This window comes from Diplotaxodon limnothrissa, linkage group LG20, assembly GCF_057381915.1.
Source record: "Diplotaxodon limnothrissa isolate DT_005_m linkage group LG20, D_limnothrissa_male_GT1.1, whole genome shotgun sequence".
Taxonomy (NCBI): domain Eukaryota; kingdom Metazoa; phylum Chordata; class Actinopteri; order Cichliformes; family Cichlidae; genus Diplotaxodon; species Diplotaxodon limnothrissa.
Genome location: NC_140615.1, coordinates 10,454,850 through 10,571,767, shown reverse-complemented (window position 1 = coordinate 10,571,767; position 116,918 = coordinate 10,454,850). Strand labels below are relative to the sequence as shown.

The 116,918-nt window shown below is 40.7% G+C and overlaps 2 protein-coding genes across 3 annotated transcripts in view; one reads left to right on the top strand and one right to left on the bottom strand.

Moving 5' to 3' along the window:
* Positions 1-6,707: 6,707 nt before the first annotated feature.
* Positions 6,708-90,194, bottom strand: mtcl2 (microtubule crosslinking factor 2). Its single transcript, XM_085344279.1, has 24 exons — positions 88,886-90,194; positions 83,869-83,970; positions 83,463-83,585; positions 71,552-71,701; positions 35,325-35,387; positions 32,680-32,847; positions 32,400-32,553; positions 30,877-31,447; positions 25,782-26,082; positions 25,249-25,470; positions 22,872-23,009; positions 20,340-20,453; positions 19,958-20,188; positions 19,628-19,744; positions 19,380-19,547; positions 14,896-15,048; positions 14,091-14,207; positions 12,538-12,602; positions 12,253-12,415; positions 11,507-12,103; positions 11,119-11,386; positions 10,443-10,661; positions 8,940-9,370; positions 6,708-8,668 (listed from the first exon to the last, which is right to left on the bottom strand). Exons 1-24 carry the CDS (start codon positions 89,870-89,872, stop codon positions 8,534-8,536), a joined length of 5,757 nt encoding a protein of 1,918 aa, XP_085200405.1. The 5' UTR covers positions 89,873-90,194; the 3' UTR covers positions 6,708-8,533.
* Positions 90,195-97,898: 7,704 nt separating this feature from the next.
* LOC146610585 (oxysterol-binding protein-related protein 2-like) overlaps positions 97,899-116,918 on the top strand; it is a 25,536-nt gene continuing 6,516 nt past the window's right edge. Inside the window, exons 1-2 of one of the 2 annotated variants that reach the window (XM_085343830.1) lie at positions 97,899-97,998; positions 114,618-114,991. In XM_085343830.1, the coding sequence (XP_085199956.1) occupies positions 114,955-114,991 (37 nt within the window). In that variant the 5' untranslated portion in view covers positions 97,899-97,998; positions 114,618-114,954. Of the gene's footprint in view, positions 97,999-110,905; positions 111,023-114,617; positions 114,992-116,918 lie in introns of those variants that run through there. The other variant, XM_085343831.1, reaches the window with a different exon arrangement.

Genomic DNA, 116,918 nt, shown 5'->3' with positions numbered 1-116,918 from the left:
GTTGCTCCAAGGCAACAGAAAGTTTTTTTTAACCCTCATGCCCAGTACACGTAAACTGAAATGCTGCCAACCAATCAGGGTGTTTGGAAAAGTGAAAAACTTCAGTCCAATGCTGTGTTTGAGTCACTATCAACTCAAGCATGATTTGAAGGTGGGGCATCCTTTTCTGACACATGGTCCTAGGACTGCATGGTGTCAGAAGAAGGTAAGAACGTTTGCCCTATCATGTTTAAAATTACATAAACTGGAAGTTAAAAACTACGTGTGAGTGTAAGAAGATGCTTTAGGTTTTATTATGTTAGGTTTTATTAAGTGTTTTAAATTTTACCTTCTCAGAAATCCAGTTTCTCTTTTCATAGTGCGATAAGGGGTACTTTTTAAAGAGACTTTGATAACAGTGTGTTCGTATGTAATTATATGTTATTTCATGTATTTGTGCACATTTCACTAATGTGATCCTTCTTGCACGGTAAGAGACAATCAAACATTTCCTCCAAGTGGAAATTTGGCCCTAAATACAAAATTGCACAAAGTCTGTGCAAATCCAAAAATGAAGCAAGAGGAGAGGGTGAGTCTCTCTCCAGTTAATGCAATCTAGTAGTGACCAAACTAAAGGGGATTTGATGTGTCACCACGCTAAACTGTAATACATGGAACACCTGCCTGCTAAATGTGCACGTTAACATTATTCTTGTGAGCATGAAAGTGTGCTGATGTTATTAGTGCACTCAAAGCATAATTGTTCCTATATAGAGCCTCACAGGGATCCTACAGGAAACACTCTTTCTTCCTTACTCCCACTCACGATCTTCTTTTGCAACGCTTTTCGGCAGCCCGAGAGTCCATCTTCACTTTCCTCTGCTTTAGTCGTACAAACAAGACTGATGGATTAGATTGTTTCACACATTGTTGAGGAGCTTTTTACTCTTTGTTGTTCCTCTTCCATTCCTTGGAGATATTTTCTTCTTCCTATCCTTCTGATCACATTCACATTTCATTCGATCTTATTTCCTTCCAACCTACACAGTGTTATTGTCACTCAGAGCCACATGGGGGTTTAAAGACAAAGGAATAGAACTCTTATAGCTTCACACAAAACTAGATCAAATGCTATGTTGTTTAGCAAGCAATTTTGGCTGTTTTTAAAGGGAGCAGGAAGTCAACTGCTGCCTAATTATTTTCCTGTATAATTCGAGCTTTTATATTGTGTGCATTTTCCAAAAGCTGAGTCTCAATAAAACACCATCTGTCCAGTCCACCTAATCAGATGGAGCACTGCTAAAGCTCTTCTGCATCCCCTACCAGAGATGATAAATACTTATGAATTTAAGCATGTCAGTAAGATCTGTTTTTTTTTCAACAATTTTTCTACACTCACAAGCCACTTCATTAGGTACACCTCTTCAATTCAGTTTTGTTTATAAAAAAAGAGCCCAGTTTATGTCATACAATGATCAGACTTCCTGATAGTGTTGAGAGGAATGCAACAGTAACTCAAACAAGCACTTACAACCAAGGGATGTAGAAAAGCTCTGAAGGCATAATGAGAACATTAAAGCAGATGGGCTGCAGCAGCAAATGACCTCACGTCTGACAGCTAAGAACAAGAAACTGAGGCTACAGTGTGCATGGGATCCCCCAAAAAGTGGACAATGGAAAATAGGAAAAACATGATCTCCAGTTCTGCTGCAACATTTGGATAAGTAGGATCACAATTTGGCATTAACAAAATAAAATGGATTAAAATGTATCAATGACCCTTGTATCAATGATTTGGCTTGTTAGTGGTGGTGTAATGGTATGGAGGATTTTCCCCCTTAGTACTCAGAAGGGGTTCAAATCAATACCAGCAAGATGTAACTAATGAAGTGGCCAGTGAGTGTATGTATATGTAAGATAAGAGATAAGATAAGATAGAACTTTATTAATCCCTCGGGTGGGTTCCTCTGGGAAATTCGACTTCCAAAAAGCACAGCAACGACCGAAGTTACAGTTACATTATGTATGCATGCTTCTGGACATTTATGGCCAGTGTGGTCAGATGAGATAGCGCTTGATAACTTTGAGGCAAAGCCGGTGTTGTGCCATTTAGAAAAATACACAATAACAACAATATAGTGTCATTTATGTGCTAAACTCAAGATACTGTGAGGGGTTCAAAGTTTCACGTTACCCTTTCTGCTTCTGTAAATTCTTAAAATATTTGTTTTGAAAATCTTTTAATTAGATTTTTAAAATTTTTCAATTTGAATTCTTACTCCTAGAATTGCAATAAACAAGTACAATTCTTATATCAGGTCCAGTCATTCAAGTAAACCAGGAGTGCAGTTCATTAAAAACAAACCACTAAAATTAAATGGACATTACCTATAGACATTAGTTTTCTGGTGTAGAATTGACAAAAGCTGCAGCAGTGAGCATTTATAAGACATCTTATAAATCTTGATGCAGGCAAAATGCAATGCAGGCATCTTGATGTCTTTGACACTGGTGCCTGCATTGCATGATCTGACCTTAACTTGGTTTAATTTGCCTAAACTTAAACAAACTGAGATGGAAAGATCCACTTGATATGAAACTACTTCTGTCTCACTTGACTACCGGCAACTGAGTTTGTGTCAGTGAAACACTGCAGAAGTCAAAATGTGTATAGAAAAAAAGAAAAAAAAATGTACACACGACAAGAGAACAGCTCCTTTAAAATTCAACAAACATTTATTTGTGAAGTCTGTGACAAACAGGAGGCAGTTTTAATGTCATGTTTTACAAGCTACACTGGTTGGATAAAACAAAACAAAATCACCAACCCCTTTAAAAATCAACTTGGATCAAATTTTCTCATCTTCCTATTAATGTTGGCTGCCACATTTTATTCTCCATCAGCTTGAAAACGCTTCTATGTACAGAAGAAATGCTCAAGTGTGGCCTATAAAGGGAGAGAGCTACATATGTCCACAGTGACCTGGCTCAGATCAGCTGTTGATATTCAGCTTTTCTCAAAAAAGAAAGAAAGAAAAAGAAGTAAGGACAAAGTACAGACCTTTCTTTTCAAGTTGCAATACAAGGGACATGTTTTCTTACTGTGTACTCATTTTATTTTGCTTTCATAGCATTCCCCTTTTATTTAAGAATCAAGCAGTATTAAAAAAAGACAAGAGTATAGGCTATATAAAGCGAATATACAGGCAGTTTCTAGGTAATAGTTTAGCCAACATTATGAACAGCTTAATATTCACGTATAGATTCCCAGCATGTAATGATCATAAGAACAGATGGTACAGATTAAATGGAAACAGATTAAAAAAGCTGGGGAAAAAACAAAAACGTTGCTTCGACAGGCTTACAGACACACAGGAAACAATAAGACTTGCAGTTTGCATCATGCAACCTGTAAGAAGTCATCTGTCAATGGCTGGTGATGTGTGACCTGCAAATCTGTTCTGTAGTGGCTGAAATGCCTCATGCTTATAACCTGAGGGGGTGGAGCATAAGGAACACCTGATTGGCAGGTGAGAAGGCTGGAGAGGCAGAAACAACTGACTGAGGAGGTCAGAGTCAGAGAAACTGGAGACGTTTCATTTTATCATGGGACGGTTGACCTTAAAATGAAATTCACATCTGGCCAGTGGAACCAGAGGAAATAGTTCCAAGTAGTCCCTGCAGGAAGTTATTTATTTATTTGAGTATCCCACAAATGATTAATGAAAAGAGACATTTATGCATTTATGACAAGTTTTTCCAATCATAATTTGTCTCTTTAAGCACCACAAGAGAAGAAAATTTATTTTTATCATATTTAACATAAGGCAGAAGACATTTCTCCAAATCTTACAATAAGTTACAATGAAATAATCTAGGCAGGCCAGAGGTAAAATATATTCATTTCATTTTGCGGTGAACAGTTCTGCTCATAGAAAACCAGTTGGTAGTAAATGTCATCTAATATTCATGTCCAGCTCTGACATCCTGCATCTTGTATTTGTTCTAATAAAAATCAAATACAATAGCAAAAATATGAAAATACAATAAGTTATTATCATGGTTTAAATGAACACAAACCAATTAATTTGTTTGCATTTTTGTGAAAAACATAAAACTCCAGTAGTCCCTGTTGTTTGGCGAATGCAGCAACGTGGCAGTTATATGCACGTGCTTTGAAGATGTGCCAGGACGTCATGCTGTCCGTCAAAAAAAACATTGAACTAAAATGTAAATTGGTCCACATTGTCATTCAGCTGTAGGTCTGCACACAAAAACCCCTCCTAAGGCTGCGTGTCATTTAGAAACTGCCGGACATGAATGCACAAGATGATAAATTAAGACGATTAAGTCCAGGTGTAACTATGTGTGGCGTCATCATACAGAACGTACTTAGGTGGAGCCAGACATTTGCAGAAAAATAAGCCTTAATTGAACCGAGACATCTTTGTAGAGGAAAGGCACTAAAGTTACCTTCTTGTGGACAGTGAGCGTATAAGACAATGAGACTATAAGGCTAAAATGTCCAATGATGATCAATATGTTGAAGAAACCCGAATCAAAGTGTTTAATGACACGTGTCAGAGGTAGAACAGATCCCGGTAAACTTTCCATCTAGAAATTTTGTTTCATGTGTGTCATCAGGAGTTTCAAAATAAAAGCTTATTATTATTTATTTCAGTAAAGAACAAAGTCTTCCGGCCTGCTTATGGCATCCATGGCACTTTCACCTTTTTACGTGCTTGAATCTGAAACTCAGTGGAAAAGGTTTCGAGAACCGATCCAAGACCGTGATTGATTTTATAGTTGTGGAGTATGTCTAAAAAAAAAAAGATATAGTGGCAAAGTCTCATATTAGTGCAGGATAATAGTTCCTTTGTGGTTTGAGCCTATTCATTCTAGTGTTTAGTGGGGCAGACTGTGGGATGACTTAAGCACTGGTTTGTGGCCGTTTCAGACATGCCACGGAGATTAATTTCCGACATAGTCTGCTCCTGTTAGATTCTCCACAGTGTAAGAGCTTCTGCCTTTTTAATGGATACACAGACCTCTCGTATGAGGAGCTCACTGAATGGAAAAGAAGCGCAGCAGTTTTATCAATGCTCATCATTACTAATATGTCTACACAGTCATCAGTGTAGTTAGCGGGTACAATAGCTAGTCACTTGACTGCTAACTTAGTCACAAATGTGTCAAAGCCAGTTTTAAGCATATTTAACCTCATGACTGGAAAAAAATGTAATACAGGACTTCTATAGATAGTTGCACGAACCTCACTTTCTTGCCATTCGGAGCCTGTGGTATCTATTTAATATGTCACAAGTCTTTCCAGTATTTATTTATCATTCTTGGTCATGTTTCTGATCAACAGCACCAGTATCTTTCCTTTTTAGGTCTTGCTCCCTTTCTTTTGCTTTTCTCTTATTAAGAATATGTTTTAGGATTCAGTTCATTTCCTGTATGTGCTTCATAGACGTAAAATGACAGCGTGAGGGAGAGTAGGTCTACAGCAGTTCAGTTATTCTTTTATAATGAAGAGTCAGCATCGGCAGTTGGCCAGACGTTTATGCTAAAAATTGCTGTTGGCACACATTTCCACTATCAGTGCATCCTTCCTGCAAAGCCTTAAATTACGGAAATGTCACGGAATGTCGAAAAGGCTTGACTTTTCAGTCCACTTGGATGCACGGGGTTATTCATTTTCGGTGGTTTATCCAATCAGACTGCTTGGGTAGGACTGCATGTTGCGTAATGCTGTGGTTAAAAAGGAAAAAAAAAATCAGTCTAGCCTTGTGGTAATTGGGTCCGTAGCTTTTGAAGCAGCGCCTGCTTTCATGCAGTTGGGTTTGTACCAGTTGTGAGGGTTGGAGAGGAGACAGCAACATTTAGACTGTGGGTTTTCTTCGGTGTGTTATTTAAATACACGCACTGTTTGTGTAATGCCCTATTTTAAACTGCTGAGTCATTAGAAGCCGAGAAACGCTGGTCTACTGCTCAAACACGAAGTGAAAGAGATGCGTTAGAATAGATGGATAGAAAACTGAGTGGACTGCCTTGTCAAAGGGCAGCAAGTCCAGAGCAGACTTTAAACTGAGTAGCACCATGACAGAAAGACTAGAAACCGGCAAAATTTCAGTAAAACGTCCATAAAAATAAACATAACTAAACAAAAATAATTTACTCTCCATACAGTGCAGATAACCCTTGATATAAAAGTTCTGCTCTTACATCTGTTTAAGTACTTTATGCATTGTAATTACATGCATAAAAACAACCCTATTCATTTAAAAAAGGCCTGCTGGGTTTGCAGTTTTCTTTAACAGAGTCCAGTTTTGGTGTGAGCTGACTATTAATAAGTGATCTGACAGGCACTTTGAATATCTGTTTATTGATTGAAAAAAGAAAGACATGGCAAAAAATAAAAACAGAGATAAAAGCCAAAAAAACAAAATGTTATTCAAAACCCTGCCAAATATGTTTATGATTAAATTACATTATTTTCTAATGTTCAATCCACTAAAAAGTATCACTCCTTAATATTTCTGTTGCGAATGAAGGATGCGAATATATCCTTCAGAAATATATTTTATATTGTTGTAACTGTCAGTTAGGGGGGAAAAGGTGATATATGTATAAATTAATAATATATCTTTAAATTTAAAAAATCTAATACTAAATAAATAAAACAAATCTTTGAAATTATTTCATGATGAGTAAAAAACGTCAGTGCTGCTGAGAGTTTGTTGTTTACAAAACTGCATTTATGCTACATTTTTAAAAAACGTGTATGGGTTTCTACACTGCGTCACCAGTGCAGCCTTACAATGCAATGCAGGCGTGTGTCAGAGAGCAAAGGAGGTTAAGGGTGCTTTAAAACATCTGCCCTTCACCAGAAAGGGATTTATGAACTAATAAACCAGAAAACATGACAGCCACACACATCTAGCATGACCTCAAATAAAAAAACGGAATGCAGAAAAGACAGTGAGCAGTTTGAGCTCAGCTACACTGTTTCACTGATTCTTTAGTCTGTTGTTGAAGCTGCTTCAATATCACGTTTTTAAAGATTTATCGAAAGGTTCCTTCCAAAACCCAGCAGTTAGTATATGGATGGATTGGATTTGCTTTGCTAGGAAAATGGAATGCATTTAATGTGATGGTTTTGCCTCCGTCTGTGGCCTATTAGCTCTGAATATAGGTGTAAAAAGGTCAATTGTAATTGGTGCATTTCTATCTGATGCCATGCTCTTAGACTTTGGAATGGTCCCCAGTTAGTGTAACCAACTGAAATGTGTTGGGAAAGTGTGCTGTGGGACTGGACACCATGTCTTCATCACACCATCACTTGTAGGTTAAAGGAGGAATCTTGACATCAGCGAAGGTAGATCTCGATAATAACAAACAGGCACTTTTTTTGCCTGCGGAAAAAGAGTCAAACCAAATGATAATTTCCCAACTGGACTGTGGAGAATAACCTACGCTAATCTATGAGGTTTAAATTATGGCTACAATGCCAGAAAATCTCTTCGTATTTGTGGCCAAAGTTCTTTTGGAAACCAAGCCTAAGAGTATTTTTGTTGCTTAGGTTTGCTAAGAAACAAAAAATAGTAGGAGGTCGTCTCTGAGATCACTTATAGCAAGAAGTTTCTAGCAATAAGTGCAGTCATGCTGAGATATGCAGCCTAACAGTCTTTAAGTTCTTCCTTTAGGAAGGAAACGCTGTAAACGAGTCCTCGACTTAAAACAGATGCAGAATTTTTTTAGATCCATGTTGGAGACACTTGGTGGAATGTTACCGTGCTAATCAATCTAAGCGGGATAATTTCATGTGTTTATGACAAGGTTCGGTGAGTAACTGTCTCTGCAGGTACCATCTCTGGAGAAATCACAGCTCTTAACCAGATTGCATCTCGGAGATTGATGGTTTCAGAGTTATGCAGAATATCTCTGTGAAGAATATCTTGTCTATGGTTGTATGTCTCCTACAGAAACATCCGCACTTTCATTCCATATTTTCTTAACCTTGATTGTTTTTATATCTTAATGGCTGCTTGCTCAACAGCAAGGTGGCAGGTTGATGTCATCAAGTTGGATCTTCCATTCTGTTGTAGTACCTGTCATTGTGCAAATCTGATGGGGTGTTTAGTAGCTCCAGTCCTGACATCTTTGTTTTATTTTGTAGCGTCTCTTTAGGTCATTGTTAGTTCTGTTATGTATGAAAGCATGTGTCTTTTCTGCTCTGCTGGTAGCTTGTATTGTTTAGATCTGATTAGGAGTTTTAGTCCCCCTGTCCTTGGCATTAGAATGGTACAGTCCAAGACAACTGATGCATTGCTCGGTGTGTTTGTGTGATTTCTTTTATGCGCATGTGGCAGTAGGTTTTTTTCAGCAGTCTATGCAGTGTGCTATCAGTGTGTGTGTTACGTTTGGCAGTGTGCCTACATGGCAGGTTTTAGGGGTGTGTGATGTGACAACAGTGAGTGTTTTCATGGCAGTAGCGTCTGTGAAGAATCGTTGTTTGCTTTCTGTACGTATGCGTGCGGCAGTAGTGTTGTCACTCGTTGTTGGTGTCTGCCTTCTCCTCTGTTGTAGGCAAAGACTCTTGTGGACGGTGCTTGCAGTGACGAGTGGATGCTCTTGATGGTCTGGCAAAGCAGGCAGACTGGGCAGCGCAGTCGCAGGGTGCATCCTGGGAAATGGAAAGATTGGAAATGGAAGTGTTATTTCTCCAAACATGGCGGTATGAATGTTTTTCCTGTTGCATGCTGTGTACAGTTTTTAATTAAGCTAAAGTGTTAAAACTGTACCGAGGCCAATTTAGCCTTGTGTCGATTGCATGTTTCCGAAAAAAATATTGGGGTTTGGAAATTAAACGAAGAAGAAAAAAACAGCATTGAAACTTTGAGCTTTTATTATTGGTCTAAAACAAGCAACACCAAGGTATCCTACATGAACCTCACCTCTGTCCCTGATCCAGTAGCAACGGCGTTGCTCACGGTTTCCTTGCCTCCTCCCATGATGCTGATCATCTCCTCCCCAGCTGTCTGTCTCATAAACCTCTTATTAACGATTCTGGTCACGCTGTCGTTGCCTCCACCCAACCCAGCCAGCGTGCCAAGTCCCCCAACAGCCATTGACACGCACTCTGGCTTGGGCTCATCAACGCTGCTGAAGACACCCAAACTTCCAAGGTTGCCAAGAGATTCTCTTTGGGCGCTTTCCCCAGACAGGGGGGCTCCTCCAGGGCTACGGCTGCTGCAGACATTCCTGAAGAATTCCTGGACCACGCCACCGTACCGCTGAGAACTGGGGTCTGATCCACACACCGCCACCCCCGAGGGTTTTCCTGCGGCAGGAAGGTGCCGAGCTGGGCTAGCAGTCTGGCTTGGTCCTGACGCAAAGTGAGATCAACAATGGGTATGGCACTAAACAGGATCAGCTGATAGCTAGAAGCGTGCTTGATATTAAAAACATTTTCAAGATGTGATGAGCAGGAATTACTACTCACAACAAAAGTTTGTGCACTCCTTTTCCTTTCTAGTAATACATTTATACAAACGTTAACATCTCTTCCTAGACATAGAAGGTTCATGTTTCACACTTGAGGTTTTCCTTCCTTGCATATTGTTACTGGTACAGGTGACTATTGTCTATCTTGCCTCTTTCCTGCAGTGGATGTTTGCTGAGTTACTTTTTAACAAGCTACAGTATGCTCATGTGCTCACTTTAGATAAGAAGGAGACCTACAAGGGAAGCAGCTCGGTTTGGGACTTTCCGTACAGCGGAAATGTTAGCTGGGAAAGTTCTGAGAAGAAGCTGCTCTTTAAAACGTTTGCTGTTAGCAAATACACGCCTTCTCTGAATAACTAGGCTTTGAGGGAGTTAAGTTCTAACTTAACAGATGTTTTTATGGACTGAGTGTTACGTACTTATGATTCAAAATATCAGTCTTTCAAAATATATGGCTCCCCTCCTTGAGCGAGAAGCTTCTTCCTGTTAAAAGGGAGTTTTTCTTTGCCACTGTTGCCAAGTATTTGCTTAATGGCAACTGGAGCATTTCTCTCTATTGTTATATTGTAAAGTGTTTCTGTGTAAATTTCCCTGAGATAATGTATGATGTAACAAGTGACGAGGAAAAAAAAGGCAAAAAATAAAAAAAAGGTAAAAAAATTTAAAACTGCACTCATGTTAGCAGAGTTTACTCTTACTATTTCTCATTTGTGCTTTTTCTACTGTGAAAGAATTAAAATATCTTTTGATGCAGCTTAGCAACCAGCTGGTTCTCTGACATCTCAATCTGTTCACAAAACTGTATTAATTTGGTTTTACAGTAAAACTAAAAGTTAACAAGACTACATAACCCTGTGTCATTTTTTTTAAAAGTGACTGTTTTTATTGGCACTTAATACTTCTGACCATCACAGAGTTGATGTACAGTATGTGTAGGTTTGTTAAGCGCTTACCTACGTCACCCCTCCACAGGGACTCTGTGCTCCCAGTGTGTTCCACAACACTGAATAGGCTGGAGAGGCCATCAGTGAGGCCGCTCAAGACGGGGCTGTCTCGGGTGGTGGTGGAGCGAGCCCAGGCTGAGCCTCCACCACCACCAATGGGTCTCTGCTGGAGGCTCCATAGGCTGCGGTCTCTGGAGGAGGAAGCCTCATTCAGTCTGGAGGTAGAGCCTAAAAACAAGGCAACAATGTTAGTCATCTCAAAACTTGAAAAGTATACATAAATAATCATCATCATCAGATCCTGGATACAAGCGGCGGAAATGGGCTTCCTCCGAAGGGTGGCTGGCGTCTCCCTTAGAGATAGGGTGAGAAGTTCGGCCATTCGGGAGGGGCTCAGAGTAGAGCCGCTGCTCCTTCACATCCAAAGGAGCCAGTTGAGGTGGTTCGGGCCTCCTGGGCGCCTCTTGGGTGAGGTGTTCCGGGCATGTCCCACTGGGAGGAGGACCCAGTGCAGACCCAAGACACGCTGTAGAGATTATATCTCTCGGCAGGCCTGGGAACGCCTTGGTGTTCCCCTGGACAAGCTGGAGGAGGTGGCTAGGTAGAGGGAGGTCTGGGCTGCTGCCCCTGCGACCCGGATAAGAAGATGGATGGATGGACATTAATAATCATAAAACAAATTTACCAGAAGACACTCTGCGTTGTAGTTTTGGTGATCCGTATTTGGGCGAGCAGCACGGCCTCTCGATGCGGCTGTGAACTTTATCGAGTGATGTGGATATCTGCCGAGTTCTTGCGGATGCCAAAGAGGAAGTGGCTCCTGAAGAGGGACGAGGAGACCAGACTTTGGAATGTAACCCGGTGCCTCTGCTGCTGGGAAGGTTCTCAGTTTGAAGACCAATGCTGACGTATTGGGTTGCAGTCTGTGTGGACCTGGTGGACACAGCGACTGCCTGTGTGGAGAAAATAAATATTTATTGATAACAAGCAAAAAAGTGAACCCCTATTGGAATCAAAAAACAAACTTGTTTTCCTTTTAATAACTAACTGAGAACCTTAATAAAAAGCATTACCTGACTCCCAGGTTCCTTGCCAGATTTTCTCTCCAAAGATGAAGAGCGAATGGCCTGTCGAACACAGTTGGTCATTTCCTTCATGTCGTCACTTAAATTGGCTGAAATCTCTCCGATCTCCAGGGTGTGATAAGGAGAAGAGGGCGACATCCCATCAACCACATTGTTAGCCGAGCCGCTAACAGTGTTACTGATGACGCTGGGCATCGATCTGGCAATACAGCTGCTTCTGCTCTCCAACAGCTCCCTGTGCTGGTTGGACAGGGAGCTCAGCCACTGCTCATAGGAGGACGAAAAGGAGGATGCAGGTTGACGCTGAATGTCCAGGGTTTCCACTGCAGCTACGCCGGCATCTGAGCCATTCACCTCCAGCAAGAAGCTCCCGTTCTGAGTGTGCTCTGGCTCTTCGGCCTCCTGGTTCCTTCTCCAGTGATCAGTGCGTCTCACGGTGGGAGGGCTGTAGTAGATCCGGATGCCAGTGCGGTCTGGAGCAGTGTAGCTCCTCTGCACAGGCTCCAAGTCCAGCTGTGATCCTACTCGACTGCAGGAGCCGCTGGGACCATCCCATGTTTTACAGGTGTCAATGATCTTAGGGGTCTGAAACAAGAGACAAGAGAATAATAAGACAACTTTCTACTTACTTGGCTAAAACATTACAATATATACAGCTAATTATTAGGTAAATATAGTAAATAATATACTATAAGCTGCATGGATCCGTAGCTCTGTATAAGTAAGCTGTTAACCTCATTGGTTAGGCAGGTCCAATTTTTTCTGGTGTTGTCGCCCAGATCAGAGGGAATGAAAAGAGGCGGGGCAGCAAGCTGTATTTTCTCCCCCTGATTGGCTGTTCCGTTGACCTCCGAGCACTCCAGCTCTAACGTGGACTTGATCCTTTTCACCAATGAGCTGATGAGAAAAGAGAACTTATGCTTAGCTATCAAGACAACACACTGATATAATTTTTTTAAAATTACTAGAGTAACGGGCTAAAATTGATGATCTAGCTGAAATTGATCTATTATTGTTACCTTGGTGACCCTGTTCCGTTAGCAACGACTGAGTCCGGAGACGATTCACCGCTCGGTGGCTTTGACTTTAAGAAGAAAAGAGATCCAGGCTGTCAGTGAAAAGGAACTCGCTGGATCTGCTTTTTTAAGAGCTTATTAGCATTTAAATAACCTGCATCATCTACACAAATTATTCCTGTAACATTCTTTATTTATAGTTTTTTTTCACACCCCAAAAGACATCAATAGGTTATTCTGACAGGAGAAAGCGGAGACCTTGTCTGGTATAATATGTCTGTGGCAAAGTGTATCCAAACACACATACACACACACAGAAGGTAATGCTGAGTCAGTGTGTTTTACACTTGAGGAGTGATCTCACACTCAGGAGCTAATACACCATGGGTAAGATAAAAATGAGAGACAGTGGGAGGAAGGAAAAAAGGACTTCTGCAGGTGATGTGTTGTACAGATGTACCGGTGGATTTTCACTTTCAGCTGCAAGGCAGGGAAAACAAAATATATTTCTAAATATATAGAATATGTGATTCTAAGAGGACTTAATTATCATGTAATGTTAAAAAGAATCCTAGTAATCGTTACAGAAACTGGCCTAAAGGGGGCACTGAAACCAAATGTCAGAAATCTGTGAAAGCTCTGACACTGTAACACAAGCATGTGAGGTCTGCGTTTGACAGAGTGCGACACAGACACACAAATGTGCACACACACTGAGGAGATTTAGACAAAGGCAGGGAGCAGAGTGAATAAAACAAAAAGACAAGTTGTGTCCTTTCCAAAACGCCATGTTTCAATAAAATAGGATCACTCGCTGTAGAGGAGGAATTAATACCAGGATGTTAGAAAGCAAAGAGAGCAAGAAAGAGTGCACACACCAGTTTAAACATCTAAAAAACAAAAAAGCAAAACAAAAAAAACTAAACACAGATGACAGGCTCCTGTCTGTGTGTCTGGATTTTAATTTCTGCCTGTGTGTTTGAAGAAAAGACCTTTAATGACCACTGATGCAATCCCTCATCATCCTTTCCCAGACATGCTGCAGGAGCTTGGCAGTCACTGCGCTGGTGTATAATCAGCAGATATGACTGACTATGTTTTCCCGGTGAGCTCAGCTCAACCACAGCAAGGCAGTCACACAAGTGAGGGTTCTCCTTACTCACATCATGACATTACCAGCTGTGTGGTTAAAGTCGGAATCAACCAAACTTGTCTGAGATAAAAATAACAACCCCAAAGATGGCAAATGTAGTCATCTAAACTTTAAGCCTCGGTGGTAAACGTGACCTGCTCAGCATAAATGAGCCGACTTAGTTTCCGAAAGGCATCTTTTTAAAACATTGAGACCAAAAATAGAGCTGACAAGACATTTAAGCTGCTGCAAAGCTTGCAAGAAAAACTGAAGTTCTTTGAGAAGTCGGAATAACAAATAACCAATAATCAATACTTCATCAGTGTACTCCTTATCTCTGACACGCACCTTCGTCCTTTTAGATTTTATCATCACAAGATAAGCTTTGACATTTTTCTCCCTAACACAAGCCCACCCATCATACCTTCCCCTGCTGCGCAGTTGCCTCTCTCAGTCGCTGCTCCCACTGAGCTCTCTCCTGGCTGAATCTCTCCAGCAGCTCCAGCTTCTCTCTGCCCCAGTTCCTCTCACCGATCTGGAGCTGATTGGTCCGCAGGTAGGTTAAAAGAGAAAGGCGAGAGGAGGTGGATGAGGAAACAAACTGGATGTGATGTTGAAATTATGTGAAAGTCTCCTTCTATTATTATTATCTTGCCTTTAAAGCACTTTGAGTGCTCGGACAGAGAAGAAAAGTGCTATATAAGAACCAGTCCATTTACCATTACCATTTGCCTTTTACTTTGCAACCTAACTTGGTCACCGACTTTGCATACGAAAGTAGCTGTATAGATTATATTTAACATGCACACACTCACAGCAGCTGTGCTGTGCATTTGTGTATTACTGTGCAGATAAAGCAATAAAGCAACTAAGTAAATTTCAGAGGAAATAACAAATAACACTGATCCGTACACCAGTTAGAAAGAAAACAAAAGGAATATTAAATGGAAAATTAAATGATGTAATAACACTACTAATAATTATCCATATTTATTCATCTAAATAAGAACGTTTGCATTTCGTAGGGCTGCATCTCTCAATCTCCCTGCAAGGAAGAGATACAAGTGAAAGGAGTGGTTGAGCCAAAGCAATCAGGGACTGAATCAGAGCCAATGATGAAGTCTGTCAGGAGGCTAATCATAGTCATATAGCTGAGGTTACATCCAATATTTTTCTTGTAGTCCTTTATTTAAAATTAACCATCACTCAACAATTTTCTCAGGCATTACCTGTTTAGTTAGGTCCATCACTGCTGCGTAGGATTCAGCCAGCAGATGCTGATGTTCTTCGCGTTCCCTCTTCAGTGCCACCTTTAGGTCTGGAGGGTCCAGTGCGTCAGTGGAGGACATGGCTGTTGCTGATTTGCTGGCTTTGGTCTCGAGCTGGAAAGTCAGAGGGAGACATAGTAAGCACCAAAATATACTGATTTTCCTCAAAGTTCAGGGAAATAATAAAATGGCAATGGTGACTACTCCTTTTCTCAGTAACAATACACTCCAGATCCGTTCAACACTCCATCCCGACTACGCTGGGATTTTCTGATAGCTTGCCTTCTTCCCATAGTGCATCATGGTGCCAGATGTTCACCAGGCAAGCATGGCAAAGCAGCTATCTGATGTAAAAGAAAATTTGCTTGATCAGACCAGATCACCTTATTCCATTGTGCCGTGGTCCGGTTCCGCCCATTGTTGGTGCTTTCGGCAGTAAAAAGAGGTCAGTATGGGCACCTTGACTGGCCTGTGGTCATGCAGACCCATAAACAACTAACTGTGATGCACTGTGTATTTTGACAGCTTTCTATCAAAACCTCTTTTTTGGTGATTTGAGCTACAGTGGCTCATCTGTTGGATGGGACCACATGGGCCAGCCTTTGCTCCCCACATGCATCTGTGAGCTCTGGGCACCCATGATCCTGTCAGTGATTCACCAAGAAGAAGCTGTTTCTAGTAAGCTGGAAACACTGAAAATGACGATAGTCTGCTGCTTCCCCGAGTTCAAACTTTGTAACACACGCAGTTAATGGTCTTTGTCAAGATTCAAACTGTGACTCATTTTGACCACACTGAGATTTGCAATTGGGAAGTTCCAGCGTGTCTCCATGTTTCATCCACCTCTATTTCCCCGTTGCCATCGCTTCTGTCAGAATTCCTCCCCGCTATTCATTCTCTCCTCCTCTCTAAAGCTTTCTCACCCCACTCCCCGTCTGCCTCACCTCTTCTCCCTCTCTCCACAGCTTTCTCACCCTCTATTTTGAGCTCTACCACCCCTTTTTTCACTCTCCATAAATCTGGCCTTCTGTCACGGAGCCTGTAGGTGGGATAGCTTGAAATTTTTATGAGCAGTCCTGCTTCTTCTTTTTCTCTGTCTGAGCCTCATAGCTCACCACACTGCCGGTCCCATCAGTTTGACATACAGGCGCACACACAAAACGCACCCACCCACACATCTCCGGACCTATCAATCCTCCTTCGATTCATCCGTTTATGGTGCTAATGGAACTGTCAGGCCATCGCACATGCTAAGCCCAACTCCATGTCTCCAACGCAAAGTAGTATTTCTTGTTAATGATGAAGACGGCCTAACGAGCCCCACGTCTTAACGAGGTTTACTACTGAGGCGGTGAGGGGGAGGCTATTTCACAGGATGACTGGCATTTACTGGTGCATCAGAGCCATCTGGTTCATGACTCGTTACCCACAAGTTAGCAAATTCAATTTATTCAGCTAAAACTTTAATAATGAAACAGCAGAGTTGGATGAGAGAGCTGCTCTCTCCTTTATTCACAAGGGATCCGCACAGCCGGTAGCTCTGCATGTTTGATTTAGAAGATTTCATTTATTTATTTTTTAGACCAGATGCAGCCCCAGAGGGATCAGTGCCTCCTCCCAGGATCAAACCACATATGTTCTGCTTGGTAGGCAAATGTGTAAATCACTACATCGTGGTTTATTAACCAGAATCCCCCAAAATACTTCAGATCATGTGTAAAGAATCGTTTTGGGTATAAGATTGTTTACCTTCACATTTCACACATTCATCATGCGGCTTTTGAGCAGTTTTATTCAATTTTTTTTTCCCACTTAATATTCAGTCTGAACATGTGTAACTGCTCATAGAAGCAAATATTTTCAGAAATACAACAATGGCCTCACTGTGTATATATGTGCTATTTCCATATTTACTAAACAGCAAAGTTATCTGTTAATAATTACCTTTATCCTATACCAGCCACCAGCTGTTAAACTAACTGATGTCTCTGTGGACTGTTTGACATCACTCATGGAAACAAAGCAAAGAAGCCTCTCCACCAAACAGCTCTTGTTGCTTGAATCAAACCAGACCTTTGTACCTATTATGCTTTTCTACCGAATTCTAAGCTCATATAAATATGGCCGTAATTACATATACTGATGTCAGATTCTGTAATAAGAATAAGTAATGCCTAAAAGCCAAAAGCTCAGGCTTCAGACTGCTCTCAGTTATATTTCAGACAGTTCTTTTCTTTTCTTGGCTCTACGTGATGTCTGTGAGCATGTGCTATTCAAACCCTCTGACTGCAAAAATAAATCTGCCTTGGGGGTGGGGCTTTAAAGTAGGAGGAGCTACACTGACTTGTTTTAGACAGATCAGCTAAGGGGATGTCTTATTTAAAAAAAACAAAAAACAGTTTGTCTTTTACTTATGAGTTGCACCTGCTTTTGAGTGGCAAGAGCGAAGGGAACTCAACAGATTTGATGAACGAGCGATCAGTGCTTCCCGCTGTGCACTCTGTCATCACGGAGATCGCAGGTGTTCATAACGTGCCCTACAGTCAGTCATTACGGATGAGTGATTAAGAAAAAAACTAAACGAGACGGCGTTGTCCTGCATGCTTTCGGGGTTCTGCATATGCTTTCTACCTCGCTGACAGTGTTTGTGTATTGACGCTGAATGGCGAAGCTAATTCGCAGTAAAGCTGTTTGACAGATAGGACGGAGTTTGAAATTGACTTGACTCGTCCAATGAAGCAACAGCTGGAGGATTCACTACGTGTTGCCAGGAAGCCTTGGCAATGATGTGGTCGACTAGGTGCTGAATGTGCGCACACACACTCACACTCACACACATGCAAGCCAAATTGATGGCATACTTTACAGTGTGTGTTGCTGGCTGAGGAGAGATTGGTTCCAGCTGTGGCATCTCAGCCAGGGTAACACATACTTTGTTTGTAAAGGGCAGGAAGGGGAATAAGGGTGTAAATGTGTAGCACAGATGTTCGTTTGTCATTCTGAGAACATTTGTGATAAGGTGGAAAATGTTCAGATGCAATAAATGTTTCTTAAGTGTGCGCATGCTTTGGCAATGCAATAAATTGCCTCACCCGTAATGAATCACAGCCAGGTGGAGTCAATCTTTGATTAAGGCAGCAATCGTGTGTCAGTAAATTTGTTCTTGGGAAGCAACCTGCATCTACGTCACAGTGCTCTCATCTCCAGCTGCCAATCAGAGGACTTGGACACCAGCGCAAGACCTGAATCTCTCTCATCATGACAATGATTGATGCCTCCATCGGTCTTTGTTTGGATTCTTTTGTTTCTTTACAAACGGGGACCAAATCAAGCATTATTTTAATCTCATTTCAGGTCAAATGTGGAGTTTGGTGCTTTTCTGTAGATGCCTTTGAAATCACCGTGTGCTTTTATAGGTTCTAACAGAAAACTGCACGTGTGATGGACTTTATTTCCAAACTGTATTTGTAATTTAATGACCGTTTACAATTTAACTTATAACCGGGTAGCAATTACCACATGCATCGGGACATAGAAAATATGTTTTTGCAAACTTAGATCAGGACCAAAATAATAGTAATCGTCCTCTGTGGGCCAGAGCATGACAGATGTGTCCGTGTGTAAAGTGCTTTGTAGAACCTAGCTAAGGTTAAAAGTCGCTATATAAGCACGGACCATTCACCATTTAATTGCTTAACATTAAGAGGCCTCTCCGTCTCCTCTCATTTATCTCTCTTCCTTCTCTTTCCGTCTCAATTACTGGGCGGTAACACACAGCCAACGTTCTATCTCAGAGGCTGTTAATTAACAATATTACCGCCTCGACTGCTGTTATGAGATAGACGGAGAGACAATGAGAGAGGAGAAGGGGGAGGAGACATTAAAACCATTACTTACTGCCTGTAGACAAGACAGAAAGGCACAGGAGGGGGGAGGTGGGGTGGGGGATAAAAAGCTCAAATGGACAAACACAAAACATGCGACAGATGGAGAAGATGAAATTGAACCCTTAGGATGCCATTAATTTTAAAAACCACTTGTCAAAAAGACTATCGGACACTTCAAAGCAACACGTGGCCCAGCTGGTGTACAGTATGGTTATACAAAATGCTTGTGACAGAAATCACTCAGATTTAGAAGTAGTTCATTTTGACCTGGGGGCATTTCACCTACACCTAATACTTGCACTACTTTTTTCCTTGCTCAGTATTCTTTTCGCTCTACTCAACAGTCTGAGCATGAATAGCTCATGACTGTTAAACGCCAACATCTGTCTAATTTGCACTCCAAGCAGTAGAAATTAAACCAGCTGTTTACAGGACAGGAAAATTGAACCGTTACGATGCATTTTCTGTATTACTGGACCTCATTAACACGTTTTTGTTTAGCGTCCTAATGATCAGTTTGGAAACTTCTTTACAGCAGCAGCACTTCTTCCTCCTTACCTGTGTTATGAGGCTCTTTAGTTCGGTCCTCTCCACTTCCCATGATGCCTTGGCCTTTGCGAACTGTTGAGTGAGTTCCTGTGAGCCTTGTCTCTCTTGTCGCAACTCTCCGCTTAGGTCCTGCAGCGCGACCTTTAGGTCTGCCAAAGTGCTGCTCACAGCGCTCGACTGCAAGGGAAACACAAGTAATCCACGTAAGCGTGTGCGAGCATGCGTGTGCGCGTGTGCACGAGCTTCACTTGTCCGACCTTTATAGTCGGGCTGAGTGGCTGTTCGTCTGCAGGAGCTCTCTTGTCAGTCTGGTGGGTAGGGCTCGGCAGGTTCTCCTCTTCCAGTAGCAGGTAGAGATCTTTCAGGCTGTTTATCTAAAGAACCAATCACAGAACAGCAGCATCTGAGATCACATATTCCAGTATTTTAGAGGGAACCTGAAGCTAAATCTTGAAGCTTGGACATTTTAAAGAAAAAGTAGAATTACACACAGACAAGCTTCATATAAATAAATGTTTCTGCTCAAAACAACGGCAAACTGAACTATGGACCGGCTTCCACAGATTGCAGTTTCCACTCCCTCGTACCTCCAGGACGTCCTTCCACTCTGTGTCTTTCTTGCAGCCAAGCCTCCACTGTTTGAGGAAGCAGCGTAGTTTGAGGCTGAGCAGTAAAAGGGCCTGTTTGAGGTGCTGCGACTCCTGGACCAGCAGAGTCCTCTCCTGGCACCACAACTTCTTCTGAAGCCGCGCCTGGAGACCCAGACTCTGTAGCTGGAAGTCTCGTCGGAGCATGGCTTTCTGATGCTCCTCCTGGAGCTAAGAGAAACAACAGTAAACACACAGTAGCCCAAGCAGTCACCAAATGCCTATTCATTCTCTTAAAACACCTAAATAATTTGTTAAATCTTTAGATCCAGTCAGAACAGATCACTGAGACAATCAATTGTATTCAAGGGTGCAAACTGACCTGTGTGAGTTTAACAGCAATTTCTTTATGACCCTGCCTCTCTTTTTTCAGATCCTCCTGAGTTCCTCGAACCGACTCCTCCGCTTCTGAGAGCCGAACCTGAAGATCGCTGAGCTGCATGGAAGACGGGACAGAAGAGTGAGGAGGCGTTAAAGGAGGCAGGGGAAAACAAACAAAGGAATGGCAATCGCAGTTGAAAGGGAAACATGTTGGTAGGATAACAGATGAAAGTAAGCAATCAAAGAGAAGGATGATGAATAAGATAAACGGACACCGTAATGGGAGGTAAGTGGTCAAGAAAGCAAATGGAAAAAAGTAAGAAACAGCCAAGAGTGAGTATCCTAATCCATATTACGGTAGGTTTGTGATACAACAGCCTTTAAATCACACATCAACTGTGGCGAGCTGCTGTAAGCCTACACACACACACACACTGGCTTGATCTCATGCTCGCCCCATGCCTCATTTGGCTGCTGAGTGAGTGCGATCCATCGACCTGCTTCTGTACCCTTAATGTCCTGTTTCACCCTCCACTGGGCTCAGCTTCCGCCCTCCATCACCCTCCATCAGGGGCACCACCCGGCCTTCACCTTCAGCTAGAAAAACTACTCAGAAACTCTGTTCCAACAGTGACTCACTCACTCACTCTGAAAAGGTGGCAGCTACCCACGGAAAATGCGCTACAGCATCAGAGGCTGATAATAGCAGAGCAAATCTTGTATCGAGGTTTGGGAATAATTTCAATAACTCATCACACTTTTATGCTTTTAAATATGGTGATTTGAATTGGAATACAATGCTAAAAAGAGTTTTCCAAGTATTTATTAGCCTTTTAAGAGCCTCTCTTTATTTGTGGGATCAGTTCCACTCTCATAATAACTGGATGATGTGCCTTGTTTAATCGGCTGAAAACCATAATATAAAAGCAGCATGTTATTAGGGTTTTACAATTCTTGATCACCAGCAGCTGTGCCTTAAGTCACTGACTTAAGTCCCCTGATGGTGTGACCTCATGTGTGATGGCAATAAACCAGGTACCGGTAAATCTATCTTCCCACTGTTGCCAAGTGCTTGCTCATAGGAGATCATCTAATTGATGGGGTTTTTTCTCTAATACAGTAGGGTATTTCCCCCATAGTATTAACAGCCTTGAGGTGACTTTTGTTGCGAACTGGCGCTATATAAATGTAACTGAGTTAAAAGTCAGAGTATTCAGGTGAAAAAAAGGCTAATTCCTGAATGCTAATAGGTGATTTTTTTTAATATATTTTTTGGTCAGAGCCATTCTTACTGCTTCATCCAGCTGTCTAATCTTTATGCTATGCACAAACAGTGAAACTATTTTTGGCTAGCTTAGCTTAGTATAAAGACAACAAACCCAGCTCCACTGCCTGTACAATATAAACAGTGCCATTTATTATTGTACAGCATGCAGTACAGTACAAAAGTCCTGACCCATCGGTCATGTTTTATATTTTATATTTGGAAATGGGAGCAGCGATTTACTGAAAGTAAAGTTCTTAAAGCTCTTCTTTGGATGTTGGCTGCTTTTTGTTCTCTGTCAAAATGATCTTGCATGCTTCAATAACACTGAGGTCTATTGTATGATCAGGTATCCTGTTGATATACTTTTACTTCATTCTCAGTGTGTTTGGAGTCATTGTCATGTGGAAAAATGAAGCTTTTGCTAATCAGCCACTTTCCAGATGATATTGCGTGGCGGATAAAATCTGGTGGTACTTTTCTGTGTTGACAATCTTATGACAACACCACTGATTAAAATGCTGCACCAAACCATGACAGCACCCCTACTGTGTTTTACAGATGGCTGTAGACAGTCACTGTAATATCTCTCTGTCTCATTTATAGATACTGATGTCAGTTTGAACTAAAATGTTTACATTTGGATGAATCGCTCCATAAGACACTATTATTGTGAAAGCAGCAAAAAAAGACCTCAAGAAACGAGGGGGTGGCTCGAGACTTTTGCACTGTACTGCATGTTTCTGCTGAATGCTGGCTTCTCCCCATGCTTTGTCACTGCTCTACTCTATTTTTACTATTTGGCATTCAATATTTTTCCGTCATTCTATTTTAGTCCCCCCCTTAGATAAAGAGGCAAACACACACAGGCTTGCTTATCACGGAAACACACCACCAAAAAGTCAACCAGACAAAGGTCTTCCTGTCAGTACCCCGGCTGACAGTGAAGTCACTGTTTGTTTACAACACTGTGTTGTTAGCGTGAGGTTGCTACAAATGTAAGGCACCAGTAACCTCAGGCTACAGTATGTCCTCGTACACCCACGCATGTGGAAAATCCAATCACATAACAAACATATTCAGTGATAAATAAATATTAATACTCAGTGTTAAAAGAGAGTAAGAAATCTGATATTAAAGCACTGGTTCCAGGCTCTAAGTAACTGTGTTAGCTGTCAGCCGCGAGATGGACCAGCTCTGAAATTTCAGGCCTCCTGCGCATCTTTGTGCATGTCACAATGTCACGGATTGTGCTTTTGAGCCTCTCACCTTTGCACCATCTGTCTCCTTCTCCTCATGTTGCAGCTGGATGGTTTCCTGATTTTGCAACTCGTTGCTGTCTGATTGGCTGTTCTCCTCGGTTTCATCATTTGCTTCTGGCTCCAACTGGTCCCTAAAATCAGGCTGCTGCATGCATGCATGGGCAAGTTAATGAAGAAAAAGAAAACAAACAGAAAAGAATCATAGAGGAGAGAGAGAGGGAGAGAGAGAGAGGGAGAGATGGGGGAGGAGGAATTGTGGAGTAAAAAAACCCAAACAAACAAACAAACAAAAACAAAAACAAGCAAAACAGAGGAAATGACAGAAAGCAGGACAAACAAATACAACAATAAGAAAAAACAATACAACCAAAATGGCTCCTATCAATGTGACAATATTACATAAAAACTAAACAAAAAAACAGAACAAATAATGACTTATGGGCCTCACAAGACAAAGAAGAGGATGTAGAGGAAAAAGAGCTTGGTCAGAGAAGAGAAGGAAAGAGTGGAGAAGAGAAAGAAGAGGAGGATGGAGGGTAGAATGAACGGCTGAGGGGGCACGACAGAGGGAAGGTAACGGGACGCAGAAGAGCATGAAGGATGGAGAGACGGGGGTAAAAACAGCAATGGGAGGGAGAGGAGGAAACGGAGAAGGAGAGAGGGGAGAAAAAGACGAATGGGAGGAGAAGAGAAGGAGTAAGGCAGTTAGGATGAAAGGTCAGAGCGGAGGGGCAACAAGGTGAGGAGGAGGAAAAACGGGTTTTGATGCAAGATGTGAAAGGAGTTGGAAGAAAGGGATGTGAGGGGTGCGAGGAAGAGGACGGGTGAGGAAGTTATGTGAGGATGTGTGGAGCAGTGGCAAAAAGAAGGTTTGAGGAAAGGTGGGGAAGGGTGAGGTCAAGTGCAGAAATCGATCGGATATGGTGCCCGTGCAGAGAGAAAGAGGGGAGAGAGGGAGGAAAAGGGAGATCGGAGGGGGGTTGGAACTCAGAATTGGCCTCTAATGGAGTCTAAACATTGCATTTTACTAGTTTCACTTAAAACTACGTAGAATTTCATCACAGTGGCTTCCAAGCAACACCTCGATCAGATCAGAGTCGATACAAATTTCTCTCCATGAAGGCACAACAAAACATTCCAGAGGTCTCCATATTTTGTCTGCTATTAAGTTACGAAAGACTTGAATTTTAAACAAATGGGGGAAAAAATGGTAATGCAGTGGTAGAATTTACCCCTGACCCACCCTCCCACCCCAACATTACTGTTTGAGTCTCATCAGATTTTATGTAATTTTAAAATGTATTCCCAACAGTTGATGGCGGGAAAATAAAAACGACTCATCACATTAGGACAAGTCAGCCGAGTAAAGCCATAGCCTCGACTGATTCCAGTGCACTTTTTAAAAGAATCGTGGATCCCATATTGGACTTTTTATGGGCCATCTGATAGTTGAAAATACATTTGGTGCTGAGAGTAAATCCTCAGTGTGTGACAATTGACTGTGCGCCAAGAACTTCCGAGTGGAGCGTTTCAAATGAAGCATGATTGGAAATCTTCTTAGAGCGGCTTCACTTTGGCTTTCTGCTGCTTTCGACAAATCAGTTTGGACAACCTGGATTCTCACATCGTCCCTAATCATTTCAATAGCACAGAGTTTTTCGTTCTCCGCATTTTGTGTTTGTGACAAAAATGGATCGCTGTGCAGTAAATAGAAACTAATATAAATAAAGTCATAAACTGAAGAGCAACTAAAACACACAGAACACACACAATTATTCTATTTTTGGTTTTTTTTAAAATTTTCTGTTAAGAGATGATTATTCTATAGTCAGCTTCTGGCTTCTCTCTGTGTATTTGGTATATATTGATTAAACAGAACTTTATATAAGCTTAATAATGTCACTATATGCATGCATCAAACAGGCTCCATTTGAGGCCTAAAGCAGCAGCTAAATACAGGTTAGGAGACAACTCAACGGCATGCAGAGGACACGGATAACATCACGTGGAGAGGCTTACACTGGCAGCTCAAATCTGATTGCATCAAAGTCAAGACATCTTTGTTTTTCCCCTTATCTGTAGGGCTTGAATTACTGAAGTTAATTTAAAATGATAAGAGAGAAAGACATGAAATTTTATTTTAACGTTTGGGATGATTTGAGCGTGCCGTGTAAAGCTCATTCTTCACCGTGAGGAGAAACTAAAGCAGCATGTTGAAATGGAACTGGGAGTGCTGGTCAGCCAAACTAACAGTAGGCACTGAAAGAACAGAGAAATAAACTAGAACAGAAAAATGACAGAAAAGCTTGAAAAAACAAAAACATACGGAATAAAAGAAAAGCGTGATGATTAGTGAGAAAAGGGGAGTGTTCCTTTTCTTTTACCTTCTCCTCCACCCTGTTCTGTGGATCCTGGCCGTCTCCAGAGCAGGAGGTGGAGGTGCAAGGCGACTCCCCTTCCAACTCAAGGTCCCTGCCACCCGCTGGGGTCCTACCCAGGCTGTCTACTTTCTCCACAAAGGACTGAAGCTGGCTGTGCAGGGCCTGAAGCCTGCTGGTCAGAGCACCAACGAGAGGATGGTCGGCCAGATCAGACAGCCCTGAGATCTGAGGACGCAGAAATAACTGAACTTATCCTACAGTCATTACTGGCTGTGTGAGGGACAGGCTAGAGTTGATAAACGATGAGCTGCAGGGCTTAATCTGCAGGTGGCTGCACGACCAGTAGCAAAAAAATTCCAGAGAGAATGAAGCAGACATTTGTCTCCTAGGCTAGTGTTTCACACTCTTGCAGTAACCCTGAATCAAAGAAATGCAAAAAGCTCCACTTTGCCACTATTTAAAATGCTCATGAACTTACTGAGAAGCTGTGTCTTTTAATCTGAAGAACAACAAGAGACAAAACAGAGGACACGTACCTGGCTGTGAGGCTGCGGTTTCTCCAGATCACACGGCTCTGCTGCCTCACTGTTGCAGACCTTGTGAAAGATGGATGGGGATGAAGAGAGGCAGTTAGACTCGGGGGAGGTCAGGAGCTGTATAGCTGTAGAAACCAAGCGAGCCTGGTCCCTCATGGCTAGCAAGGCATCATGGTCCTTCTGCCCCAGGCACACAGGCAGCGATGTTGTGGCGTCAGCATTGTCCTCAATCTTCTTTTTCTGTTCCTTAATCTCAAGGGCGTCATTCTCACCCCCTACCGGCTCCTTGCGCTGCGGTGGACTGATGGAAAAACCAAAAGATTTTAGTATTAATAGCTGATATGTGGTGTATATATTTTGCACTTTTTGCAAAATATTTCAACACATATTGATGTTCCCTACAGGATAAATGCTTCCCTTTCAATCCCTGTAATATTGTTCTGATTCCTTTATTAACACTGTTTTGATTTGGCTGTTGGGCCTTAATGTGAAGCCGTCTGTCTGTCAGCTAAAGCCCAGCCCAAACCGACTCATGCAACCAGACAGGAATCCCCAAAACAGCAGCAAATTAAAGTGTTGCAATGGTCCAATCAAAGTAGAGACGGACGTGAACCTGATTAAAAAGCTTAGGAGAGCTGCGCAATAAGCCTGCAAACCCCAATGAACCGAAGCAACATCATAAAGAAGAGTGGGTCAAAATTTCTCCACAATGATATGAGAGACTGAGGAAGTCATACAGAAAATGATGACTTCAAGTTACTCCTATTAAAGCTGTTGTATAAGCTGCTGAATGATAGCAGCTTATACAGTTTTTCACTGGACTCTATGTACTCATATGAAAAACATTCTTTTTCACATGCTCAGATGAGCTACCATTTAACTCAAAACATAAAGTCTCTTAAGTCCAGTTCTAATGTTCACCCAACGCCCAAAACACGAAACCCTCACAGGTTTGAATGACGTCGCCTGTGTGTGCAGCAGCAGTGCCGCAGTGTGTGAGTTCATGAGCCTGCAAATAGTATTAATAGAGCATTTTGAGACATATTGCAATGATGTTACCTTAACAACGTTACAACATGTTTCTTATAATTGAAGGCGTGAGACTTTCTTCGTTTACATTTTTTAGTTAATGCACCAGTTCTACTTGAACAACATGGCTGCTCCTGTGATCGTTTCCTTATCATTATGTCTGCTCGTCTATAATTACGATCAGGAACCCCGTGTTTCGCCACAATGTTATGAAATTTGTGTAATTCCATTTAGGTAAAATTTGCAGAAATGCAGATTTACTGAAATTAAATAAAAGACTCAAAAAGTCAACTTTAGAGTTTTTTTGCATGTTATTTTCACAGTGGGACACCCTTAAGACCTCACAATTTTTTTTTATTTTTTTTATTTTATTTTATTTTATTTTTTTTGGCCTGTCCCGTTTGGCTCTTTTGCCATCAGAATTGTTGTCTAAAGGCAAAGAAAGATGCCCAACGGATTTACTTTACCAAATTGACCATCCCAGCCTTGCCGTAATGGTCCATTTGATTCACCTTTTATTGTTTATTTTATTTTCACTTACTGAATACGGGACAGACTTGACTGGGGGAAAGAAGGGGAGAAAGAAAGAGGGAAAGAGAAACAGCTGAGAAGAGGGACGGGGGAGAAGGGCAAAAGACAAAAACCAACAGAACGGGCAGAGAAAAAAAAATGCATATATCAATCACCTGGATCACCTGCTGAGAAAGAAAAAAGAAAGCAAGCAGAAGAGAACAAGAGTAATAGAATAAACAACATCACAATGATATATGGGAATATGACAGTAAATACTAAATGTTAAACATTATTGTGCAGCACATAAGATCAACAGAACACAGTGTGCTTTGAGGTAGGAGCCAAAAAGGGTGTAGTTTGTGGGTGTGATCACCCGTGTGTACACCTGTGAGCATGGACGCGCTTGTTTTTTGTTTTTTTAAAAGGTTCCTTCATGTAATAATCTGCTAGAGGGTGTGAAGCAGGTGTGGAGGAGATCAAAACTCCAGACATCCAGAGGCCCCCAGAACACAAGAGACCAAGGAAGACCAACAGAGGGGCAGCTGCGCCACTGTCCCGGAAAGAGCTGAGGAGAGTCCCAGATGAGGGCTCACTCAGCAGCCGCGGAGCAGAAGCCAGGGGGAGTTGCAGTGACGCGCCCGTGAGCTCCGCCGGCAGCCAGCTGCGCCTGAGTGACCGAGCCCCAGGCCGAGAGGCCGGGGGCACCCCACCTCCGAAGTGGCCCGAGCGAGCCCCAGGCTCCAGGCCCCGATAAGCGGCCGCCAAGGAGTGAGCCGGTGTGTACCTGGACGCCCATCCCCGGACACAAAGAACCACCAACGCACCGATGTCTGAGGGGGTCCGCCACTGGCAGGGGAAGTGGTGGTAGGGGGAGATAGGCCTCCAAACCTTGGAGGGCCTGAGATGTCCCCAGAGAGGTGGCGCCTGACACCCAACCTGACATATAGACACAGACATACAGGCACACACAGATACAAACATCCATTCCCACCCTCATGCTCTCATATGCACTTACTCCACACTCAACCAACGTGGAGACAGACATAAAGAGACGTTGTACACACGATCACACTCCCCAAGCGTACTCTACAAACCGGGTCTAGGTGCCCCCGCCCCTGGAGGGGGGAACTGCACCCAGACCCAGGTGGTGTTTCCCTTTTCCCTGCGGTGGGGGAGGCAGACCGCCCCGACTCCGCAGCAGCAGGAAGGCTCCACACTCCAGACCGCAGTCGGACGGCCAACTCCTCCTCCTAGCCCCCCTGCTCCAGCAGGTCGCAGAGAACGGGGGTGAGAGAAGACTCCGAACCTCCCTCCACCCGCTCATTGTAATGTTGATGCATATGTGTTCTAAGGTGCATTTAAAACCCAGGAGGGCATGGAGCTACCTGCCAGAGAGCAGCAGGTAAGCGCATGGTCCCTCCTGCTAGCCCTCAATGTCTACGTGTATTTAAAATTGAGAGGTGGGCAACGATGCCAGGGGTGGGGTGTACACCCTGATGGTACTTTGGACTCCGTGTATCGTGCCCACCCCCAAGATCCTATATGTATGTGTAATGAGAGTGTGAGTAATGTGAATGTCTAAGTTGTGGGATAAAATTAAGGCAGAGGCAGCCAGAAGGGGACAGGGGGGGGGGGGTAGCCTCCTCTGCACCCTGGTGACATACCCCTACTCCAAGGCCCTGCATGTGTGGGTGGTTGTGGTGGAGCGGGAAGAGGGAGGGAGACCTCACAATTGAAAGAAAACGTGACTCAAAATCTGTGAATCTGTACAGTGGGGCAAAAAAGTATTTAGTCAGCCACCGATTGTGCAAGTTCCCCCACCTAAAATGATGACAGAGGTCAGTAATTTGCACCAGAGGTACACTTCAACTGTGAGATACAGAATGTGAAAAAAAAATCCATGAATCCACATGGTAGGATTTGTAAAGAATTTATTCGTAAACCAGGGTGGAAAATAAGTATTTGGTCAATAACAAAAATACAACTCAATACTTTGTAACATAACCTTTGTTGTCAATAACAGAGGTCAAACGTTTACTATAGGTCTTTACCAGGTTTGCACACACAGTAGCTGGTATTTTGGCCCATTCCTCCATGCAGATCTTCTCGAGAGCAGTGATGTTTTGGGGCTGTCGCCGAGCAACACGGACTTTCAACTCCCGCCACAGATTTTCTATGGGGTTGAGGTCTGGAGACTGGCTAGGCCACTCCAGGACTTTCAAATGCTTCTTACGGAGCCACTCCTTTGTTGCCCGGGCGGTGTGTTTTGGATCATTGTTATGTTGGAAGACCCAGCCTCGTTTCATCCTCAAAGTTCTCACTGATGGAAGGAGGTTTTGGCTCAAAATCTCACGATACATGGCCCCATTCATTCTGTCCTTAACACGGATCAGTCGTCCTGTCCCCTTGGCAGAAAAACAGCCCCATAGCATGATGTTTCCACCCCCATGCTTCACAGTAGGTATGGTGTTCTTGGGATGCAACTCAGTATTCTTCTTCCTCCAAACACGACGAGTTGAGTTTATACCAAAAAGTTCTACTTTGGTTTCATCTGACCACACGACATTCTCCCAATCCTCTGCTGTATCATCCATGTGCTCTCTGGCAAACTTCAGACGGGCCTGGACATGCACTGGCTTCAGCAGCGGAACACGTCTGGCACTGCGGGATTTGATTCCCTGCCGTTGTAGTGTGTTACTGATGGTGACCTTTGTTACTTTGGTCCCAGCTCTCTGCAGGTCATTCACCAGGTCCCCCCGTGTGGTTCTGGGATCTTTGCTCACCGTTCTCATGATCATTTTGACCCCACGGGATGAGATCTTGCGTGGAGCCCCAGATCGAGGGAGATTATCAGTGGTCTTGTATGTCTTCCATTTTCTGATGATTGCTCCCACAGTTGATTTTTTCACACCAAGCTGCTTGCCTATTGTAGATTCACTCTTCCCAGTCTGGTGCAGGTCTACAATACTTTTCCTGGTGTCCTTCGAAAGCTCTTTGGTCTTGGCCATGGCGGAGTTTGGAGTCTGACTGTTTGAGGCTGTGGACAGGTGTCTTTTATACAGATGATGAGTTCAAACAGGTGCCATTCATACAGGTAACGAGTGGGGGACAGAAAAGCTTCTTACAGAAGACGTTACAGGTCTGTGAGAGCCAGACATTTTCCTTGTTTGAGGTGACCAAATACTTATTTTCCACCCTAATTTACGAATAAATTCTTTACAAATCCTACCATGTGGATTCATGGATTTTTTTTTTCACATTCTGTCTCTCACAGTTGAAGTGTACCTCTGGTGCAAATTACTGACCTCTGTCATCATTTTAGGTGGGGGAACTTGCACAATCGGTGGCTGACTAAATACTTTTTTGCCCCACTGTAAGTGTGGAGGCTGGGATGGGGCCTAAGTCTTGTTATCAGACTGAGGCCCAGTTTGATGGCTGTATTATGACAAATCTGGTTTTTGATGGTGACTTTCTCTTGATCATTTTTGAGTTCCACTCAGTTCCACCCAAAAATGTTGAAAACCGAACAGGAAAAGAGAAAATATGAAATTACCTGCTGGGGAGGCACTCAGCTGAGTCTCCAGCCTCTGCATCTGTCTCCAGAGCCAGTCTTAATGAAGAGGAGGAGGATGAAGAGGTGGGAGAGTGATAGGAAGCCAGATCACAGCGCTGTAGGTTGGACAGAAGCACGCGATTCTCATACTGAAGCTTCTTCACCTTCCCGCTTAGTTCTCCAATCTGAAGCGTCGCCAGTCGGAGCTCCTCCTCCTGAGTCGGGGTGTCAGTGCTGATAAGCACCGACCCTTCCTGTAACGTGTGCACCGGACTGTCGTTGAGCATCCCGTCTGTCAGCGACATTAATGAGTTGGACGACAGCGCGGATGCAGGAGGCGGGAGCTCAGATTTATAGCGGTTTATCTCGTTCATCAGAAGTTTATTTTGTTCCTCCATCTCAATGAGAGACCTCCTCAGCAGCTCTGCCTCTTCCTCCACAAACTGCAGGTGTCTCTGGAGCTCCATGACGTTTTCAGATGAAGCCCCGCCGCCAAGCACCATGGCCCCTGCTGTGAGGCCAAGCGCTGCCCCAAGACCGCCGCCAACACCACTGAGCTCTTGAGGACCATCTAAGGGGAAAAGCAATGAAAGTTAGATGCTAAAACAAACAAGGGCAAAAATTAAAAAAAATAATAACATACTTTTGGTATCTTCCTTGAGTCTTTGCACTGTATACTAACTGGCTACTGACTCTAGCCTCATCTTTACTACACAGCTAACAAGGACATATCAATCTTATCATCCCAGCAGCAAAATCACTGAATTTACAAAACAGTCTCAAAAGCAATTTAACAATATAAAATGAAAAGAAAAAAATTAAAATAAAGAAGCTAAGGACCTAATATACATATAAGCCTGAGCTTTTAGGTCACTGGGTTGGCTTTTACAAAAATCTTCCTTACTTTAGTCAGGAATTTAATCACTTTAGTATCCAGTTTTTCAACTTCAGTAAAGAAAACGTTATATCCATCTGCAGTATTTTATATGAGCAGTATGGCTCTGTCTGCCCTTGAAAGCCTAAGGGAAAGCATACCTTCCTGCCCTTCTGTGCACATACATTTAAAGCCTGAGGCAGGGAGAGCAGCACGGAGAGCCCAGAGTACAAAACAGACCAGGTAAAAGGCAAAAAAAAACCAAACCCATGATGTTGTTTAAGTCAGATACACCTTCACAAGGAGCAGCTAAAGTGCAGGTGGGTTGCAAAGAGGCTTGGATATCTACAAAGTTTACAACTGAAGTGGGCCAGCACTGAGATCAGCTAACATCAGCTCATGTATCTGGCTTGGCATGCCTCAGCTAATGTTATGCAATATGTGACAGACACAAGTATATATAAGGTCATTATTTACTGAAAGGAGCCAGCATACCAGCATATGTCTTTTTCCTAATCTAGCCACTTCCTATGTAAGATTTCTAAATACAAAATGTTTCCTGCTGATTTAAGATAATCTCCACCTCCAAGCAGGTGGAAGATCAGATGAAAAATGGACCACAGAATAATTAAACGATGAGACAAACCACCTTGCGGGCCCTTCATGTCGTCCATCTCAGCCCGTAGCCCCCTGTTCTCCACCTCCAGCTCCACAATGCGTCGACTCAGTAGGTTAGCCTCCTCCTCGACCAGCTTTAGGTGGACTCTGATTTCTGCCTCACGGGTGTGGGGGGAGTCAGCAACCTTACAGATGAGATGAGCAGAGAAAAGTAATTCACCTCCTAATTCTTCATGCTTTAATTTTAGATAATGCAAACTGGCTCAAATGTCTCTGTAGCAAATTGTCAAGGAGCCCCATCGTTTCCTCACCTCCTCCACAGTGAGGGAGGCATTGATGTCTCCGTAGAGCGACCTGTACTTGGCCAGCTCCTCCTTCATGGCCTCGCTGTCCTTCACCAGTTTGGTCAGCTTCTTGCACATCAGGGCTGATTCCTCTTTGGCAAAGTGGAGTTGACATTTCAGGTCTGAACTGTCCTCCTGCAGCGACGGGACAAGACGAAAAGAGAGCACAAAGGTGACGATGCTATAAAAAGTGCTGCATCACAAAGACACCAAAATGCATACAAGCGCATTATGGAAATGTCAGAGGGCTGTGTCGTCATTTGAGTATCGAATCATCTGCATTAAAAATAAAAATTAATTCAGATTCAAAAGTGCATATGACCAAATGATGAAAATAATTAAATCACATACATTTAATAAAGGCACCGGTTGTTTGGGTCTAAGATATAATTGAGAGTCACCCTCAGACCTTTCAGTGTAATTGTAAAAATGCAACGGCAGTCCATCATATGATTAGAAAGTCATAAAAATATAATTAGCTGTTATTAAGCTGTGTTATATGTGTTACAATAAATACATGATAACGAAAAGATAATTAAATAATGCTCCATTAGTATAATTTATGCAAAAACTTTAATGGAAAAGTGAATGAAGACAAGTAAATGAGAGAAAAAAAGAGTAGATAAGGTTCAGTGAGTAACGACGACAGACAGTCGAGCTTTGACAGAGGTTATACAGAGCTGAACGAAGTGACACACACAAAGTCAAAGCTGCAGACACACTCAGACACACAACAAGAGAACCGGTCAGATCACTTCATGAACAGAATGCAACCTTTAGCTCCATCCAGACTGAGACGTGGATGACATTAGAGGTTAAGGTGAATCATCTGAGGACTGGTTTATATTCTGATGTTGATAAGTTTAATATCTTGGGCTCTGTATTTCTGTCAGCTTGCTGGTAAAAAAGAAAAAAACTAAACAAGACAGTGCAACATTAAGGCCATGCTGGCTAATGGTGAAACATTATGGTCCCTTTTTCAAGGTCTTTATAGTCTCTCAAAATAACTATATAAAACCACAAGTGCTGTATAATAACCTGATTCAATTTTCCTGTGCTGTTATCCTAAACTCAGTACTAAGCCTTGTCGACCTGAGGTGACCCCGTGCAGCCATTCCTCAGATGCAGCTCCGTGGTTGTATTTGTTTTACGGCCTGTGGAGCGATTCCAACCACATTAAGCTCGACGAGGGCCGGCGAATTTACAGCCATTTATGGTATGTGGCTTGGAATGGGAGCCCGGGCCCGGCTTGTGTTAGCAGCCAGAGAGATGGCGGTGTAGATAATTACCTTCACTGCAAACACCTTCTGTGGTGATTTGTTAGCCTGCTGAGTTTTTATTCTGCATCTGTGTAGTTTGTTCTTGTGTAAAACCTGAGCTCCTACACCACTTACTTCTTTAGTCCCTGTTTTCACATTCTTTGGGCGGTGTTTAAACTCTTCTAATGACTCAGAAGATTAATGAGGGGGGATCGACTCAAAAACAGTGGAGGAAAAAGCTACAGAATCAAAAGGAAGGAGAGACTGAAAGTGTAATCTTGAGACTTGAGCTGTATTCCCCAAGCAAACAAGAACTGAGTAGATAAGGATTACAGGAAGTACAAACACCTGCAGGACAAGATGGAGAAGAGTAAAGATGAGAAGGAAGAAGGGAACTGCTGATCTGTCTGCTTCAAACTGCAAGCAGACCGTTTGGATAGCTAAGAGTGTGATCCCCAGAGGAAATCGCTCAAAATAAGCAGAGACGCGCAAACAACAAAGTCATGAGTTGTAAGGCCAAAACACAGAAAGGATGAGAAGTTTCCTAACTTGACACATTCAGCGTCTATTCTGAAGCTTAAAACACAAGTGAAGGTTTGGACTGAAACAAATAATAAGACGTACGGAGGAGATGTTAGGGTTTTTCTAGTGGTGACTAAAATATCCGCATTCAAATTTATTTGTTTGCCTGTTTTCAATTATTAACCACATAAAAATTAGTCATCATAAAAATGAGACCATAACAACTCCTCATGGCATGTTCCATATGCATGTTACACTTTACAATATCATATTCTAGTGCAGGGTATGATTTATGTCTGGGAACGTTCATGGAGGGCAGCTTTTCATAATTATTTCAGCGCTGTTCTGTTTTTCCTGCTTGATCAGGGCTAATAACAGTCATAGCCCACCTGCAGCACATGTGATTACATTCCCAGAGAGGTGACAGTTGCCTGCGGCGATGCTGACACTAAAAGCTACACCACAATATGATACAGTTTAATATCTATATTTCATATCTTTAGCTGTTATCGTTAGCTGTGGATATCTGGACAGGCAGGAATGGAGCTTCGCTGTAAGAAATAGAAATATCCTGAATGAGTGTTTATCTATTAAAGAAAGTTGTATTATATCACAGCCTTGCAGATGCTTTTGGAGGAGTTATACTCTGTGTTCGCAAAGAGTGGTATAGTTCTGTAAAGGTTTCCCTCCGTCCCTGAAACCTACAGACGTAACTTCTCATGCCACTTGCTCTCCTGCTATAAGTGTCCCAAGCTGCAACACATTGTGTCTCGTATTGATTTGTTAAACCTTCTGGAGGAAAACACAGACGTGTGCGTGCTTGGTTCTTACCTGTGCGGCGAGCTTTTTGTCAGGTTTGTTGTTGGGTCGTGCTCCTCGTTTCTTCTGGGAGTTCTGAAACAAAGACACACACAGAGCCTCATTAGTAAGTCTTGACACCATATCGACTGTGAACTGTTTCAATAAAATGAAGAACGGACTCAGGCTGAAATGAAGAGGAGAGAGCAGGGACTTAGGGCCATCAAAAAGTGGTAATCTCAACTGTCAGCATCAAGACAAAAACAGATTAGGATTGTTTTGTGCAGCAAATGGGACGTCATTTTTGGGTTCTTTTGCACTTTAATATCACTAAATAACAGATTTAAGTCAGTGTAACTGCATGAAGCCGCAGTCTGGAGACTTAAATCCTTAAATTAAACATAAATACCAGAAAAACAGCTACCCTGGCTTCGACCAAACGTGACCACATTGGACTGCGAGCATCTTTTAGGTCCACTAATTACCATGTCCTGTTGTGTTTGTTTAAGCTGTACAAAATCAATCTCTTCAGATTCCTATGTCAAAACATCCAAGTTAGAGACATTAAAAATTCCATTTACAGCATAGTGCAGTGTAGTTTTCCTTTCAAATGATTTTTTTCCTTTCTTTTAAAACCAATTCAGAGTTTATTGAGGCTTAAAGGTAGGACTGAGATTGCTGCCACAAAAAGATGCATGGGTAGAACAAATTGGGTTTTCTCTACTACTACAAGAGCAGTCACAATGTATAAATGTCAAGGACTTAAAGTGTGAAAGGCAACAACAGAGAAAAAGCCCTTTTTACACACATAAAGAGCAAAATCAGACTTGTGGACCGGATAAGGACATTAGTCATTCCTGGTTTTTTAAAAAACGGTGTCAGCACAAACATTGACGTTGTATCTTCAAAAGTACAAAAGGTAATGGATGATGAGACATTGGCTACATTGGATACAAATCTGCTTTTTGGCAGATTTAGGCCTGCATTAGAATTAGAAAAATATATTTAAAATACTCAAAACCTATTTTTTTAAATTTCATCGTGACTGCCATGAATGGGCACACCAGAGTCATTAAATGCTTTTCTTATCTGTCTGTGCTTGATGTGTACCTGTAAGTGGTAAAATATCCAGACCATCTTTGTTTGAGCAGCTCTTTTCTTGTCATCTTATTATCTTACAAACAATACAATATTGTATGTACAGCAGCAAATCTGAGCCTTAATCTGCCACTGAACATCATTCTAGAACCTTATAAGCCACACACACACACACACACACACACACACACACACACACACACACACACACACACACACACACACACACACAGAAATATGAAATTCCAAACACACTCTTTCATATGACACACTTCCTCTCCCTCTTGGGCTAAGCTTTGGATGTCACTGCAGTGGTGATGTGTATCATTTCTGTGGAGACTTGAATCAACACTGATAAGAGCGTGGAATTACAGCTGTGAGGTGGAGGTACAAGTGCTAGAATAAAGAGACACACAGACACATCATCCACTGTTTGTCCAACTATCTTCCCAGTGCATCAGACTATCATAAATCATCATCCTTCCCTCTCTTTACAGCCAATCATCACACATACACATGTACACACAGGACAGACGCTGCAGTGCAAGCAGCCAAGCTCATCTGGCTCACTCCGTTTCCATGGAAACAAGCTACTCTGCAATGAGAACTGCCGACAACAAAAGAAAGAAACGGAGGGATGAATAGAACAAAAAGGTGATAAAGGACGACATAAATATATAAACAAATGCTACTGCTTGGGTCATTTTTTAGATCTACAGTGTGTTTTTAATTTTCCCCCAAATGACCAGGCTTTAAGTGAATTATTAAAATGCTCCGCGGACACTATCAAGTGGAGGAAATTTCAAAATATGTTATCTTATAACCAGGTGTACTGCAGCGAAGCATCAGACTGAAGGACATTTATCTATCTGTCTCACTTCTTTCTGTTTTTTTTATGCATTCTGCTCTTTTATTTCTTCCAAATGATCGACTCATCATTCGTTGGGCTATTTCCTGATTTTTAATTTTTCATCTTTCCATGTCCTATTTTACTCTCCCAACCCATTTTATAACCATTTTATTATCGAGTGCAAACAGTGGTTAAAAGCTCTGAACTCACTGATCGATAGGCCTGCCTGATAATGGAACCATTGATTATGGCTGGAGGTTGAACAGATGTCAGAACTGTTGGATCAGGTTTTCAGCTGGGCAGCAATCACTGCGATCCACGAATTTCCAGCAACAGCAAACGCTGCTCTGTCTGACAAATTGTCATTGGAGTTGAAAATGCAGCAAATGAATAGTTCCTCAAACCTTTTCTGAGGAAAGGTGAGCAGCAATCTCCCGAGTTAAAAAGTGAGACCAATGAGGAAAAGGGCCAAAAAGTGCAGTTCTGTAAACGGCCACTTAAAGCTGGCTTCTAGCTGAGTTCTGATATGGATTTCTCTTATACCAGACAAATAAAAGGGGCTGCTGTTCCCACATGGGAGGCAAAATGACATTTTGATGTTAGAGACTTTTAGAGACACATCATTGATTACAGCAGCAGGGAAAGTATAGCTTTCTTTGCAATACATCTGGTCCATTCAGTTGTCCCATTAGGTAGTGATCTTGTGGAACAACCTAATATATATGATACAGTGTCACAGAGTAACTGCAGGCCAGCCAGTGTGTACAATAAGAGGAGAGCGAATTCTGGCATATTTTATTATTTACTTGAGTCCATTTCCTGTCTGCATATCTGTTATTTTCCAGTGTGCCTGACTTGTTTAAACCTGCTTTACCTGCTGATTCTTTAGCGAGCTGGGCAGGAGCACGACAAGCTCTAAAGAATACGAACTGATATGTTAGGAAACTGTTGCACATTTGCAATAATCCAACAGACTGTCAGTCATCTGTGTGATCCTCTGACTCTCTACACAACGGAAAACAAAAAAACCAGCAAACAGTACAGGCTGGATTGCAGAAACTGATAAACCGATATGTCAGAGGTTCTTCTCGCTGCAATCTGCATCAATCTGACCAAACTATCAGTTTAACAGCTAAAATGAGAACTTCACTGTCTGAATCTGGAATAAAAGGATGGTGATGGCAGCTGTTCTTTTAAATATAGTAAATATATATGTTTCTGCTGATCATTGATGCAATGACATTAACATTAACTATGACAGATGGAAATACCTCAAATACCTGTGTGCAGGATTTTTATACCTCAGTCATTACCCTTCTATATAAAAAACAACCTAACAAATTTCTATTCCTGTTCCTGGCACCCTGGTGTATTTGATGTGCAAACCCTCATTTTCACATAAGCATGCTTTGAAATGTTCATTATTATTTTATGTAAACGCACACACACTGTGCCTGAGCCTGCTTCTCATGTTTCTCAGCCTGTAGGTCTACGGTTACGCTGCAGATACGGTAACAAGTCAACTTCCATGTTATCTGATAACATATTTAATAGCGTCTGACCGCTGCCTCTGCTTTTTCAGCAGCAGCAAAGGTTGTGTCAGGATTTATTTTACAGTAACCCCACTGTTGATCCTCTGCAGCAGAAATGCTGATGAAAGGGGCGATGGAGACAGATAAAAAAATGTGAGGGGGAAATGATGACATATCCAGAGAGTGTCAGAAAGAGGAGCAAACAGATGGATTTTCAAAGTCAAACACTATTGCCTGAGTGAACCTCAGGATAAAAGGGAACAGATCAGGACAGAGAGGGAAAGAGGAAGAGATGGCCAGTGACAAAGAGACAGAAAGCAACAACAATGGCAGAGGAAGAAAAAGGGAACATGAAAGAGAGAAATGTTGTCATTCCTCTGTCATGGATGAAGAGTCACAGCAGTGTAAACTTTTCTCCTTCCAATCCAATCCGATCCACAGCTCATCCAGCCATGGCGTATGGTACTGCAGAGCAGGGTGGGATCAAACGCAGTGAGACAAACACTCGAAGGAAAGTTGGGAAAGTCTGGAAGAGGGCCATGAAAAATGTTTAAAATGTTTGGCAGCTAATGAGGAACGGCAAAACCTAAACAAAGCAACGCTGCAATTCATGATGTGGCAATTACAACACCTGTAAAGGGCAAAAAATGTAAAAATGTGAGCGAATAAGAATGAAATAAAACCGACTTTATTGTGATGTTACTGTTGCTGAGAGCTTGAGAGACTGGAGAGAAAGAAACTGACATGCTTTCTGAGTGGAAATGGTTTTAACAGCGAGTCAGGTTACGGCCCGTCACACAGGTTAACTGACAATACATGACACTGCTCCTGGAGAACGAGGGGGAGAGAGAGGAGACTGCAAAGAAATCAGATTTGCTTTCAGTGTACAGACTCACTTAAACCAACCGGGCATGAAACCCTGGGCGTGACACAGCAGAGAGGAAAGGACTTCTAGAAAGAAATGGACTGTAAGGATGGGAGTCTAGCTTTGTCTTTACATCCACAAACTGAGGGCCTTTTTTCTGGTCCCACTCTCTGCCTCTATACACGGATGGACAGATTTAAAGGTGTACGCTGGCTGCACACACGGCATCCGTGGGGATCAAACACTTAACCTGGGCTACCAAACTCACTGTTCAACTGTCCAACATTTTCCAACGGTGACATTTTCAAGCTATTTGCTGATTTCATAGATTAGTTCACAACAGTTTTGATGCAGGGGTATCCTTTTATTTTGTTTTTCGAGTAGACACGGCAAAGCAAAGGTATGCCTAATATCCCTGTGTTGTGTTGTGTCTGCATTATCGTAATAATGTTGGTCCAGGATCAACATTGCACCGACCAGTCACGTGGCTGTGATGTGATAGCTTTGCAATGTGGGGAGAAAAAATAAAAAAATAAATCCTCTGCTTATATAAAACTCTCTCCTGGAACAAATGGTTAGCATTTAATGCTAACTGAATGCTCAGATAACATCCGTGGTCAGTTGCAATGTTAGTTATTATTATAATGATACAGGATACACAAACAAAGCAATGATTTCATGGACATGGACAGCATACATATAAATAATTATGCATAATTCTGAAGAAGGTCTGCACCAAAACGCTGCAAAGTCAGATTTTAAATCACAAAACTTTTATGTCACTTATAAAAATATTGTTGTCTGAAGAAAAACAAGAGTCTTTCAGTCACTGATGCACTGCTGCAAATAATTTACTCTGAAGGTAGAACTTAGATCAGATTGCTCGAATATTGAGTGAAAGTGTGTGTTTGTGGTTGCCAAGGGGATTGCGCAGGTTTCTGGAAAGAAAATTGATTTATTTGAAGTGGATGAAGCTCCAGACTCTCTCTCTCTCTCTTTGTTTCAGGCAGAGGAGCCGTCTCTGCATGAAAGAACAGGACATCACTACCGCACACCCGGGAACAAAGACTGGCCACAACACAGCACATAACGAGTTGCATAACCCGGGTGTGTGTCTGTGTGTGTGTGCAAGATAAGAATGGATGGTGGTGCAGAGAAATGGAAGAGTGACAAGTGGGAGAGGAGGAGATAATTAGAAAGTACTATCCCTCCTAGTGCTAACAAAACACAACAAATCATCAGCGCTTGCTGCTACAAATCATTAAATTGGCTCATTAATGAGGTTTGAAATGCAATTAATCTTGTTTTTTTATCTGTTTTGGGGACATAAACTGCCTCGCATTCTAAAACAGGCTAAATTAACACATCTTGCTCAAATCTCGCTATTTACCCACTGAAACAATCCAACAATGTCAACACCAAAACACAACTGTGTGCTTGTGATGTTGTGAACACATCTCAACATCATATTTATAGTTGAAAAATCCCTTTGCTTAATTCCTAGGATGCACAAGCAGCGTTAAGCAGCTCTTCCCGACTGCGTGCACACAGAGCAAAGCCGCTCCGAGCACAGCGGAGCAGAACAGATAATACGAAAGCAACACCAACGTTTTCCCAATCCCCAGCCCGCTCAGCTCATTACTACACGCTCACACTGTTTCTCCATACTTTGCAGTATCTCTCACACCCTCTTAACACACATTTCATGAAAACGTTCCAACACCCGGCTAGTCCTGAATTAGGAAATAATAAGCCCATTTGCTGTGAGCGCTTCAAGCATAAAGCCACTTTGGCTGCTGTGGTTATGACCATGAACTCCAACTTTTCTAAATTTCCATTTTCTAAATTTGCTTATAACTTTCAATCACACCGGTGGTTTTACAGGTTATGATATTATAAACAAATTATTTCTGCAATTCGATGGTTTTAGTTTGAGTTTCCATTTTTCTCACTTTTTCAATAAGATGTAAACGGTGCAGACAATATTTTTAGAATCAAGATTCAAAGATTCAAAGTGTTTATTGTCATGTGTACAGAAGAAATAGCATTTCTCTGCGCAATGAAATTCTTCCTTTGCTGTCCATACACAAATGCCACACACAGTGGTATGAATTTTCTTGTGGTTTTCACTAGTATAGGGATAATATTTTAATAAGATCCAGAGAAAGAATTCAGGAACATTTGCTGTCACATATCTTGGTACTGAAAAGAATGAAGATGAACAGACTTGTTGACTAGAAGTATCGACGGGCAGCTCTAAATGTATCCTCCAACAGAGATTTGTTTGCTGAACACACCTTTACATCTTTACTCTTCTTTTAGATAAGTGAACACAGTGAGGTCCCGTATCATCGCCAATATTACCGTAAATAAAAGAAGCCTGGCTGGCCTTGAGGCCTCAGCAGATGCAAAGAAAAGATGCCTTGAGAAACCTTGAGGTCAGTGGCAGCTTCAAATCGGTGGGGTTCAGTAAAGGCTCGATTGAGCGGGACCTTTCCACACCTCTCTAAAATAGGAAGATCTACCATAAAAATCCTGCACACCAATTTTACAGCTCCAGTGAGCAATTGGGGGGCGGCAAAAACTGCCGCATCTGGCTTCAAAGTAAAGATGATTTGTAAGTGAAGTGATAAAACCTGTCAGAGCGACTCTGGCCTCGAGTAGAAATTTCAAGATCTGGGCACATTAAATTTGATGCTGGAAACATCATGGTTAGGCAACACATCAGAGAGCGATGGGAGCGCGTGAAGAAAAACAAACACATTTGTTCGTTCATTTCGTCACACTTGCTCATTTCTTGCTTCATTTCTTGCTCTTCTACTCTTTGAATGGTAAAATGAAACGCAGCAAAGCCCTGCGCAGTGCACAAACTCTGTTAGTAATGTTTGCTATAATGAAATATTCATTTTTGACAGCTGAAAGCTAATGGTGACACATTCCTGACTGTACTATAACAGCAAAAATGACTGGTTTGAGTTCTTACGAATGCAACTGTTAAATAAAAAAACATCCATTTTTCATATAAACATGATGTAGCCTCCCCTGCCTTAAACTGGGAGGTAAATTTCACACAAGCACACAGGAAAAAAACACACCAACAGTGAAGAGGAGGAATGAAAAAGTGGAAAGCCAGTGTGGTTAGGGATGACTGAGCTTTCCAAAACTATCAGACTGGCACATTAACAGCAGAAACGCAAGGATCCAATTAACGCAAACAACGAAGTCGTTCATTTTTGAAATGTATTTTTGTTGTGTGACGTCTGCTTTAATCAGAAAAGGATTCCTGGGAAAAACTCACTCAAGGAACGTCTGAAGCACCAAACGGCTCCAGTTCAGAAATCCGGCAATTAGTTGACGTCAGTGTGGACTTTATGGTGGAGTGTAAAACAAAGGTGCCTTTCTCTAGCACACACGCACACATACTCACTGCATGCTATCTCTGCTTGCACCCAGTTATGTCCTGCTTTCAAAATACAGCAGGGAAAGCAAGAGGAAGAAAAAAACTGAACAGAAGAGAAGCTGATGAATGAGAGTTGTATGTGAATGAACAGCCTGGTGCCATCACGGTGAAGAAGGCAAAGCAGACGACTGTATCATCTTCATAGAGATACAGGGAGATGTGGAGGAGGAACAGACACGCTGACTGAAAACTATTAATCTAACCGTTTCCGTCTGGTGCTTCGGGATGTCTGGGCGATAGGGTCGCGACCCGGGCAGACTGAGTGAGACAAAATGGTACAAATAACATTTTTTTTTGTATTTCTCCCTGTGTGTTGTCTGCTAAACATGCAGTGGAAAAATAAAAGCTAGATATCACGGCAAAGCTCCTTCTGACCGCCGTGTTATGTAGCTAATAAAGTATCTGGTCAGTGTATGTTAATCTATATGAGCACATTAAACCTCTTATTAGGGAATTTTGCTAAATACTAGGATCAAAGGCAGAATATAATTTAAATTTCCAGGGTACTGTTAAACAATGGGAATCCATGGTTGCTTGTAAATCCTCACTCATGTTTGGTTTTTTAATGCCTAAACATATGAGCACCTGTATTTACAGATGTGTTTACCCCATCAAGAACCTGTTCCATGTATTTCCACCCAAAAAAAAAAATAAATTTGGAACCAGCATGACAAACCTGAAACTGGCCATCAGCGGGTGTGGGAGTGGCTTCTGAAAAGAATTCCAATTCTTGGTGGATTCAGCCAACACATTCTGCTAGCCACAATTTTTCTTCCCACAGAAATGACCCCAAATCCTGCTAATAAGAAATGTGGGTTGGCTCTCAAAAGGGATTGAAGCTGATTTGGCATCAGAACTGGCACCGAGACTAGTGAGTGTTGGTAGAAAACAGTTTATTCCTAACATCTACTCCTCACACACACACACACACACACACACACACACACACACACACACACACAAACAGAAAAAAAGACCTAATCTTTCAGTATGTCACAATATAGCTTAACCACAACTGGATGCACACACCTTTCCATTGCCTCTGCTGATGAATTGTTTTGTCAAACATTAGCATTCATTAATTACAGCAGGTCTGATGGAAATCTCCTCTGTGCAATTTTCCTCTGTGCAATTAAATTGATCCAAACCCTGCTGCGAATTAGTCAGTGTTTTCTGGGAAATCACCGGAAGTTGAGCTCAAACACTCTCCTCCAGCTGCTGGAGCACCATGCAAAGGCTGCCCAGCTGCAAGAGCTGAGAGCGTCATTCATTCATGTGCTGTTGCTTTTGAATACTATTACTTAAAAGAAACAGTTATGTTGCGTCTTAAAATGTTCCCACAGTGTCTGTTGTGGCGTTTCGCTGTGCAAATTAAGGCTGACATGATGTAACGCAAGAGTGATTCAGCTCACATCCGCCTGTGCGTATCATTGAAGCTTAAGCCAATAGAGTGAATGGTCTATTAGCATTGCATTAGCATAGCATTAGCAGAGCAACAAAGAGCTGCAAGACAGATAGAGCTTGGATATGATACTCTGCAACACCAGACTGTACAGAAGAGAAAACCAGCCTCCTTCTCTTCAGTTTACGTTGGCTCTTCACAGACAGACAGACACACACTCTGAAACAGGCAAACAAAGGATCAAGAATTAAGGAAGATGAGGATGGAGAAGGAGGGGCAGAGCAAGGAGGCTTTGTAGGTCTTTGTTACTAAAACCACTGCTGACTTTCAGCCACTTCCATTACAGAAAAGCTGACAGTCTATATCTGCCGATGTGCGTGCACGAGTGTGTCTCCAGACGCTCTGCTTATTAAGGCAGTGTGTTAGTAGGTGACCTTGCGCAAATGAACAGCCTTCAAGTGGTATTGATCTGAATTATTCATATGTGTACAGTGTGCACATTGTGCCTTGACAGTGCGTGTGTGCGTGTTAAGCTGCAACATGGGTGTGCATAATATAAAGTCCAGCCCACTACGGGTGCGAGTGAAGGGATCTGTGTGTTTTTATGAGTGTGCCTGGTAGAGCTGGAAGCTGAACAAAGCAAGCACAGCCTAAGAGGAGGACTAGTGTGTTTGCGTGCGTGTGCGTGCGTGTAGTAGACATCAACCCTTAATGCCAAATACCTCTCTCACCTCCTTCCTTCCTTCTCTTCATGTGTCCACAGGGTCCTAACGCCTTAAAAGTTTCCTTATTCCATTGATTATCAATTGTTACAACCAATATTATTCAGTTAAACTGTGTGCTAATCACAAGCGCCAAATATGCCCCTCAGGGACTTGTTTTCTATTTCCTATTGTGCTCTTATTTTGCCTTTGGAGTAGACGGGCACATTTTTGGCATTTTCTGGATGATATTTGATCAAAATATTAAGACACTGCTACATCTACAAGAACACAAAGCAGCCACGGTGTAAACGTCCAGATTATCCTGATATATTGTAGTAAAAACTGGCAGCTGATGTGCCACTGCAATCTAGAATGATAGTTTATAACTATATAATATAACATCACTACAGTCCTGTACACAATATAAGGTTTTGTGTGTGCCCACTATAAGCAGTTTGCCCCAGTGCACTGATACCAGTGATACTGAATTGTATTTGTGTCTGCTTATTTTGTGCTTTTACTAGAAACCCTCCATGGTGATGTCAGAATTAAGTAAGACATCCAGACAGGTGCATCACAGATATCAGACTCTTAATATTTGATCGTCTGACCTCTTCTCCTCTGAGAAGCAAATCCAGGGAGCTAAGGATGCAGCATCCATTTACATCCCCCCGCCTCCCGACAAACGCCTCTGCAACCGCAGACCATAATATGTTGCCTTGGCGATGGCTTTTGCAGCCTGTCGCTAAGGCACCCTGTTGGCAACACATTAGTGAAAAGACAGAGAGACGAAGAGGAGGACGGAAGCGGGAGAAGGAAATGTGGGAGGGGTGAAGGGGACGGAGGGCAGGATGAATGATAAGCGGGTCGAAGAAGAGAAGAAGGAAAGAAGGAAAGGAAAGAAGGTGTTTCAAAACAAATCAGAAACAATAAAGTACAGGAAGCCCAGACACTTAAAAGGCTTTTGACAGCTTCACCTCTTCAAACCCAAACCATGACCGATGACCAAATACAACTGCCCCTCTTATTCTCCTGTTTATTTGTTGTCATTTAGTAAGCTCTTCGCTAATAAGGGCAGACAAAGAAACCATATATATCTACATAAACACCATTAACAGCACATTCCCTATGTGCGTCATGTAAGAATATAAAACATGTGACATGATGACGGACTGTCAGCAGTGGCACAGAGAGAAGGAGAGGCAACGACGAAAAGATTTACTGGTATAATAAGAATAATATGACACTATAATTCTGCAGTCATAATAATTGCATTAAAGGAAATAAGACAAAATTACAAGTGTCTCGTTGCAGGCTGTAAAGTGTTTCCCTGCCACACTTCTTTTTCCTCGCAATCATTTTTTCTCTTCCAATTCGTCCTTGCGTTCTCATTGCAGAGAAAAAAGCTCCACCGACAATATTTCTCTGCATATATTTGGACATAATTTTTAAAAATGGCTGTCCAAATGCAGGCCAATGTGAAACTGTCATAAACCTGATTTATTGTTTAGCACAGGGAGCAGCATGGAAAAACCTTTTTCCAGCCTACTCGGTGCAACATATTATCCAGCCTGCAAACATGATTCTGGGTTTTGTGACTCTTAATGATGACTTGCCTAGTAACTCTTATGTTTAGTAGATGATTGCAAGCAAATGAGTCATCAAGTTTGATGCTTTTTTATGTTTTAAGAGTCATGCTGTGCAGTCGCTCTTGGACTGCAGGCGGCTCTTAAGTTGTCTTTGCAGCTTTATTTACACAGGAACATTTTCTTTCTTTAAGAAGTCATCTTTGGCTGCTATTGATCATACCCGACGCTTTATAAAAAACAATACTTTGTGTAAAACGTATAAGACGTGTCCTGATGGAACTGTTTTAATTGTTATTTGCTACTTGAACTTGAACACCTGTCTTTTATGGTACAGTCACACTAGGGAAAACAGTGGTTGCAAGTCGCAAGGAGGTTGCTGTCCTGGGAGGTGTTAAGCTAAGAGGAAGTTGTTGTAAACGCAGGCTTTCAGTTGGTTTCAGTCCTCGTGTGTTCGTTTGCCATCTGGTCTGGTTAAACAAGCATTAAACATCATCTTTCCTCCCCCTTTTTCTCTGTGGCAGGCACCTGATCTGACAGCAAGTGTTACCTCAGAGTCACAGAGAGAAACCATATGTGAATGAGAAAACAAACACACACACACACACACACACACACACACACACATACACACTCAAGCTCTTTCACCAACATACCGGGTCTCCATCTGGTGTGCGTGACAGAGGATGTCCCAGCAAAGCATAAAACAGCACCCAGTTAGATCCTATAAATAGAGAGCATCATCTACAGTTAACACCTCTCTGCTCTCCTGCAGCCAGGCCCTCTGCCTCACAGTTTATGTTTTCGACAGGGAATGGAGGAAAAGCCCAAAGTTAACCACGTGCACCTTATCACCGAGATTAGCATCAGACAGAAAGTCAGATTGCGGTGGGAAGGAAGCAACAAAGAAAGAAACTCAGGGATAAACATTACTGTGTGTGTTTTTCAAGGGTAAATGTCCTGAATCTTTAAAGGATCATTACTGCGGGATGATTATCTTGCAATTTGTAAGCTCTGGTTTAGAAGTACAAATGTTGCACAACTTGTATTTTGGGCACATACAATATGATCCTGGGAAGCTGAGTGGGATATCATTAGTAGCAAGCACAGTGTTACTAGTATGGATGCTCTGTTATAACGGCCCCTATAGACATGTCAAATTATATTAGCCCATCTGCAAATAAGATAAGATTCATCAGTATTGGTGACATTTCTATTTCTTCATAGACATATACACTGTTATTCTACAAGGTTTGGGCATCTCCACAAACATTTTAAGCAAATAAGGAGGTGAATTAACTATAAATTAACTAATGTATATGACACACATTCATGAGTGGTTTGCACTCATGCATATGGTCAGTAGCTTCCTGATAAGTGGGTTTCACATGTTTAATTAATCAGTATATCTTGTCATTTGCAGTTTCACACCTGACACACACACACAGACACACGGGGTGCGCTAGCTAACGGTCTGAGTGTACTGCATGTGTATGTGCAAGAGTGCAGAGTGAAGTGAAGCGTGTCTGACAGGCTGACTGTGTGTCCAGTAATTGGCAGCATGAACTCCATCAGTCTGTGGGAGCGATACTCCCTTTATGTTCGATGTAAAGATAACAGAGAGCGCAAGTATCAAATGAAAATTGCAGTAATAACGTCACATCTCTTTGTTAATTTTTTCTATTTTAACTGTCATGCGAATTTTTAAACACGCAAAGTGTACGCATTATGCATATGAAAGAAAAATTAAAAATAATTATATTTAACAGTGTGTCCGTCCCACTGGAGAAGGCCACAGGAAGCCATTGTGAGGTTCATAAAAGCAGACTAAGTGAAGCCCTTTGTGCTTTGAATAATAACGGGCTGTTTGATCTCACTGACAGCAGAACAAAGCCTGACTCTGATGGACATGTCGGGGTTCTGGTGACCTTTTAGGTGTGTCTGACAGTTCAAACACAACGACAAAGACAAAACACAGGCACCATCCGCAGGCACAAAAGTGGTATCAGCGCGATTACCAAAAGAGGACAGTGCTGAGATTATACACAGGCTTTCTGAGTTATTGTAAAACAGGGAAAAACTCAATCTGTCCAGATTTCGAGATACCTGGTTTAATTTCATCAAGACTATTCAAAATTCAAAGACTTTTATTCATAAATAATAAATAGAGCAATACCTTCTATTTTAATTTCAATGCCAGTGAGAAACAAGCGCAAAACCAGATCAGAGCAGAGCAAATTAGGATTTAATGCCTTCTAACGTTGACCACTCCTACTGGGGTTATAATTTCATTTGACATTCAAGAAGATATCTGCACCATAAGCCTTAAATAACCTGTCCCCGGTGTTTGTCTGGGTTGAACTGTTGATTTCATTAGATTTAATTAACATCTTGATAACTGAGCTCACGCATAATGAAGCTGCAAAACACTTGAGGCGTGCTCTCATACCAGCTGAAACGTATCTTCCCTTAACTGTCAGAGATTTCCTGTGTTTGTCGACAGACATTAAACACACCACTCGTCTCCTAGCCTCGCCGTTCGCTCCCCTCATCTTTTTTTCTTATCTCCGTCTCCTTCCATCAGGGTCCCGCAAATCCAGGCAATCAGTTGCTGTGACAGGAAATCAAACAGGATATGACAGGCTGATTGGAGCCTTAGCCTCACTTTCTGAGGAGAAAGAAATGTTGTGACCTTGTCTTGTCCACCAGTAATAACTGCTTATGTGAGGAAAAAAAACTGCATGTGTTCATACCGTGCATATTTAGTATCCAGGAAGCTACTTTTAAAGTTAGATCTTCTTCTTCTTTCATGCTTTCGTGCATTAGGGGAAAAATGTAATTCCTCATTATTACCACTGCATACATCTTCCAGCCTTCCAGTGTTCTGGAGTGGATGTAGACTCACATGCTGGGTGCAGGACTGGCTCTTCTCACTCTTCCCACTCACTTTACTCAGCTTCTTCCGTCTTTCAGGAGTAATACAAATCGCAGAAATAAAGCCTGAATTATTCCTGTGTGCGTTATTAACAATGACTGATGTGGCATTTATAATTACATCACAAACATTAGCAGCTAATAGGAAAAACAAGTCTTCTCCACATGGCACAGTGTGAGCTTATTCAACCCAGTTACCGGCTCCTGTGACCTGATTATTGTGGCTAATGTAACTCGCACAGATGCACGCAACCACACCCAAACAAACATTCAGTCGTTAGCTGTGAGTTAGAGAACGCGTTTTTAGCACAGTTTATCGACCCTGATGACCTGCTACAAGGACTTGGGATGTGACTGTCACCCTCGACAGGAGATGAGCAACGCTAATGAACACGGAGGGCATCAATGTGGAGCTGTTTTTATCGCGTGGCTGTTACTGTCTCCAAAGCAGATTTTGCCCACGGGACAATAAACTTTAGTGCGTCATAAATTACAAGGAGAGGTAGAGAAGAAAGGAAAATGAAGGCAGGGAAAGGCGACGAGAAGGACAGACAGAACAAAAAGGGCAGACTTGGAGAAAACAAAATATCATCAAATTAGTTCAGAGAGCTTATCAGATCGTCACTACACTACATTATAATTTACAATCACAATCATTTAAAAATATCTTTCAGAATGCTTCTTTATTTCACACAGGGGTTAAATGTCGATTGTTGAAAGCTGATTGCCAACTGGTTGTATTCTGGTTATATTCCTGCAAAAACAAAGCTGCTGAGTGTTTATGGCATTTTGCATCTTGCACCCCTGGAACAAATTCAAAAAGAAAAATTAAGTTAGTTAAAACAAGCAAATGTAAATTAAAAAACAAAAAAGAATTAGTACACAAAAGTACAAATCTCTAGCAATGATGGCAGATAACAATGTTTCTATTTCTGATCCCAAAGTTTAACAGTGAAAGGATCTTTCAAACTTTTGCTAACCCACAAAAATCCATCCAATCTCATATAAATCGATGGTTCCTAATACCAAAGTCTTCGACCCACATGTTACATTTAAGGGCTGCTGTGCTTTTCTCTGTCTGGCTGTAATAAATTAAGCTGGTGGAGCCTCTGGCAGATGCACACCCAGGAGAGGAAAACGCGCATGCACACATATACACATCCGCGCTGAACCACTTAGCTCTGCTTCACCGCTTCGATCAAATCTACACGGAGACCAGCTGGGAAGAAATGCATTTTTGACCTCTGTTTGACAGAACAACACAAACGTGCCTTACTGAACCTCCTGCAACCTACAGAGGCAATCACCAGATTGTTCAAAGTACCCAAAGATAACTCGAAGAGTTTCCAAGCATTTTAGCAAATGCTTGGAAATCCTGACACCAGCGTCACTGATTAACCACATCTAACTTTCATTAGGTTAATAAAGCGCTGGGAGTGCTCAGGTAGACTAGCACAGTATACGAACCAGTCCATAATAAAGACAAAAGAGCGTGAAATAGACATCCAGTGACCTAAGATCTTATGGCATGGTGTGGGTAAAGACGCAGCCTATATGTTTGTCATCTATATTGGACTGTTTACCCTACAGCATTTTACATTTAGCATTGCACAGCACCTTAGGTCTCAGACTCTGTGTCTTGACACTCAACAGTCATCTTGGTAATGCCCCTGGATGGTTATTTGGTGCCAAGAAGAACAAGTCTCTATTCTAATGAATGACTTTATTAATTTATTATTAATGAGAAGTTTGGTTACTTCAGCCCTAAAAAGGGTTTTACAGGCTTTTCTCCCCACATGTTATATTTCAGCTACAAATGGCTCAAACCACAGTACTAATACAGTCAATGTGTCCAAGTCTTCTCAGCATACAAGCATTTGAAGCAATGTCATGCTGATTCACAATATATACAGTAAGCCGAGAAAAACAATTGGTACACTCACCTATGTATTGTCTTAACTACAGCCCTTAGATATGCCCGCCCCTACACAACTGAATTTAAACGGTGTGCTTGTATCAAAGCAGCTACATGACTGACTTGTTTCCTGGGTCGGCTTAAATTGGCTTTCGGGGTCAGGAGCAGGTCAGCTCCCATCTCTGGTGTTGCCTCATTCTCCCACAGATTTCAGGTCTTTCACAGGAAGTGTCTCATAGTGGCAACACGGATTTGTCTCCTCTCTGTTGTGCCCAGCAGCATCCTCACATGAACATTACACTGTCAGAAACCTTCAGCAGTGGGAGTTTAATAATCCACTTTCTGTCTAATTATAATCACAAAGGGTTTAAGTCCGGGCTTGTAGTTTTGATGTGGGCAATTTCCCCCCCACTAATTATGAAGAAATCTATTTATGAGAGCACCCAGAGCCTAATTTGGAAGGAGACCATTAGACCATTTATAATAAGTCTGAAATAATAAATAAGCGGATGACTCATCAACAGGTTTTAGTTAGTTTTGCACATATTAACAATAACTGCCTCCTCAGCCTGGACGCTCATATAACAAGACTGCCTTTGAGACAGAAAGTGATTCTCTGCAGCAAGCTTCAGGGTTCAGGTTAATGAGCCATAACAGAGTGAATATTAGCCATTTAAACAGTGATGGTCTGGCCTTGTGGACTGCAGCAATCTCATAATTCCCTGCAATATGTGGGCTAATAGCTAACCCCGATGACATGAGACAATCAGGGAAACGCAGCTGAATCCAGCCATTCTGGACGGCATATGCTCTGTTCTGTAGGAGAGGACAAACCTGCAGTAAACTGACCTTGGCAAGAGGACACTTTCAAAGGATCCCTTTCATATTTAAAGCTACGTCAGACAATTTCACTTCCTGGCAAACCTGCACAGCTTCAAGGAGGGATCGTCTAAAATGTTTTTGAAGTCCATCCGACAAATCTTAGAGAAAAGTGCCAGGGAGCAAACCTGAGTCGCACTCTTTCTTTATTCCTTGTTGAAAGGATTTAGATATGTTGGTCCAGGTTTTTCGCTCATGTTTCAAAGAAATTCTGTATTTTTCTCCTAACATACCGGTAACTATCTCAGTCAGCATACTCAGTTTATGCCTTTCTGTTTACATTTTCTGCATTTGATAACCTTTAATTGCATACTGTACTGGTTATTGATCTAATAACAGTCTAAACATTAAGCTCCCCTGCTTTCTTGCTGCAAAATAAATGACCAAATTCATGCCAGCCTTTGAAAGTGTCAATTTTATAACCTACAGTTTCCTAAACACAAAGCTCTGTGCAAGTACATTTTGTTTTTTAATGGACATGTGATGATAAAAAACAGCAATCATGTAATTAACTGCTCTAACATAAAAAATCAGAGCCTCCTTACTTTTTATTAAAGTGCTCTGAAGGCTAAAACCCACAGTGTGGTCACGTGATCATGATCAGCTGATGAAACCATGCACTCTTTAATGGTCCACTGGTGTCCTCTGCCATCATGCAAAGGCACGAAGATAAATCTCCTTTACTGTGGGATTACACAGTCACCTACTCCACTGAACATGTCTCTCCTCCACTCCTCAAACACCTCTCTATTATTTCCTATACACCACCTTATTTACATTTCCATCACCACATTTCTGTTTTCTTGACTTTCTTCTCCAAACTCCACCTATTTGTGTTCCCACACTCATCCTGGCTTCATTTCATCCCTACCTTGTATTCATATTTTTAACTTTTCCTTTATTTTCTCTGTTGACATCCAGATTCATGTCAAAGTCTTTTTAGCAGTACTTTATGTGCTTTCCACATCCTCATTCATTTTGCTTCCAATCAGCTCAAAAAATGACAAAAGTAACTCCCAGTCATCAGCCTATCACAGCTAGCAAAGAGCGAAAGGCAGGGTTAACCAGGTAGCCTGTCCATCACAGGGCCAACACATAGAGATGGACGCCAACTTAGAATCTCCAATTAACCCAACCCCACAAATGTATGAGGAAGCTGCGGTACCTGGATAGAACATGCAAACTCCTCACAGAAAGGCCCCCAGCCAGATGGTGGATTTGAACCTGGAGAAACCCTCCCACCCTCCGCCAAAAGTAACTTAACTCTGAAAAAAGCAACAGATCATCACTGAGTATTTTTGGCAAGGTATTAAGAAGGTGCTAATAGCTTCATTAATATACTGTTATTTTAAAACTCTGAGGACAGATCGTAGCCTCTGTCACATATCAGCTGGTGTTGTGCAACATTTCACAAATAACTTATTCGGTTCAGGTTTCTTTTTGAGAACTGCTCAGTCCTTTTACAATAACCGCATCAAACTTTCCATTCCCACCTGGTCACCTGGAAACTAAAATGCAATAAAACTGTCCAATGGCTGCTTACAAATACCAATTCTCTGGATCACCTTTGCCTCTGTCATTTTTGTCACGGTTGAAGACACCAGGAGCGTCTTTTGGTAAAACGCTTTGTTTAGATCTAAATCTGCGCTCGCTAAAACAAACACTTCTAATAGTTCTGCTTCTAGCATTGATGTCACATGGCGGAGCACACAAAGAACTCTTTCTTCCCCCCCCCCACCCACACTTTCACAATAACATTTAAGAAACCCACAAACGTTTGCTGAATGCCATAGCAGACACAAGCTTCAGACTGCCCTTTTTCTAAAAAAGAAAGAAAGAAAGCACAGAAGAAAAGAAGGTAAAATCGATTTCCTGATATGTATTTGATCAGGGTGATAAGCTTGTACATCTAATACTTTAGCCCAGCTATTTCACTTTGCTAGCAGACGTAACGTGAAGTCTGTTGTACAGAATCAGTGAGAATGCAGGAACAAATATCGCTGCTGGAAATTTAATCTGACGCACACTACTCACACAGCACATATTGGATGCTTATACATGCTTACACAGCCCCGTCTGCCTGCTCTGCTAAGTCAGGTCATGCAGCTACAGTCATTTCTTTCTTCTTTTCATCTTTTCCTTTTATTGACCTCTTTTTCCTCACCTCTTTCTCCCCTCCCCTCCCATCTCTGTCATAGTTCTTAACACAGCAACCCTTGGAGCCACTTTTCCCTTCTTGCTGTTGCACAATCAGCCCCTATACCACCAGTTGGGTCATCACATAATAATCCCTCTATTTCTTTTTCTCTTTCGGGCAGTCAGTGAGTCTGTGATTACATTAGAGTTCCTCTTCTCTGCTCAGGCGAGCTCCAGATACCCACCGCTCCATTCTGCCTTATTAGACATTGTCTGTGCACTTGGGTGATTGGGTAAGGCTTTCCGCCATGCTACAAGTGAATTAGTCAAACCTTTCACAGTGAAATAAACATGAGAAAGATAGTATTGCAGAACAATAATACTGCCTCGTCTTTTTCTTACATTAAGCCATTACTTATTTTTTATGCATGACAAAAGCACAGGGTAGAATGCAAACTGTTAGTCTCAACTCATTGTTCACATATTAGGTTTTTTTAAGCGCCTTCAATTAGACGAAAACTTTTATTAATCGTTATGGAGATGGGTTAACATAGGAGCAAACAGGAACTGATTGAGTTGAACAGCTAATGGACTTGTGCATTAGCAGATCCATATCTGTTACAAGTGAGCAAACTATCTGTTGATAAAGTCTCTTTGATATGAAACATTGGTTTTATTATTGAGCTACACAAACCTGATAAAAATCATTCGCAGGCAGCCAAGAAAGACTTGTTTTGCCCCAAGGAGCTGTCAAGTGAAAACTATGAATATGCCCATAGTTTCTCGAGTTTTCTGTTTGGATGCTTTATTATTTGACTTTTACTGGCTTTACACAGCACACAAGAACAAAATGCACTTGAGACAAAAACAGCATTAAACAAAGCTGTGTGCTTCTGCTTTAAGGAAGGCAAATATTACAAACATTCATTTCAGAATTCGTATGCGGTTTGAGGAATTGCTTGGGAGACGATTTAATTATCACAAAGAAACAATATTATGCTGCAGCCTGTTTGGAGAAAGAGGTTATAATATTCAAATTACTCCTGCCACAGTCAGTGAGGCACTCAAGGAGGTTTTAGATGGTGATAAATGTCTTTGAATATAATCAGCATCGATCCACTCCCAGGTAAGACACACTCACACCAACAAACACAGCAGGTTCAGATTTATTCTCACTTTTTAAACCAAACTTGGCAAGCTGACGGATAAAAATGTTTCTGCTCATGAGGACCTTCATGATATGAACAGACTGCATAATTTGTGGCTGGAAAAACTAAGTAGTAAAGACGTCTCAAATCAATGCAGACAGCAGAAAAACTACATGAGCTTTCTACTTATGGTCAAAGTGAGACTGAGTCCATGAATGCCATGGATCTCAAGTACTTTGCACTTTAACCCCAATTATTTATGTTCTTAATTTAAAGGTGGAAATGTCAGGAAGGAGGAAAAGCAGAAGAGTAGAAATGAAGGTTTAAAAAACAAAGTAGTAAAGAGGAGAGTCAGTGAGGAGCGTACCAACCGTCAAAACACGAGACATCAGCACTGATCTAAATGAGCAAGTGTGTGTGACTGTGAATTATGCAACACAGCCTTACTATGAAATCCTCACACTGAGATACTACGAAGAGACATGTTAGAAGATCCTTTTTAGATCATGTAACTCATCGCTTTATAACAGCCCCGAGGCGGCAGCTCAAGTTTCTTTATCAAGATGTCACTGCAGGGAGCGGCCAATAATGAGCAGAGAACTGGGGAAGAAATGCTGTGATGTTCCAACAACCTGATGACACATGTTGGAAATACAGATATACAGAAAACATTTTAACCACAAAGTTAACAAAAAAATGAAAAATTACTATTTGATTCTTTAACTACTACTGAAAACAAATTTCTTTGAGTTGTTTTTAACTGTATCCCACAGCTGTTATCACCAATCAGAGAGTTCAAGGAAAAGTCAAACAGCCCATGAATATTCCTCCACAGCTGTGATCCCACAGTTTTGATGGATCACAAATATTTAACGAAAAACAGCTCTTATGGAAAATATTAAAAAGTCTGCTTGTTTAAAAAAAAATCAAAGTCAATTCATCTAGATCAGGAGTGTCAAACATAAGGCCCGGGTTCCAGGATTGGCTCAGCAAAAGGCTAAAACCTGGCCCATGGACAGCTTTGGACTTTTTACTGTATTTTCACATTTCTTTCTTTCTTTCTTTTTTTTTTTTTTACAATGGGTCTATGGGAAAAAACAAAACAAACAAAAACATTTTCAGTGAATTAACATTTTTTTATTGACAGGACAGCCTATGGAATGAGCTATTACAACTCTTTCTGTAATTTTAAGCCCAAAGAGTCGTGCTTACATATTTCTTTTACTTCTTTATCTTATAGAAAAACTTTGGGTTACTTAACATAATCCCTGGCTCTTTGATAACAGAGTGAGGTGTTTCACTATGGGAGTCAAACACTGAGCGAAATTTAAAGAAAAAGAACTGATGTGTATGGTTGAAATTGCACTTCTTTTTCTTATATTGAGATATCTCATGGATTTTAATGGTGTAGTTAAACTTCTTTCACTGGTCTAGATCACCTAAGATCAAAGTCGGATCAAAGACGATTTTGGTGTGCATTAAGCAGTACTGGAGATACTGATTGTCTGCCTTCTCTGAATATAATCAGGGAACTTCAAACTTCACTTTCCATGGCAGAAATATATTTAGGAAAATTCAGCAATTCCTCAGTCTAGAAATCATGACCAGGTGACTCAAAATAAATAAACAAATTAAATAAATAAATAGATAAAATGCACAACGTGTGACCTTCATGTGAAAATTTCACAAACATGTTTTTTCTCCCATCTACATCCACCAGTCAAATGAAGCTAACTAACTTGGAGATGCTAAAACTGTTTACATCTTGCTGGATGTCACTTTCAAGGCCCTCGCGTCATGAGTAGATGGATGCTTCGCTCTGCGGAACTGTGCAGTTGAGTAGTAATACATAAGTCTATTGACTGTGGGAAGACCATGTGTTCATCAATTTAAATGGAAAAACATTTTATTCTCTCTAATTAATCATTTTATATTAAAGAAAATTCTGGTCTTATAATCGTCCTGCATTTCTGATGGCAAACAATCACAAATCCAAGTACAGAGCTATCCCTGCCAGGCTTACAGCTGCTGTGGGACATCACGGTAGCAGGGTAACCATAGCAACACACATGACACAGGCTATGTCGCCATAGTAACCGCGGTGCAGCCAGACTATCATCAGCGGGAGGTGCCAGCTATTCATTTTCCACGTCTCCACTTCCACATCACAACAAGGCCTGGCAGCACCGTGATGATGTCACCCGGGAAGCAGGAAGAGGGCGATGTAGAGAAGGGGGGAGACGTGGAAAGAAAGGGAGGAGAAAGAGGGAGGGAAACAACAGCAAGAGAAGAAGAGGGAGAAAGAAAGGGCATAGAGAGGAGGTTTTGGGGGGGAATGGATGGATCTTAGGAACAAAAGAGACGCACACCCTTGTAACCCTACCTGCATGTGTGCAGCCATGTTAATCTCCTTGCTGTGGTTTCGCGCAGCCACGGCTGAACAACGTCAATACCCAGCAGACCTCCCATTTATATGCATCAGCACCAAGCCTCGACATTCATCATACAATAGATACTATACGGACCTCTCAGCCCCAGGCAATAAACACTTTAAACACTGTATCTTGAGCCAAGTCCTTGCAGCTAAGAAAACCTCAGACTCATTTTACTACATTTTTACATAATCCATGTTTGTTTTGGTTATTGCGTGTCTGTCATTTGTTTCTGCGCTGCATTCCCCAGCTGTCAATCAGACGCTGGGGGTAGGACTGAGAAGCCTGTGGATTTCTGCCGAAAAGGTTTAAACTGGAGCTTTTGTTCCGTCTTTGTTCATTCATGGCCCTTGGAGGGCCATCTGCTAATACAAAACATTCAATTTCTCCATTTTCCGAGCCGCTTGTCTAGCTTAGAGTGGCTGCAGTCTGCAGTTGTCAATGGGTGAACGCTGAGGTATACCCTGGACAGATCACCCGTGCATTAAAAGACCAGCAGAGATGGATGACCACACCAAATAAAGATACAAAAATGAAATATATGGGCAGTTTAGTTCACTGATCAAGCAGACGATCGTATGGCACACAGCAGCAGCCCCCTTCTTTTCATTCCTACTTTTAACTACTCCCACTCTGATAAAGGTGAAAAATGCCCCCCAAGAGTAAATACAAATATACATTTTCTTGACTTCTTGTTCTTGATCTCAGTTGCATTTAGGAAAATTTTCCATTGCTACTATTTGGAACGAGACAAATAAATAAACCAGGCCAATATCTTGGTCAATACGAACTTATTGTAGTTTCTTAATATCAGTCTAGCTGTACTGACATTATTCAATAAACAGCATTCATCTTTTTTTTTCAAATCTGTGTCAGCCTTAAATACTGGATTTCAGTATTGAGTGACTAAACTCGAAGAACACGATAACTTTTTTGGGTTTCAAGCTACAGCGACTGGTCTGCTCAGTCATCAAATCCTTACAAAGTGATGAAGTAATCTATTACAGTATTACACACTCCTCAGTTTTAATATTAAGATTCTGTTGTCTGTAATATTATGAATTACATGAAGTATTTGAGTTATTTGAAAATCACCACAATCTGTTTTTATTTATTTTTAAACAGGGGCTTTAAAAATCATTCTGTGAGCCACACAGTGTAATTATTAATAACCTCACTATGACTGGATATCGACTGGACTTCAGCTACGATCATGCTGCAGCACTACCGAACAAGAAATCTAGCGTATCGGGTGTTTTGGTTCTTCTTCCACAGAGGAGCTCATCAGAAACCACAGTCTTTCACTTAGCAAAGGGTGATGCCATTAAATTTTAAGGTACTCTACCCTTTTAAAAATTTAAATGCCTTTATCGATTTGGCTCTGCTCAAGTTAGCCTACCTCCAGCCAGTTTATCTACTGAACACTGAGATCCCAGCAGCAAAACCACAGACAGGCTGAAGCTGCAGCACGGTCTGTGGAGCAGATTGACAGCCATTCAAAGAGGTTTTTATTCCTGCGACGCTGAAAAAATTCTGAAATGTCACAGAGAAATCGGGTTTTGTGTCTAATCCATTTCCTGACAGAAAAAAATTGAACAAACACGCAATGTGAAAAATAATCCAGCCTTTTAGGATGTGGCAACTTTGTAACATTTCCAGGTAAAGTTTATACTGCTCTTACAGCTCCAGACCTTTTGACTTCCTGCCAAGTGAACCGATTTACTCCTGACTGAAAAACCTTGGAAAGAAATTCTGGATTGGTGTAAATCATGCAAACATCCCACTATCTATTTTTGCTTTTGTTCCAGTGAAAGATTAGATCTACACACTGAGGTGAGGATGTGGTACACCGGTTGTCAATATGCTAAACTAAGACAGTTTAGACAGTGGTTGTGAGAGTGGCATCCCGTTGGCCTCGAACAGCTTGTCTGTGCACTTTCACTCATTTTATATTACACTGTTTGTCCCTTCATGTGTTTCCCAGTAACTATGATGGTGTGATAGCGATCATTATGCACAATAGGAAGCTAAAGAGCCTTCAGCAACCTGTACTTTTCCGCATGCAACGTGTCAACACATCTTACACACCAAATGTGTGAAAACGGTCCCGTTAGGTGAAAATAATCAACACTTGGCATTTAATTAGAAGCAAAATCCCAAACTCACAACTCTACCAGATATAGATTCATGCATACACACGCCTTCAGCTTCTTTAGTCATCCTATAACTGTACTCAGACGGCAGAGTCGGTGTTCGGTAGCAGCATAACGCACTGCTGAGCAAATTACCACTGACATCAGGACACATAATTTATGTGTAATTCATGAACTGAGAGCTGCTCGGCATCAGTCTAATGTGACGCACATTTAGACGGCTAACACTCCCAAAAGTAGACTTCTACATAAATTTAAAAAAGGTGGTTGGAAACACTCGCACTTATGGGAAAGTAGAGTGCACAATGAAATCACAGGGGGAAACGTTGGATCTATATAGCCCCTATATGAGACAATCAATAAATCATCACACTAACACTACACAAATACGACCGCAACAGAATGCACACACAGCAAGTAAACCCTGCTTTGTGTGCGTCTGTTGGTGTGAATGTGTTGCATTTCCAGATACAATGGTCCTCCCCAGAGACCAGAGCGAAGCCTCTTCAGCCAACCCCAGTTCGTCCCTACAGGTGAGATAATCTGCACTCCAGTCAGCCTTTAGCAGCTTGAAACCTTTTAATGGGTTCGAGACAGGCAGCATCCCTCCTCCCCTCCATCATCCACCTGCTCTATTCTTTGTCCTGTCTGTGTACAGTGTGCTGTCTGCAGGCTATTTCCTATTCATTCTTCCAGTCTCACCTCCCACCTCATTTCATTTGGCTTTTCCTTTGTATACATACAGATGAGCGCATTAACTATTACATACTGTTCTTCAGTTATAGGGGCCAAATAATAAACCACATGTCATACAGACAAATGTAAGGTGAATTCCTGAACTGTTTCTTAGTATTTAAGCAGGAATTTGGCCACGTTTATATGTAAAAAAACATTCATTCTTTCTGAAAATATCCAAATTTTGGACATAATCTAACCCTTTGGAGTCCAAATTACGTGACCAATTTAAGACGACAAAGCAGCAAGACGCAGCCTCGCTGAGTCTCAGCTTCACTGTGTGTCGAAAGTGCAGACTCCAAACTATGTTCCGGTTTGTAATCCTAACAGTGCAGTTATATGGATTTATTGACAGTCCTACACGACAAAAACAGATTAAATCCAGCAAAATACCCGTGCTTATGTTGTCTGTCTTGTGTATATATCTTACTCCGAATAACACATAAGCTGTTTAGGTGTTTTATGACAAGGATCACATTTAGTGTTATATTTTAGATCCTCTCAGTTGATATTTGGGATTCGGGTATTTGTTTTAGTTTGACATTGCAAAGCACAATTTGGTGCTGCTATCCGAAAGTGTGTGTGGGATTAGGCTTAGGGTTAGCACACATGGCTTAGACTTTAGAGGGTTAGGAAAAAGCAAGGAAAACTAGATTTAAATGAAATAGAACATAAATGATATCAAAGCATGAGAGACAGCACAGCTACATTGGCTTTAAAGGTGTTTCATTTGATACTTTGGGGTTTTCTGCATTTGTTTGAACTTCCAAAGCACAGTTAGCATAGGCCCAGTATCAATATGTGCATATGTAATAAAATAGGTTCTACTGTGACAGTGTTTGAGTAGATGAATAGTGCTGTTCTATGCGAGTGACAGTGATATTTAACCTTCTGATATTTACAGAGTTGTTGTTCTTAATAGTGTGACCATCTGCTGCTCTCAGGGAAACATTCAACTACTTACCTTCTGCTGAAAAATATAATAATAATTATATTTGACATTTTCTAATATTTGAGCTGTAGTTGCTCGTGTCCTTACTGACTATAAACCAGCAGCCTGAGTCAAATACTACCATCAATATTGGTGTTTTTTCACGGATGACGATTTCGCTCGTCTTTGTGGTTCCCGAAGGTTTGATCATTTTGCAAAACTTTTTTTTGTTTTGCTTTTGTAACTTTTGGTAACGTTTGGAAGAGGTACAGAATACATCTGAATGAGGTGATGCAGCGGTCATTTTCTGGTGATGCATTAGCACAGGAAAAAAGGTGTCCTGAAGTCAAAGGTGAGCACTTATCTGATATTTTACAACAGCTTTTAAAGGCACTCAGCCGATCTGAAATGCAGGTCAGAAAACAGCCTTTTCCTGACTCCTTTTTCCCGTTCTTTGTTTCTTCTCTCACTGCTGAGCGGAGAACAGCTGCCAGGCTATCACTATTCTGTCAATCTATTAATTTAAGTTAAATAACCGACTCAAAGTGAAATTTTTGAACAAAACGAGAACTATGAAGACATCATCTAGGATTCTAAAACTATGTAAATGTGCTTTAAGCATTACTGGCCTGTTTGTGGTGTTCTCCTCCAGCTTGAGCCCCCTGTGGGGTTGCTCTCAGTGAACGGGAGCTACAAATTCATCCCCTCCCTGTTTTGTCCTGACATTTATCCACCCTCTCTCCCTCCTTCGTTCTGCCCTCCAGTCCTCTGTTCTTCCCCTTCCCTCTTGAGTGTTTACACTGTTATTGCTCCCCAGTCATCTCCCAGCATCTCAATCCGTGACTCGACCAGCTCTCTGCCCTTCAGTGCGCAGGGGTATCTTCAGACAGACTCATGTTACATCTACTGAGGCATGAAATTACCTCTGCACCCCCTACGGGCCCCTAAAAGATGCTCCACTGTTGAAAAATGCAACACAAATATTGGCACTAAAGAAGGGGTGGAGATGAACACAATGCTAATCATCGGTTTATAAAAGCGTCAAAGCGAGGAGAAGTCATGTTAGCTCTGATCTCCCCCCGAGCGAGTGAGATACTGTCAAAAAAGTTAATCTGAAATTGATTGGATGATGGTGGGGGATGATGACAGGCCGTGCAGTTATAAAGCGTTTGGCTGTTAAACAATGGGAGATTTTTCAAACATTTCAAAGCACGTGCTTGTTCCTGGTTATGATAACTAATGCTTTTAAGAGACCTACAGTCACATTATTCTCCACCATGAGTAACACCTTGTAATCCAGTGTAATCTGCATGCTGAAACACACTGTTTTACACAGAAGTTGCTTTAATAATAATAATAATAATAATAATAATAATGATTCTTGATAGTTGAGCAAAAACCCTATCTGCATTATGTAATTAGCGAAGTCCTTTAGCACTACTATAATTCTGTCAGTAACTTTAAACAAAACAGTGTAAGTGTTCATCCCTCAGTCAGTATGGAGCGCCCAGCTGTGGATGTCTGTGTGATATACAGGGAGAAGCGGAGATTCAGGCCATTACTCTTTGTTCGCCCTTGTACTGCTCTCTCGTTCTTTCTGTGTGTGTGTGTGTGTGTGTGTGTGTGTGTGTGTGTGTGTGTGTGTGTGTGCCTATAAGGGCTTTGAGTTCCCAGAGAACATTCAGCTCTCCTATTTTTCTATATTCTAGTACACGTATATGTGTGTGTGTATGTGAATGAGTACAAATGTATCACTCTCTTTCTCTGTGTATGTGTGTTTGTGTGTATTTGTGCATGTGACTTCTGTCTGTCCCACTGGTACCGCTGAAGTTCCCATCGACCTAGAAACCCTTCTGGCAAAATTCCCCCTCCTATCTTTCCTCGTCTCCTCTTCCTTTCTCTTTTTATCCATTTTTTATGCCTTCTTCCCACCAATAGCTGTGACGGCCAGAGGCGTTGTGTTTTCTGAGTATCCACCAGCCCGATGTTAATTTCATCCAACCCGATTCTTATACACATCAACACCTTGATGATATTTCTTAACATGTAGCACAAAAGGTCTTTACACCCTCACAGAGCACATTTTTGTCCAGTACAGTATAGTTACCGTTATAAAAATTATGCAATACTGCCGTACATAAGCACCACCTGCCATAATGGAAAGTGCAAGGCGAAGTCGGAATGGTGGAAGATTATTTCATATACGGGTTTGACGCCACCTGAACCCATGTGCCTGGACTGCAGTGATTTTGTTTTTTATATGTTTTTTTTAATATGTTTTATTTTGTCTCCCCTGTCCCACTTTTCCTCTCTTCTTCTCTCACGATATCACTCGCTTTTGTTCGCATTTTTAAACAGCAGTCTTATCTGCCATTCACAATCTAAATCCATTCCCTCTTTTGTTCCCTTTATCTCTTTCCATTCCTCATTCTCTCACCTGTCACTCCTCTGAACTTTGATTCTCTTCCTCTCTCTTCCCTTTTACTTTCAGTCTCTCCGCTTCTCTTTATGTCGCTCTAGTCTTGTGTTATGCTCTAACTCAGTTACGCCGTGCAGCATCCTGACACACTGTAAACAGGTTTCCTCACTCACAGAAAGACTGTCATCGCCTATCATTTTACTCTTTTTTTGAAAGTGTTCACCAAAACTTTTCTTCATCTCATTGTCTTCCTTAAGTCACATACACATACTCGTTTTCATATCTTAGTGAGGACATCTCATTGACATAATGCTTTCCCTAGCCGCTTAGCCGTGTGGGACTAATAAAGGTTATCTTATCTTATCTTATCTTATCTTATCTTACCCTAACCCTGACCATCAAAAATGAATGCCTAACCCTGACCCTTAGCCTAACCATAACCATAACCTAATTGTAAACCTGACACTAAAACCACATTTTGAGCCTCAAAAATCCCTTCAAGCTAATGGGGACAGGAACTTTGTCTCCATAAGTGACTGTTGGTCCCCATAAATATAGCAGTATGCCAATTTTCTGTCCTCACGAAGATGTCTAAACATGTACACACACACATATACACACACTACCCTGTTTCAGGTGTGAAGTGGGGTTATGTGACTGATTTTTCTCTAAGCCTATCTTCACCTTAATCAATCACTCTGACCCAGATAAGTTCAAATGTGGACCACTTTGATGCTCTGACCCATTTAACAACACTTGTGTCCCTGAAGACAACACACAGCTTTCACTGTTGGCCTGACATGGAGTGTCGTGACTTGTTTGGTATGGAAAAGTAAATAAATACATTTTAAAAAATGACTAACATGTGTTATTAATATAGTGCTGCTGGGTGCTTCACTGTTTCCACAAGTGTTTCAGGTTATCTTCAGACAAAACACTAAAATTTGAGATATTAAGCCCGTATTGACACAAATACATCCCCAGTAACACGTCGACTCACATACAGGCACAAAAGCTCACTCCAAAGTCTCTGGCTACCCCTGCCCCACATCCCTCAACTTGCTGCAAACAATAGGCAGCACTTCCTGAAAGACAGGAATAACAGGGAACAGTTTCCTTCAGCAGTAAGTGGGGAATTAGAGAGAGTGAGTGGAGAGGGGCATTTAAAAGTAACAAAAAGGAAACAGCCCTGCAGGACTGAAACATACAGGCTGTGATTAGAAGTACTTACCACTCTGCTTCTCCTTCATTAAGCCAGACAGAAAACATATCAACTATATAAATGTGTAGGTCCCCATATACACAGAAGTCCCCTTACCATCATCAACTAGGTTCTGAACCCTCATATGCACATATGCAGACACACACACACACACACACTCTCACAGAAAGGGAGTATGATCCCTGCTGAATGACCTTCAAGGGAAACATGGGATTTAAACCCATGCAGAGAGGTAATGGTGTGTGTGGGTAAATCTGAGGAAGAAACAATTACAGAAAGAAAGAGAGAGAGAAATGCACAATGAATAAAAACAAGCACCAGAAAGAGAAATGACATGCCACATTTCTCTCTTCACCCTCCAGTCACTGAGGATTTTTTTTCCAATTAAGGCTGTTATCTCCTCCACTGCCAGCCCTCCTTACAAGACCCCACCCACACGGTATATTCCCCCTCCTCATCATCTCCCTTTTCCTCTTTCTGTCAGTATTTTTTGCCCTAATTTCTTCTTCTTTATCCTCCTTTCCATAATTTCTTTGTTTTATGTCTTCTTCTTTTCTTCCAATATACAGGTTCAGCCAACCAACCAACAAACGAACTATGCTGTTTGTATCCCCCAGTTTCACCTCCCTTCCGCCTGTCTACCTCTTCATCTTTCACCTTCAGCTCTATGTTGCTCCTTTGTGTTTAAGCAGCTTGGGGCAGAGTGGCCATGGCTGGAAAGGGAGCTTCTGTGTTCTTTTGGTCAGCTTGTATTGCACTCTGTAAACAAAGACAGCTCTGGATTGGTGCTAGGAGCACAGCAGCACTGCAACATGGATACATTCCTTATCAAAAAAAGAGCCAATAAAGAACTGAGTATTATCCAGGGTGGCAAAACTTTAGATTTATGCCTTCGCCTAAACCAACAGACAGATATGCTGTTAATGCAAAATACTTCCAGGCAGTATCAGAAGTTGATCTGCTGATATCTGCATTACAAGGTCAGTGTCCTTTTATTTCTTCTCATCCGTCTCACCTTTGCCCTTCACTAAGCGAAACAGAAACTCACTAAAATTCAGTAAATTGGTGTTATTATAATGGTAGTACCTATTTACAGTGAATACAGTGGCTCACTGAACGACAACATCCAGACAGCATAAATGGTATTAACCAGAAACAAGAGCTGCTTGTTCTGTTGATTGTTACAAAGAAGACGTAAATAAAGTGTGAAGGAAAGTAAAATGAAAGAAGGTCTCTGGTTGAATGACAGGCTGGCTTGTATTCAAAAGACAGAGTCTCTTGCAACCTCAGCTTTATTGTCTTTCTAACCATGATTTTTTTTCTTTCTTACATTCCTTCAATCAATCCTTCCCTAACATCCGATAACTCTAACCCACTCCTCCCTTCATCACATCTGACCTTGCCTCTGTCAAAGGTCAAGCAGCTGGAATGGATCGATGGGTTTTGGAGAGGGAAGGGAAGATTGCAGCAGCAGAGGAGGGGAGGAAACAAGACAAAAAAGGCGAGGTATGAGTGAGCGAGGGAATGAGGGCTTTGGTATGAAGGAGGGAGAGGGGGCGGACTGGCTTGAGTAGGAGGAGCAGGAGGAGCTGGACAGAGGAGAAATTTTAAGGGAGAGAGGAGAGAGATGGAAAAAGAAATCCCTGCATCAGCATTCCTCTGCGTCTCTATGGGAGCAGCAGGAGAGGAGGAAGGGAGGGAGGCAGGAAGAATAGAAGGTGATAACAAATGGGGAGATGCAGGAGGAGAGCAGAGGTGCAATGGAGGAGGGGAAGGGAGAGCCGGGCTGTGAGAGAGGGATGAGGGTAAAGGAAAACAAGGGTGGAGAAAATGAATGAGAGAAAACATTGCCCTTCTGCTTGTTTGACTAAATTAATTGTGTTTTACGCGTGTTTGTCTAACAGTGCGTATACATCTGTAGAAGAGAGGCAACTGATTTAATATAATATCAACCAATATTATCTATTTTCCGATCTATTAGTATTGATATTTATAACAGCTGATAATTAACTATCAGCCATTCCTACATTTACAATGGATGCATCCGCATATTAGCTTTAGCTCCAGTTTTTACACTGGGCGCCCTTCTGGACCCGACCCTTCAAAGGATTTTTTTAATTCGGTTTACTTCATGTTTATTTATATGCAACCAAATCATAACAACAGTTGTCTCAAGGCACTTTATACTGTGAGTTTTCATTTCAGTCTTGATTTTTACACCAGAGAGCACTCTGCAAACTTCCCTATTGGGAACGCCGCAAACACAACAATCATCTGAGCTGAGTAGATTTGGGCACAACATAATAAATAAATAATAATAATAATAAACTATGCGTAACAGATTTGGGGGAAATCTGTTTATGTTTTTGTTTTATCTGGATTAAAAAAAAATCGGCTCATGTAATATCAGAGTTTTAAATCAGAAACTATTGGTATCAGTATCAGTCTTCAAACTCCTACATCGGTCAGACTCTAGCAACTATTAAAATTCTTACTTAACTTTTACATGAACCATTTTCTAAAAATACATAAGATAGGAGACAAATTCACGAAAAATCAACTGAACGATTTAATTTCTCCACAAAAATGCACAGTTTGAATCAAGACAAGGCTTTTCGGTATGTAATTATGAAAGTGATGGAAATATTATGATGTGGCCTTTTCAACCCAAATTGACATTTGGAGGTTTGGACCAAAGGGTTTGAGAAATTTGTCACTCTTTATAAATAAAATAAATTATAATCTGGAATTCTTCAGTGTGGGATTAATGAAGTCTATTTCTATGCATAAATGACATTGCTTCCTATATCAAAATTGACATAGTTTTCTAAAATATGGCAGATCTTGACCTTCAAGTTACCAAATGGAGAAGGCTAACATAATAACACTAGTGCACCATCCAAACCTGCTGTGATTAAGTATTAAGTATGTCATAAAAGAGGCATCATTTGCGGTCAGTGAAACTAATATGTTACAAACATATAAGTAAAATACTGCAACTAATAATGTGAATGTACCTAAGGCTAACACACAACTGCCAAAGACTAGCATATAAGAGAAGATTTGGCAATGATAATATAAAGCACACATGCAACAGCGATGCTTGTTTCTATCATTGTTTTTCGCTCTGCAACTGGCAAACTAAAAAATGATAGCAGCCTATAAGCATATTGACAACGATTGCTAAAAATGTGTTTTTATTATATTAATATAATACAAAAACATGCGCATACAGAAACCTACCTATAAGTCCAACCTCTAATGTATAGTTTTTACCATTTATAGCAACACATGATACATATAAAGCAAAAACTAAAAAAGAATATTGACAATTCAAACGAGATGTAACAATCAAATTACATGTTTGTCTGCTTCTAATTGACATTATTTCTGTTTATGTAGCTAAATCATTAAAACTGTTACTCTACAGAAACTAATCCTCCTGTTTCCAGTTTGGTATTGATGGCCTGCAGCAGCAGCAGCAGCAGCAGCACAGTAAAGGTCTAGCCAGTGCACCGCACAGCTCTTCTTTTTAAAGAATATCGATATCAGTGCAGACCGTGGGCTGCAGTCACCACACAATCAATAATTCACAAACTTAATTTACAGCTGTGAAATACCAAGGCCTTTACTGACTGCATGCACTCCTGTCTGTGTGCTTAAATCCCTTTCTGTCCAGTGTGTTTATCTTCACCGTATAATTTTTTTGTGCATATCTGTGTATATTTTATCACTCTCTGAAAGGCGGCCGCTCTTATCACTCTCTTTTCTGTGATGTACTTGAATTCTTGTGTTTGTACTGTGCAGTCGAAGGTGAAACACAGATGAGTGAGACATTCCTTTGTGGATGAACATGCACACAAACACAGCTCTCTGAATCACATCAGCTATGTGAAGAACTCCCTTCACTGAAGGGTTAGCATGACTCTGCACAGCAGTCCCAAAACAAGGCTTATGAAACCATGTTAGTTCATAGCACATCAGGCATCCAGTCAGTCAACAGCCTGCTGTGCTAGGTGAGAAATAACCATGGTACTTTCCACTTGGTGAGACTTTGTAGCTCTGCTTTAGTGTATGATTGGTGACATAATACAATAGCCAATGGGCTATTTTGCTTTAGATGGATGAAAGCTTTCTTCCAAATACCAGGAACTATCAGGATCTTTTAATTGTAAAAAGTAAAACATTAAAGCCTGTGCTTAAAAAATGACAGTATAAATAACAATTATAACTCCAGGGGAAGAAATTTCATAACAACAAGATTAGCATCCGGTTGTATCCATTTCTAATGGCCAACAATTAAGCTTTGTGGAAAACTGACATTTTGATAACTGAAAACAAAGGGTTGTGAATTTTTTCATTATGACTCATTACATTATTCAGATGACTCGAGAGCTGCTGTGTTTTGAAGGAAAAGCATTCAAAATGTACAGTAAAGAAAAACACGAACTGCAATATGAGATTTCAAACAAAATCTCATATTTGCAGGATATTAAACAAACCAATAATACTTTTACCAATTAAAACTGCTACAATATAAAAATCTATTCCACAGACTCATGCAAAGGAAGCTCAGTCTTTAAATCAAACCATTGGTGAGGGCTGGAAATATAAATCAAATCATTGAGATATTAGGGTGTTGCATCTCCATCACTGTGGATGTTAGGGATGGGGATGGCAAGCAAGCTATTTGAAATTCACTGAGAACTGTTCATCTATTTTTAAACACCCCCCACTTGTGGAAGCCTCACCTGGCAGAGTTGCACTGAACCTTTTTTTTTTTTTAATTTTTTTTTTTTAGAGAAGGTCAACTAAGATTTTTTGACATCTGTACAGTGGCATGAAATCTCACAGTGCTACACATATTTCAGTTTAATAGTAGTATTTAATGGTAGTTCAACAGAGGCTGGTAAATAGTGCAATATTGCAAACTTGTAGTAGTAGTACAAGATACCTCCAGGAGCTGAGAAAAAACAAGGGGAAATGTATATAATAGACAAGAAGCAGCTATTCAGAATGTACGTATGTGTATATCATCTGTAGTGGATGCACCACTACACTTCATCTGAAAGACAGCCAGGTGAAGGGTGATGAAACCCAGCCATCTTCCTTCAATCCACAAACAGCAAACGCCCAATTGTACCAAAGGAACACACAGTCCAGCCAGACCAGAGCAGACAGACCCAGATCCCCTGCCAGGAACCCAGCCATCCATCCCAACCCGAGCCACATCAGGGACCTGGTCCTGAGCCAAGGCTGTGACCATCAGACCATTAGACATTGGCAAAAGAGACAATAAGCAGAAAGAGGGAGGAATTGGATGCAGAACTGTAGCCTCATTTTCTGCTTTTCACTCACATTACGCTTCTCTCAGACCAAATCTATGTGCAAATACACTTACTCGTATTTTTTCCCATTAAAAAAAAAGGGCAGCAACATCAACTCTGTTATGTTTATTTTCACTTCACCGAGTCCTGACATCAGTTTCTATTCTTCCTTTTCATTACAGTTTTTATTGGCTACACTTAGTATAACAAAAAAGTCCCTAGAGTTGCAGCCGAGTGGCAGAAAGGAAGTGAACACCAGAAAAGAACAGACTCTCTGGAGGCTTCAAGACAAACTGAGCACAGTAAACAGTTTTCTTCAAAGGTCCCAAATCCACGACAGGCTAAATAGGGATCTGCCTGAACCTCAGTGTTTAAATGAAATTTCTAGTCAAGTCTGAACCTAAACAAACACACATCTTAACTTGTAGTCTTGTAATCTACTTCAACTGGCAAACCTTTTTTAAATGGTTTCTCAGTACATGGCTTCTGCAGCTTGGCCTCTCCTGACTCAGATGCAAAGTTTTGATCCTACCTTGTCAATTTCCTGCTGCAGGACCTGTTTAGCGACCTCCAGATCCTGCAGGCGGACCCTCAGCTCCTCATTCTCCTGCTCAAGACGACTCCTCTTCTTCTCCACACTGTCCAGCTGGCTGTGGAGACGGATGGACACGTCCTTTGCCACCTGTGAGGGGAAGATGGAGGGGTAGAGGTTGGGAAGTTTAGCTCAGTGCGTCAGTCGTCACAATGATACCTAAATATCATACATGAAAGTCCGTTTGCCTCAGAATTTCTTTTACACGATCAGGTATTTGGGCACACAGACACATATTAGGACCCTGCAAGTTGTTCGCTTTATCAGATATTATAACAACATTATGCTGCCTAGCTAAAATGCTAAAATGATCCATTCATAGACTCCTTCAAGACCTTATCGTCTTCATCGGATCGTTTCAGTTTAATGACAATATCCACATAACATGAATAATGTGTTGTTCAAGTTATTAGGGCATGATCCATGATCCTAGGAAACACCTAACAAGGAACTAAAGTTACAGACATAATCATACTGTGGTGTGTACTTAAAATATTCTCAGCTGTAGCAAACCTAAGTCATATCCATTTAATTCAGACATCTAGGGTAAGAGTAGTTTCAAGCAATGTGTGTGTAAATGCATATTTTTCTCCAAAAGGAACCCCAGAGTGTTGTTATCTCGGATTGTAAGTTCACCAAGGTTGAGGGAGGTTACTTATTATGTTATTAATCTCTGTTCAGGTAAAATAGAACATCTGGGCTATGCAAATATCAGAAATGTTATTAAAATAGTGCTGGAGGAAAAAAAGAACTAGTTAAATACTTGTTATTTGGGCTGAGACTTAAGAGTGTATTATACATCAGGAGGAAGTTTATACAGGCACTACTTGGGGACAATGATGAGGGGACTTTTTTTTTTTCAATAATAATACCAGAAAAGATAATTAATAGCAGCCTAGCAGGGACTGATCTTTTATACATAAAATGATCTCATGAAAGTCTGATTGTGCCCCCCTCCCCGGACTGCCTCCCCCACCACCAAAGCCCTGAGGGCAGTTATTCATTAAAAGTTTCTAATGTCAGAGAGTGACACCAAAGTCGACACCAGCAGCTGGGGGAAAAAAAAAAATTAAAATCCCATGTGACAACTGCATTGCGGTTTTAGTAAAGCTATCATGCTGTTACAGTATTAAAAATCAGAACAACTTCTAAAATGAGGCGAGTTAAATAAATTTGTCTAGTTTGCGAACTTGCATGGCATGAAGCTGAATTAAGCAGCATTTTGCTGTCTGAAAAACAAAGAGTGCCCTGATCTGCAACACCGATGCAAAACTGGTTCTTCAATGTGTTTTGGGGAAACAATACACAAAATTACACACCGACATCATCCCGAAACACTGTATTCAGTATTCACGTCATAGTCTTTACACAGCCAGTTAAGAGTTTGCATAGGGGCCCAGTGATATATCAGCTGATGATTGGTATTTGATAAATATCGAAAGGTCTGAAAATAAAGTGTGAAATATACTGATGTCAACGGCTGTTTTTCTGTTGTCCCATATTCATTCACATTCATGTGTTGTGGTTTGTTTGTTGTATCAGGATAGAAAGGGGAATAAACTGACAGCAAAAATCAAATATACAACCCCAAAATTATCAGTGTCAGCAGTAACACACAAACACTCGAATCAAGACTTTTTAGCATTTTTTTCATAAAAAAATGTCTGCACAAAGTATGATATCGCACAAAACACTGTGAAGAATTGCAAAAAATAAAAGGTAGTCAAATCCCAATTATGGCTTTCAGTATAGAGGTTTGTCAATTATCTAGCAGTGAAAATGACCAGAGGCTAATGAGCCGAAGCCCCGACTAAAGAGCAAAAACTATTCCACTGGATAGATCGCTGTATCGCATTTAATCAGTCATCGCTGGTTATTAAAGAAGACAAACACAGAAAAAATGAGCTTGTGCAGAGAAAAGGGGTCATTTGTTTTAATAAATATCAATTTCACCTTCAAACTGATTGCTTTTTGCTCAATTCAAACTAAATATGAGGGCTTTTATTTTAAGAGGCTGCATTACATTTGATCAAATTAAACTTTAATGGTTCCCATTGGGAACTAAGTAAAAGACTTCATCTAGTGTTTCGGGGGGAAATCTGTTCAATCATCACTCAGTAGTTCAAAAATGCACTTAAACCCCATTAACCTCCATACTGATTTAATCTAGTGGGATGAGGGTTTTTGTCTCCAATGGTTTAACAGTTTATACTGACCACTTTTCATTTTAGCAGTTAACTGGTGCAGGCTTCAATGATTTGTTATCAATGAACTCGTTGTATTTAATATTTAGCTGTGAGACAGGCAGGTGTGAGTTTTAAAAAATAGAGGTGTTTTTTTGTTTGTAGTGTAAATAGTGCATATCTGAATAGAAGCTGCAGCACCAGTGGAACCACTATTAGTCAGAGTGGATTTATGTGGTTTCAACAATACTCCTGTTAGAGTTTATAAATGCATGTAACGGACTGTCTGCTTGTGCACTTTGTAAATGTGTGTGTGTGTGTGTGTATCAGGTGTCTGTTTGAGCATCACTGGTACAGTGCGTCTCGCTGCTTGTTTGAAACGACTCTCTTGAACACAGTTTGTAATTGTACGTCTGAATGTGTTTTTTTTACGTCTGTGTCTTTGTGGATGAGTTTGAATTGGTGCCAGGATGCACAATGCCCCTCTGTACCCTCACTCTATCCAAATGCTCTCGCAGCTCCACCATGCTCCAATTCATGCTCAAATGTGTGTGTGTGTGTAGTTTCTAATAGTTCCAGTGGTATTCAACTCATTTTAAGTCTTTATTTTAAGTTTTTTTCTGAACTTTATTCAGGCATCTCTCATCTTATTATTATATGAAGAGACTTTATTTTAGACAAAAGTTATTAACATGAAAATATTATTTTGTTGCTGTCTGTCTATCTGTTCATTTTCAGTCACCTCACATGTTGGGCTGGTTAAAAAAATATACCAATATAAGCTAACCAGTTAGCTATTGAACATTTAGTAAACTGTAATGTACTGTACAGCTGGATCCAGGAATATTTGTACACTGACACAGTTTTTCTAGTTTTGCTTCTATACATCATCATTATGAATGCTGCAACAGTCAATCAGGATGTGACTGAAATGCAAACTCTTTAATTCAAGGGAGTTAACAAAAGTATTGCGTACGTCTATATTTCTATATAACATGTCCTTGTATTTGTACACCCATACCGTGGTAAGCAACTTTTGACCGTTAGACTTAGAGTTGATTAGTTGATTAGTTAGAGTAGGGGTGTCAAACATAAGGCCTGGGACCAGAATTGCCCTTTCTTTGGAAAATGTGAAGGAGGGCAAAAATCTTGGACTTTTAACTTTATTTTCAGACGTTTTACAACTTTTCCTACCCATGCAAACCTCTCCCATGGCCCTTCATACTTCGTCAATGTAATTAAGTAATAGACAAACATTAAATGTGTTTTGTCTATCACAGAAATCTCTGTTTTGTAAAATTAGCCCACAGTAAAAAAAAAAAAAAGAAAGAAAAAAAAGAAAGAAAAAAAAAATACTTAAAGGACAGTCTGAGGCATGAGCTACCAGAACTTGATATCCCTAAGCTAGAGCAAAAACAATATATAAAAAACACAAAGCCCAAAAGTTTTTCACTATGCACACACACAGATTTATGGCTTATCCATCTCCCCCTTCCTTTGTTCCTCCTCCCACCCTCACTTCTATATTGTCCCCTTCATTAACACTCCTTCGTCAGCCTTTTGACTCCCAGTAAATGCTGCACTGTTCTTCTATGTTAAAGGGAAACGTGAAGGAATTTAATACCATTGAAGCTGTGGTTTTTACCCAGCAACAGAGCCATAGGATGTAATTAGAATTCAGTCAGGGTGTCAGCTGACTGAGAAGATGTGTGTCTGCGCGCGTGTGTGTGTGTGTATACATGTGTGCATGTGTTAGAGAATGAAGGAGCGAGTGTGTGACAGGGAGGTGTGGAAGAAAAGCATTAAACCTACAGAAAAGGGTGAAAATCAGGCCGCAGGGGGGAAACAGTCACATCATTCTACAAGTGGCAGTTAGTCACCCAATCACTCTTTTTTTCATGCACACTGTGCGGTTATTTGTGTTTGATTGCGCTTAACAACTGGAGTCTTGTTTCTCCACAAACACACACACAGCTGCTTTCTTTCCATAACGGACATCTCTCTTTAACAACGACTCTATCCCTGTAGATCTTATCAGAGGGGTTTTATGTGCAGCCGCTTGTGTGTGTTTACGTGGCCGTGTGTGTATTTGCATGCACTTGTTCTTATCCTGAGGTACAAAGCATACAAAAAAAAATATTTGGCACTCGCCTCTTGAAAGAGCGGTTTAAAAAAATTAGATCAGTCTAATTTAGACATACGCAGGTTATCTGTGGGTTTATGTTAAGGCAAAAAGTTGAGCATGTGCATACTGTACTTATCTGTGTTGGTGAAGGGTGAAAAAAGGTATTATGACAAATTATATATCAGTTAATAATTTACAGAAATCTTGTAAAAATATATTTACAGATAAAGAAAATATAATTTATGTCTTTACCTCAACTCATGAACAAACTCTTTTATTCAATATGTTTCTTTTTTTAACTCATGCACTGCAGCCCAGAACTGCTTGTGATAATGCAAATGCCCAGTGCAGATAACAAAATGATCTTTTACATGCCAGCTCAGTAATGTAAAGTCTGTGTGTTGTGTGTGTGTGTGGTTGCACCACTTTTCACTCATCTGAGAATTGTGCAGGTTATGATAATCTGATGCATCACAGCCCATGCCTGTCCTGGGTCCTGCTTCCTGCTGTGCTCTACCGCATATCTCTTATTGTCTGAGGTTTTCTTTTTTGTAATTTTGTCTCTGTACACCACCACTGCGTTTAAATCAAACAAATAAGTCTTTTAGCTTTAATTCAGGGACTTAGCTAAAGCATTGCATTAACTGTTTAGGAATTACAGCAATTTCTATGTCCAGTCCCCTGGTTTAGAGGTACAAAATTAACTGAGCCTTTGTCTGGCAAGTGCTTTAATTTTTACCTGATCAATTAAACAACTAAAAGATCTGGAGTTGGTTTAAAGTGGTGCGCTTGCATTTGGTAGCTGTTAACCAGAACTGGAACAAGACATTAATGTAAGTGAAGGAGGCCATTATTGGCAATGACAATGAGAAATAACAGCTTAAGCAAAATGTCTTCATCTGTTTCTTCCACTAAAATCCTTAGTTTACGTGCTAGCAGGTTGGCATGCTATATTTGAATTGCTCAACAGCTGAAAGAAAACTTTTCCAACATTGCTACAATGAGCCTATCACCAAACATTTTCTTGAAACCTACTCTAACTAAAATTCCAGAGCTTAACGGAAAAGGGTCCCTAGGCAAGCTCATTCTTGATTTTATGCTAGCTGGTAAGAAATCACCTGAACTGAATGGATGATAATGTACTCTGCTACACCGCACACGTAGCTCTTTAAGAAACAGGATTTACATGTGTTACACCACCTAATTTCCAAGAAAACATGACTGAGTACTGACCTCGGATCTACAGCTGTTCTACCTCACAGCATACAGAAATTAAAATAAGACTCATGCTAATATCGTGGTTCAGATAGCGACCGACAGGTTCAGTCAGTCCTGATGGTCTTTGAAATCACTCACAGTTACTAAACCACTTTGGCTTTGTCCATTGTTTTCCAACTTTGAATTTTTAAGTGCTGAACATGTGTGGGATTCACAGTTCCATTTCTGAATGCCACTTCACTCTGCTTTGTCTGCCTGCACTCCAGCGCTATAGCCATTCTGCTGTCAAATCAAATAGGAACATAACCATTTCTGCTAATGTAAAAATATGACAGTAACAATTGTTCAGTCTGTAGTTTTATTTACATCAGCACTCTGCAGCGGTTCAGCCTTCCATTTACCAATTTAGAAATCGCTGCAGATTCATGTCGGGGAGCGATGACTCTAGTGAAACTGTAACACTCAGCCTTGGAGTTGAGCGCATTGTTTTTTTTAATGAGCTCTGAAATATGCTTACAAAGAGTGGCTCTATGTAGAATTATTGACTGCCTACTGTTAAGCTGAACCCATCAGTTTATCTTGGATCAGAGTAATGCTGAATAAGCTTGTAGCAGCACATATAAACAAGGAGTGTTTTTGAAAAGCTATCTAAAACACCGCTGCTTGCTTGTAATTTCATTTCAGGTAACCCATTTTGAATGTTTGCATGCAGTAATTAAACAGTCGGATTTTTTATTTGACACATAATATGATACAATAAAAAGCCACGCAAATAACTGCAGTATATTCAATGGAAATTGCTGGCTTTTTTGACGTAGCTGGATAAACATACATTTGATCCTGTGAGAACAGGAAACAGCAGCTATTAATAAATGTAAACACGATGACATGCTGTCTAGAGAATGACCAGTCTTCAGTCAGTCCCAGTGTTTAAAGATAATATGAGGTCATTAATTTGAAATTTGAATATGAATTTGAATTGAATTACAGACTGGAAGACAAAAACTATTTCAGTTCTAACTATTTCAATCTAAAAGGACAGTTATTTATATTTCTAGGCCTTCAGTGATCCAAAGTGGATATCTTCACTATTGCTTCGAAAAGCCTAATGTTGCATCAGTGCATCATTTTGCATGAGTCCTGTCATCATTTACAGCCCTCAAAACACAACCATGATAATGATAACTTATCACAGTATGGAGGAAAGAAAACATCCCATATGACTCTATCATTTGTTTTTATTAAACTTCAAATATAATTCAAGGTAAAGGTGAGGAGAACACATTTTATTTAAGTCTGCTCAAGTGAACTGCCTGATTTTGATGGAGACGGTGGGTGACACAGAGGTAGCCCTGGTCTTGATGTTTACTGTTCACGATGCTGACCTTTTCCACAGTCGTCCAACATTCTGGCCCTTCAGTACCCACTTAGAGGGTGTTACGTCACAAGTGGTCTGCTTCGTGTCTATATATAAACCATTATGTGTGAAAGAAGAAGAGAAACAGACAGTGTTGTGACAGCTGTGCAGGCTGTGATCCATCTATCTTAGAAAAGAGGGTGTGAGAGAGAGCCACAAGGAGGGAGAGAGGTAGTGAAAAGTGAGGAATTCTCACAGTCGCTGGCATGCTGGGAATGTGTGATCTCGCCTCCAGTATCACCAGCAATCATTTTTAACCATGTTTTCATTAATGCATGCATACAAACAGGTATCTGCTCAGTAGGGGTGGGACTGAAGCTGCTGTAGTTCTTCACAGGGCACGTCCTGTTGCTATAAGCACTTCTGCTGGACTCTGTAACATCCAAAAATAATTCTACATAAGCATTTTACTGTTAACTTCCTGAAATGTAAAGCGTGACACACGCATGGAAACAGCAACTTCCTACAGTATGTGTGTGTTTGTGTGCGTGTGTATGTGAGAGCAACACAAGAGGAACATTTTTACTGGAACTCACACAGTGTTATTAAACAGTAAAAACAAATCCCACTTTAGAAATTTTTATCACAAGCACACACACACACACAAGCACACACACAATGCAAATAAGATATAAGATAAATGTACACTGCTGCTTTTGATGATAGTGAGCATGTGTGCGTTTGGATGGCTGTCTTTTTGTGAGAACTAGTGTAAGGCTTTCAGAGTGACGACATCTTGTCTAGTCCGTAACTTTTCAAGATGCATTGAGGTTATAGCTTGTGGTTAGTTGAGTATATTTTTAAAAAACATGGTTCCTCTCAGCTGGAAGTCTGTCTGATGTTCATGCGTGAATGAGTGAGAGGCAGGATGACTCTTGACCAAGTGACAATGCATTTATAAGAACATCTACAGGAAGCACCCTCCCCCTAACACGCACGCACACACACATCTACTGTGTGGTACAAAGATAGGAAGTATTATAATGGAAAAAATGAACTGAACTAAATGACAAAACAGAGAAAAACGAGAAAAAGAATTCATAAATATTTGTCAAATTATTATGGTCTACTTTATATATCGTGTTGACATTACCGGGAGCACAGACTGCACACAGGTACCATATGTAGCATAAATATTGTACAAAGCACCGTAAAGCTGTCCTGATTTACACTCACTGCTGCAGAGGGCAGGGGTGTCTCCTTATTTGGGCAACTTAAAAGAAGTGTTCAAGGCCCAGGCCTAATGCTAAGCTATGCTAAACACCTTGTAAATCTCTCTCACAAAGGGAATCTACTCATCTTCTGAAAAAGGTAAGTTCACCTTAAAAGTTTTGCCTTTTAAAACTATATCCTTTTAAAATATTACTTGTTCTCAGGTGGAAATCATCTTAAAACAATCTACTTGAGATACAGTCAGATACAGTCACACCCTTAAGACAAGTGAGTGAATAACTGACTTTTTTCTGGAAATGTGAAGTACCAATGAGCTAACATCATGAGAATCCTAACAACTATTTCCTCTGTGTGTCCAGATGCCTGTTGCCTGTGGGAATGAGAGTAGTGAGTGAGTAGGACAGGAAATGATGTCAGGAATTCTCATAGAGAGTCTGATGGCTGTAGACCTACTGAACCCTTACAAACACACATATAAAAACAGGCAGTCACATGCAAGCAGACACCCGCAAGATTTCTAAATGGGCACAAATAAGAGCACATGATGTACATAATGACATGTTTGTGTCAGAAAGTATTCACATGACAAACACATTAGAGTGAAGACACACTCTTTCTAGTTCACCATTTCTTTCACTTGTCATTCTGACTTTTTTCCATCTGACTTTCAGCCCACGTGCTCTCCCTAAAGGACAACTAAAGGCCTTGAGAATAGACTGAAAGAGGCAGAGTAAGGAAAGGAGGAGTACTTTTGCTGATTTGTTTCCACTTGCATGCGAGTGAGTCATCGAATCTAATGCATCAACAGTAGTTAAGCCAATTACTTTTGCAAAGCAGCTCAGGGCAGAGCTGCTCGGCAAATCAAGGTCAAGTTGGACCATGAAGTGCAAAAACACTGGGGCGCGTCAACCACAAGAACCGTAGCTCAATAAAACGTTTTATACAATAAGTTCGCACATTTCTCTGGAGCAAGAAGAAGAAGAAGCACTGAGATTTTCACTCATGTTTACTCTTGTTTAAGATAATCAGTATGACTGTCATACTTGATAGCTGTTTGGCATTGCACCAAGCTTTTGTGAGGCCTACTGTAAATGCAAAGAAACATGTATTTTCAACCCGCTGTCAAAACGAAACTTACATATAAGGAGTGAAAACCAAAGTGGAGCTTTTTTCTTGTATTGTTTGATTTTAGTTGAGTAATTTAAAAAGGTGAATCAGTGAATGTTTATTAGTTATTTTATGACCATCTTGCAAAGCCTCAGGGACTTACCACCCTTTACTTGGATCACTAGCTGATCTTATGGAGCAACAGCCACTCAATCTAAACTGATAGTTTTATGTTACATTGCACTATGAAAGGGGCAGTATAGAGCTACTACTTAATGCACTTCTGTGTACAAATGAAAACACTGGGCTTTTTTGAATCTGGCCTTCTGGACTTCATGCCTATTAAAGGATAAGAACACTGACGCCAGCATACCATTGCTACACTGGTAGATTTTGTGTAAAACTTTATGATGCATCCCCTTACGATGAACCATTATAAGGGTACTAAAAGAGATTTCATTTAAAAAAGGAAAATATCCAAGTAATTTTATGTCAGTAAATTATTGATTTTTAAACAGAGTATTTGTAAATTCAGTGTGGTTAAAAATATGGGAAAAAATCCTTAAAAAATTAATACAGAAAACTGCTTCATTTTAAAACGGTACATTGTGCCATACTTTTACTTTTACTGTGGGGATGAACTGGGGGATGTTTGTGCATCTTACTGCTTAATTAACTGTGCATTCATTTTTGAGGCAATACTCCACTCAAACCTATGAACATTTTCCAATTGAAAAATGTCCTTTGATTATTTTCACACATCTGATGTCAACTTTAGGGTTACTAAAATGTGCACAAAAATACAACAGTGCTAATATTTAGTTGTACAACAAATGGCACATTACAGACAGTTGGATGATTTTGGTTTCTATGACTTAGTTAATGGCAAAGTTGAAGAGTCTCCAAACAATTTCGCTTGTTTTTATAATTAAACTTTTATGCTCTGAGTCAGAAATTCAGAGCTTTTAAATCTGCAACACTGAAAACCTTTAAACAACGTCAATTTTTTTTAACTCCTATTAAAGCAAAGTGAAGATTAAAGTTTTCCAGTACAGCCTAATCACAGTGGAGTCATAGGGGTAGGTAGAGTGTGTGTTTTTAAAATACGAATAATGAAGCTACCAGAATAAACAGAGGAGTGGCTGATACACACTAGAGAAAGAGAAGCTTAGCCACGGCTTAATGCATGCAAACACACACACACACACACACACACACACACGAACACACATGCAGAACAGTATGTTGTAACTTGACCTGGCATCTGAGTCCTTGGCCCTGTCGGCAACAAGGCACAATCAGCCATGTGTTGTGAGAGAGAGACACAGAGAGGGCAGACTTGTCTCCCAGCAGTGTGATTTTTTTCAGCTTTCTGTGTTAACGATACCCCTTTGCTGATGCAATCAACAGATGCAGACTTAGCTCATTTTCCCCCTCAAGCTTTAGTCTTTCCATGCATCATCCCTGCCATCACTCCCCTCTCATTTTCTAAACATGACAACTGGCCACTGAATTCAAACAGGGACTCCCTTCTGCCTTTGAGTTGTTTTCTCATTGGCCAATTTGAATTTTCAAACACTGACCAACCACCCCCTTCCCTTTTAGTCACAGGATGTACACTCATCCCTCCCTCTTTCCGTCCTCACTTCCCTCCTTCCTTCCAAAACAACCAGATGGTGATACAGCAGCTAAGAGACAGACAGCAGCAGCGGGCGGGAAGCCCTTCGAGAGTGATTCCACGGTCTCACTCTCTTGCACGCTCTCTCTCTCTTAGAGGATAAAAAGCCCTCATTGTGTCGTCCTTCACGTGGAAAATGTTGGAGGAATGCTATAAATTTCGCACAGAGTAACGGTAGTCCAGGGTCAGTGTGACAAAACACACACACAAAGGCTTTGCCCTAAACTCACCGTGTTCCTGTACAGCTACTGCAAGGCCCTACCAAAACAGACTGTGCACATAGACACATTTATAGTGTCTAAAATGTATCAATTTTATCATTGGTGGGGGTTTCCTGACTAATCAAATTAATTGCCTGTATAAGTGGGTTATTACAGATAGCCCATGTTATAGGAAAAGGAAGGAAATTCTTCAGAAACAAAAGCTCGAACTCGATGCAGTTTTGTGACTTTCAGAGTGTGACAAAAACTGGGTCAAAGGAATCTCCATATACAGACACATCATCAGAAAGCATTACTGTATCCAAACATATCTTCTCTTATGTCACAAAAATAGTGATTGAAGACCGTTGCATAGCAAAAATTATGCAACCGTGTGCAGTGAACTTATGATCCTGTCGCCTTTGAAACAATTGCTTTGAAGAATGCAAGTCTACGGCAAATCGCAGCAAGCTGGATTCTCCAAGATTGACTGAAAGTGGTTGCCCAGAGGTCGAGCGTGTAATGCCTGAACCTCTGTATATTTTACTTCTAAAGATCAAAGATGGTAGAAGAAGTTTAATTAACTCGTTAGCTAATTAAACCTGACAGCTGTGTTTTTATTATTGAGTACCTTAGAGATGCTGGGATTAAAGACAAGACATCTAACGATGTTCCACTTGACTCTTTTTGAGACCAACTTCATTTGAGTCCACACATCTTTTAATTTCCAGCTCAATCTCCAACACTTACTTTTACATCCTGCTCTAGTGTTCGTATCAGTTCTCCATCCACTTGTCCTGTTTGGGCCACGCGGATAGAGCGTCGTTCTGCCTTCCTCAGCCGGTACTGCAGGATGCGGCAGGTCTTGTTTGCCTGAGAAACAGGGGCAATGTCAGCAGATCATGTTATGCATCAGCTGTCTAATCCATCTCTAGTACTTTGCTTCACTGCACTGTTCCTTGCAGCAGTCATGTGCATGTAGAAGAAATGCAGAAAACATAAAATGGCAGGAAAGAGCATTTGTTGCATTTATTTTTGGAGCCCAAATTTGCTTTTCAGATGTAAAATAAATGGAATTCTTTCTTCACGAGGTCATTTTTGCAAGATCTGCGATAAGTCAGGCTCATTAAACCAGTCTGTCTTTGTAACCACATACCTGCTCCAGCTGTTGCCGCAGTTCCTGCAACTGGTAAACGTCTTCCTCCATGTACATGTCCCTCATCTCCAGCATCTCAGATCTCAATTCCTCCATCTCATCCTTGGGGCAGTGAAAATGAGAGAGTATATAAGTGCGTCTGTTATTTTTACACATAGCTAAGTACTCCTCCAGTGTTAACCTGTGGAGAAGGTGTAAAGACTTCTGACTGAACATCAGGCTCTAAGTGGCTGTAAAGAGCTGACAGCATTATATGCACACACAGGATTTTTGTCATAAATGCAAGGCAATCATCACTGTCATCAGAAAATCACTCCATTAAACTTTCCAACATCGTAATGTAGTCCATCAATCACCTCTTGCTGCCATGTATGACTACATCTTCTTCTTTATCACCCTCATAATTGCATAACAATCAGTGTCCTCTTAAAATGAGCTTCTGCAATATTTTCTTACATCAGATAAAAGGGGCCATGCAAAATAGAGAACTGCATGACCGAGTAAGATAATATGACAGTGAACTGTACTCTTGTTTTTTGCCTCACTCCGAAGGTAGTGCTAAGGAGACCAAAGGTCAGGGTATAGCTATTAGCACACCTTGGAGCAAACTCCAGGATGTGGCATCTGTGGATTAAGAAAATTCAAAATCGAAGCAGAGCATTTGGATAGTGTGGGACTGCACTAAAATACAACTCACAAATACTACAGACCAGTATAAATGTTTCATTCAAACCAGTGTTTTTATCTACCCCCGTTTTAGTCACATGCAGATGAATTATTCATTTCAGCCTGACAGCATGAATTGCATCACACTTCTGAATCATATTTAAGGCGCAGCTCTGTCTGTGTTTCCAATGAAATCAAGTATCACACCCCATAAAAAAAGGAAAGTCTAGGTCACTCTGTTTTACGGCAAAGCACGACAATGTGCTTACAGAACTGTTAAATGAACGTGTGCTGGCAAAAATCCCTGCCTCTAAGTATGAGCGTGTTTGTGTGGGTGATGTGTTAGCATAATGAGCCAAATGAGTATGAGCGGCTGTAGTAATAGTAGTGCTGTCATGACTTACTACAGTAAAGAATGTGGGTCAGCTTCTGCAGAGCTCCAAGTGCAGCAACAACAAGCTGTGCGGGTGTGTATGCATGTGTATTTTTGTGTGTCTGTATGTTTACTATGTGCACAATATGAAAAGCAAGGTGAGCAGTGTGTGCCTGCGTCTCCACTACGTACGCACTAAACTGTACAAGGATGAATCATAACCGTGTGAGCAGGTAAAGTAAAATGGATGGATTTAGTAATGTTTCTGTGAGTGGCACACCGCTGGCCACTGCTACACATCTGTGATAGAGAACAGAGTGAACGAGAGAAATGGAATGAAGTAAAAAGAAAGGAGGATGAAAGTTAATAGCATGAAAAAGAATCAAAGGGAAAGAGCAGACACAAGAACAAAACCCAAATTCTGAAACTGAGAGGAAAAGGAATGAAAGAACAGCAAAGCAATAAAAGGGAATGTAAATGGGAAACAGGAAAAGAAAAATCAGATAGGGAAAAAAACAGAGCGTGAAAACTATCTAGATGGAGAGGGAGATAAAACATGACAGCAGAGAGTGAGGAAGTGAGGACACGAAACCAGGGAATCATAAGTTAATGTGGTGAGAGACTGAGACTGAGGGAGAGAGATGGTCCACTGACCTGCTTTTCACAGCTAACTAAAGAAGAACAGTGAAGAAGGTCTCTGTCATGTGAGCGAGTCAGGAGAAGAAATCAACCAATCAGCTGTCATGTTAGTGAGTCAGAGTGGTTAATGTCAGAAATGAGTGTGTGCACACATCTGCTGTGATAACAGTCCTCCCTACCTGGCTCTGCAAATCTGAAACCCACCATATTTTGTTGTCAGTTGTGTACGAGGTGATTTAGCTAATTGCTTTCAGTATTTTGTCCCAGCTTTATGAGAGTGGCATTGTCAGGTTTTCATCTGACTCTCATATTCTTACATTCGTATGTGTATTCTATTCTATAAAGAAGCCTACAATAATACAGAGAAAACCCAAACAATCAAACAACCTCTTATGAGAAAGCACTTGGCAACAGTGGGGAGGGAAAACTCCCTTTTAACAGGAAGAAACCTCCCAGAACTAGGATCAGGGAGGGGTGGCCATCTGTCACATACAGCCCGGGTAAGAGGGCGAAGACAGGATAAACGAAACACGGCGGAAGAGAGCCAGAGATAAATGATAACTAATGATTAAATGTGGAGCGGTGTAAAAACAGAGTGAGTGAAAAGAAAAAAGAGGAGTGAAGATGAAACACTTGGTTAATAACGGGAAGTCCCCAGCAGTCTAGGACAAGTGCAGCCTTAAAAAGGGAGGATTCAGGGTCACCTGACAGAGCCAAAACTATAAGCTTTATCAAAAAGGGAAGTTTTGAGATTAACCTTCAAAGTAGAGATAGTGTCTGTCTCCCAAACCCAAACTGGAAGCTGGTTTCACAGAAGAGGGGCCTGAAAACTGAAGGCCTCCCATTCTACTTTTAAATCCCAGAGGAACCAGTCTCAGAACAAAGTGTTCTTTTGGGTGATACGATGGGCCTGATTATACAACACCTTGTGTCTGAGGAGTTAAACATAAATTAAATATAAACACAAAACATAAACATAGTGGATCTGTATGGTTTTTATGTTCATTTAGGCAATTAGGCAGCAGATCAAGCTGCTATTCTGTGCATTTCTATCACATTTGCTATATTTACATAGATCCTGTATGTTTATTGTTATTATTATTTTCAGATTAAGCCTTCAGGATCATAACAAATGATCAAATGACTCATTGAAGGCACCATTGCATTTATTACCACTATGTTTTCAACTATTTAACTCTACCACCAAGGTCGTCTTTTACAATTTAAATTACTCCTAATTGGTAAGTGAAAACAGCCATCTGCACAAGCTGCACAGATGCTCATCTGTTTGTTTAAATTGCAGTCACAGGACGGACATTCCTAAAAATTAAATCCAGAAAATCTCGTCTTTCTTTGTGAAACTGTGTCAGGTTAGGCATAACATGAAGAGCAGCACGTCCCTACTCCTGGTTTATTGTGTCGAAATACAGCATGTGGACTTGAATGATGATTCAACTGTACTGAGCGTAAGTTCCCCCCTTGACAAGGCGTGCGGTGACTAAAGTGCGTTCAACAATTTGTCAAACTGTTTGTCAGCATGGCACCTACAACCTGACAGTGTATGTTCATGGTGTAGGAAAGCAGGAATGTAAGTACAGGCGTCAGTAATGCTGCGTGCGCGGTACGTGAAACATCTAATCAGATATTCTTTTGTAGCTTCAACAGAAACACAAACAGTAAGGTATAAAGTCGCCACTAATGAGATTCAAACAGCTGCCAACTGTTTTGATCTCCTACGGTGATTACCAGCTGAATGGGAAACAGCTCGGCACCCAGAAAGAGTCTGCATATTCATAGGATGGCGGTGGAAGACTGGCAGGCTGGAGATGTAAAGCATGAAGGAGGAAAAAAAAGATGAATTTTGAAGCGGTGGAAAACAAAGAGAAGGAACTGGAGACTGAGCATTACAGCAAGGATTTATGATAAGTCTGAGAGCCTGATGCCTCTGCAGCATGTTGTTTTGATCGTCTGATCACTAACCAGGTGTTCCTCGCAGCTGCAACAACACACACAGCCAGACTTACTTCACTGCCAACCCTCCCGTGGGGCTTTGCCGTGGTCCAATGTGATATGATGCCCCATATTCCGTCAGCAGCCACACACTGCACCAAATATGCACCAACTAGGATGACGTGTGTTAATGATAAAAGAAAGGAGTATTTTGGGGACCAGGAGTGGGCAACCAGAAACTAAACCAAAGATCAAAACACCCCCAACAGTTAAAGAAACTCCTGGGGAAAGTGCTTTTTGCTTAGAGACAAGCGCTGCTAATCAATTACCACAGGCAATCAATGTCTGACAATCACTGGCTTGTCTGGTCACTGCCAGGTAGTGCTAGGGGATATGTTCCCTAGCTGATCCTTGCCTTAATCAATCACTCTGGAGGGAGGCTTGACCAGCAGCTCGATGTATATAATACATTTCACTGCCTGCAGATGTACTGTGGGAGCTGTGAGATGCCTATTCTATCAAAAACACTGATGAAATCAAATCCTCCTGTGAGCTGAGGTACTTTGGGATAATGCAACAATTGTTTAGTTATTGTTTTCAAGAGTGATGCTTTAGTGTTTGACAGACAACAGGAATTTGATACCGATGCTGCCAGTAGAGGATCTTTTTCTCTTTTTTAATATAAGAGTTTTGCACTTTTATGGAAAACCCCACTCAAAATTCACAACTTGCAGGATTTCCATATTTACTTCCACATTTTAGGTGTTGAGAATCTTTAGGCAATCACACAGCGCTCTACCTCTGTGTTAATACAGTGCTATTAATAATGCCTTTAGGAGCAAAGCAGAATACAGCAGCAGAATGAACCGTACCTCCACTGTGCCAACATGCGAAGCACAAGTGATGAACACCAAGTGCAAAATCTCAATCCAAAGCACACCATTGTTAACCATTTACAGTATTTCACCGTTCTGCAACTGCAGATTTTCTATCAGAAACCTATTCTGTCACCAGGAAGCAGCATGTTGTGCTCATGCGTGGCCAGGGGTGCAGACAGACTCTCTATAACATCAACATCCTTGTAGTGAGTACTCTTGGGAGGCATCCAAAGGAATCTCTACACAGTGAGAAGCAGGTCAGAGTGACTTTTAGAGGCAGACTTTGGAATAAAACAGTATGACAGAAAGATGATTTGTTTAAGGAATGAAAAATGACAATGACGTCAAATTGCTAAATAGGCCAGGTGTATGCATGTGACCAACGTCAGGAGTGTTTTTCATGGGAACCCATGCAAAATCTGGTGTCACTGCTTGAAAAAAAAAAAGACTAAAACCCTGTTTGTGAAGCACTATGTAGGTTAAGCAACTTCAAAAACACGAGCTGACTTACTTTGAGGTAATCATTCTCAGATCTCAGCTCTTCTATTTCCCTGACAAACTCCTCGTGCATGCTGTCCATAAACTCCTCTGTGAGGTCTGAGAAAGCCAGAGATGTGCTGGCGGGCACCCGGCTATCAAATGAGGTGACCGATCGCTCCTCGCCCGGGGATATGCTCCCTTCTCCCGTCTCGATACCGGTGGAGAGCCGGTCCTTCTCTCCGGAGGAGCAGGTGGTCTTAGCAGCAGCAGCAGTAGCTTGTTGGCTGGTTCTGTCCGCCAACGCGCCATCCCTGAGCGGCTTCTCTAACTCCGGCCCGCCGCCCCTGCTACTCCTCGACTCGGCGTCGCTGCTCACAGCGTCCGTGGACAGCTTGTTTTCCTCAGAGGCGCAGTCCGACAGCTCGGAGCTGCTGTCGGTTGGGGAGAGCTTCCCCGGGGCGCATCCAGAATCCTTGGATAAATCATCGGATCCTATGCTGGCGTCCGACACCTTCCTCCGCGCTACGGTGCTTTTGATGGCCTTGGACGCCGAGCCCTTGGAGGACATGCCACCAGAGAGGGAGGATTTGCCGGCGGGTTTTCCGCCACCACTCTTCTCCCCTTTGCCGTCCTTCCCAGCAAGACTTCCCACGGGGCTGCGCCTGGATATGCGGCTACCCAGATGAATGGCTCCTGGCTTGACACTCAGGGTCGGGGTCCCAATCCCTCCTCGGATCTTCGTGAGCGACCACCCGGGTACATCCTTCGGTCTCGCCGGAGATGGGGCCCGGTTGATCTTCTTCTTCTGGCCTGGAGTGTGAGCGGACAGCACGGCAGAAAGGTCCGCAGATTCGGGCTGCTGACCGGGCACCGCGTGCTGCATCTGCCCGCTATCCGAGCACTCCGTCCCGCCTCCGCTTTCCATCTTCTGCCGGAGATGGAGTCTTCGTTCCTTGGGCGAGGCGAAGACGAGGTGAGTCGGAGAGTTGTGGACATCAACCTCCTTTGTTTTTGTCATTCATTCCGTTTAGGCAGATACGAGAAAAATAGAAACGAAACCTCCTATTTGCAGAAACAGGAGGCAGAAGTTAGGAGTGTGAATAAACAACTGCAGAGCCACACAAAAGGAGGAGATCACTCCGGCCACAATGAGGGCTTGCAACGGAACAGGACGAAGCGGGAAGTAGAGTCTAAAAGATCGAGAAAAGATAAATACAATCCAATTTTCCAGTTCTGTGTGCCGCAAATGCACCAATTATTCCGCTTTGTTCTGCTGGATCCTCCACTCCTGTCCTCGGGATCTCCCTCTCTCTGCCTCGATGACACAAATTAGCCGGTTCCTGCTCAGAGGAATTGTGGGTGAGAACAGACGGCAGTGCGGTGCCTATGGTCACCTCTCTCTCTCTCCTCTCATATAACGGGATGTAGCTCTGGAGGAGAGAGATAGTCTCGTTTCTGCAGCTCTCTGCCGCCACCAATGCAAGATATCAGAAAAACAGTAAGACACAGCAATAAATAAATAAATAAATAAATAAAATATTGTGTAGAGACTCCAGGGCTCGGAGGACAGGGCCCATTTATGCACACTTAAGTCAGCTTAAAATATTTTCATACAGGTCAGTAAAGCAGCTGTGTGTGTGTGTGTGTGTGTGTGTGTGTGTGTGTGTGTGTGTAGCAGCCAGACCAGAAACCTTTCCTTCCAAAGTAACAGATATTTAACATGCGCGCAAATCATAGAAGAAAGGTCACAACAGCATACAGCTGCATTGTGGGAGGTGAGAGCATCACCTGACCCCAAATGTGTGCATTAATGTAGAGTACACTGTAGGGCTCAGATTATCTGTCTCCTTCTAAGCAAACAAACAAACAAAAGATTCCTCTGACATCACACTCAAGCAAATCTTTCTTATTCTTCTTAAAGTTTAGGTAGATAGGTTTGTCGCAAACATCGCATGAAAAATAGTGTCAAAGAACAATATTTCTTTTGTTTTAAATAAAGCATGCAATTTATAGTATCCCTTCTGTTTCCCTCCTTTCTGTCACCTGTTTATCTTTTACTTCTCAGACTGTAGACTGTTATTATCCTGCATACTGTCCCACTGTTCCCCCATTATTTATTGCCTCCGACAGCTTTAAATTTGTAACCTTTGGAGATCCCTTTTCACAGTCCCACCATTATTCTATCACAACTAATCATTAAACCTTAAGCGGCTATTGATATCCTGTAATTAGCATGTGCAGTTAAATTTTACAGAGCGCTGAGTCAGGCAATTCTCTGTTTTGTTGTGTTAAAGAGATTGTATGGGTTTTAAGGCATGGCCGAAAAACCCACGAGACCTGTCACCAGTCAAGATAAACTACTTACAGATAGGCGGAAAATTAAGTGATAACATTTATCCCATAGTGAAACATTTCCTGATAGGTAGGGTCTCATTCAGAGGTCATCAGGGGGCTCACCGAACAGTTTGAAATGAGTGGAGCCTGTGCTACAGCTCACACAATCATCAGATCTTAACCAAACTGGATACCCATAGGAGGTTTTTCAAGTAACGTGTTAGATATTAGTCCACCAAAATCTTGGTCTAAAGCTGGACACCAAAATGTATTTTTTTAATAAGCCGTATTTGCTTGTGCAGCATGTACATATACAGCATAAGTAGGAACCATAAAGTTGATTTTTTAAAATGTGTTTGTGCATTATTTTTGATAACTGACTGAAGGGCCGTGTCATCGTCTGCCATAAACTGTATTTTTGTTTCAATAAAGCTACAAAGCAGTGCTGGATCTCCTGCCCTGTATGCACACAGTCGGAGATTTCCAGTAATAACCATCGCATGGTGCAATCTCAGTGGGCTCAACAAATGTGTGTAAACACTCTTCCAAGCAGTTAGAGCACATTATGACATTTAGCAGCATTTCTAATAACATTTATTCTCCAAGGCTCCTTTTTTGCCCATCCTGCGGGTGCTTGTAACCATCATCTGACTAAAGTCTTATCACAGAGACAATACAAACCATATTGATTCAGTCCATGCTGTCAGACTCAAACTCTGTGAATGTCTTATGAGTAGAAACTTGAGGACAACAAACACAGAATCGAAGCCATGAGAATAGATTTTCCCACTCAGGGATCAGGGCTGGTGAATGGCCATTTGCTATGTGCTGAAGCAGTGGGCTGTACTGTGTTTACATCTGTATAATTCATGTAAACACGCGGCTACAAAAATAGCACTATTGTAGGACTTTCTAAAATGGAGCAATTACGTTCTCAGTCCATCACAAGCAGCTGCTGCCACGTTTCACTCTGTATGTGATCTGTCATGTGTGAACGATCACATAGTTATCTACACACATTTGTATTTTTGACGCATTTGGATTCAGCCAGAGAAATTAAAAATCTCACTGTGCAAAACAAACATGCATGCAACATTTTTACTGTTTTTGCACCCCCGAGAGGATATTTGAAACACATTCCAATGAAACCTCACACCTTAAAGGAGCATCCAGTGAGTGAGACCACACCAAACCTCTCTGAATGAAATAATATAACCGATTAAATGAAAGCACTGTCATTTACATATGATGGGTAGCGTAAAAGGTGCTAGAAAAATCACTTTTGGTTCAGCTGATCAATCCACTACCTCTATCCTAAATCCTGCTTGAGCATTCTACTATGTTCGCTTGTTTATCACTTTCTCTGGCAGCGGTCTTTAATCAGTATGAAGATACTGCCACTAGCAGACTGCATCTGAAATCATGCAGTCTTTAAATCATTCATTGCTAATGATCCTGCAGTGGCAGCCGCAGAATTACAACCTAGTATACTCTATTATCTTCTCTCACACCACAACAAAACCAAATATCTGCTTTAAAGGTCTAATAATGAACAGAAATAGAAATATTAAACAATATTTTACACTCCCAGTTAATCCATTTAGAGCACTCATTCATTGCAGAAATCTTGCCTATAATCAGTTGGAAAACAGTGGAAACAATGTTGTTTTATTTCCGGTTTGTTTTGGCAATAATAAGGCAAGAATAAGAACATGGTTAGCAGCGCGTTCTGCTGAGTCAAGCTGACGGAAAAGATAAGAGAGGAGTCAAGAGCATTACAGGAAAGAAAGGAAAGAAACAAGATAACAACAATATGAAACCTATTTAAAACATTCTCTCGATTAGATGCCTTTCTTTTTTACAACAAACATATGACGATCTTTCATTTAGTGTCACAATGATCTCATATACAATACAAGTACAACGCTGTATGCCTGACACAATCCATCTGTCAATTAGTTTGCTGTCTACACACACACACACACACACACACACACACACACACACACACACACACACACACACACACACACACACACACACACACACACACACACACACACACACACACACTACCAGACCTATCCTTTTCCAGATCAGGCATGTGAGAAGGTTTGCTATGAATGGTTCTTTACCAGAGCCCTTAAACTGAGCCAGCTAAACCAAATTTAGCCATCGTGAATTTTATTATGTAAATATGTGACATGTAATATTAAAGTCCATGTCATACCAGGCAATTTTCTGTGCATTGCAATTATATACCCTTATTAAGGATCCGGTTTAACATCAAAATTGCAATTTGGAGCAGTTGAATGGTTCTTTGAATCATTAATGAACCGACCCTCCATTGTTGGTGGTATACCACGTTCATTGAATATTAAGCAGACCACAAACAGCACCCATGTTGGCCCTCACAGAGCCCATCAAGTCGCCCCCTTCCTCGGCCCGTTCTTCTAATAACCAGTGTTTAGCCAGATAATGAAGAGAAATGCAGATTTCTGCAGTATTAAAACCCCACTGTAATAATGCAATTGGCTTTTATTGTTTTCAGCAGGCTCTTTGTTATAAGAACATCTTGACACATTATTTCCCAAATGTTTTTGATACCTCATTTTACTGCACCATTTACTCACAGCAGTTCAATACGGCAGTTTCAACAAGCTGTTCTGTCATTTGCTTACCAGTAAAATATTTTGTGATTAGCACTTTGAATGTTGCAGAGATGTCTTTTACATAGCATAAAGACAAATAATTGAAGCTGCACCGTTTAAAGTCTTTTCTGCCTTTAGTTTGTTGAAGTATTGCGATTTTTCTCTAGCAGATTTTTCAAGCTTTGTGACAGTTTTTACTCTTCAGTGCTCCTGGAGTGTGGTTTCAAGGTCAAAGCAACTCACTGTGCTCCTGGGCTACTTGGGCCACAGCATTTTATGGGAACACAGAACTTTATTGGTGACAGTTATGTTACATCATTAGCCAAACACATTTACATTCAGGAAGAACACAGTGGGGTACAAGATTCTTTTACAAATCTGCTGAGTTTGCATAATAAAATCAAAATGCAATAATATAAAGGAATATATTACTATGTTTTAAGGGAACAATGAAAGAATACCCTGCAATCTTGCACGGATATTGCCAAGAATTAAACGTCACATGAATATGTCTGAATCCAAGAGCATCATTGGTGTTAGTTGATGAGCTAATATTCAGTTCTTTCTCATGTATGGCATGTAGGTTGGCACCAGAAGTGCTTTTTTTAGGAATGATATCTAAGTTTTGCTTCATTATTCGCTTTCAGCCATTAGAAAGGAGAGCATAAATGAGGTGAATGGCTTGACAGTTGTGTCGCAAGACTTCACATCACCCCTCTGCCATCCAATCCGTTATGTGATTCTGGTAGGAGGTAACCCACGCAGACCAACCAGCAAGTGCTCCTTAACAATGAGCATATTTTACTAATTGTGAGTGAAAAACACCCCGATGTGCCTCACACTGACGTCCAGTCTGAGTGCCGGTCTGCTTTGCTGAGACAAAAAAAAAGGCATCAGCAGAAAATTGCTGTCCTTGCACGTTATCTTCAGTTCAGTAATTGGAAAGCAGTGAGTGTGTGTGAACTAGAGCTGCATCAGCAATGTCACTGCTACATTCTGCCTGCTGACATTAGTACAGGACAGATATTCTCAACCATGATTTTCTTATATCATGAATTTTTTTATTTCATGCATTAAATGTAGGTGCACTCTCTGTGTAGTGATCACTGTGTATTTGTAATCAGTTACGCTTGCTTTATCACAGTGCTGCCGTAGGGGACCAAACTAACCTGGGTTTTCCCTTCCTTACAGAAGCTACTGCTTCTGCAATGACGTTGTCAGCCTTCACCAATTGTGGTAAATCCCCCTTTGAGAATTGTTGTGGAAATTTGTCTCCTGCAAGTAAAATGAGTCTCATGTGACCTGCTTTAGCTGGAATAACACGTTTGTGCTCAACTTACCTCCCTGCAGGGTACAGTAGGTGGCCTATATATGATGATATCAACTTCCAGACCTTCTGTTGACACTGTTGGATCTGCCTGGAGCTTCTCATAAGTGTGCCACATAAATAGTCCTGTACATTGTTCAAAACCATACGAAGAGCAACAGCCAAAGGCCTCCTTCTTGAATTAGTATTCAATAGTTTGGGTTCCAGACCTCATTCAAAGACCATTTATCTTGTAGTTAGAAGAGGATCAAAATTCCCTTATTGCTGGAATCACTTTGTCCAAAACACTCAGTTTCCATAATCATAAAGGGATGTTATTTCATGAATGATATTTTTCTGCAAATCAGCACAAGGAGAACATACACAGTACTGAGTAAATGTCTTTTTTATTTCTATTTCTTTCTATTTCTATTGGGAAAAGGATTGAAACAGGTATAACAATACACAGAAAAACACTATACATGCGAACAAAAGGAGTTTGTGCATTTCTAACCAGTCTATATTTGGTATGACCACCTTAATTCTCTCTCCCGAACAAGCTTTCTCATAATTTCCTGAAGCAGCCTTCAGGAACAGTTCTCCAGGCTTGAAGGGCGTTCCAAGTTCTGCCTGTCGTTTCATTCTCTGTCAGTCCCACAGTGCTTCAACAATGTTGATGTCTACTCTCGCACTGAGACAGTTTCTGATGAGGGTTTGGTAAATAATAGATAAATCAGCTGAAAGGCCAGAGGCACCTCACAAATTTTGTCTCAGGTCTTTGTTGGTCTGATCCATCCTTGGAGGCGCTTTTTATTGCTGAATTGGTCAGTATTAAGTGGGTGAAAATAAAGAAAAATCCTCTGAAAAGGATCAGGCACTAGGACTGAACTGAAAATGTGTGAAAAAGCAGCCAATGTCCAAAGAAAATCTTTGAAGGACTTTCAGAAAGCCTGGAGAACGACTGCTAAGGGCCACTTGAAAAAATAATCTAAAGTCTGGCTTCTTGAAAGCAAAATATGTAGTAAAGGCTTAAGACCTTTTCACAGTACTCTGTACAATTAGTTTCAAAGGTTTGGTTTCTGTTGGCTACTGACGAGTGAACAACTCAGGGAAAAACTTTATCTTTTACCTCCATCTAGTGGTGAGTAGGGAAACTTGGCGAGTACACCAGGAAGAAAAACAAAACTGTTTGACTAATTGTATGATAAAGATCAAAGCGTTTGCTTGACCACAGGTGAATTTAGAGGCAATTCATCGCAGCAAACAGGAAGCAAACTATTCAAATCATTAATGCTGTGAAGCAGATAAAGTCAAATGTTAAAACCAGCTGCTTTTTCTGTGTGATGCAAATTAAAGCATTCTTTTTCTGGTTTGTTCTTTTCAGATATCTTAAGTATTAAAATTACAGTCATGTAGCTTCTTTAGGCTCAACATAATGCTTTGATAATGGTTTTTTTTTGTGAATTATACATAGAGGGGTGAGCAGCTGTATCTGCATGCGGTTGTGCACAAGCTGAACTCTTTGTCCCGCTGTGTGCCTGAATAGAAACCATTTTCTCCTTCTAGTCCACTGTTCTCTCTGCCTCTTCCCCTCCTCCTCATCTCCTGCAGTCTCTCATCCTATTCTCTGCCCCCCTCCCCCCTCTTTTCTTCTCATCACACCATCATTATGCAACTCTGGGAAAAGAAACACACTGATTGTTTGTTCCGAAAGAACAAATTACTACTGACAATTAAACTTTTCTCCATCCAACATTAAGATATAATGGCACTACAGAGTTCTTTTAGAAATACTCTTGATGCAACAGTGCATCATTAGTGCCTGGCCTGGTTTTGTGTCATCTGTGAAACAGTGTGTGCCTATGACCTGTGAGCCTTCAGTAAATGTTATGAGAGGATATTGTAAAAGCTTTATCAGACATTCAAATACAAGCCAACATGGGTACTAAATTGTAAATGTTTTATCATGTGCCTCGTTATTGCTCATGCCCCAGTTCTCCTCTAAGCAGGCTGCCTGCTATATCAAATAGATAAGCTGTATTACTGATGACAGTTGATACAATCTCTGACTAAGTTGAAGCCATATAGACGTGAAATGAACATCAGATATTGAAAACCCTGTACTGCTAAAGCAGCTGTGGAACACAGTGTTAGTAAGCAGCTGTGCAAACCTGACCTTTGGTAGAGAAACCTCAGATGTTTTCAGAAATAGAATTATAATCAAAACATTAAAAATCGCTGGCTGATTAGGGTATCAGAATGCAAGTTGAATATGTCCTCATTTTGAGCATCAACACTGTCTCTTATCACAAAACATCCACGAACCACCATGAAGGGGCCTTTTAATTCCAGCTATTCTCAATGTGTTATTCATGGTAATGATACTAGAGATGTTAGACAGTATTTCTTATATATATCTGATATATTTCTTATATCTCAGACTTCTGAGGTGCGGTTTTTACACACACACGCACGCACACACACAGACACACACTGTTTGGAACGGAACATATGTGTGTCTGTGTGTGTGTGTTGATTTAGACATATTCTCGATTTAGACTTATGTTCTGTAATTTATAATAATAGAGAATAAGCTGCAGATGCTCAGCTTTATTTTTTTTTAAAAAGGAAAAGGGTGCATGTTTTTTAAAAATCTGCTCTTTAGTGCGCATTGTCATTGGTTAAACGTTTCCTGGATTACATCTCATTGGCTGCAGACTGTGTCTGTCGTCTATCTAACGACGCCCCCATTTGCCAGCTACTTCCGCTGCTGTGTCAAGCTGAGGCTACACAGTAAATTCTTGTTCATCTTTCTGGACTTGCAGATACATTCAGCCTGCTCACGCCACTCAGGTACGATGACAGATATTCCGTTGGTCTTTCTATGGTCTTATGTTTTCTTTTCAGTGCCCTAAATTTTGCTTTGGCCTCTCTATTCAAAAAGGTGGCTAACCATGCTAGTTAGCCACCTTATTTTTCTTTAGCCCGCCCGCTAATGGTAAAGCGCTAGCTGTCAAAAAGCTCCGGCCAGCCTCGACACTGTCAGTTTGTTGTGTGGGAACAATGATTTAAAAACATTGTTCTCATTTAGGAATATTGTATAGTTCGTCACATGTTAAATTTGGCAAGTTAAAGTGTATGCTATTATGTTAGCAAGCATAGAGTTTACAGTAGCATTTATTAGATGGGTTGTCAGAGCTGGGTGTTTTTCAAGTTGTCAGTGAAGGTTTAATTGGTAATTGATTTAGAATATAATTATTATTTGGGTATTTTTAATGTATTGTCAGTGCAAGCAGAACGATTAAGTTCCGTGTGCTGGTAAAAAGCTGCTGGTAAAAAGCTCTTGATGGTTGAGTGTGAGGGAGTCCTTCAGAGGAAAACATCTATTCAGATTAAAACCGTCACATTTTCTTCACCTGCAGCAGTTTATGTAAAGGTGCAGATTAAAGTCATTTCCTATCACGTTTCACTGCCTCAGCAAACATTGGTAATGTCTCCCCGCCAGGCTGACTTCTTCCCGATTACATCCGCATCTGACTCGCAAGAGATTAAACAAAGGTTTGTCGTTTAAAGCTGGTGTACTTTAGGTCATTGACACAAGGTTTGCTCTGACACAGTCATCTGTTTGTCTACTCTCCCTGACAGACATATTGCTCAGTGGCATTCATAGTAGTACTACTGCATGTTTCCACTGTCACTAAGGAACTTAATGTAAGGAAGTGATACTGTGTTACTGACGGTCAATCTGCTTAGCATCGTTTGTTCATTTGATATCGATCTTTTGTAGATATGTCAGTAATAACTGTGAGGCAATTCACAAATGTTTTGACTACCACAATTTGATAAAGTTGAACTGAAAACGTTGAACCAAAATAACATCATCTAAGCAGATGATGAACAAAAAGTTCCCCTTTTTCAGAATCAGAATCAGAATACTTTATTGATCCCTGGGGGAAATTATTTTTTGTTACAGTGCTCCATTATAAATCAACATTAAGACAAGACAGACAATACGCTAACTAAGAATAGTACAATATATACATACATGCATACATACATACATACATACATACATACATCACTCATAAATAAATAGCTGGAAAAGAAACATGTGTAGTTGTAGCAGTAAACAGTGTGTTAAGTGGATGCGTTGTACAGGGAGATGGCCACAGGCAGGAAAGATTTCCTGTGTCGTTCAGTGGTGCTTTTCGGTAATCTCAGTCTCTCACTGAACGAGCTCCTGTGACTGACCAGCATGTCATGTCTTAAACTTTTTAAGAGTTTGTTAAAAAAAATGAGAGGTTTTGTTTTTGGTGGTGATGGTGTTTTTTTTGTTTTGTTTTTTTGCATGATGGTACAGTGGGGGTGGATCTTTTGGATCCTGTGGATTATGCTTTTTGGACTCCCATAGTTGCTATGTGTTGATCTTGGGGCTTTGGAGGCCCAGCCATGACTTTAGAATATTTTTCATGTACCTTGAACCATTCCTTGACAGGTTTTGTGGTGTTACAGCATGCATTGTCCTGCCTGGAGAGTGAGTGCTGCTCCATGGGGGTCAGTTTAATTATGGGTTTTATTTGTCAAAGTATAAAAGCTGGCATGGAAACTTTCCCAGCAGAACATTGCACTGAAAGGATGCTCTGTGTTATGTACTTCACGTAGTAGCTGTTTTATTGTTGCTAATCATCTTTTGTATGGTTAGGATTAAAGTGAACTTCCCTTTTTAAAAAAAATTGTTGCTTTATCCACAGGAGTATGAAGGTAGACACATTTTGTTTTTATCTTTACATGACATACTAGTCTGTCCTCTCTGGAATTGCAGTTGTTGTCATTTAGTTATGGGTTTTCCTCCCTAAGGTACCTTAATTACCCTCACCATGGTGTCTATGGCAATAGATTCCATTTGAAAGGGGAGCTTTACACTGTGCTAGTAAGTAAGTTTACTAGCACAGGTAAGGTAGTTACCTTAGAGTAATGTAGTTCCACTTGAGAGCTAGATGAGCAGTTGTCCTTGTTGAAACAGCAATTGCCTAATTAAAGTGTTCATGGAATAAATGCTTATGAGCGTTCAGTTGTGGAATATCTGTGTTTTGTTTATGTTTTGCTTTTGTATTTTTTTTCTGCCTCACATTAGAAAAAGTTTGTATGAGTACAATTTGTCTTTCAGCAGGATTGCACAAACGATTATTAGCCTGACCTTCATGAAGCTTGATGGAGCGGTGGTACGTGGGCAGAGGAAAGACCCATTGAATTTTGGTGGATCTTTTTAAATGAGCAAAATAGGGCAATGGCTCTGGTGGAGATTAGCCTGCCTAATGCTCTTGTAGTTGAGTTCTGTGGCTAAATTTAAGTGAACAGGAAGAAGATGTTGCAAGCCATGTCCCAAAAGTTGGGTTTCAGCAGTGTTGAAACCTAACTGTTGCAGCAATGGGACGGTCAGCAAATGCAAAATCAGTAGTTGTATTTGGAAAGCAGGGAGGAGTCTTGGTGTAGGTATGTTTTCAGTGTGATTTGTCTGTTAGCAAATACTAGGTTGCTTCTGCTAAGCTAAATTTGAATCAATTTATTTAAGTGGAGCATGGGTGAAGACCCATGAAATCTTTAGTGCAGCTTTGTGTCTCTTTCTTTAAATTTCTAATTAATTGTTAAAAATAGATGATGTTGTTTGTGTATCACATTATATTGTGATATTCTGTCGTTCGTACAGTTGCATCATGTACACGAAACTGCACGATTTCCTCAAAAGTAAATTAAAGATCTTTCAGAAGTTTCTCTGAAGCAAAAAAAGACTGGTATATTTTTCCTTTGGTAATTTATAACTGTAGGTGCCCTATAAAATGCAATTAAAGTATATTCTGGTAATGTGAAATTGACTGGTTGTCTCTAAAATCCATTGGAAATGTGGCTCCACATACCTTTTTACCTAAATGCCAGAACGCAGAGAAAGTTTAAACCCAGTCACCTGAACCTGTCAAATAACAACTCAAGTGCAAACAATGCTGATCACAAAACATGCTTTTGTGCACATGTTTTATCTAAACTCAGGAGTGCCATTGTTTGTGTTAATGGGTGGACAATTCAAGGGAGTTTCCAGGCAAGATGCTGAGCAGGCTTTGTTTCTGCATACACTGTGAAGGTAAAACTCCTCCTAGCAGGTTCTTCTTCCTAGCAGGTATCACTGGTATGCGCTGACTCACACTGTTCAGTAGTGTTGTGTGTGTGTGTGTGTGTGTGTGTGTGACAGAGTGTGTGAAACTATACGTTCAAGCATCCTGCCCAGAATGAGACAGTATCTTATGCCCAGTGGGGTTTACTTGACTTCAAGCAGGAGTAGAATAAAGAGAACAAGCTCCTCCCTTATATTTGAAAGACAAACAGACAGGATAGACTAGCGCACATGATTACACATATGATTGAGCTTAGATCTCAAGTGCAACAAATTCAATGAAACATTTGTTTGGAGCTACCTTTAGTCTTTAGAAACTTACCTCATCAGTGTTAGGGGTGTTACAAAAAAAAAAAGAGTGGGGCAAGAAATTAAATAAAATAATAAATTGCATATTATTCATTACTTTTCTTAAAAATAATGCAGTGTTACTTTCTCTGATGGGTCATTAAGTAATTTGTTCCATTACTTCCAAGTAACAGCGTAACATGACATTAAATTCGTTGTCACATAAACTCATATACATAGAGCATCAAATTACATCTCTGTATCTCTGTTATATGTATGCTAATTTCTTTACATTTGCAAATGTACTCCACAGTTTTTGTGTACTTGTTTGAGACATTTTTTTCACCCCCTACTTCCTCACTTCTAAGGCTGAATGACTTATGCAATCTAGAGGTTACATGAGTCCTCAGTGTATTTCAGAAGTTTCACTGGGAGCTTTTGTTATTATACGGCAAGATTTTTCACTCTATCATTTAAATAATCTGTAAACATGTTTTACATTACAGTAAAGAGGAAGAAATGCAAAAGGATCAAAAAAGATCTGACCAACATGGAAAAAAGATTTGTACTTGATTCTCATAGGAGAGTTTACTTTTCGTCACACATTTGAGTTATTATTGCATCAGACGGATGTCGTCAGAAATTTTAATTTCATGGTTTGAGGCTGTTTGGGTGTGGTTTATTGCAATTTCCTCTCTTTAAATGGATTAATGGTTTTAATGTTAGCACTTAGTTTTTCTAAAGTGCTCCAGTCAGTGGATGTACTCCGTAAGGTTAGTCTTGTGATTAAAGTAGACTGAATTTGATTTCATAGTTTCAGTATACTATAATAAAAAGTAATTTGTGAATGATTGTCAGTTAGACCGTCTGTTGGTCTTGTGCTCTACTTCCATTCGCCAGCTCTTTGGAGCTTGGAACGTAAGTTTGGATAACATCATAGAAAGCTCACGGCTCTCCAAGGGGAGATTGAGAGACCAGTGTTGGACTGTTAGAACAGCTTTGAAATTTATGAGTTGTTCGCACTAAAGTAAAAACTATCATCACTTCATGCGGAGACCCCTTCGACGCCAGCTGCGGCCTCAAGGCTGGAGCTGAACAAAACACCCTCATAACGACTGTGTTTAGACTGTTCCCCCCATTCCATGCAAGGCCACCTGGGTTGGCTGGAAGACTGTTTACTTAGCCTGGCGGGGCGAAGGACACTGTCTCAGCTGAACTCTGGACACACACATACACTGACTCCCCCCCTCCCTTTCCAAACGCCTTCGATGCTTGTGCCCTACCGGGGAAGATGGCAGTCAACTGGACCAGCGCAGACATGCTGCAGGACCGGATGCGCTGTCTACACCGGCTCTCTCTTACCCTTTACCTGCCCCTGTTGCTTGTCTTGTGTTTCTATGGTGTATTGACAGTCATGTGCTTTTTGTGCTGAGGTGTTTTTTCTATTATCAAACTGTTCTCCCACTAGGAGCTCAGTCTGAGTAGAGTTTTGTTTTTTTTTTTCCCCTCCTCCTCTTACCTCATGTTATGTATATTTTTTTCCCCTCCTCCTCTTACCTCATGTTATGTATTTTTTTCCCCCCTCCTCCTCTTACCTCATGTTATGTATATTTTTTCCCCTCCTCCTCTTACCTCATGTTATGTATTTTTATTTATTTATTTTTTAAAGTTGGTCAGAAGGTTCCTTTGTAAGTACAGCATGCGCCATTAGCGTGCTGCCTGCTGTAACCCTAATTTCCTTCGGGATTAATAAAAGTATTCTGATTCTGATTGTGATGAAAACAGGAAGCACGGAACACAAAATAAACAAATTTTGGTCATTTCACCCAGTTAGACTCTTGCTCAAATAACTTTTGCTCTACGTCAGTCTAGTACTGGCTTACAGTACAAACATTTGTGTTTTGTAAGATGCTTGGGCTTAAGACAATCACGTAACAGCCTTTCCTGTATACAGACATGTTTCTGAAAAGATAAGAAACTAAAACATCATGAACCATTATAAACTACTGATTCAAACTTGGGGTGTAAGAGGTTTGAATCCCTGATGAGATGGCTTTTCATTGTTAACCAATATGGACCTTAGAAAAAATAGCGACCACGCACATAATGGTGAGTTTGGATAAATGAAATCTTAAACTCACCATTAACCAAATACTTCGCTGTTCTGTGTTATGTCTACACATAGCAGAAGACTTCACAATGTATATGTTATGAATTGTAACTTTAAGTGCTTTGTTACCAGCAGCTTGTTGCAAAAACACATAATTTGCTCTCATTTCTTTAGTTGAATGTGCAAAAAATTTCAAAGATGACAGTTTGACAGATGTCGGTGCAAAAATATAATTTTACAAGTTAATTCTCAAAGAGCTATTGGCTGAAAACTTGGCATATCTCTGCTTGGTGTGCAGAGACCTGATACAGGACCTGGGAAATGCATCTGGCCTTTGAGTTGATCCACCCATTGTTTGCCAAATGAGATCTTTGAATGTTTTTCAAGAAGCCTAAAGAACTGTTCCTGGAGACTACTGACAGAAATTACAAGAAGGCTTCAGTGCGAGAGTTTAGGCTGTGTTGAATGATAAATTTTGTTAGAATAGTGCAAACACTTTTTTTGTTGCCTTACACTGTATGTTCATGTGTATTTGCGCCTGTTTCAATAAATCATTGTACCTGTTTTCTAGCAGAATATAAATTCAATATGACCCAAAATGAGTGACTGAGACTATAAGCTTAATGGCAAAATGTTTAGATGCAAAAAAAGAAACATTTTCCAGTAGATTTCTATAGGACTTGATGTGTCCTACGTCCAGCACAAAACCATGAAGAGAAAGTTAAGAATGAGCAGGCAGAGTGGTTGGGGTCACCACGTTCAACAAGACCAAGCTAGGTTCATTCCTCCTGAGTAACTTGCTGTTTTTCAGTAGTGCACTACTTTCTGAGTGCTTTCTGAGTTCAGTTCCTTGGGTTGCTGCTTTGGCTTTAGTTTACTTGCAGCTACATCTACAGAGCACAAATGCCTATTAACACTCAGATCTCCATAGCGATTCTGTCCACCCCCCTTCTTTTTTTTTTTTTTTTTTTTCTCCCCCCCCCCTTCCCTTTCTGCACTCATTAGTGCACAGACAGCACACACAGCAAAATGCTGCTCTCTGTTGAACTCCCTCCAACACAGTGGCCTGTCTGTGATTCTTGTTCCCACTGTTGTCTCTCAGGCCACATTCACATCCTTCCTACTTCTCTCAGAATGGTAGATGAGACCCATTTCCTTCATCTTAACCTTGAGCCTTTGCTAGGAAAACTTAATCACATGACATAAATAGCAGTGTGGCATCTGAGTATTTAGATGTCTATATAAAGTGTATCAGATGAATGACAGTGAATTGCAGTGGTTATCCGTGTGGCCTTATAATATGCATTCCGGGAACTATCAAAGTGACATGAAATGACATCAGCACAGAGTATAATTTTGTCCTGAACCGCAGGTTCATAGAAATAAGCCTCTGTGTCACAGAGACTAGTAACAACAAAAAGTCCAGGACTGATCATTCTTATATGTGAGGAACTAATATTAACAACAATAGCTAACATTTAGTTCACACAGTCCTGCATTAGATAGCCCTTCTGGCTGTGGTAGAACAGGTCTCTTAACAGTGGGCCACATTTGGGTTATAGAACAGTTGCCAGTCCTGTCTCTATATATGCACAAACAGAACCAAAGCACAGATGCTTTCTTAGTTTCAGTGTGGACTTGCTGTCCTTGTGGGCTATCCTAACACCATAAATCACTATGAGGAAAAATTGGGGTGAGGGGTGGGGGCTCCTGTTTCATCACATTGAAGTATTAAACAGTTATTCTACACTTTAACCTGGCCAGTGAGAATGTTAACCATATAACTATTAGCAGATATCTGATGGACAGAAATCTAGTCCCAGGGAAACAGAAGTTACTGTACTTAAAGTGCTGGTCCCAAGTCTGGATAAATGGCAGAGTAACCTTAGGAAGGGCAATTTGTACCAAATCAAACATGCGGTTCCATGTGCTGTGGCAACCCATTTGGAAGTAAGGGAACAGTGTAAATTACCTCTATCTGCAAATAATAAAATGATAACGTTAATGTGGGAGCTAGGCAACAAATATTTTCAGGCCTACCTTTATAGATATTTGTATCTGAAAACCGTTCGTTTTTCTTAAAGTCCCAGATTCAGCAACTAGACAAATGGTGGAAGCTTACCTTACCAATTCTATTTAATCAGCAAAGAAAGTATTGTGCCATATAGGGCTGGGCCATATTATACCGTTCACGGTAATACCGGTATAATGTTAGGCAACGATAGGAAAATGAAATATCGCGATAGAATGGGAGTAAAATGCGCATGCGCAGTGCCTTTGTTTTCATACGCACATGGCCGATTGTTGAGGAACCAGAATTGGTTTGTAAAAATGGTGCAACTTCCGTGATGTGGAACTGGTTTGGTGTTTGTCTGTCAGATACACAACAAAGCACATTTTTTTGCAGAACATGCAAGCGGCCGTTGTTATTGTCGTATTTGTCGGACTAAGATGCTCTTAAATCTGGGAGTAATCTGGGTCCTAAACTCCGAAAATTTGACTTCAGGTCAAACAACACTGCAGCATCACTGAGAGTTGAAAACTGTCTAAATTCTTTCATCTTTAATAAAACGATCAGCATTGCTGCTTTACCAGGTGTAACTATGAAGTTTAACTTCCAGGCATCCATGAAAACAAAAGTTATTACATTTAACGGAGTTAGAAGTTAGCAGGAAGCTAGCGGAAGTTAGCTCGCTAGTTTCGCTAGTTACCTAAGCATGATATTGCATGTTCTGACTGAGAGATTTCTGAAAAAATTCAAACGTACAGCTCTGCTATCACTTCCAACATAAATGAAGACAGGAAACTAAACAGCAGTGACGTTTGTAGGGTTACTGAAGTTGGGCTAGCTGGTATATTATGATGTGCTACGTGATCGCTAGCGACACAGCTATGTTAGCATAACATAAACAGTGAAGCTGGAGGACGAACACTAACACTTTTCCACTTATAAAAGTTAACGTGAAGGTTCCTCATGGTTAGAGACAAATGCAATCGCATGGCAGGATGCTGTAAACGGACCAAACTTCAGTCAGGAGAACAACTGAGATAATCCATCCACAATACGAGGTCAGTCATTAATATACTGCAACAACATGGGAATAGAGCAGCTGCCAGAGAATTCAACATTAATGAATCAATGGTACAGAAGTGGAGGAAGCAAGAAGAATGAGTTTAATAAAGTTTGATTTATCTGACTGCTTTGTTTCGCTTAATGTGCCTTATAATCCCGTGTACCTTATGGTCCGAAAAATACGTACTGCACACTGCAGTTTAATGTTGCAAAGCACCTCTTTTTAACTTCAGTGGATATTATACATGGTTATGCTCAGGATATGTCAGCCCATTTCTACTGGAAATGCCTTTTGGTTAAACTTTCAGCAAGGAATTTGCATTTGCACTGTTACATTTTTATAAAGCTTTAATGTACATAAAAACCAGCTTCTTGTTTAAGTGAAAATAAATGGAAGGTTGTCTTTTTGCGCTAGTAATGTTGTGGAGTTGTATTTTGTCTCGCATCAATTATATCGTCAGTTATATCGTTATCGCAAATTTTCAAATATATATCGTGATAAATATTTTTGGTCATATCGCCCTGCTCTAGTGCCATATCACCAGAAGTACAGCACTACCTCAGGTGCAACCTTTCTCTAACGTTAGCCTTTTTTGGTTTCTGCCATCAGTGGCATGTTTGTATGTGAAACTGACTTGGTATGTGGTATGTGTTTCAGTCTGTAGAGGTGTGTCCCCTGTTGAGGTAGGTGTGTGTAAAGAGAAATATAGAGGTGTGTGTATGCTGTATCAGTATGTTGCATGGCAACCTTGTCCTTTACTTTCTTTCACCTTGGCTCTACCTCTGCCAGTCTCTTGACTCTCTCTCTATGCGCCTTTTGGCTTTGGATGTTTTTGTCTGCGGTGGACAGCAGAGACAGACATTACTTGGCTTATGAATGGAATTTTGGCATCAGTAGGTTTGCATTTCAAATGACTGTACAACATTTGGTGACAATTTTTACAATCTGTAATTAATGAAGGACTCGGAGTGCGATTTGACACAATCACTTGTCTTGTAACAATTGCTTTAGTTTAAGTAGTGTCTCATGTTTTATCAAAATTAGAAAATCTAGGGATAAACTGTGCACGTACCCTGTGTAATATTTTAAAATGTCTGTCTTTGTCTTCAAAAGAGAAGATATTATTGGTCCTGTCACTATGTATTTATAAATCATTTTATCCAAAAAAAATGGATTAGTTCATGATATAAAGTTTTATTTTAGGTTTAGCTCAAGCTTTGATATGGGTACTGCTATATCTAATTTTGCAGGTAATTAACTAACTTTATTTAATTATTGATTTAGAAAGTTTCATAACAGTTTTATTTTACTTTCTCCTGATATTTCTGGAAAAATGGACACCGACAGTGAACTAAATCAGAAAGCTTAGTCTGTGGGTCTGTATTTGAAATGAGTTACATGAATGAGGAATGGGGTAAAGTTATCTCTGTTCCAAAGCTTTATCTCTCTGTTCTGTGTATATTTTTTTTTTCATCTGCTGACCTTTTTTGTGGCTACATTTGGTGAGCTATTATCAAAGTACGGAGGAGAGTGGTTGTGGTGCTCATATGGTGCCATGTCTGTCATGGTTACGTAATGGCTCACAAGGCGTGTGAGACAGCGAGTGATATGATCTGAGAGCTTGCTGCAGCCAATCGGATACCTCTCTTTTTCTCTCGCTGTCTGTGGGTGTGTGTTAGAATCTGTTTAATTTATCTGCACAATTCTGGAATGAAAAGTAAGTTCTTTTAAAAATGCAAGACTATCAAAAAGCAAAACAAAACTTCTAAACATGGATTTAACCCTCCTGCCATCCTTTAAAAAACTCACACCCATCACCCTAGGGACCATTCTCAGCCACGCCATAAAAAGACCATATATCCATATTTTATTCCACTTTAAATTAGCCAACCTTGTAAAACTACTTCTCCCTGAAATATTCATGTAAAGTTTTAATTATATTTTCGTTGTTTTAACCCTTCAAATCCCAGTGTTATTACATGAGCGCCCTGTGTTATAAGCCCCAAAAACCAAAAAACGAAACTAAATATTTCCACAAAAAACCAGTTGAAGTAATATGTGATTGTCATTATAAGTAGGCCTTTAGATGGACCAAAGATTGGCACCAACATACATTTTGACCTGCCATTATTTTTTTTGCATTTTTTTTTGCAATTTAAAAATTAAAACTTCAAGGCCCTGAGTCTTCATTGACATCCAAGAAAAGAAGAAAAAATAAAATCATATGATGATAATTTGGGGTTGAAAAATAGCGTTTATAATGGAAGTCAATGGGCAGAAAATGGTCCCCAGGGTGATGGGTGTGGGGATTTCTGCTGCTCAGCCATTTTAGGCTGATTTAAGGAATTCACACTGGAATATTAACATTGACAGGTAAAAACTATCCTGTGGCAAGTTTGGTTATATTCCACTGAACACAGTGGAAATGGCAGCCATTTAACACATAGCAGTGGCACAAAAAGGTCCCAAGAAGGCAGGAAGGTTAAACTGAAATTCAAGTTTTAGTGTGTGCAGATAAAAACGGTGGCTTGTCAGTGATTATGAAGAATTTATTTTCACTTTCATCTATTGTTGCTGATGCTGAGAAGGAATCCTGGGGAAATATTTGTTCTACAAAATATAAAAGAATACTAAATTAACAGTGTTGTTAATGGAATACATTAGAGCACATAAATTAATAGATTAGACAGTCTTTAATTTCCAAGTATTGCACTCAGTTTACTACTTTTCAAATACACAAACCTAAACACATGTGCCTCTGAAACTGTGCTTCAGAACAGCTTTAAGAAGTAGTGTTAGTTGGACATCTTACAAAGACCAGCTACAGCCTGAGTGCAGTAGTCATACTTTGTCTCAAGTGCTGCATCTCTATCAAAAGAAATTTTCTTATGATCTGAATAGGTTTAACCAACCTTATAAAATGGGTCTGCTTTTTAATGGGTTGTGAACAAAGAGCAGTTTGAGAAATGAGCTTAGAGTTCGAGTCGTCTTGACTTTTCTGAGTGAGAACTAGGTCAGCTTATTTCATCAAGTCAATAATGCAGTTCTATTATTGATGATAGTTTCCATCACTAAAGCACACACTCGTCATCTTCCTGTTTTCTCTGTGTGCCTTAGTGGAGCTAGGAAAATGTGATGGATATCCATTTCTGATATTGCCTTATTTTAGAAAGCTTCACTGAAGGATATTGATTCTGGTGACAGAGATTGTAGCACTGTTGAATTACAAACTGTGAAGTGGCCTGTCTATTGTACAAAACATTTAATGTCATACGCAAATTTTATTTTCAGTCATATTTGCTTTGTGCATGGATGTTAAGGTTGGGAAAACGTGTTTTGTCTGTCATTCTGTTGCTGTATACTATAGCTGTATATAAGGTTCAGTGGTCAGGTATTTGGGGGGAATTCATTTGGTGATGTGAAGACAATGTGCGACATGCCTTTTAACTGACAGCTTTGTTCAGAATCTGCTGTAACATTATGTTCACATAGCTTCCACAGACCACTGACTATGAATGCACTGAAATATGAATAAGGATTATCATACCACGACTCAATCTTTAAGAAGTGAGTTAGAGAAGGTGGTGTTTTCTTCAATCATATTTTCAACACAAACCCTGGTAGACAAGTGCATTAGTCAGATTTCCTCCGGTTGGGATTCCAAAATGTCCTGCAGAACCATTTAAAGGTTTGGGAGGTCCCTAGTTTATGTGATTTGTGAGGCCACAGGAAATATCACGTTTGTCCTGTAGATCTCCTGACTGATATGATCAGCTGATACAGTCAACTCCCTTTTATAGTGGAATTTCTTTTTTCTTTGTTTGTTGCTTTTAAAAAATGTTGGTATAAATCCTTTCTAATACTGAATATAGGAAAATGAGAGAGATTCTATTTATTAATTTAAAAAAAAAATCTAGATCTTATTTAAGCCAGCCTTTCACAAGTTAGAAAAATGCTGAGTTGGACACAGAGTTAACTGGTAGAATATTTGAATAATAGTTTATCATCCATTCTGTCCACCTTATCAATTGTGGACGCAGAGGCCAAAGTTCATGTGTGTGCTGAAGGCGTTTCCTTTCTCTGGCAAGGGCAAAACCCATCCACTGTGTAGAAATAGGCCAGGCGAGTGTGTAGAAGGCCAGGCGAGTGGGAACAAGACTGAATTTGGTATTTTTATCTTCTAAATCAGTCAGCTGTATGAGACTGGATATTTCTTTTAGGATTTTCTTTATGCTTCAGGTATGTAAAGATTTTATAATTCTGGAGATGAGGTCTGTCACACTGCATTACTGTATTATTTAGACATTAATCTGTGCTCTCTCTATTACTTGCTATTACTCTCTCTATTACTTGCAGGAGGATCCCAATAAGCAGCAAGTGGGTAGAAGGGAATTTAGGTTTACTGTTTAATATACAATTATATTAATGTAATTAATATTCATATTTTTGTGTTTAGAGATGCTTTTTTTTTCTTAAGTGTAACCTGTAGGTATCAACTTTTTTTTTGCATATCCCAAAATAGGTTCATCTGAAACAATTTTATTATTATGCTTCACAAAGGCTGCTGTAAACACAGTGGATAACATTTGGTAATTTGGTTTGGCTCCTGATGGAAATACTGCTGTTAAAATAAATCAGAAAATTGTAAATGCAAATGGAACTTTGCTAATTTTAAAAGCTGTTAAACGGTGGAACACTGATTAAAAACTTGATCAGTGGAGTTATGACCATAAGAATGAGTTTTCCATTAGATCAGGGGTCCCCAACTCCAGGCCTCGAGGGCCGGTGTCCTGCAGGTTTTAGATCTACACACCTGAATCAAATGATTAGCTCATTACCAAGCCTCTGGAGAACTTCAAGATATGTTGAGGAGGTAATTTAGCCATTTGAATCAGCTGTGTTGGATCAAGGACCCATCTAAAACCTGCAGGACACCGGCCCTCGAGGCCTGGAGTTGGGGACCCCTGCATTAGATGGATGGGGCCATGCCTTCATTAGTCAAAAATTTCTTCTAGCATGGGACTGTTTGTCCTACAATAGGCATCTACAAAAGTTCTTTTTCTGTGGCAGTAGTAGATAAAAGTGTCAGTGTAATTTATTGGAAAATGGATTAAATAAAAACAAAAAACGCACAGAATACAGTGGAATGAGATGTGTATGTCTTACACAAATTCACCTTTGCCTGTTCCCCTTCCCTCAGGATGTGTGTCTTGCTCATATAATATTAATATTATATGAGCATTTCGTTGCCTTGTAAATATTAAGATTGCATATAATTTTAGTAATAGTTGTAAGTAAATATTGCATATATGTGTAACCCTGCCAATGGAGGGTGCCATCTAGATTACATCTGTCATATTGTTGTTAACACACATGCGTTTCACATATTCTATCATCCTTATAAATCAAAGGGGCCAATTTAATTTTCATATATCTGTCTGGTATTCTAGTTCTAATGTTTAGAGCCATTGGTGATAAGATAAAATGGATAAATGGGCCCTTGTTTACCTATTCCTTAGGGTGTGTGTGTGTGTGTGTGTGTGTGTGTGTGTGTGTGTGTGTGTGTGTGTGTGTCTCAACATTTGACATGTGGGGTGTGTCATAATAAAATGATGTATGCTATCTTATATTACTGGTAAGAACAGGCACATGGTAGTAGTGGTTGTAAAACTAAGCTGATTTTTTTTTTTTTTTTTTTTTAAACAGTGTCCAGATGAAAATATTCTGTGTAATGGTAACAAAAATCTTTTTACATATTGTGTGAGGTTTTTACATGTTAAATGGTTTTTAAATATGGTCGGCACAGTGAACAAATTCCTTTTTAAGTGCAGCTCGGGTTTTTGCTAATTAATTGACACTAGGGCTGCACGATTTTGCATAAAATGAGAATCACGATTTTTTTTTTTTTTTTTTTGGCTTAGAATTGAGATCAGGATTCTCTCACGATTTTCTTTTCCAGTATAAATATTTATTGCACTTATTAACTGCACATCAACTTCGTAACAGTTGAAACTGAACATAAAAACAATAAATAAACATAAAAACAACAAATGTCTCACGTTTTGTTGTTGCCGCAAAATGTTGTACTGCTTGAAATTCCGTCTCCACCGTTGCTCGACACTGCGTGTATAGAACAGGTAGTGCAACAATAGAAAAATAGTTGCGGGACAGCACTGTGTAGCGTTTGTCTAGGGTGTTGATCATTTTCCTAAATCCCTTGTTTTGCACAGTGTTGATGCGAGCCATATCTTTGGTCAGGTGATAAGTGATAGCCTCCGTAATTTCTTTGTGCCTGCGGGAGTTCGATGGGTATAGGGAAGGGCTGTATAAGGTTCCCGTTATTGATGTTTGGGTGGTTGACTGGGACGGATTTTCTCCTGTCACTTTGTCGTCATCCCTGACGTGTTCGCCGTTGTTTTTTTCCCTGCTAATTTTAGCATCACGCGGCACAGCTTCTGTATCACGTGGTATAAGGCTCCGCCCTTGTCATTTGTTGAGCAGGAAGAGTGAGCGCTTGTTTTCATGCAGATTACGTCCCGGATCAAAATGCGGTACAATCGTCGCCGTCTTTTTTTTTCTTTTTTTTTTTAATCGTTGTCATTTGGAAATGTGATCGCACATAAGTATGAATCGAGATCGCGATTTTCTAACAATTAATCGTGCAGCCCTAATTGACACACTCATTGACCCGTTGGCATTACTTTTTTGTTCTGTGTGATGAATAAACTGGAGTTTCAGTTTATTATGAATTGTATTTCTTGAAGGTTAAGTTACTAATTAAACAACTCCTTTTACTTCCTTGAAAATTGAAGTCCATGTTAAAATGTGTTTTGAAACTCTCAAAACTCTGGGCTGGTAATTTTGACCTGGGGAGTTACAAGTTATTCTGGGTCTTGCTTTTAAACTGGGTGAAGCTAATGTACCAAGCAGAGGGTAACAAAGACCCAGAATGCCTGTGACAGTGGTGTCCCAATTGTGTAACTACTGAACTAGAAACATCTCTGTTTTCACGCAACAAGCCATGATAGACAAAATTGTGACTGTGACAGAACAAGCAGACTTTGAGCGGATGGAACAGATGGTTAGATCTACTGTAAAGAGCATCAAGATAGTCCACTTAATGCAATCTTCTCTGCATGTTGTTTTTATTTTTGAAGGTTATCATTCCAGAAATGGAAGAAAATGTGTTAAAAGTTTGATTATTCTTAGTACATTAGTACTCAGAGCATGAAGGATGCAATGACATTGTGTGCAGCTTTCTGTAGCTCACAAAGGTCTCTGATTTGCCATTGAATTGTTGCTCTAGGGCTTGTGTGAATGTGTTTGAAGAAAAATCATATGATGGTTTATATTCTCCCAAATTGTTTCAACTCCAAAGAAAGTAGAAATCCCTTGGAGGGAGTGGAGGCTACGGCAATTTCAGTTATAAATTACCTTAAATTGCAGGATTATTGCAACCTAAGAACATTATGATCCCAGCAGTATGTTTACACCCTTAAGGCCTTTATACATAAAATTTGTATAAAATTTGTGCAAGTAATTTGGTTTCAAAAATTTTTCGACTTTGTTTTGGGGGGTTTTGTGCAAGTTGGTTGTTGTATAAAGGCATTTACAATTAATTAAATGAGAATAAAGGATTATACCCATTTTAAGAAAAAACAAACAAAAAATAACACATTTTTGGAGGTCTGAACTTTAATGTGTTGACTTTATTTTTCCACTTTTGACTTAAAAAAAAGTGGAGGGAACAAACATGGCAAGTAAACACTAGTTATAACCTTTTTATATTGATTGTTAGTAATATATTTGTTTCTTCTTTTTTTTCTTTCTACAGATTATTCATTTGCCTTGGTCAAAAGAGCCACATAAATTGAAGACTGGAAGTGCATCCGTTGTTTGTCTGCTAACTAAGCAGCTGATTTGCTCAAATTGACATCTGCTGGTGTCATTCCTCTGAGGACAGACCATCTGCTGAAAATCTGTGTGAAGCTGTATTTGGGACATTGTCTCGATATCAGACAAACATTGCTCTGTTGTTGTGGTGACACTCAAGCGAGACCTAGATTGACAGGTCTCCCTCCAGAGTAACTTTTCAGAGCAGCCACCAAAAGGAACATGTGCTAGAAGTTCAACATCTGTCCTAAACAACTGGTCAGCTTTGACTCTAGAAGATGAGCAATGACGATGAGTTCTTCGATGCCGTCACAGGTGGGTGCTTAATGTACATACTTATTGATGTGTTTCCCTCTAGTTTATCTTTTATTAAGAAAGGGGAAACATGCATGCTTCCTGTATTTCAGGACTGTATTGTGATTTTGTAGTTCTCACTTCTCCTTTGGTAGTTTAAAAACTTAAAAAGGGTTTTTAGAGGAAGAGAAATATTTTGTTTAGCGTTTTGGTATTTATTAGACCTGATGTATATATGTAATCGTTATTTTTCTTAGGTCTTAGTCTTTCTCTGGAAATTGCTACATGGTTTTTCTGCAAGAGGCTGCCACTCCTAATTAGATGGTCTGTTTTTGTTGTCGAAGCACAATGCTGTCCAGTGGAACTTAACCTGCCTTCGTCTGATGATTAGTTGAATAATTCAGAGGTTGGCTGTCTTACGACTATGATTAGTGATATCAACAACAACCTGGAGGGTGTGTGGTTCATACTTGTGTGCCTGTATTATATTCACAAAGAAATTTCATCTGGTAGAAACTGCCAAAGTTTGTGTCAGTGGGATAGTAGTGACTACCCCAAATCAGCATATTTGAGGAAGCCAGCTAGACTTCACTCTTTTTAAAAGTATTTTCACATTTCTTTTTTTGGTGAGCAGCAGTTAATAGTCCTTGAAGTCAGCACTCTCAGGATTTCGTGCAGCCTAATGTTACAGTCCAGGTGAAGGTCTGATATCAAGCAGTACCCATTTACAATTACAAAGTACAGCCATGGTGACTCGCCTGGGGTTTGTGAGCAAGCATTCTTGGAAGCAGATACCTGGAAACTCAGGAGAGATGAACTTTGAACTGTTTACTCTAGGCAGATCTACCTCAAGTTTAGAAGACATCAAAACAATATAAAATCTCAGGATTAATGAAGTCAGCATGTGTAGGTTCAGCATTGAATGCTGAAATATGATTATAATATTAACTCTGAGAAATAAAGGCATGCAAACACTTTATTGTTGTAGATAAATTAGCAGTGCAGCCACTTATTTAACAGCTCGTTCTGTGCAAGGATAATAAGAGGGCAGGCAGGGTGGTGTTCTCTGTTAATAAATATTAGAATCACTGTTTTGTTGTTTGATTACCCCATGTTGACGTAGAGCCATTGCTATATGGCTGTCGTCACTTTAGCAAGTCATTTCCATTCAGGTATAAATAAAAGGGCTGTGTGTGTGCCTGCACCTGTCTTTGTGCCATTGTTATGATCATCTTAGTAATTTGAGACAGATGCAGAACAGGGGTGATCTATTATTTATGTGGTAGCATCAGGTATCATCTGGCTTGGCTTTAGCATCTTTTTCTCTTCTTAATTTACCCTCAAATATTTTGTTGTAACTATTTATTTTAAAAATATTACTAATGTGCTTGATGATTTGCCCGGGGCACACCTTCATAACACCTACAGAAGCTCGAAAGACATTGTTGAAGTGCAGCTTATATAATACATGAAAAGAGATTATCAAATATTTAAAGTTCCACAACCCTGGCTATGGGTCAACACTAATGTGTGACAAATAATTTTGTGTTGCACATCCTGCATTTAATGAGTCAGTTTCATACTGTGCAATACATTTTGTTTCTCAGGAAGTGGAACTTGCGACGTCTCAGTATCCATCCATTCGCTTCCGCTTATCCTTTTCAGGGTCGCGGGGGGCGCTGGAGCCTATCCCAGCTGTCATAGGGCGAGAGGCGGGGTACACCCTGGACAGGTCGCCAGTCTGTCGCAGGGTGTCTCAGTACTAAAATAAAATATTTTGTTGTGACTTATGTGACGATACGAACAATGCACCTTTGTACCTGACACCTGATTAGGCGTGTTTTCTGAGTAATGATAGTCATTAGTGTTTTTAAGCTTTTGTTAATGCACCACCTTTAATTGCCCACAACTCCATCCTACAGTACTACGTTGCAGATTATTCCAGCCC

What these genes read in the sequence shown, in the direction of transcription:
- mtcl2 (XM_085344279.1), bottom strand. Translation starts at nt 89,872, where the DNA reads ATGACAAAAACAAAGGAGGTTGATGTCCACAACTCTCCGACTCACCTC. An exon ending in TAAAGAGCCTCATAACACAG is followed by an intron (nt 15,049 to 19,379) that starts GTAAGGAGGAAG and finishes CTGACTTTCCAG; the next exon opens with CTCGAGACCAAAGCCAGCAA. An exon ending in AACGGAACAGGGTCACCAAG is followed by an intron (nt 12,416 to 12,537) that starts GTAACAATAATA and finishes TTTTCTCATCAG; the next exon opens with CTCATTGGTGAAAAGGATCA.